The 144,179-nt window shown below is 35.6% G+C and overlaps 8 protein-coding genes and 1 pseudogene across 14 annotated transcripts in view; 3 read left to right on the top strand and 6 right to left on the bottom strand.

The window, feature by feature from the left end:
• Positions 1-21,647, bottom strand: part of sema5bb (sema domain, seven thrombospondin repeats (type 1 and type 1-like), transmembrane domain (TM) and short cytoplasmic domain, (semaphorin) 5Bb) — a 57,608-nt gene extending 35,961 nt beyond the window's left edge. The window contains exons 1-2 of one of the 2 annotated variants that reach the window (XM_042725368.1): positions 21,524-21,644; positions 5,036-5,109 (exon numbers count right to left, since the gene is read on the bottom strand). The gene's annotated coding sequence lies outside the window, so the exon portion shown is untranslated. Of the gene's footprint in view, positions 1-5,035; positions 5,110-21,523 lie in introns of both variants that reach the window. The other variant, XM_042725369.1, reaches the window with a different exon arrangement.
• A 9,188-nt stretch (positions 21,648-30,835) lies between these two features.
• On the top strand, positions 30,836-33,984 carry unc50 (unc-50 homolog (C. elegans)). 2 transcript variants are annotated; one of them, XM_019105912.2, is made up of 6 exons: positions 30,836-30,998; positions 31,677-31,951; positions 32,023-32,143; positions 33,127-33,266; positions 33,347-33,454; positions 33,527-33,984. In XM_019105912.2, exons 2-6 carry the CDS (start codon positions 31,678-31,680, stop codon positions 33,661-33,663), a joined length of 780 nt encoding a protein of 259 aa, XP_018961457.1. In that variant the 5' UTR covers positions 30,836-30,998; position 31,677; the 3' UTR covers positions 33,664-33,984. The 2 variants fall into 2 exon arrangements, with proteins under 2 accessions (XP_018961457.1, XP_018961456.1); XM_019105911.2 differs by having other exon boundaries at positions 30,839-30,998; positions 31,674-31,951.
• A 476-nt stretch (positions 33,985-34,460) lies between these two features.
• On the top strand, positions 34,461-46,783 carry slc25a12 (solute carrier family 25 member 12). The gene is made up of 18 exons (XM_019105910.2): positions 34,461-34,559; positions 35,313-35,366; positions 37,293-37,438; positions 37,908-38,023; positions 39,348-39,487; positions 40,989-41,135; positions 41,220-41,358; positions 41,447-41,540; positions 41,631-41,715; positions 42,006-42,090; positions 43,009-43,167; positions 43,277-43,329; positions 43,421-43,501; positions 43,608-43,748; positions 43,854-43,992; positions 44,498-44,656; positions 44,734-44,824; positions 45,866-46,783. Exons 1-18 carry the CDS (start codon positions 34,548-34,550, stop codon positions 46,071-46,073), a joined length of 2,049 nt encoding a protein of 682 aa, XP_018961455.2. The 5' UTR covers positions 34,461-34,547; the 3' UTR covers positions 46,074-46,783.
• A 2,616-nt stretch (positions 46,784-49,399) lies between these two features.
• LOC109092169 (dynein, cytoplasmic 1, intermediate chain 2a-like) lies at positions 49,400-60,182 on the bottom strand. Of its 4 annotated transcripts, none has more exons than XM_042725366.1 (17): positions 60,026-60,182; positions 58,137-58,245; positions 57,880-57,994; positions 56,527-56,668; positions 55,142-55,201; positions 53,777-53,892; positions 53,620-53,709; positions 53,379-53,541; positions 53,194-53,293; positions 52,975-53,100; positions 52,093-52,239; positions 51,899-52,012; positions 51,233-51,366; positions 50,958-51,102; positions 49,898-50,038; positions 49,699-49,824; positions 49,400-49,626 (listed from the first exon to the last, which is right to left on the bottom strand). In XM_042725366.1, the coding sequence occupies exons 2-17, from the start codon at positions 58,242-58,244 to the stop codon at positions 49,513-49,515; spliced, it is 1,941 nt and encodes a 646-aa protein (XP_042581300.1). In that variant the 5' UTR covers position 58,245; positions 60,026-60,182; the 3' UTR covers positions 49,400-49,512. The 4 variants fall into 4 exon arrangements, with proteins under 4 accessions (XP_042581300.1, XP_018961452.1, XP_042581301.1 ...); XM_019105907.2 differs by having other exon boundaries at positions 56,527-56,617; XM_042725367.1 differs by lacking the exon at positions 55,142-55,201.
• Positions 60,183-71,907: 11,725 nt separating this feature from the next.
• On the top strand, positions 71,908-86,591 carry LOC109105142 (annotated as a pseudogene).
• Positions 86,592-89,499: 2,908 nt separating this feature from the next.
• gorasp2 (golgi reassembly stacking protein 2) lies at positions 89,500-94,846 on the bottom strand. The gene is made up of 10 exons (XM_042725365.1): positions 94,742-94,846; positions 93,828-93,908; positions 93,249-93,452; positions 92,888-92,974; positions 91,780-91,910; positions 91,569-91,701; positions 91,374-91,497; positions 91,173-91,259; positions 90,931-91,062; positions 89,500-89,955 (listed from the first exon to the last, which is right to left on the bottom strand). The coding sequence occupies exons 1-10, from the start codon at positions 94,802-94,804 to the stop codon at positions 89,693-89,695; spliced, it is 1,305 nt and encodes a 434-aa protein (XP_042581299.1). The 5' UTR covers positions 94,805-94,846; the 3' UTR covers positions 89,500-89,692.
• A 1,494-nt stretch (positions 94,847-96,340) lies between these two features.
• On the bottom strand, positions 96,341-116,495 carry gad1b (glutamate decarboxylase 1b). The gene is made up of 17 exons (XM_042725363.1): positions 116,167-116,495; positions 115,019-115,126; positions 113,262-113,324; positions 110,811-110,954; positions 109,692-109,934; positions 108,408-108,498; positions 102,718-102,857; positions 102,417-102,532; positions 101,550-101,629; positions 101,387-101,441; positions 101,033-101,149; positions 100,813-100,877; positions 100,638-100,716; positions 99,266-99,415; positions 98,598-98,705; positions 98,406-98,495; positions 96,341-97,852 (listed from the first exon to the last, which is right to left on the bottom strand). The coding sequence occupies exons 2-17, from the start codon at positions 115,092-115,094 to the stop codon at positions 97,679-97,681; spliced, it is 1,791 nt and encodes a 596-aa protein (XP_042581297.1). The 5' UTR covers positions 115,095-115,126; positions 116,167-116,495; the 3' UTR covers positions 96,341-97,678.
• A 1,179-nt stretch (positions 116,496-117,674) lies between these two features.
• Positions 117,675-122,654, bottom strand: erich2 (glutamate-rich 2). 2 transcript variants are annotated; one of them, XM_042725362.1, is made up of 11 exons: positions 122,526-122,654; positions 122,096-122,147; positions 121,860-121,899; positions 121,307-121,343; positions 121,001-121,099; positions 119,601-119,723; positions 119,225-119,316; positions 118,923-119,095; positions 118,775-118,832; positions 118,617-118,688; positions 117,675-118,233 (listed from the first exon to the last, which is right to left on the bottom strand). In XM_042725362.1, the coding sequence occupies exons 1-11, from the start codon at positions 122,531-122,533 to the stop codon at positions 118,079-118,081; spliced, it is 909 nt and encodes a 302-aa protein (XP_042581296.1). In that variant the 5' UTR covers positions 122,534-122,654; the 3' UTR covers positions 117,675-118,078. The 2 variants fall into 2 exon arrangements, with proteins under 2 accessions (XP_042581296.1, XP_042581295.1); XM_042725361.1 differs by having other exon boundaries at positions 117,676-118,233; positions 119,225-119,319.
• Positions 122,655-123,331: 677 nt separating this feature from the next.
• On the bottom strand, positions 123,332-124,578 carry LOC109066165 (transcription factor Sp5). The gene is made up of 2 exons (XM_019083178.2): positions 124,441-124,578; positions 123,332-124,194 (listed from the first exon to the last, which is right to left on the bottom strand). The coding sequence occupies exons 1-2, from the start codon at positions 124,471-124,473 to the stop codon at positions 123,343-123,345; spliced, it is 885 nt and encodes a 294-aa protein (XP_018938723.1). The 5' UTR covers positions 124,474-124,578; the 3' UTR covers positions 123,332-123,342.
• Positions 124,579-144,179: the final 19,601 nt, after the last annotated feature.

The raw sequence follows: 144,179 nt of genomic DNA, 5'->3' as shown, positions 1-144,179 counted from the left end.
GTCTATTCATGCCCACCTTCTCAGACTCATCAGAGGCCATCGAGATGGAGGGATGACGGAGAGCGAGATGGAGAACCATGAAAGCCAATGATGGCAGTGACAAATGCACCGGAGGGGAGGCCAGGGTCAGACAATGAGCAGACTAGGTGGGCCACTGACAGCCCGTCTGGGACGATTCCTTTTAGGTTAATAGAGCAGATATGAAAGAACAAGATGAAAAAATAAGGTCAAAGATGGCTGACAGGCACAAATGCACACAATCACACACAGATATCCTCGAGGTCAGTGCGGGTTAATAATGGGCTGACAGCTCTTCTAACTAGATTAGACTACAAGTGAACAATTCAAACTATGTGTGCTAAAGTTACTCAAGATTTCCAAGGATGTTTATGGGTAATTCACAAGGCAACTTCAATTTTTCAGGCTCCTCTTAAATGCTCTTGTGCTGTTTCTACACAATATTGCGACATTGCTAGAGGTCATGCCTGGTTTAGAGGAAGTTTGTTTCTTGCACTTGCAAAGCAGTACAAAATCCACCAAAACAATCAGTGATTTACGAGAGCATGAGATTATCAACTAATGTTATTATATAACAGAGACTTTTCTCCCCTTTTGTTGTAACAATGATTGAAAAAATCCTAAATGTGTTTTCACTTCTGCTCAGGTTTCTGTCTGTCTGAGTAAGAAATGAATACTTTTATTCAGCAAGGAAGCATTAAAATAGATCAAAAGTGACAGGAGAGATGTTTAAAAATCTTCCAAAAGCCAACCCCGTGACTGATCAGTGTAAACAGTCTGGAACAAACAGAAGGATTAATGCTAATCCACTGTAGATGCTCTCAGGGTGTCGCCGCTTTACAACCACTGCAGCATCAGCACGCTGAGACAGGGCCTTTATGGACTCTATTCATCTTTAATTGTCCTCCATCAGGGAAAGAGCGAGAGGGAGGGAAGTCATAAAGAAAGACAAGAGAAGTGATAATGAGCAGCTGGGATTGCAGGAAGCGTTTCAAGATGAACTCAGGAAAGTCCAGACAGCTGGAGCCATCAGTTTAGTCCAGATGTTACAGAAGAACCGAGCTGGTCACATTACCTTTCTAGTTATTAAGCTACTTAAAGTCTATGTGAAATCAAATGGACTGATTTAATACACAATCCTGCACTGCGAGTGATTCATCGGTACACATTATTTCAAAGAAAAAACATATTCATCTCAATAATCCTTCACTGGATAACTTCTACTTTGGGTAACTTTAATTTAAAGTCAAAATTGAACTAATTTGCACTGTAAGAAAATAAAATCTGGAGAAAAATGGGAAAGATGCAGGCAATTTGGAACTGGTACATTTTCAGGCATCTCCGCCATATACCCTAAAAAACACAACACAGAAAATTACTGCTTATTAACAGGAAATTTGGCCCCTATTTTTGCGACTTCCTAATGCACATTTCAAGTCTCATTGAGAATTGTAATCAAATAATCTTTTTTGCTTTCATACTCTTTCATTAAAAAGAATCACTAAAAACTTTAACTACCAGACCATACTAAGAAAGAGACAAATAGCTGTTTAGGGATTGTTTTAGCAAATATCACAAGGTCTGAGCACAGTTATAGCAAATAATCTCTCTGTATCATAAATGAATCATCTGAAGAGCCTCAAAACGTGCTTTTTTAAAAGCATTGCAAGACCCTGTTGTAAATCTTAATGTAATCATCATATTTCATTTGCAGAGTGCATGCAAATTGAAGCTAATTAGCCTAACATTGCCCAACACTGAACATTACTTTTACAGCATTTACAAAATTGGTTAATACTAATAGTTTTTATAACAACAAATGTCATATATGTTTACATTAGTCAATGAATCGATATGAAGTGATGAATTTATAAATTATATTTATAAACCATTAAGAATCATATATAAATTATCATTAACCGAGATTAACTTATCACTAATACGCGGCTTTCATTTGTTTAAAAATACAGTAAAAACTAATACTTAAATGGGATAATTTTCGCAAATTGCATGAGGTGCGCACACAGTTACAGCCAATAATATTGTGGAAGTAAATGTGTGTATGATTTATCATCTAAAGAGCCTCAAAACAGCCTCAAAACTGTTTTAAAATGACTGTAAGACCTTGTTGTTTGTTGGCATCTTGTTTTTCTAATCAATGCATCTACAGCCTCATTCATGAAATGCAAGCACGATTTTCAGTATGAATCATCTGTAAAACCATGATCTGTTACATAAATTGCCACATTCCATTCAGTGCAACAATTTCCAAAGAATGCTTTACGAATGATTTACAGAGAAATTCGTTCTGTGTGCATTTCATGAATGAAGTCCGTAGTCTGTGATTACTCACGTAAAGCATCGTCAAACATGACAGAAAACAAGATGTGCACAGGATGAAGACCTTCTGTCTTGTAGATGCACTACATCTGATCATTTGCAGAGTGCATGTAATTTAAGCTAATTCTCGCAGCTAGATTCACTGACAAAAATCCCAGATCTTCTCAACAAAACATTGCCCACAGAGAACAAGTTTTTGCCCATGAGACAGCCTCAATCCCCAGCATTTCTCTAAACGGTGAAAGGGGTCACACAACTAAAACCTTTATCCCTTAAAAGAGACCCTGAATAAACTGTATTCCCATTCACGCAGCTGGAGGTCCGTGCACTACCCTAGTTAGGGCACTAAGATGGGCCAGCAGCCTCTGCCGTCCTGAGACAGATGTACGGTGAGACTCAGCCAATAAATTAGCAGTTCCACAGATATTTGTTGTATCTCTGAAAGTGTTTGCTACTTGTTTGCAATTTTTTCCCCCTAAACCCTCTACTCCTTCGCTGTCACTGCGTGAAAGCCTTCTCTGTGTGAGCGGCCAACTATCTGTCAAAGCAGAGGCTCTTTAGCACGTGAATGAAGTCTGTTGAGCTTCACGGGTGCTCTGAGCGAGCACGTGGTCATCCGCCAAAGCTGAGCACTTTCACTCAGCCCTGACCACGGACCCGACGCCAGGCAGAATCTTAAACAGCACGGCAACAAGACCGGCCTTTTATTGTGTCCATCCTCACGCCATTCACGTTTCACTCATTCTCTCATTCTCTCTTTCTCTTTGTGTCACTGACAACGTCAGGTTTGTGACAGAAACATCTGTCTTAGCAGAGTTTTAATAATTTTATATATTCAAGCAGATATAAAAGAATGTTTAACGTTATATGAGCTTGATACAAAACACACAGCTCACAGCTGTAAATTTGCATATTTGTTTATGAATCGTTGCACATCGGTGGCTGGCCCTGAATAATGGACAACATGCACTTAGACTCAGAGTTGCAGATCCATGAATTTTCATTATCGTGGTTGTTTAGGTTTTCTGTTAGCAATTAATTCTGTTATGAAATAGATCCAACAGCCACCATACATAAATTAAAAACAATTAAAAAGCATTTTTTTTTTTTTTTTCTACATTAATTCATGTTAGTTAATGCAATAGTGGGCTTTATCCAGCAATGAACATTACTTTTACAGCATTTAATGAACATGATTAATTTCTACATATTCTAACCTTTAACTTTTTAACAATACATGTTATATAGTTTAACATTAAAATAATTAATAAACAATAAAGAATCATTTATAAATTATCATTAACCAAAAATTAATAAATGCTGCAAATTATATATTTTTTATAAATGTAGGTTCATATAAAGAAACTATACCATTCAAAAGTGCTTATGTTTTTAAAAGAAGTTTCTTATGCTCATCAAACCTGCATTTATTAGATCAAAAATACTATAAAAACAGTAATATTGTGAACTATTATTACAATTTAAAATAAATGTTTTATATTTTAATATATTGTAAAATCTAATTTACTTCTGTGTTCAAAGCTGAATTTTCAGCATCATTACTCCAGTCTTCAGTGTCACATGATCCTTCAGAAATCATTCTAATATACTGATTTGCTGCTCAAGAAACATTTTTGATTATTAATGCTGTGCTGCTTCATATTTTTGTGGAAACTGTGATACATTTCATTTTTCAAGATTTTTTGATAAATGGAAAGTTGAAAATAATAGCATTTATTTGAAATAAAAAATCTTTTGTATCATTATAATTGTCACTTTTGATCTATGTAATTTAATTATTTAAAAAAATACTTTATATATATTAGGTCTTAGCAATCCACATTCTACAGTATACACTAGATTAAAATGTTATTTCTCCATATCTGCAGTCCAAATTACTGTCAAGACAAACAAAAATGAACATGAATATGATTTAATTAAAAATAAAATTGAATTCAAATGCGAGTTGAGAGAGAAACAGAATAGGGACACAAAGATAGAACAGAACAACTAAATGAACTGTCATGAAAACAAAGACTAATTTGATTTTATTGAAATGAAAAAAGAATTACCCCAATAAAAACTAATCTAAAATCAGTTATGAGAAATATAAAGAACAAACAGACAGATTAACTCCAATGACAACAAAAACAGATTCACTGAACTGAAACTGAACTGAACTGAGAAAAAGACAGACAGACAGACACAAAAACAATCAAAATGCTGCAACACTATGGACAATATGGCTAAATTCTTGCATAGTAGCTCCATCTATTCAGACAAACACAGACACACTTGAAGTGGTCAGTCACACACACACACACACACACACACACACAGAGGCCAGCGCCACAGGCTGAGAGAACAAAGAAAATTGGACACACAATGGGGGAGGTCTGGAGATGACGGCCAAACTGTTTATCAGCATACCTCAACAAAGACACGGAGAGAGGGAGGGGACAGAGAGAGAGAGGGAAGACGGGATGGAGCGCGGAGAGAGAGGATGATATTGGAAAAGATACGGGATGGACACGAGGGGAGGGAAGACATGTGGGCAAAATCGCTCTCAGGACAAAAAGAAGAAAGGAAAGAACAGTGCAACAAGATGAAAAGACTCACAGGAAGTGGATAGTTTCGTCCATGGATGGACAGAGGAGGACAGAAAGAGTGCACTCACCAGGAGGAAGGTGTCAGCAAGAGCTCATTCCAGAGGAGTGCATCCGATAGACTTCAGATCTGTTTAATGCAATCCTTACACACAGACACAGAGAGAGAGAGAAATCATTTTAGTCAGTCTCTCGCGGACGGGCTGCGTCCTGAGGAAAGGGGGAGATGAAGGGGCTTCAGTAATGTGTGCAGTGAAGCATTCAGCCCTGTGAAAAACAAACTGTTAACTTTCTCAATGGAGGGAGGCTGCTGGGGGCACGACGGCGGTGTGTGTGTATGTGTGTGTGTGTATGTGGCATGTGTGATGAGCTCATGCGGGGAATGAAAGGGTTAAAATTCCTCTAATTGTTCCCAAACTGAGGCTGGTGCACCTCTGATGTGTACAGCAGCTCCAGTATTTCAACACTGATACTATGCTTAAAATGTCTGATAAAAAATAAGAACAAGTATCACCAAAAACTTCACACAAATGTCCAAGCAGAGTAACCACCGATGGCATTCATAGGCATTCATCAAGTGGCATTTTTGTCTTAATTAACATTAATCCTAATTAATATTGCAATATATACTGTTCAAAGGTTTGGGGTCAGATTTTTTTGTTTGTTTTTGAAAGAAGCCACTTCTGCTCACTAAGGCTGCTTTTATTTGATTAAAAAAACAGTAATAACTGTAAAATTCTGAAATATTGAAATAATGTTTTCTGTTTGAATATATGTTCAATTATAATTTATTCCTGTGATGCGCAGTTGAAATCATTCTTATATGCTGATTTGCTGCTTAAGAAACCTTTCTGATTATTATCAATGTTTAAAACAGATGATTCATATTTTTGTGGAAACTCTGATAAAAACAATTCAGGATTCTTTGATGACTAAAAAGTTCAAAAGAACAGAATTTGTTTGAAGTAGCACCTTTTTGTAAAAAAATAATGTCTTTACTGTCACTTTGTATTATTTTAATGCATCCCTGCTGAATCAAAATAATTATTTAAAAAATTAAAAAAATCTTACTGACCTTAAACTTTTGAACAGTAGTTGTGCATATGCAATTCCTTTAAAAAGTAACACATAAAGCACTGCTGTGGACATCTGAGAGATGATGCAAATGAATTATTATATCAGTTACTGAAATTGACAGTTTGAATTGATTTTAGAAATTACTGCAGTGCCATTTTTGCGTCTGGCAAAAGTTTAAACGAGTGAAATGAGTCAAATAACCCATCAGTCATTACAATATTCACAATCCTGCATTATTTTACATGGCCAGAAAATCACTGTGAATATTTTGTGAATATATAATTGGCCAGCCTTAATATGTCATCTTAAATGTCTTTTTTTATTTTTTATTTGACTATAAAAACATGGCTGTCAAGTACACAAATACAGTCCATTCAATGAGTTGTACTGTTATGCAATTTAGTGTTGACTGAGTCAATAAAACACTAAAAACATTCCTAAACATGACCTAAAACCACAAAACAATATAACCAATTGGATACCCTTCACATTTATGTTCATGTTAAATTACAGATGCATCTAAGCGCCACTGTTTTATCACTTAAAACTTGACAATATGTCTGTGAAACGTTCTAAATAGTATACTTTTTCTTTAAAATAAATGTCATTTGAGTTGATATTTTGTTATTTAATGCACTGACATTCAGGCATTTTTAAGGGTCCAAATACTTTTTGGGGCCACTGTATATTCGACATGAGACTTTTGCTTACTCATTAGCTGAGAACAGCACTTTGAGAAGCTAGTTTCTGTGGCAACAGCACCCCTCCCCCCAAGACATCCCATAATACAGCTGTAATTTTCCTTTCAATCAATTCAAATTTGACATTTCACAGTGAGAATAGGTGAAAAGAGATCAAGAAACATGTTCAATCCCCTCTGCCATTATTCCGGTTCCCTCCCTCTCCAGGCCCCCGTCGCACACAAAAACACAATACGCAACGGGGCGGTTGATTTCGAGTTCAACTTTTGTACGACTTTCTCTTGAGATCAATCAATTCTCTCACTCATTCATCCATTCATTTGTGGCTCCATTCAACTGAGCCGCTTAATTCAGCAGACTGAAATTAGTTATTCATTCATTTATTCTCTGAGGTGAATGAGGGAAAGGATGATATTTTATGCAAGAGTTGTGCTAGATTCACAACGTAACAAGGTCTTCTAAGAGTCAAAAGATCTCTCGACTACACCAGGGAAAATGTGGTCAGTTTAGGTGAAATAAAAGCTTAAAATACATGGTACTGTACAACTAAAACAAAGACAGCTTGATAGTGATACATTAGTTAATACATACACACAGACAATGGGCATGCTCAAATTTCTTTGTCAGCAAGACCAGTTTTTTTTACCAGCTTAATCAGCATGAACCTTCTGGCTTTCCTGACTCCAGCACTAGCTTGAACAAAGACCAGTTTTTGCTGTTTGAACCGTCTACTTTACTGACTTAACCAGCAAGTCGACTAGCTTGAACAGAAAGACCATGATTTTTAATGTCGACTAGCTTGAACAGAAAGACCATGATTTTTGCTGTTGGACAGCATGGCATTGCTCATCCACCAGATCAACCAGCACTAAACCAGTACTAGCTTAACTCTAAACCAGAATGAACCAGGTCAAGATTAGCACTAACCAGCATAAACCATCCACCAAACTTCTAAACAAACAAAACATATTAACTGACCAGTTTAGCCATCATTTGCTTTAGGCCTATGTATTTAACCAGAAAGTCAACCAGCTTGACTAGCACTAACCAGCCACAACTAGCTCTAGGGTTACTAAAAGGTGGAAAATTTCCAGTAAATTTCAGAAACATTGCAGAAATTTTGGAAACTTTTCCAGGATTTTTGTGAATATTCCAGAGATTTTTGGAAAGTGTCCGGAAATTTACCAGAAATTTTCACTCTTTTGCAACCCTAACTAGCACCATACCACTACTACCTAACTCTGATCCAGAATGAACCAGTTAGAGATTGGCACTAACCAGCATAAACCAACCAACAAAATTCTAAATAAGCAAAATCACATTAGCTGATCAGCTTAACCAGAAAGAACATTCTGCTTTTCTGATTTAACCAGAATATTCTGACTATGCTGTTTTGCTGTGGAACAGCATGGTTTTGTTTGTCCTCCATCTTGACCAGCACTAGTTCCAGATTAGAACTAACCCGCATAAACCAGCCACCAAGCCCCAAAATCACATTAGCTGACCCATCAAGAACTCTCTCTTTTTTACTAATTTAACCAGAAAATCAACCAACTTGACCAGCACTAACTAGCCATTACTAACACCAAACTAGTATTACTTAACCCTAAACCAGAATGAACCAGCTCATTCTTAGTGCTAACCAGCATAAACCAGCCACCAAGCACCATAATCACCTTACCTGACCAGCTTAACTAGTAAAAACCCTCTCACCAGCCATAACAAGCACCAAAATATTTAAACTCAACTCTAGCATAGAATGAACCACCTCCAGATTAGCTCTAACCAGCATAAACCAGTCACCAAACTTCCAAACCAGCACAATTACATTAACTGCTAAACCAGCAAGAACCTTTTGCTTTATTGATTTAACCAGAAAGTCAACCAGCTTGATGAAGAAGACCATACTGTTTTACTTTGAACAGAATGGCTTTGCTCATCCTCCAGCTTGACCAGCACTAACCAGCCATAACTAGTACCAAACCACACTAGCTTACCAACAAGAATCTGTTGCTTTTTTGCTAACAGCAAAGCATCTTAGCCATCCGTGATGAAATAAAAACAACATGCTGGTGAACAACATGGCTAGGCTGGTTAGCACCAGTTAGACAAACATCAGACCAGTTCTAACCAGCACTTAAATAGCCAGAACTAGTGCCAAAACAATACTAACCAGCATCAACCATTTCCAAACCAAAACTAAGCAGCATAAATCAGCCCAGACCTGCATGGAAATTCATGTTTCATATGAAAAAAATATGAAACAAACAAAAATAGAATAGAATAGAATAGAATAGAATAGAATAGAATAGAATAGAATAGAATAGAACAGAGTAGCCTGAGTTTGCATTGGAAAAAACATTTAATCACAAGGGAGAGGAATACTACAAAAACAAAAGAAAGTTGTAAAACAAAAGAGTTAGCGTTCAGTGTCGAGGTAGTCTGGTGTTAATTAGTCTTGGCTCCGCCCCTCACGGGCGTGTTCCCTCTCGAGGGGTTCACTATGAACATGTCACATCTGAACAGATGCCAGTACCATAAGTCATGCTGAAGCACTGGATGAAGAAACACAAAACAGATTTAGCCAACATGATCTCACTGTGAAATACATGACTTATGCTGTAATCATCTCAATTCAGCACACATTTTTAGACACTTTATACGTTCCCACTCGCCAGTTCTCTCACTGATTTGACTTAATTCTTCGCAATCATTTTTTATAAACACAAGCAGTATGCTGGATATGTGCCATATTCTTCTCCGCAGGCACTGAATGTGGGTGTTTGTGAAAGAAAGCCGGATTGAAATAGATGGGGAAATGAGGTAAAACTTTTGGAAAGCTTACTCAAGACTAAATTAAAAATAAAACGATTATTTCTGTAAAATATAAAAGTCTCAGTGTTTGAGCACAGTATTTCAGGGACAAGAGTGCAGTGGTCTTTTGGTATGTATTTTGGGTTATTTGAACTCATTTTATGTGCACCTCACAGTGCTGTCGGTTCATTTCTGAGCTCCTGTGGTCAGTCTGATGGCTGTGATCACAAGATGTCTACAAGACAGCACAGCATCAGGAGACCAGTTGATTTAGTCCATCTTCTTTTTGAGGAACTCATTATGAGCAAGGTGAAAAAAAGAGATCTTTCACTCAAAATCAAACTTGCATTGTGAGATGAAATGGAGAGCAAATGAAGATTTTGCTGAAGTTTCCTGCAGATGTGTCTTCTGAAAAAAATACTTCAGTAATCTTGCATGCCACAACTAAAAGTGCCAAAGAGACCAATAAAAAGTCAGAGATCTCAACATGCATTAATGCATTAACATTTTGCATTAAGCTATTTAAGAAATTATTCTCTAATTAGTATTTTATGCCTTATTTTCTATAGTAAAAATGTCTGAACATCCATAAAACAAGAAAAATTTACTTGCAAAATCTATTGCATTAAACAGGTTTCGCCAAACTAGGATTCGCAAATGAGGGAACGAAAGGGTTTTGTGAGCTGTAATTGAATAATAAATTAAAGTATAAAAATGTAAAATAAGAATTTTAAAATTAAAAACTTAAAAAATCTAAATAAAACACACTGTATAGTTTATATTAATGCTTGAAATATTTTATTTGTTTATCTGACCATTAACCAACATCAGATAACTGTGAAAAAGCAAATATGTTGTCAAATTATTGAAATATTAACTTAAAATCTGAGATACTGAGATCTCAAATATAATTATTTTTAAGTGTTTGGCTGGCAAAAAAAAGTTTGGAAATCACTGGCATAAACTATAGAAATATAGATACGTTTCTCACTAAATTTGATTTGAGTAGTTGCTTAAAAAATTATCTTGACAAGACCAAAATACAAAACTCTATAATCACACTGTACTGTATGTCAATGATTGCCTCATTTGCATCTATTTTTATTTCCCCCAAGGAAAAACATCACAAATAAAGATGATACATAAAGAAAACATAACTGTGAACTCCCTTAAGTCTCCTGAGCTGCGAAAGAGCAACTGCTGAGCAATAAAAACCTCCTCTGGAGAACGAGCAAAACAAAAACAGGTGAATGATTTGAGATTTCCTCAAGCCTCGGGTGGGATTCAGTCAGGTTTGAGCTCTCTGCCAGAGAGGAAAAACTCTCCTGAGACTCAGATGTTCATGCAGTAACTACACAGCCTACGGTTGCTCAGAGACGGAGAGAAAGTGACAGAGGAGAGAGGAAAAAGATAAGAGAAAATTACAAGAATTCCCACATTGGAGAAAAAGTAGTAAGTGGTCTCTTCACAAAAGTATTAATAAAGCAAATTAAATCCAAACAAAAAGAAAGAGAAACGGGCAGAGAGAGTACCATAAAAAAATAACATGATTAACTTTAAAAGCATAATTTAATTTGCATAGTGCATATATATAGGCTATATTTCATCACTCGGCTGTAGCTCTTCTATCCCATTTGCACTTCCAGACATTGAATTTGTTAATATTTTCAAAAATTTCCAAAAAAACATTTTTTTTAACATTTCTATTTTTGTACATAATAGATTAAATTGTAAAAAAATAAAAAAATAAAAAAACTGAATAAATAAATAAATAAAATTATTATTTAAAAAAAAATTAAACATTTTAGATTTTTTTTCATCCAATCTAAATTGACATTCAGCCAACAGATTAATCAAAATACTCAAAGTTGTTATACAAATTTCTCAGTTTTAATCTATTTTCATCTAGTAGTAGAATGCTTAATAAATCACAATAAGCTTTATGATTTGTTACTTTTTATATTTGAATTCTGGCCATTTTATTAGGAAATGTACATTTTAATTGACATCAATAAAACAGCTTGTAAACAATATGTCATGTAACATTACATTTACCTTAGAAAAGCAATTCAATGTCCAAAAGCTTGATAGTTAGCTAGATAAATGAACTCTAGAGAATAGCTTTTTGCTAAATAATAAACACATTACATTACATATTCATCATATTTTTAAACTGTACTTCAATGTTTTATGTATATTTGAATAAACGCATCATGAAAGGGTTTTTTAACAGTCACTGTTTAAATGTTCATATTTCAAAAAACTAACTGGAGTAGAAACTTTATTATATCATTGAAAGTTATTATGAAGTTATTTTGTTAAAACTGCCTTATGTGCAATTAAACAAATCAGCCTGTAATGATCAAAGTGACAGTGTTCCTATAGTTACAGTTGAGAGAGATTTTTTTCCTTGAAGAAAACTGACATGGACTCTTCTTAATATATATTTATATACAAATGAATTGATATTGAATCGAATGAACTGCAAAATTCATCACATCCAATCAGGCAATTTGTGCCAACACCCTGCTTTAATCATTCGTCGTAGCTCTGCACCAATGTTCCTGCGTGACTGCAAGCAACTAAGTGACAGAATGAAATGTCAGTCCTGAAACCAGATGGCTTATGGGAGAAAAGAGCACAAGGCCCAGCCTGACCTGTCGGACACAACAAACACGACAGCAATTACCCGCACGCATAGATCATATCCCACATCTCAGGAGGAAGTCAACGGCCCCTTCAAGGAGACTAATAGCTCTGCTGTTCTGACATTTTCTTAACCTTTAAAGCCATCAGCGAGACCGCCATTCATCTTCCTTTGCAACGCTCCAAAAACAGACAAAACAGTGGGACGCCCCAGCAGAAAGAGTTATGTTAGACCAATTTCAGTAGGAGTGAGACAAATGTGGACTGGGAAGGTGAACATGCGGTGAAGAGAAAGCTCAAGAGCGTCGGGTGTGCAGATACTATTCATTCAAAGGCGATTTGTGGTATGCTAATAGTAGGGACATTCCCCCTCCTGGGACAAAACAGGCTTAAGTGCCTCAATCAAGAGCACTGTGATGACTGGAGATCTCAGAAACTCAAACGACCTGGGATCGAACTTTTGACTTCTGGGACCGGCTATTTGGACGTCATGAATGCAGCGCAAGTTTACTAACCAGTCACTTACATATCAACACTATTCCTGCCCTCGTTTGTGAAATCACCCACACTAAACTTACTGTTCCTATACACACTGGAAACTTTATGACACATTTGGAAGAGGAAAAAAAATGGCCTCGTCCACAACTTCTGACAGGTCACTGCCTGGAAACATGATTCACATCTTATTTAAAAGAACAGTTCACCCAAAGTGAAAATTCTGTCATCGTTTACTCACCCTCATGTCATTCAAAGTCCACATGTCTTTCACTTAATGCTAAAGGAGATACTCTGAGTAACATCCATGCAACAAAAGCACACCGTGATCTGTCAAGCTCCATTTAAAGCTTCCACTTAAGAAGTATCTCCATATGACTTGAGCCCTATATTTCGAGTCTTCTGAAATAGATTTATATATAAAACAGACTGAACTGTACAGTTTACATGGACAAGAAATGCAAGATTTAACATGACAGGAAAATAATAGCTGGGACATTCCACAAAACATCTACTTCTGTCAGGGTTATTATAAATTACTAAAACTAAAAGCATTAAAAAAAATGTGTTTTAAAAATAAAATTAACATTAACTGAAATTTCGCATTTTAATTTAGTTTGACTTGTTGTACTAAAATAATTGAAACTAAAACTGAAATAAAAATTAATAAAATATATAATAAATATCATATATATATATATATATATATATATATATATATATAATATATATTATATATATATATATATATTTATATTTCAGTTTTAGTAAATATATATATATATATATATATATAGATAAATATTTATATATATATTATTATATATTTTATAAATTTTTTTATTTCAGTTTTAGTTAAAATATGTATATATATAATAAAATATATATTTATATATATATATAGTAAATAAACTAAAATGTATAAAAAATAATAAAAACACAACAAAATTATTAAAACTAACCTAACTTAAATTTTAAAATATATATATATTATTCCAATATTTTTTTATATTTTATTAAAGATGAAACCACTTCAAAATGTTACTAAAAACTGCATTAGTATATAATAAGGGAGTTTATATAATTATACTCCCTTTTCTGTTCCACATAAGAAAAAAGTGAATATTATGAGGCCATAATGTTCATTTTCAGGTATTCATTTAAATCAGTGAACACTCTCATGCAGCATGTTAACTGTTCAAGAAATCCTTTGTTAGAATCATTTACATTGCTAGAAAATATGCCATAACTCATCCGTGTGGCTTCATCACTCATCGCACACCACAATGTCAAACAACTTGTGAATTAACTTGGGAATACCGACGTCAAAAGTGTGAATCTCGACCGCAGAGTTGTATGTTTCACTGCAATTCACACTCTGACAGCAGTCGATGATTTCTGTAAGAAATGCATTAAACACATCCAGAGTTAAACCTATAGCTCTACCACACACACAAATATAACGCCAGGGTGTTTGCTCTGGTTGCCAGAAGGTGATTTGAATGTTTGTTAGCATATTTCTAGGTGGCTGCTAATGTGTTTATGATTATGATAATGAATTCAAATAATATGATAACAGTGTCCATTATCAAGCAGCATAATGGACTGGTTTTGTGTGGCTAAAATAAATGAATGAATGAGTTAAAAATGGCCAGACCGTGCTATTTTATATAACCATAGACTTTCAAAGTGTTTATAGTTATCTTTATAGTTATCATTCTTGGTGTGAATGGTCTATAAGTCAGATGATTTAAAGTGTGCATCCATTCAGGATGAGTTGAGCATTTAGAGCCAAGTTTGAAATTCATGAGTTTGTTCAAACTCGTATTAATAATTACCTATAATGCTCTAAAATAAAATATTATAAAAAGAATCTTCTCACTTCTAAACAAGTATCATGTAGCAGTGTTATTTTAGTATTGAGATACTATTAATGATTTTATGAATCTTTTGAATTTTATTTTGATATTTTCTATTTAATTTTAATATTAATAATATAAAAATTATAATAAATATTTTGAGTTAAATTAATATATATAATTCATTTCACCACAATAATAAAAAATTATAATATTATTATTATTTTTTTTTAAAAAACAATCTATAGTTATATCTATCTATCTATCTATCTATCTATCTATCTATCTCTCTCTCTCTCTCTCTCTCTCTCTCTCTCTATCTATCTATCTGACTCCAAGTTTTTTATTAATTTTTATTTCAGTTTTAGTTTATTTATTTTAGTACTTCAAGTTAAACTAAATGAAAACAAGATATATTTCGACCACTAGCTGAAATAAAATAAGTTCTTTATACTTTATTTCATTTAACTATTATATTATATTTAACACTTACTTCAAGTAACCAAAATTTGATTTTAACTATAATAACTCCGGTAAGTACTAAGTAAAACTATATTTTTTAAGCAGCTTTAAAACCAAATGTTTACAAAATACTTTTACGGAAAATATAGGCCTATATAATTTATATGTAAAGAGTCACATACATTCATATGAAAAGTGCAAACAGCAAGCTATACTATGCTTATTTAAGTTTCCATTAGTAGAGGTTTGTCCAGCAGTAGTATTAAAACCTCTGCACTAACCAGACGGATGAACAGGTAGGAAAAAAGATAGTTATCGTGCCTTATAAAAACACATTTCTCTTTAAAAAGACCTGCTTGTTTGACTAACTCAGTCTGGAGGTGCACAGACCCCCTTAAAACACAACACACCCCACCGTGGCCAGAAGCATCAATGACTCTCTTGTGCCTGACAGAGCACGTCACTGTGCGCCCGGGCCTTGGGAACAGCAATATTTGCTTTAATATTTAAAACATTTAGCTTGACCCATTTCACACAAGCTTGGCAGTGTTGTCCTCCAGCCCCTCGGGTCTCGCTGCACAGCTTCTGTGCTTTACTACAATCAGCTTCCACAAACGGTCCCTAACGCGGCTCCTCCATGCCCAGTTCATCCATTCACCATCCCAACGTCAGGCAGCCGATATGGAAAACCCACAGTTCCTCATCACCCAGTTTTTCCCTCATCTATCTTTTCTCCGCTTCCTGACCACAAGCGACGCAGGCTGAAGTGGAGAACAGTAGCGCTAGTATAGGATGATATGTTTTCGGTCTAACCTGAGGTTTAGTGCTCCACTAGTGGTTTAGATTACCGTAAAAGAGTGCTGAGGTTTCTGGTTGGAAGGAAGACAGGCAGGTGAGGAGGAAACGCAAGCGAGAGAAGGCGGATTAGACACTATCTACTCATTCAACATTACTATTTTCCATATTTAATAATGATAAACTCATTAAAAACCTGTGTGACTAGGTGCTGACAAAAGTAAAATTAAAAATGCTAATTTTGCTTCGACAACTAAACATCATCAAAACAAAACAATCATTAACACATTGTTCAACTAATTAACCATAAAAAACATAACAAAATATGTGTGTGTATATATATATATCTACTTACAGTATAAAATGCATTTCTTTTTTATGTGTGCATTACAAACATATTTTCATTACATATGCATTATAAAAATGCATATATTTGCATTATATTTTCAGAAACTACAGAGCTATATATATATATATATATATATATAATATATTTGAAATATTACTAACAGTATAATGCAATGCAATACAATAATGATTGAGACATGAAGCACATGAAAAAATAAATAAAGCATGGATAATCAAGTAAACTTAAGTTGCTTCAGTCGAGTCTTGAAATATTACTAACAGTATAAAAGTTATTATGTTTATTTTATGAAGGTTTACATCCCACGCTAATGCACTCATTTATCCTTTCCTCTTTTTTAGAGCTCGACAGCCACTAAAAAGTCTTGCATTTTAAATCAAATCTTCACAAACACATTATGTCTTGTTCTAGGCAGACACATTTTAGTTGTTTTAAGCATAAATCTCACTAAATGTTGGAATTTCTGCAATTATTTCCAGGAGGAGCAGGCTCTAATCTGGTGTTATTTTCACTGACTTGATTAACATGACCTCAAAGCAGCAGTGAACTTGACCTTTACTGTGGCAGCTTCACTTAGACCCAATCATGCACTTAACATTACCTACAAAATTACCAGCTATGTTACACATACACACACACACACACACACAAATAACTGTTCAGTGCAAAGATAATTCTATTAAAACTCACAAATATAGTCCAATTCATCCATTAATAAAAAAAACAATAATTTTATTTTTGTAAACAGTTTGATATGTGGCACAGTTTATATGTCTACAAAATTGATTTTAAGCATAAGACTTTAAGTAAAAATGTCTTTATTATCATGAGAAAAGTAAGCTTTGTCCAAATGTAAGTGCACTCCAGCTGTTTCTTTTCCGTATTCTCAAATTTATTGATAATTGCACATCTAGCTGAACAAGTTAATAAAAAATAAGTTCCAATTGCCCTGATCACATCTTTTATTCTATTTTGAATCCATGCATAATCTCTACATTGTTCTAAATTAATATTTACCAGGGCATTCATCCATAATTCTCCATATGCATATGTAGGAATCATATTAATTACCTTTATAAGTTTTAATGCATAGTAAAAAAAAAACAACAGATCATGTCCACAGCAAAAATTATATTGTCTTATAACATAATAACAAAATAACATAAGTATATAGTATAACATAGTATAATATAGTCTTCCCAGTCTTAAGTAGCCTTTCTATACCTCTGTGTGAAGAAAAGACAGAAATTTAAGCTGGTTTTGAATATAATTTATACTTAAATAGTGCTTTTTGTCATATTTAAAGCTTGACAGCCCCAAAAGTCCAATTTTACCAAACATATTACCAGGAAAATATCACCAACTATGTTTCTGATAAAACAGCTTCCCAAGACATGCTCTTTGAGAACCTTGAGGAAAGCTTTATCGGACATTTTTCATTAATACCTGAAGAACTTTACATTTATTAAATGCAAGACTGTAGGACACATGAATGATGCTCAAACTTCATGCTACAAGAGATGAGCACAGCACTACAGGCCCATGTATCTCCAAAATGACTTATTTGGTCTGAATTACAACATCAAGACATTTCTTACATGTCTTGATGCATGTGGAACATTTCTACACAACAAGACACTCCTATTATAATCAACATATTCTACATGATCTACACTGTGTTCTCTTAATGTGATGATTTCCCCCATCAGCTGATCCCTGAGCAAGATTACAAACTAATTTTAACAACTTTTTTTTTTTTTCAGAATAATGTTTGCCAGCGAATACTTCTCAACGTGACCAAGAGAGTGCATAAAAATATAAATGTATTTTTTCCTTTAAGTTGAATAATAAAACAATATGAAGCATTACATGCCAAATCAGCATATTAGAATGATTTCTGAAGGATCATGTGACACTGAAGACTTGAGTAATGATGCTGAAAATTCAGCTTTGCTTTATATGAATAAATTCCATTTTATAATATATTCAAATAGAAAACAATTCTTTTAAATTATAATAATGTTTCAAAATATTACTGTATTTTTGATCAGTAATATTTTAGTGATGCAGCCTTGGTAAGCAGAAAAGTCCTCTTTTAAAAACATTACATATATCATGGACCCCAAACCTTAATATAAAAAACATAAAACAAACAATACAAAAAAACAACCTAAAAGAAATACCTAATAGTTTTTCCTCCAGTAAAAGTCTTGAGCACCCAACATGAAATAAGGATGTCTAGGACAGCTAATGGACCAGCGTGATTTAAATCAAGACACTGAGTTAAAAGGGCTCTCTGAAAGAAAGAACCTTGAGGTTACAAACACTTTCAGAGAGCAAGTTTTCCACCGTGTCCTTGTCCAACTCTGCAAGGTTTGCGTTTCTCAAATTGCACACTACTGTCTCCACTCTAGTGACTTACCGATGCTAGATATGAGAGAAACAGAGAGCGAGGGCTGACAGAATGGGGTTGAAGGGTCATGTCGAGGAGACTAATTGAGCTGACAGAGGGAAGTCTCTACTTTGGTATCACATTTCACTGGTGACCTGTCAGAGTCGCTGAGACTCTACTAGGGCCACAGAGTCACTTTCTGACAGCACCAAATCGTTTTGAGTAAACTTTTAAATGTAATGGTTCTTATAGACCAAAACTTAGTTTCATGAGTTGCTCTGTTAAAGGAATAGTTCACCCAAAAATGAAAAACTGCTGAAAATGTCCTCACACTCCGGCCATCCAAGAAGTAGATGAGTTTTTTTTCCATTGGAACAGATTTGGAGAAATGAAGCATTCCTTCACTTGCTCACCAATGAATGCTCTGCAGTGAATGGGTGCCGAGTCCAAACAGCTGATAAAAACACTCTCCACAAATAGTTCAAATAACATTTTAAACATCACTTCAAACAGTTACGAGTCCTCTATCAATAATATTGCTTTCTCCAGAGAAAAAGTAATCTTATCTGAATCAGGAGAGAAATATGCAGATAAAGCACCGTTTACAAGTAAAAACAGTCCAAAACAATTCTAATGTAACAAATATGTGGGTGGATTTAGACGTGAAAGGACAACAGGGGATGCACTTTTTCACTGGAGAAAGCATTATTATAGATAAGCCTATGGACTCATATTTTGGCCAAAAGTTAAAACGTTTCTCATAAACATGCAGCTTTTTAGTTCACAGTATGTTACTGTTGATTACTATTGATTACTTTTGGATTATTATGATGTTTTGACACCCATTTACTGCAGAGGATCCATTGGTGAGTTAATGATGTGATGCTAAATTTCTATAAATCCGATGAAGTAAATTTGAGTTGAGTACATTTTAATTTTGGGGTGAACTATTGCTTAGTAATATAGCAACCACCTAAAATTCCACAACAACCACCAAGAAGTGCACTAGCAACCAAATGTATTATAATTCCCATTTAAACAAAATAATCTAATTCCAAAAAAAACAGAACTCTCTAATTTAAAAATTTAAACGAATAAATTCATTAAATATAAAAAAAAAAAAAAACATGTAAGGGTTAACTTAAAATGTTAATATTTAATGTAAAAATACCTCTAAATATATGTTTGTAAATGTAAACATTAATTGCATACATTCACTAAGTTTAGTAAATACATCAATGACTAACTACATTTCTAAGGATATTTTTTGTTAAGCAGGTGAACTTAGGTTTGTTGTCATCGTTCGACAACATGACTATTGGGTCAGTTCTGTTCATTCACCCCTACATGAAATATTAATGATTTTGTTCTTGCCGCAGCAATAATTTATGTAACAGACTTTTAAAATGCACTTCTAAATGTTTGATAACTGCTGAAACGGTGCTCGTGGCCATTGGGGAATATGGTAACTGGGGTATTTCTTTATTCAAGTACTAACTCAGATTATACAGCCAATTAGTGCCAATGAGACATATTCATTTTAAACCATGATTAGCATATGAAAAGCAACGTCTGTAACTAAGTTTGACATACACGTAAGAGATGTGTTTTGTTCACCTGAATATTACTTTCTCAAAAATAAGAAAAAAAAAATCACTAAATCTGTGGCATCAGTCGTTCCTTTAACACTGTAATGAGATTAAATGAGAAAAGGGAGATTTCCTGGTCTCCAGTTTCTCCTGTCTGAGAAAAACACCCCAGTAACATTGCACATGTCTCCATAGCGTTTCAGAAGAGATCTCAACAATGTCTTAAAATATGCTCAAATTCACCAAGACACCAAAGGCTGAAATTAAAAGTCATCAATCTCAACATGGCAATACCAATTATAATTTATAGCTGTATATTCTTACACAAATGATCTCATTTGTGTCTTTTTTTGCTTCTTGAGACCTGATTTGACCATGTGACCATTAGAACTGAGTATGCATTCAAAATATACAAAACAGACAATAAATACAGAATGGGCATATACAAACTGTCTAATAAAAAAGCCTGTAATGCAAACTTAAATCTGTTTTAAACAATGATTCAAATATGTCCAGCCACAAATTCCTTCTTTAATAGTAAACACAAAAAGAAAGCGAAATATGCTGCTCGAGTCATTTCTGTAAGCATTCTGATGGAATGCACATTTACATATAATTTCACAAAGTGCTGAAGAGACCCAGCAGAGAAATCGCATGCAGAGGTAATTATATAAAGGCCAGAGGTTATGTTGTTAATAATGAAAATATGAGCGTGGTCTGTCCAGATGTATGAGAAAATGCAGTTTCATATGACAGTCTTGCTAAGTGCTGAACCTCTGCATCACCTAAACTACTGATTTAAACTCGCTCGTGCCGGCAGGATGAAAATGTCTGTTCCTGACTAGACATACTGATAAGACTACAGTTTCCATCCACTGCATGGAGAATTAGCATGAAAAATCCATATCAAACCATCCTTAAACCACCTACATACTTCAAAGCTTAATCATTAAGAATTCTGATGTAGCTTATAGTACATATATGAATGACACACTGTTCATTACGCATAAACAAAACAAAGGGAGACTATTTGTAAATCATAACAGGTGATATTAATCATCCTGTACAGAGCCCAGAATTATAATAACTGTAGCCCTCTACTGGCCTGCGCTTACATTACTATTTACACCATAACAATTATATTTCCAATCAATCAGTGTCATTTATTGTAAAGTGAAAAAACAGCCTTAAAACAGACATGGCCAATGGAAACCAATTTTTCAAAACCACGCAAAAATATTAGACATGCCTAAAAAAAAATCAACTTTCTGTCAAACTCACTTATGTTTGTAAGCTAACGTTACCTCTTCTGCTTGTAAACATGGTCGTATTTTGTAAAGAACCCCGTAAGAGTGACCTTACCTCTCCAGTCAGGTGGATCCAGGAGTGATTTCAGTGTGAGAGGTGTTCAGAAGTCTCTGCTGAGGTCTGTGAAGGCATCTGAGCTCTCGCCGACAGCACCGCCTCACACCGGGACGAGTCCTACTACTGCTGCGCTCGGCTCATGAATATTAATGAGGTCGTGCTTGCCATTGCTCCGTAACGCGCCTATGAGGAAGGTTTGCTTATGAATATTAATAAACGTACGCTGACGTTGCTTCGTAGCTACGGTATGGCTCATTAACATTAAGTAACAAACAAATAAAACTAATAAATTCGCCCGTGGGACAGGAAAATGGTGGCACTAAACCAACATTCAGAAATCAAACTGATAAATTATTCTGCAGAACTCAAAGAAAATAAACTCTCTTAAAACACACTTTTCTAACTCTGACACCCCTATCCATTTTGACTTTACTTTGACCTATTAATCTTGACTTTACTTTGAATTCTTGATATATTTATTTTTTTCATTATTGTCTCAAATGTCTTCATCTCAAGCCTCACTGACACTGTTGTCCCCTTATTAGAAAAGTAGCACTAAAACTGCCCAACGTGTAAGAAACAATCATAACTCTATCTTTAAATGTTCATGTCTGTATTTGACAAGCAATATTAATACTAAATAAAACATATATTATCATTTAGCGATAAAAAAAATGCTTTGACAAGGAATGAGCTGGTTCAAAGGCTGAGAGATCATGTGAGGTTGGATAATGTGGTATTTGGCAAAGGAACTGAGGCAGGTACTGGGGTTCAAACACTACTGCGGGGAATTTGCCAACTGGAAAGCCATCAAGGCCCTTTTACCGTCTAATCAGATGTTTTTAAAGGATTACTTGAACAAAAATTCTGTGTGATATTCTCAAAGGCATTAAGTAGCCTGCTGCTGAGGGAAGGTATTGTTGGCCTATGTTCTCATGTCTCAAACCTGCCAATCAACACAGAAGTGTCATTGATTTGAAAAATGATACATTTGAATAACACTGAAACATGACGGACAGATACCGTCCTGAGATCTGAGAAAATGGAAATTAGAAATCAGCAACTGTCCATCACAATAAGTACAGGCACTTATGTCAGTTTGAATGAGAAGTATGAGTACGCTAGTGGACTTTACTGATTGAGCTGTCAGTCGTGGCCTATTATATGCTGCCACAGGTGTGTTGAAACTCACCATTAATTTCTGCTGTAAATCTTTGAACGATAAAGTTTACTGAAACGCCTGGAAATCACATGAAATGAACTCAGTAGAGTCCTAAATGCCCTCTGAGCCTTCAGTATTAAAAACAGAACGCTGTAAGAACAGTCAGTCAATGGATGATTGACAGCCAGAGCTTGTCTTTACATTATTTTAACTACAGTACAGTTCATCACAGATCTTTTGAAGCTCATCTTTGATATCTGATTGATGATCTCTGTTGGTTTTGTGAGCATGTATAAAACTCAGCTGTGTGAGCATGTGTGTGTGTGTGTGTGTGTGATCCTGACGTGTGTGTGTGTGTGTGTGTGTGTGTGTGATGAGCTGTTTTTAAATACATGTGTGTGTGTGTGTGAAAGAAAGACAAAGACATTCACTTCAGCTATTTACACATCTAAAGAAACATCTAACATCAAAGCATGTCCGGGTCATATTTCACCCCAAAATCAAAAGAAAGAAATATATTTCAATAAAAATATAAAGTAAGTGAAGGCTATTTTATGGTTAAAGTCATAGTTAATCCAAAATGAACAATTTGCTGAAAATGTACTCACTCTCAGGTCATCCAAGATATAGATGAGTTTGTTTCATCATCAGATTTTGAGAAATTTAGCATTCCATCACTTGCTCATCAATGGATTAGTCACCTGGATTACTTGTGGATTATTGTGATGTTTTTATCAGCTGTTTGTACTCTCATTCTGACGGCACCCATTCACTGCAGAACATCCGCTGGTAAGCAAGTAATAGAATGCTGAATTTCTCCAAATTTGTTCAAAACAAACTCATATAAATTGGTGTTGATAAAACATAAAACATATATTACCATTTAGCGATCGTAATATATGATTTAGATTTTTAGGTGAAACTATGCACTTTTATCTTCTTTATTATTTCTTCATCAGTTCAACAAATTTTGTAAAACTGAATAAATGCAATAAAAAGAATATAAAAAGTATTAAGCACATTGTGGACAGCCTCAGTTTAATGTCATGCATTAATGTTGTATGTTTAGACGTCATGTGGTAACCCAACACAATACGAAACCCTCAACTCATATTTAATGTTTTGTAGGTTGCATTTTCTTTTCCTTCGTTTTTTCAGATTTTGGGCATCATGCAACCTGTCAATTTAGCTTCTCCCTGTTTGGACTACTACTTCTACCAAATAACATGAATTTCCAAGTTTGATTGGGGAGTGTTTTCTATCCTAACCATGCATGATTATATGGTTAGTTATATTACTTGCATTTTGCAAGACCTGTGAGCCATTTTTTGATTGTAACCCACCAGTTGAGAATCACTGATGTAGTCAATGGAGATCTAAGTGCTTTCACACATACAGGCACAGATATTCTGCAATAATTGCATTGGCTAAGAAATTCTGATGGATGATTATTATAGGACGTCCGTCTCTATACCCACACACAGCACTGATGCCCTTCTATTTTCAGAGTCGCAGTGATTAGCCTCTTTAATCAGAGCTGACAGTGAGAGCCAAAGAGAGATGTCGTATTGGAATACTGCACGGATGGATCGGAGCCGGAGTGTGTTTATGAGTGACAGAGGCGTGTAGGAGTGTGTGAGTGTGTGATTATGTGGGTGTGTCATTTCCAGTCACTCGTTCACTGCCAGTAGAGAAGAAAAAAAGTATAATTTACTAGAGTCAGAGTAAATATCATGATCTCACCATCTCTCTCTCACACACACACACAGACAAACTCTCTGTAGCTAAGAAGAAATGATGTAATTATTCTCTCTTCCTCGCCTCCTCCTTTGTTATTTCTTGGACTGTGTCTCCTAAATATGACTGTGATAGTTTTCTGATTCCTCTCCTGGGATGCATTTGATTAAATGTGTTGTGTTGAGCTGTGTTGGTGTTTAGATCAACAGCATTCAGAAGTAGGGCACAGTAGGCGTCATTAAGAGGTCAGCACTCTTTCTCTTATCATTCTCTCCTCCTCTGCACTTACAAGCATTAATATTACATGAGTATGAAAGATTGAGTATGAATGTATTTGTTCATTTTTTCTGTCTTTCTTTGATTTAGTATAAGGGATGAAAAATGAATTGGCACTATTCACCGCTGTTCTCTAACCTTGTGAAGTACATGAAGATTTATGAAGGTTTGTTGTCACATGCTTTAGCCAATTCATTGCAATTAGCGCTTTTTCAAAGTGAACTTGAGAAGTTTTGAATACACCCAAGCGTGATTTGAGAGGTATAAAGAAGTATAGTGAGATAATAGCTTAAATTCACTTCAGTTTGACTTGAGACAACAATTTTATATTTTATTTAACTGCCCTTACGAAAAATAACTTTATTGAAGTATGCTATTAGTATACTTCTTTTAAACTAAAAAATAGGAAAGTATACTTTCAGTCTACTTTTTATGTACTTCTCAGTAATATACTTAAAATGACATTTAAGTATACTTGACTTATACTTAGAAAAAGTCTACATTTGTTGGTGCTATAGTTACTTGTGCTCCGGGAATCAATGTTTTCTTTGTTATATGGTAGGGAGCGCTATTACACACCTTCTGTACAGAATTTCCAAAACACAAGCAAAGAAGAAACCGAAACAACAGATGCTGTTGTTGACGTTGATCGACTCCATCTATGTTTTGAAACTTCATTCTGAATCCTCTTCATAGTCTTTTTTCAGCTTCTTGTTAAAAATGTTGTTTATTCATTTATTTTATTTATGGAACTTACATTCAAGTGTTTATAAAAAAGAATGCATGAAGCTAGAATAAAATGTTTTTGTTTACAAGCACATACCCTCTTCTTTCTTTAGATGTTTTGTATGTTCAGATATTCATATAACAAAATATATACAAATTAAAACCTAAATAGGGACATAGTAGTATACTTAAAGTATGATGTAAAGTTCACTTAAAGAAAACTTATGAGTATACTTGCAGTATAAAACTATTAAACTGGTAGTTTACTGAGACTATACTTCAAAGTGAGCAAAATATTTAATTATTAAACTATCAGTATACCTATAAGTTTACTTTTAGTATAGTTGCAGTACAAACTACAAACATAGATGTAAACTAGTTGTGTACTCAAAGTTTACTACTGTTATACTTAAAGTATACTTAAAATATATACTTTTATATACTAGAAAGTGGGTCAATTTAGCCCCAAGGAGTATTAAACTAGTACACTTACAAGTATACTACTAGTACACTGATATTTGTATACCTACTACATAAAGTATACTTAAAATATACTTGAACTTTACTTAAGTATACTTAATAAAATAAACTCAAAGTATACTTCTTTTTGGTAAGAGTGTCCCTTTAACTGCTAGTGATTCTTTTTGTTTTAACTCTACCATTCAAAGGTTTGAGATCAGTAAGATTTTTTTCTTTTTTTTTTTTTTTTTTTTTTTTTCAAGAAATTAGGAGCAATTTTAATCAGCAAGGATTTATAAAATTGTTAAACTTTCTATTCATCAACGAATCCTTAAAAAATGTATCATGGTTTCAACAAAAATAAGCAAAGCATTGATAATAATAAGCATATGAGCATACGAGAGTTCTTTTAAAAGTAACCCCAAACTTTGAACGTTACAGGGTACTTTTTATTTTTGTTTTTGTTACGAGAAGTTGTATTTCCTGTTTTGTTTTTCATCTTGCACTTACATTTTTCTCTTTCTCTGCTCCAGCAGTAAAATCATCCCCGTCAGCTGCTCTTACTCGAGTTGCTGTGCTCAGCAAATCAGAAGCTGTGCTGTGTGTCTGTCATCTTCAAGATGTCTGCATTGATTCATGGATTATTCAAGCATTTACATAATGCACATAATGCACATACTGTAGATAAGAAACCAGGTCATCAGGGCTAATGTGAGTGTGAAGTCAGAATGTAAAAAGTTTGGGGTCGGTAAGATTTTAAATTGCTTTTGAAAGAAGTCACTTATATATTTACTTATATGTGATTCAAAGTTGAATTTTCAGGATCATTACTCCAGTCTTCAGTGTCACATGATCTTCAGAAATCATTCTAATATGCTGATTTGCTGCTCAAGAAACATTTCTGATTATTTTCTGTGCTGAAAACAGTGCTGCTTCATATTTCTTGTGGAAACCATGATGCATTTTTTTGAGGTTTCTTTAATGAACAGAAAGTTCAAAAGGACAGCAATTACTTGTAATACAAATATAACATTATATATGTCTTTAGTGTACCTTTAGAGATCAGAATTGGAGTGGTATATTTAAATAGTAGTGTATATATATATATCTATATATATATATATTTTAAAAATGAAAAATGTAATTTATATTTAAATTTTTGCATTAAAATGTAAAACAATATAAGTTAATTTGATTTTAAAAATGAAAAATGTAATTAAAATTTTTGTTTAATTATTTGCAATTTTTTAAAAAACTGAATACCTTTTAGAATAATGCAGCTGGATATACTAATGCAACATTTACTTTGGCCTATGGGCCTCAGTCAAGTTTGATTTTTAGCCCTTCATATTAAAAGTTTGCACACCTCTGCTTTAGACAGGTATAATGCTTTCTTGCTTTAAGCAAGTGTTTATTTCTTTTAAAAATATCTCTGACCTAAACTTGAATGCTGTATTTAAGTAAGTAAGTAATGTAGTGTATTTAAAATACATTTCTGGTCTCTCCAGTCTTACACAATATGCTGTAAAATGTTAGTTTTCATAATCTTTCATTAAAATGTAAAACTTGCCCCACCCTGAAACAACTTCCCTTTCTAGAAGACATCTTATACTGTAGGTTGTGTGGGCTATTAGTAAATCTAGTCAAAGCCAATTCAACAGTGTTTCAGGAGGAGAGAAGTCCACTGTTCACAGTCCACTGCAAACTCAAGCCAGACCGACGGTACAACACAGACTGTGATTAATAATATTAGCCATGTTGAGCAGTGCTCACATATTGATCATTCTCTTCCAGTCAAATAGTGTATTATCCATCAAAAATCCCCTCTGGTTCTGGGTGGACAGATGATTAGTTAGCCATTACAGCCAAATCTTCTGCTATTCATTTTCATAACTAATGTCAATGTTCTGCGCCTGTCAGTTCAGAGAGTAATTCTGAGGAAAATTAAGAGAGGAGTGTTATGAAAATATAAGCTGATGGTCTGGCTTACAAATGAGGCCCAATTTTCAAAGGGATAGTTCCAGCCATTGTGAACCTCTTTGACTTTAAAAACATCTCTTGTTGATTTTCTCAAGCATGTCATACCCAGATTTCTACCGCCTCAGTGTCTGTCCCGTTTAAGATACAAAGCTGTGGCAGATCCATCAAAAGAGAGCCGTTTTATGCAATGTGAATCATAATGTGAGTCATACAGACACAACACTGCTGTCGACATGGGAATTAAACAGAGCAAAACAGGTTAATCTTCACCTAATACTATGAAAGGCGACTGTTCGTAATGGATTTGTGTGATCAAACAGGCTCTTAACATGTGTCGACATTAACATCACCAGAGGTACAGAAGCAGTGAACCCTCTCAACTTCAGATTTCAGCAACAGGGAGATTTATGTCTGCCCCATTTACACATGTACACCTGTATACTGCTTAAAAATCTATCTATCTATCTATCTATCTATCTATCTATCTATCTATCTATCTATCTATCTATCTATCTATCTATCTATCTATTAAACATGTTAGCAACGTTTTTATTGACTTTCTCTGATTTCTGTCAGAGTGAAACCTTTAAACTTCAAGTTTAAAGTTATTTTAAACTCTTGACCAAAGCTTTGCCAAGACAACATCTACACGTGTCATCAAACTTCATATGTCTAGTTTTGTTTCTACATATATTCTTAATGCCATGTTGTTTTGTGATTTGCTAACTCTTAAGTTGTGATCACATTCTACGCCTGATTACAAAAATGAAAAGAGCCAGGAATGAATAAAAGGGCTTTTTCATCTAGACTGTATTTTTGGAGCTGAAATGCACTGTAAATTTAGCACAGTCTAAAATAACCGCCTTGTTGATGATCTTCGCATGCGTCTCTGTGACAATGAAGTCATTCACTGCTCTGTCCCGTCACATTAAGGGCAATTCCAAAGCTTCCCTTTGAAGAATTAAATTAAAATGAGCAAGAAATGGGCTAAGAAAGAGTGTCATAGTTTCAGTAAACTGAATTGAAACATGTTAACACAGCTCTCAATTATTCCAATAGTCTGGTCTTCATTAGCAACGCAAACAGCATCAGGAGAAGCATTTGAACCTCTTTCATTTTCATTGCTCTTTCTGGAAAACCTTCACTTGCTTTCCCATTCATCACTTCCCATTCAAGCCTCTGAAGCACATTAAGCTCACCAAAACAGACTACACTCTCAAGTTTATTAATGTAATCATTATCATTTTGATGCTTTCTATGTGTAATATTATAAATAAAGGTCTCCTCATTCATATAAAACTGATTTTTATATTACTCTGTGTGAGATAAATGTTCAAATATATGTCAGGAAAATGTATCTGTATAAATATATTTTTCATACATTTTATATATTATATTCTATTTCCCTATTTTGTTAAATATTTTAAAATGCGAAGGTTAAAACTAAACTTTTGAAAGATGGAAAGACTAAGAATTCATTTTTCATTTATTGTGATGACAAGCTGTTCCACAATGACATGAATAAACCTTGTTTCTGAAGCGATGTGCAGAGTGTTTTACAATCCACCACATGAATAGCCTGGAGGTGGATAACAGAATGAAGAGATAAAAGAAAGATGAGGTGGTAGGTGCTTATTAAAAAAATATGAGGCAAACATCAAACTGTGCTTTTAAACGCCTCTGAATGAAGAACTGCTCCAAACAGATGCGTTCGTCTCTCAGGTGAGCTCTGCTCCAGTGACCTGCAAGAAATGTGGAGGTAAAAATAAAAACCATTCTCCGCTCGCTTCTTTTAGTTTTTGCTTAAAAAGCAAAGTGAACACAGTGCTCACTAAAAAAAACCTCCTGTCAGTGATCAGAATACAGGTTACAGTAGCATACAGTATTAAAAATACATCAAGATTTTTGTTACAATTATTTCTCTGAATTGCTTTTTCATGACTTTCATAAATTGTTGCTTTTATAATCCTTTTAAAAAGTTAAGACAATCCATGTAAAAAGTTATATCAACGTGTCAAAGGAAGGAAAGAAGGAAGGAATAAGGTACTTCAGCGCCATCTGTTGTTCCTAAACATGTAGCAAACATCCAGAAACAAAAATAAAAAGAAATTTCTTATTTAAAAGACAAACAAAAAAAAAAAAAAAACACACACACACACACACACACACAAGGAATTTGTCTTGGTGGCAGGAGCTTCCAGTGCAAAGAAAAAGTCCAGACACAGTGCAGACATATAATTTGACATACATACATAGCTATAATAAAATGAAATATAACACTAATATTAAAGTTAAAGGTTTGTTCAAATATTTTTGGCCATCACAATTGTGTTAATCAGTTATTAAAGCCTGCATTGTCTTGTTAACCTCCAATATTTTTTTATAAAATAAAGGAAAAATTAAATGATTCTTTTTTTTATATATATAATTTTATACTAAAAGCATATCAAAGTGCATCAAATAATCAAACATGAATATGCCTGTTGTAATTCAAGGAAGTATTTCAATAGCTTTATAATTACATTCCAGTATATATTTTAGAAATATGGTCAAGCTAAGTCATTTGTACATTATAATTATTTGGGAAAATAAACAGAACACAAACAAAGATATATGGGATTTTTCTAAGTGTAAACATTCTCCAGAGAAAACAAAACAGCTGTTAATCCCTCATTGAATGATTGGTAATTTTGATGTTTTACTAGTTCAAAACAATATTCTGCAAATGTTTTTTCTTTGTTTTTAACATTTTGATTAGAGCCTGAATAAACCCGTTGCTTTTTCACACTAAAATGACTTTTTCAATGGAGCCAAAAGAACGCAAATGGTTTTCATCTCTCAAAAGTGTGAGTTTAATATTTTATCCAATGTATTAATATGATAGTCCTAAGGAAATATATCGCATATACTGTATTTTAGGAGTGCACGAGCAATGGCAACGCTGCTCTCGACCCCAAAAACTACATTTCCCAGAAGGCCTTGACACAGGAAGTGGCGTCACTGTACGGGTTGCGCTGCTACGTGTTCGGACGAGGCAGGAGGAAGTTGAAATGTCACGGTTGCTGCATTGTTTTTTGAACACTGATTAAAAAGATCTTTGCTTTATTAGTTGCTGATACTGCCGTAGAGCAGGTGAGTGTCATATTTATACACACCGAGCAGGAGAGACACGGTAGCTGACTTGTTAACAGGTTATTATGTAGGACCGAGGCCCATGGAGGAGCAGAACCACTCTAGTGCTTTGGATTTTACATTGTTTGTTTTTAATAAAACATCCACTTTTACCGACCACATTAACAATAGCAGGTTTACTTTTTTGTTGCAGTGTTAGAGCTACTGTAGCATTGCTGTCAGCTGTGCTGTGTAACGCAAATAAGAGTAACAGGACTGATCTGGGATCAGCTCAACATGTTTACACACAGCAGATCACAGGTTTAGAACTGATGCACCGACAATACACGAGCTTTATCTATAGCTTAGGCCTCTTTCAAACTGTTTTCACGGACAGATAATAGATGTAGTTTTCTAGAATTTTTGTTTTTAGACAGAGACAGATCTACTGTACTGCCAACTTCAGCACTTACTGTGATGAAACTGTTGAAAAGTTGGACTCTTTTAGTTTTGTCAAAACAGACTAAACTATAATTGTTGGTAATGATGACCCAGAAACTCAAATTTAGTCACTTAGTTTATTCCTAATGTGATTTAGGGATACATTTAGGAAGGTTTGTGTACTATATTCAATCGTTCTTTGATTTGCTCAAGTGTTTATGTGTTTGTAATAGCTGCATTTCTCTTATCCCACAACAGTATGTTGCCAACGAGTTCCCCGCAGATCCACCGGAACGGCAGTCTGAACACACGGGATGCAGTGCGGCACACGGCCGGCGCCAAGCGCTACAAGTACCTGCGGCGACTGCTGCATTTCAGACAGATGGATTTTGAGTTTGCCATGTGGCAGATGCTCTACCTGTTCACATCGCCACAGAAAGTGTACCGCAACTTCCAGTACCGCAAACAGACTAAAGACCAGTGGGCCCGGGACGACCCGGCGTTCCTGGTGCTGCTCAGCGTCTGGCTGTGTGGTGAGCACTTTTGACGGAAAGGATTTGGAAATGAACCTTGCATTGGCTCAGTAATCATGTTTTCTCTGCAGTGTCGACGGTGGGCTTTGGTCTGGTTCTTGAAATGGGTTTTGTGGAGACGTTGAAGCTGTTGCTGTGGGTGGTTTTCATCGATTGTATCGGAGTCGGATTGCTCATATCTACACTCATGTGGTGAGGAGTCACACAGACACTCACAAAGACTGCCAAAAATGTGTGCATTTGCTGATATGGTATTGATCCAGTTTCTTTTTCTGGGTTATGGAGTTTTGCATTTTTTTTTTATTGTTAAGTTCAGAATAAGGTCTTATTTGTTAAGAGAATTTTAGGCATGCATTTTACATTTTTTAAGGTTTACATTATTAAAAAATAACCCTGAGCAGGGTGGTTATGACCCTAGCATGAAGCAATGTTGTTATCATTAACTAAAATTATTATTAATTGTTGTTGGTAATTGAAATAAGGCTTAAATAAAGTAAAATAGAAATAATGGATGCAAAACTTAAACTTAAAAAATTGGAAAGCTAAAATAATAAATATTGCCTTGGAAACTGGCTGAAATAAGTTTATAAGTACTAAAATGACTAAAACTGAAATGCAAATTAAAAGTTAATAATACATATTTTTTTTAAATGAAACTAAAAATAAGTAGACGGTTTTGACAATTGAAATAAAGGTGAAATAAAATAAAATCTAAATATTACATGAAAAACGTAAACTTCAAAATCTGCAGCTAATTGAAACAAGTTAATTTGAGTTAAAGTATGTAAATTACTAAAACTGAAATAAAAAATTAAATAGATATATAAATACGTAAATAGATATATACAAAAATACCAGTAAAAAAAAAAAATGGCAAAAGACAAAATTAGTAAAAGTTAAATTAATTAAGTTTTAATTAATACTATAATATATAAATGCAAAAAATCTAAATACTTAAAAAAAATGACTTGCTGACTTTAGGTTGTCCAGTATAATACATAATTTGCCAGATTGTACAGTTTAGTGGCTATTATACAGTAATGTCTGCTGTGACTGACAAATCAGAATCAAGTTTTTTTAAGAATGAGGTGATAAATCAGCCTAACTGTACTGGACTATATCTTGAAGAGTTGTGACTGTAAAACTGTACAGTAGTCCCTGTTTTTCTTCTCCAGGTTTGTCACAAACAAATACCTGCAGAAACATCCCAGCAGAGATTACGATGTGGAGTGGGGCTACGCATTTGACGTCCATCTGAATGCTTTCTACCCTCTCCTGGTCATTCTGCACTTTCTGCAGCTGTTCTTCATCAACCGTAAGTACACGGGTGGATACACGAGTATAATAATGTACTGTTTAGACTTTATAAACACATCTTTTTCACTCTTTTGACAGATGTTGTGGTTATAAATTCAGACTGGTTCCTGGGTTATTTTGTGGGGAACACCTTGTGGCTCATTGCTATCGGTTACTATATTTACATCACATTCCTGGGCTACAATGGTAAGTGATTATGACTGTGTATTTTAACCATCCACAAGCTAACATTGTCTAATTTACTCTGTGTTTCTTTAGCACTTCCGTTCTTAAAGAACACTGTGGTGCTTCTGTATCCCTTCGCTCTGCTCGGGCTCCTGTATGTTCTCTCCATTTCGCTCGGCTGGAACTTCACTAAAGGTCTCTGCTGGTTCTACAAGCACAGGGTGCAGTGAAAGACAGCAGAACACATGAAGGACATTGCTTCAGTGCATATGTGCTCTTAGAGACGGATGGAAAGTGTGTTGTCACTCTTGGGACTTTCTGACTTTTTGTATAATCTGTAAATATCAGTTTGGTTGTAGAGGAAAAGAATTTCAGTTGTTTATGGTGACATGAACCTTTTTTTTTTTTTTATAATTTGATACTCAGCCCGCATTTAATGTTGTGATGTGTTTTTGAAAACCCAAACACGGGGATGCGCATAAAATCTCTGCTAGGATGCTGCACTTTTTACTTGTGGAAACGTGTACAATAAAGATATTTTTAAAGAAACAGTTTTTAGTTTATTCAGTGTTGTCCTTGTGTATTTTGAGTTGTATGAATTTAAACGCATGCATATGGTTTCGATCACACAAAAATACAAAATTTATTTAATGCCAAAAGGTATTATATATTCACACGATCAAATTAACTTTAGCTGCCAGGAAAAAAAAGAAAAGAGAGAAAAAAAGAAAGGCAGAAAATTACATGTTTTCAGTGTTCTTTTTGTTTTTTGCTTGTTCCAAGAGATTCGCATATAATTTAAAGTCAGTTATAAAATGTGAAAAGTTTGGTCTACCTTGAGCCCTCTTCTTCTTATATATACATTAACAAAGAATTAATCTAGAAGTAAGAAAAAGAGGAGAAATAAAACAATAAGGGGGTATGTATCTTAAAATAAATGGAAAAAAATATAATAATAAAAGTAATATTAATAAAAATAAAAAGAGCGCTAGACTTACTTAGGTGTGACATCACAGGTGCTCGCGCACCTCTAGTTCGCTTTTCTTCTCACGCGCTCTGTCATCGGCCACGCGCCTGCGCGACCCCATGACTAAACGTGACGTCAGACAGCAGCATGGCGGCCAAGGTGACTCCGGCGTCTCCGTATTTCACTGAAAAATTGCGTTTTCTTTTCTTAGCTGTCGACTTTTAATTACAAATGCTGATTTTTTTAACTGCAGGAAGCTAATATTTGCGTAACTGGGTGGAGTGGAGACAATGATAAACGTTTTTAACGGACCGGCGCGAGCATCACTGAGCTTATCACTACACTCCCGCTGAGACTTTGACTGAATTTAGTGTCTGTGAAGATCATAAAACCATAAAAAAATACCAGAATCGTGTGTTAAACAGCATTAATCAGCTATTTAGTGGGCTTTTGTGTTGTTAGAGATCGGGTTTGTTTATAAAATGTACTGTAATTACCAAAAAAATGCGTGTGAGGATCATGCTGTGTGGGAGAAATTGTGCTTATTTTACTCTTTTTGTGTTTGTGTGGAGTAATTACTGACTTGTTATTTTGTTAAAACTAGGTTCTTTTTATTTTGCGTACATTATGTGCAAGGTCCGTGTGCCAGAAAAGATCGTTTGATATTTAAATGAGCTTTTAGAAATAAATGTAGATTTGAGCATTAGACTAAAGTTAGGTCTCAGTGAATCCTTGTCATCTTTGGACTCGGTGAAAAACCTTTAATAGATGCAGAAAGAGCTCAGTGCATTTCTCTAAACATTGTGGTGTTTTTGTGGCAGTAATCATAGATCATAGCTCTTAAGATTCACAATTCATCTCTATAGAAATCAAGAAAGCTTATTGTTATTCTGTGCTGTTGTTGTTTTGCAGGTGCAGTTAATCAAAAGGGCCGACCCCAATGAGCTGAAGGTCATCTTTCAAAAGGTAAGTTTAAACAACAGAAAAGCCTAATTCTGGTGTACTATCAGGTTATGATGTTTTTTAGTTTCACTTTAGCCAATTCCAATGACAAACCAGGTCTGCAGCCCTTGTAGATCGTGTCATGACTTTGTCCTGTCATTAGATCTTTATTTCCTTAGCGACGCTGCATTTTTAATGGTCACTCTTTCGTCGTCGTCTCCTTTTTCCCAAAGCAACTCATAGAGAAACTCACATGCCTGGGAGAGTCTAGACACTTGTGTGTGTTTGTGGGAAAACAGTTTATTGTGTGTGTTCTTCATTTTCAGGCATGGATGGGGAAAAACTTATTTTTTCATTAAATGTCAGCCAGGGCTTTTACACAATGAGGATATATTGGTGTAGTGATTCGTGATCACTTCCGCCGGGGAGACCTTGTGCGTCTCTCAGCTGAGAGTAGTTGTCTCTTTGGCTGCGTTGGTTCACTTTGGTGTCTGGTAACTCTGCGACTTGCGTGCAATGTGGCTCTATTAATAGGACTCAAGTGTGTGAGATGGATGTTTGGAGGAAGACCTGAATGTCAGGGCAGTAAGAACGTCTCGATAATGTCAGAGGACATCTCGCTGTAGTTTTTTGTATGCTGTTTAGCTGCTGCTGATCAAAACACAGCTCACGTGGCACATGAATGTTGATTGTCACCTTTGCCCATTTGTGCAACTCGGCTTAGGTCGGTACTTGGTAAATAAATACAGTTTCAGCTTGCATATTGCCCTCACAGTTGTTTGGAAGAAAGCCGGTGTTATTTTCTACTTTTTGTTTTCTTAAATGTCTGCATGCTTTGTAAAACTCAAGTATGTGACCTTAATTTTCAGGTTCTACTTTATTCTTCATGCAAATAAATAATACTAAGTGCCTCACAAATGAGCATAATACAAATGAAGAGTTCATTTGCAAAAACAGATTTTTAAACATTTTCAAAAAACATTTTTTTTTTATCTTGCATTCCAATTAATATGCTTTAACCCCTTAACTGTCACCGTCCCACCTGTGGGACGCTTGGCGCTCTGTTGTTGTTGTCCTTTTTCTCTATAAAATCTTTTAGTAATCATATAAATTATATATCATTTGAAAGCTTAGAAGCCCCAGATTCATCCTGTGAAAACCATTTTGAAATCGGACATTGTGTTACCATGAAAATGGTACTTTAAAATCTTATGGCGGTCTCCTCCCCCTTAGTGGGCAGTGTCAAGTGTCATATTACAAAATGCATTACGGTCTTTTAGAATTAAAACTTTTTATAATCTTGGCAACAATCATATCATTGGAAAGGTCTGAGTCTCAGGATTCCATATTTGGTGGTTATTTTGACATAGAAGTAAAATTGACAGAGAAATCTAGGAAAACATTCATCAAACAAAATTCAAAGGAGTTTTGATGGCTCCCAGTGGCTGTTTGTGGTATGACACCCTAAATAAAATCCCACAGGAACCTCAATTTTTTTCATATCAACTTCAAATTTGAAACATAACTTATTTAGACACAAGGCTTTAATTTTATACCAATTTTAGAGTAAAACCTGTTATGTAAAATATTTATAATAAATAAAATTAATATAGCGCATTTTATTTACAGTACATTTAAACTTCTATAACTTTTTGATACTTTAATTTAAAAAAAAAAATCCACTGTCAAAATCTGCTAATTTTCTTCTTTAAAAAGAGACCAACCTTAGGTCTATATTCCAAAGTGTTCATAAATAAATAAATTTGGATAGTTCACTTTAATGCCTATTTTAAAAAATGGGGGGTGACCATTAAAGGGTTAATAATGCTTTAAGAAAATTAATAAAAACAGAGTTATCTGTTTTTGCAAATAAACTCTTCAAATGCACATTCAGTCATGCTTTACATCCAACACAGATGCTGTAACTGTGTTTGTGTTGTTTTTCCTCAGTATGCCAGTGTGTTGGATAAGGATGGGGAGCGGTACATGACACCCAATGATTTTGTGCAGAAGTTTTTGGGCCTCCACACGCAGCTCCACTACAATCCTAAAACTGTGCAGCTGCTCGCCGGTGTGGCAGATACTACAAAAGATGGGTGAGACAAACATACAGTTTTTTTTTGTCTCTGTAGTTTTTCTGTATTTGAATTATTGATGGTTTAATATGAAGCCTAAACCTCAGAAATTCACCCACTTTCATTAGATTTTTTTTTTTTTTGCAGTAGCAGCCAGATGCATATGCCAAATTTTTTTACATTTTTGATTTTTTTCAAAGAAGGAGGCTGTATTTATTTGATCAGAAATACAGTAAAAACAGTATTATTGTTACAATTTAAAATAGCTAAAATAAAAATTGCAATAAAAATATATTGTAAGTTCCAAATCATTTCTGTGCAAAGCTGAATTTTCAGCATCATTACTACAGTCTTCAGTATCACAAGATCCTTCAGAAATCATTCTAATATGCTGATTTTCTGCTCAAGAGCAGTGTGTGTGAAAGAGATTGCAGAATGATCACATATTTGTGTTTTCAAAGTTTCTTCTATTTATTTTTTGTCCATCCAGACTGATCTCGTTCCAAGAGTTTCTGGCCTTTGAGTCGGTGCTGTGTGTGCCTGATGCCCTCTTCATCGTGGCCTTCCAGCTGTTTGACAAGACAGGCACTGGATGTGTGTCCTTTGGTGAGAACAGTATTGACTGTAAATAAATATTCAGCCTTATTTAAAATGGATTTCTGTATTTGTACATGCTGACATCAAACTCCATTGAAATTAGTTCAAGAGTTTAGAATTTGTTTGGTGTATGGAGTTCTGTTCTCCACACATGGTTCGGCACGTGCTAGGACCGCGGTTTAACTTAAATCTGACAACGCATCGGTAATATTTCTTATAAATAACATGTAAAAAAAACAGGGTTTGGCTAATGTATGTTCCTGTTGATGGATGCGCATTCTGGCTTCCCAGTACAGTACAACAACAGCGATGAGGAAAAGAAAAAAAACGTGGACAAACCCTTCACTCTTGTTCAATGCGAATGCTGTATGCTGGAGTATGAGCAGCCATTTATTTTGTTTATCACCCGGGCGCACAGGAGAGAACAGAACACGTGGATTTCTGTGTTGAAACTAAACTCATTTAAGTTTTGCCAGTTTTAACATTTAAGAGCCAGAGGACGCGAGCAGTGAGAAGCACACAAACCCGTGTCTCAGAACACAAGCAAATATTAAGCTCTCTCTGAAGTATTGTGTTTGAATGGACAAATTCACACAGAAATTATATCAAAATGTTCGTCTTGGTAAGTATCTTAGCGGACATAGCCGGCTGAACGTACTGTATCAGTGCATTCTCTTAAAGTGACAGTCTTAATATTAATCGAACAGCAACAACAAATAAATCACTCACTGCTCTTGATTGAACAGCTTTTGTGACTTGGATAAAGATTAATCTTTAATTTATACAGTCACTTTATTCAATTTCTATAACAAAAAACAATTCAATTTCTGTACTTAAAAGCAAATGCCAAACCTACCTAAAAATACTCTTAAAAGTAAAACTTTACTCTTTTGTATTTATTTGTGCTATTGATTGTAGTTAGAATATTCTTATTTTCTTTATTTTTATTCGAAAGTATAGTTTTTCCATAAACACAGCACATACCGAACCTTACCGAAACCGTGACTCTAAAACAAAAATACAAACCGAACCGTGAAAAAGTTGAACCGTTCCACCCCTAGTATGGAGATTACTATGTAGGTCGTTCCAGTTTATTCACCTTTTCATTTGATGCTGCCTACAGTATGTAGATGGCAAAGCAGCTCACAGTGTTTTTGGCACAAAGTGTTTTATTCCCTTTACAGAGTCAGCTGATCGTAATGTAGTTATGTAGTCAAACAAACAGCTTCACCTTGAACACAGAGACATTCATTTTATGCACATGTTCAAAGGACCTTTTAAACACTGTCAGTAATGTTGCAACGCCCGTTATGGTCTATCCGTTTGTCTACAGAGAATGTGCGTGATATCTTCAGCCAGACCACCGTGCACCACCACATCCCCTTCAACTGGGACTGCGAGTTCATCCGCTTGCATTTCGGCAATGACAGAAAAAAAAGTCTCAGCTACCTGGAGTTCTCCCAATTTCTGCAGGTACCACACCCAAACAATTATACACACTCAGAGTTATGCAAATATCATATTACGTTCTTGTTGTTGTTGTAAAATATCTTATACCTTAAAGAGGTCATCGTATGCGACATGCACTTTTACAAGTAGTTTGAACTGAAATGTGTGTTGGCAGTGTGTGGACACAACCACCCTGTAATAATAAAGAACCACCCAGTGTTTTTTTTTTTAAATCTCGTTAAATCATTTCCCCTTTCTCAAATCAAGCCGTTCTTAGATGCCTGTCTTTGTGATGTCAGACAGACCAAGGCGCTCCCACAAACCTTAGAACCGTCCTGAGTGAGCTGTCATTAGTCCGCCATTGTTTCACCGCCGGAGCAGATGTAGAGAAGGATGTCTCCGATTAAGCAATTGAGGTGTTCTGTTGTTGAATGTAATAATGAACATAGCAGTCGTCATTTACACCCGACATCTGAGCCGCTGAAGACGCAGTGGATTACGTTTGTTTCTGAAGGGAACACACCCCCGATCTACCTAAATGCGTCTATGTTTGCGCAAATCATTCGTGATCCAGCTTCACCTACAGAAGAAGTGAGTATAAGGTTTTTTTAATGATTTTTAGCAAATCGCCTTTTCTAATAATGTGCTAGTTAGCAAGTTTACGATGAATGCGACTAAAGTTTACCGTCTCTCAGAGAGTGTCTCGGAAGAGAGGGGCGGGGCGAGCAGAGCTCATTAACATTTAAAGCGACAGGCGGCTTGCTATGAACAGAGCTGTTTTTGACAGGGTAAAAACAGTGTTGTTTTACACTACCATTGAGAAATTTAAACTAAACTATGTTAAAGACTTTTCATCAAGACCCTAAAGAATCATATCAGCTTGTGGAAAATGGGCATCCGATGACCCCTTTAATATAAGTTTTAAATAATAATTATAATAATAATAATAATAATAGTTATAATAATAATGATGATGGTGTAATTATATTGTAATATAAAATACTATTATTTTCTTCATAGTAATAATAAATATACATTATTTAAATAATTTTTTACTATAATATTTAGTATAATTTAATAACATTATTAAATATTATTTAATATATAAAATTATATATTCATTTTTGTTTAATATAAAATACTTCATATTTTAATAATTCAGTTAAATTGAATCATATTTCTTTTAATGTTACATTAATATTTAATATAAAAACTATGAATGATATTTTACACAATAATGCATCATTGATTTAATAATACAATAAAATAATATTTTATATTTCAGTTAAAGTAATTATATTTAGTAATGTTTCTTTTTAATATAGAAATAATAATATTAATAATGTTAATTTAATAATATTTTAATATAATAAGTCCCCTAGAATGGTGTACTTTTTTTTTTTTTTTACCAGCAGGATTTAACTGGCCCATGCTAACCAGCCAAATCTGTCTTTGGCTAAATCTCTATATAAGTACATCTTTTTAACAAAAATCTAATTTGTTCTGTCTGTGCTTGTTGTCATAGGAGCTGCAGCTGGAGCATGCGAGACAGGCGTTCGCGCAGAAAGACAAGGTCAAGAGCGGTGCTGTTTCTGCCCTGGACTTCAGTGACATCATGTCCACCATCAGACACCACGTGCTCACACCCTTTGTGGAAGAAAACCTTGTGTCTGTAAGTGTGCAGATCTCTTTTCCATCTGGTGGGATGTTTGTTGTGAAGTTACTGTGAAAGGTTTAAGTGTGTGTGTCCTCTTAGGCAGCAGGTGGCGGCACCTCTCACATGGTGAGCTTCTCCTACTTCAATGCCTTCAACTCTCTCCTGAACCACATGGAACTGATCCGTAAAATCTACAGCACTCTGGCTGGGTCTCGCAAGGATACGCTCGTCACTAAAGGTGCGTACCGTCTGTAATGCTTTCCGTTTCTGCTCATCTGCACTTCAGAATTACATTAAGTATTATCTAACATCTTCTTCATCTGTAGAGGAGTTTGTTCATTCTGCAAATAAGTTTGGTCAGATTACCCCTATGGAAATCGACATCCTGTTCCAGCTTTCAGGACTGCACTCCCAAACAGGGTACTCTCCTTTTAAAAAACAAGTTCATCCACACATAATATAAGCAGCATTATCAGCTGATAGTGTGTTTGTTTATGTTACGATGTGTAGAAGATTAAACCTGGCTGATATCGAGAGGATAGCACCACTGGAGGAAGGAGTCCTGCCGTATAATCTAGCTGAGGTGCAGAGACAGGTGAGCTGTATAAATGGTCAGATAAGAGACTATTAGGGGTTGTATAAGTGTGTATATTATTGCGAGAACATTGTGATGTTATCCATGAGACACTAATTATTGCACAAAACACACATTCACTACTAGGGGTCTGATACCACTCTCCCTTTCTTCAGATGATGTAAAAATCGTGTTTCAACTTAATATTCAGGCTGCGGTCATATATCTCAAATCCGGATCGGCCCGGAAACATTGTGCATTTATTTTGATGCCTAACATGCTTACTTCTTGCTGTCTTTCTGTCATTGCAGCATTCACCTGCGGATGTTTCTCGGCCCGTGTGGCAGCAGGCAGCAGAGTCAGCGTACAGATTTACTCTGGGCTCCATCGCTGGAGGTTCGACTTTATGAGTTCTGCTCATTTCTTATATTAAACACCCAACAAAATGAGTACAGTTTACATATTTCATTATGGCAAAGGAAGATAATAGTGCGATGTGTCAAGGGGACATTCCCTTTATTAGTTCATGTGGTTTCCTACATGCAGATGGTATTAGGAAGGAGGGACATTGTCTTTCTATAAAGCATTTTATTGGCAAAAATTTCCATATGCCAGTGTACAAGATGAGTTGTTGGTATTTTTGGTCTGTTTTCCTAAAAGTGTTAAACTGTCGTTTTTAAATATGCATTGCATTTCAAGTTAATTGTCATCTTTTATGAGAGAAACTGACTGAAAAACACTTAATTCCAATTTCATTCTTTAAAAGAAGTCAGTCAAAAGTGACAGTGAAGACATTTATAATGTTACAACAGATTTCTATTTCAAATAAAAACTGTTCTTTTGAACTTAATTAAATGAACTTAAAAAGGTATGACAGTTTGCACAAACATTATTAAGCTGCACCACTGTTTTCAACATTGATAATAAGCAGAAATGTTTCTTGAGCAGTAAATCTGCATATTAGAATGATTTCTGAAGATCATGTGACACTGAAGACTGGAGTAATGATGCTGGAAATTCAGCTTTAATCGCAGAAATAATTTAGATTTTAAAATGTTACAATAGAAAACATATTTAAAATGTAAAATATTTTAACTTCAAAATATTACTGTTTTTATTGTATAAATGCAGCATAAGGGACTTTCCAACCCCAAATTTTTGAGTGGTAGTGTATATCTGTTTTTATTTCAAAAGAACAATCCTGTTTTCCATAGCCTCTTTAAGTGCAAAAGTTAAGCTGTTTTCATTGGATAAGTGTATGTGTAATTGCACTTGAGTGAAATCTTAATTTGTCCTGTGTGTGTGTGTTTATAGCCACTGGTGCCACAGCTGTGTACCCCATAGACCTGGTCAAGACCCGTATGCAGAACCAGCGCTCCACCGGCTCCTTCGTAGGAGAGCTCATGTACAAGAACAGCTTTGACTGCGCCAAGAAAGTCCTGCGATACGAGGGCGTCTTCGGCTTTTATAGAGGTTGGAATCGTCTTGTCCTATGCTATGTTTTCTATCTTTGTTTCTTAACCATGATCTCACTTTCTTTTTTCCTGTTTCTTTCTTTGTGTGTCTGTTTCTCCCCCTACAGGTCTTCTACCTCAGCTCATCGGAGTGGCTCCAGAAAAAGCCATCAAGCTCACTGTAAGTCTCATTAAACATCTTGACATAAAGCTGTTTCTGAGCAGATGACAATAAAGCCAATTACACGAGTGCCTCTGTGTCTGTCTTCCAGGTGAATGACTTTGTGAGAGACAAATTTACCACAAAAGATGATACGATACCTCTGGCTGCTGAGATTCTCGCTGGTGGATGTGTGAGTATGAGAGAATAATCAGAATATGACCCTAAACTTTTGAGTTGTACACTGTTCCAACTGGGTTTATGTTGTAGTTAAATGGCTAAATGTTCTGTCTTTGCAGGCCGGTGGGTCACAGGTTATCTTCACCAATCCCCTGGAAATAGTTAAGATTCGTCTGCAGGTGGCTGGTGAGATCACTACAGGCCCCAGAGTGAGCGCGCTCAACGTAGTCCGTGATCTTGGCTTTTTTGGCCTGTACAAGGTGGGGAAATCGCCAATTTTTTCTTTTATTCTTCAATTGCATTTAAAATACGGTTGATGGCTTTGTAAACAATGACACACAAATGTTACTGGTTTTCCTCCACAGGGTGCGAAGGCTTGTTTCCTGCGTGATATCCCCTTCTCTGCCATCTATTTCCCCGTTTATGCCCATACGAAGGCAGGTCTGGCAGATGAGGACGGAAGGCTGGGGCCTCTGCAGCTGCTGACCGCGGGAGCCATCGCAGGTCAGAACACGCCTCACACTTGACACAGTGCGCCTTCAGTTAAGGTCTTGTGTGCGAGTGGGTGTCTACTTTGCACTTGTTTTAGAGTTTATCCCCTCCAAAACTCTGTGCTGTGTGTTGATAACAATCAACATAACAATTCTAACAATTCAAAATGCAAGTTTTTTGGTGTAAAATGACTGAAGGGTACTTTTTTTTTACTTTCATGAAATGAAAATGCACCCCACTTGTATTTAAAAGCAGATTACTGATCTTATTATTATCTGTATACATCTCATTTTTGCCATTGTAAATTTTAATCAAAATGTCTTGATATTCTGAGAAAAAGACGACTTTAATTATTTAGCCCTCTTAAAACCCATCTTGAATGCAAGCTTGCATTCATCCGAAAATCATAATTTCCCTTAAAGTAACACATATGAATGAATCGAGACTAGATTTTCTATTTAAGCTCAGAGATTTTCTATCAGGAATGAATAGATGTCTGGATGATTTTATTTTACAGGTGTCCCGGCTGCTTCGCTCGTCACCCCTGCTGATGTCATCAAAACACGACTGCAGGTGGCTGCTCGCGCCGGCCAGACGACTTACTCTGGAGTGATCGACTGCTTCAGGAAGATCTTAAAGGAGGAAGGCTTCCGAGCTCTGTGGAAGGGAGCTGGAGGTACACACACACACACACACACACAGATTTAACTTCAGTCACATCCATACTCACTCACAGTCCTCTGTTCTCTGTAGCTCGTGTGTTCCGTTCGTCTCCTCAGTTCGGTGTGACCCTGGTGACCTACGAGCTCCTGCAGCGATGGTTCTACGTTGACTTCGGAGGACAGTAAGTACTGATCATGTTGAGCACACTTTTTCCTGCATGAAGGCAGGAAATGATAAGAAACATGTCTCACCAGAGGATTCACACGGCATGAGGACATGCCTCTAAAATATAGATCTGATGGATGAGCTACATCCATAACAACCATAGTGATAGTTACAACAAAGCTGATGTACACGTTTTTGCACATCACCTTAATTCTGTATTCATTTGTCAACAATCCAGCTTCAAACAGTTGAAATGGTTAAAATGTTAGATTCTTATATTGAGAATATCCACTACTGTGCAAAGTTTTGAAATAAATGAATACTTTTATTTAGCAAGGATGCATAAAATAGGTCCTAAATGTCATTTTAAAAGATTTCAATTTCAAGTTAATGATGTTCTTTTAAATGTTCTGTTCATCTAAGCATACTGAAAAAATTAAGCAGCACAGCTGTTTTCAGCGTGGATAATAAGAAATGTTTCTTGAGCAGCAAATCAGCATATTAGAATGATTTCTGATTAATCATGTGACACTGAAGACTGGAGTAATGATGCTGGAAATTCAGCTTTGCCTCACAGGAATAAATGACATTTTGTAATATATTACAATAGAAAACAGTTCTTTTAATTTAGAATTTTTCACAATCTTACTATTTTTACTGTAGGTCTATTTTTGATCAAATAAATGCAGTGTCTTACATGATACTTTTCTTTTTTTATGTTTTAAAAAAAATTATGCATAGGATGATCTTTGTTAAAGGTCTCTATTACTTGGTTTTCTGTTAATGGTTTTCTTTTCTTTTTCTTGCACATAATAAATATCTGAAGTAGGCCCTGAGAAATAACTCAGTGTAAATGTGTCAGATCTGCCAGTGAATCACTTTGCATTCAGGTGGACTTGCATGACTTCAGAGTGCAGGGTTTTGGAGAAAGGGTGTTGTTGCACTTGATAAAGTATTTAATTCGGTGGAAATTAGCAAACAGCTGAGAAATATGGCATTTTGAGTCACTTTGGATAAGCATTTGCTATAAGAAAAAATCTTTTCTCTTCTCTTCTAGTCGCCCTGCTGGTTCTGAACCAACGCCCAAATCGCGGATCTCTGAGCTTCCTCCTGTCAGTCCTGAGCACGTCGGCGGTTACCGTCTGGCAGCCGCCACCTTCGCCGGCGTGGAGAACAAGTTTGGACTGCACCTGCCCAAGTTCAAATCCTCCGGGGTCATGGCCATTTACTCCGAAACGCCCAAGGAACAAGCCGGCGCGTCGTAAATCATGCCCCGCCCACCACGGTCTTGTCCTCCAATGGCTGCATGCCTCCCTCCCGCAGTACATTTGCCTACATTTTTCACATTTTTTATTTTCTCTGTCATTTCGTTTGAGTTTTTAGGTGGGGGACATGGGAAATTATACTCGTTTTCAGAGTCTTGTTGCTTTAACCCATAGCAGTGCCTCAGTTTTGGCGAAGAACACTAGTTGAAGCTCATAGTTAGTGTGTTTTCTGAAGCACAGGGTAGACGTCTGCCACACCGATCGAGACCTAAAGCGACACTCGCAGGGAAATACCTAACAAGGGCTCTAGAGAAGTTCATCAGCCACCGAAACGAAAGCTAAAGAGCTTTTCATGAAACACTCCTGAAAGAGAAACCACGTACTGTCAGTTTTGTGTTCCGCTGCTCCCCAAGACGCACACTGCTTCTGAGCTTGCTTCTCATGATTATGATGTATTGATGTGACCGAAGCATGCTGTAGTGCTCTTCATTTGCTCAATAGGCTTTGCATAGCTTGCACATGTACTGTATATACATGTACATCTCATGCACAGAGCCGTGTTTCTCTCTCTTCGTCACACTGACCGATGTACAGAGGTTTCAAAACTTGATCGATTGATCAGAGCAATCATGGTTGACTCGAAATGTAGAAAATAATTTAAATGCATTTCATTGTATTTTATGGAAATAAATCAAAACGGTTACATTTTATTTCTAGTTTGTGAAGGTTTTATTGAGTTTATTACTGCAAGTTACAAAAGAGGTCGGATAAAGTGAGTTAGTGAAGTCATTGGAGGACCAAGCACACACAAGATCAACACGCCTGTCCTGGTCATGTATATCAGGGATCCCACACATCTGAGCGAAAATAAATAAATTAAAAAATGCATGCTTAAAGCACAGCTTCTACAGTAGCTGAGGAAATACTTTGCATATGGTTAGGCTTGTTGATTTTTATTTATTTATTTATTTTTTGACTTTGCTCATTGTGCTTTTGGAAGTCCAATCACATTCCCATCCAAATTAGGGGATTTTAACCAATTATGAATAAATGTGCACCTAAAATATTTAGAAATGCTTTTAGGAACTCTTAATATTTTCAATGTTGTGTAGTTATGAATGTTGTTTTATATTCATTATGAATAAATTAACCCATTAACTGTGTATGGTTATTAATCAGTTACTATTAAATTGCTCCTAATTATTTAACAATTAATCATTAGCCAAAAGCTCACAACCAGGACAGCCCAAGATATAGAAATTTCAAAGATTTAGACTTTTATTCCTCTAACTTTTCTGGAGCTGGAAGTATATAGATTTTAAAATTCCCTGATCTGATCTGTGTTTTCATGATTGTTGGACCCTTATGAATCCGTTCAGATGTCTGATACTGAGGTGAGTATCCAGAGCTTCCTTCATTTCAGAAAAACAACATTTATAAGAAACAGACGAGCTTTGGTTCAGAATGTTTGTCTAGATTAAGGCAGATTTGACTTCATGGATGGATTTAATCAAGTACATTTTCATTTTAGTTGTTCTGAACCATTTAAAGCCGCAATATTTTAACTCTTTTCCCGCCAAACACAGAATTTTATGGGTTTCCACTGTTATACGCTAGGGGGCGCTATTATGCATATCCTGAATGAGGCTAGAAAGTGTATCAAAAACACAAACCAGGAAGATGCAGAAACAAGTGATCTCATATGTATGCATATGCATATGAAAAATAATACAATCATCAACACTAACTGCATATAAATGAAAACAGCCTATCCAGAATGTGGTAAAGGCCTGTGCCAGCTTTGGGAGTACTGATGGAAGCAATCTACTGCATCTTTGCTCTAATAATGTTACTGAATATGGTACAGATATTAGTAGTAGTTGATAAAAATGTGATTTTTTTTTTGTTTTGTATGAAGTCTACCTACATTCAAGTGTTGATAAAAACAGCATGCTTGAAGCTAGAATAATAATAATTAAAAAATTGTTTGAAAATAGAGGGTCTGATCTTTATTTTGATGTATTTTGTGTTCAGATATTCATACAACAAAATATTCTGGGGGCCAAGAAATTTTAGTGAAAATCAGCAAAATCGCTGATGGTGGCTGACAACCTTTTTCAAAAACGCTGGCAGGGAAAGAGTTAAAAATCCAGGCTAAATTCACATAACATCCATTAAAAACATTACTAAATGCTAATATTTGTTAGAATTGTTCACTAAAATTTATATGAATGTACGAGGGAAGCTGTTTTAGGTCTTGAGATTTTGTAACTAAATAATGCTGCTTATACAATGTCAAGAAAATACATAAATTACATAAATACTACTAAAATCCACAGATAATGAGTAAACTGAAACATTAAAAAAATTCTGTTAAAGCAGTTGCATTATTATCTGGGAGGTCACTAAATTCAAATGACAAATAAAATATGTAACACTACAGATTAAAATGGTAAAAACACATAACGGTTAACCGTTAAAGGAAAAATGTGTTAGTCAAATAAATGGCAAAATAATAACACTGTCTACTAGTCTAAATATGTGCCAAAGGGAAGTTTTAAGCTTGAAATGCGAGATAGTCACCACTAATAAGCTTTCACTTAATATAATGTAGAAAGTTCAATTTTCTGTAAAGCTGCATTGCAACAATTTGCATCGTGAAAAGCGCTATACAAATTAACTTGAATTGAATTGAAATGCTAATTAAAGGTCCATGGTTTTTCTCCAAGTCCTTTTGAAATGACAAATCATGGGACATTTTTAAAACGGGGATCTAGAGATTTCTACCAACGTTTTGCAAAGGCAAAAAAAGTCATAAGTGCTGGAATAAACAAGCACCAAGAGGGTATTGTGTGATGGAAGATTGTGGATACGTGTGTGTGTGTTTATGTTATAAAATCAGCTTTAAGGCATTCAGAAGTCAGAACGCAGTTACATGATTAAAGGTGTGCTGATTTGGTTATTACAAACGCGTGTTCAGTCTTTATGAGCTAAAAACAACATGCATCTGTTAAAAAGTTATAAATAATCCAATAATGTGAACGTTTATCTCTTTAAAAGCACATTTCTCCTGTAGTAAGTTATGTCAGTGTCTGAAGTTGCTGTACAATAGTTTGCATATTGGAAGTGTTAGTGTTGCTGTACAGCAAACAATCCTCGCTTTCCTCCAAATCAGCCTCTAATCCTACAAATAGATAAAAACATTCAAATTCCCGCAATACAAATACTACTATAACCTCAAAATCCCACTAAAAACAAAACCCCAAAATTATTAACAACAAAAACTTCCTCTATTAAAAAAAACAAAGGTCCGAGAATGTTACAATTGTCACCATAAATAAAAAAAGAGCCCGAGATTGTCACTAAAGTAACTGCGGAGAGAGTGGAGATATGCAAATGCAGGGGAAACGTCATTGGTCAGTGGGGGTTGCTATGGTGATCATGCAGCCAATCGCTGAGCGGCCAGTTCCTCCACGTCTTCGCGGTTCTCGTTGATCTCGGTGAGCGTGAGCACAAAGCGCGTCCACTCGTCCTGCCGCGGCACTGAGATTTGCTGTAGAGAAAACAAGAAATGTGTTTTAATGACAGACCACAGCTGCAGAAGTTCATTTAACTGCATCCTCACCTCTCCGACGTCATAAATGTGCACCTGGCCCTCAGAGTCGCCGACGGCCACCTCTCGTCCCGATTGAGCCCAGCGCACGCGGTTCAGAGCAGGGCTTCCCTCCACCGTCACGCTCGCTGTGGGAACCTGAAGCAGCAGATTATCAGTCATTCAAGATTCGTGGATTTGTTCAGATTATGTTTCTAGGAGATTTTAGGACCTCAGTTTCGTTGTTGAGGTTCCACAGGTCCAGATGTCCGACTCCGTCCACGCAGGCAAACAGAGCGGGGTGTGTGGGAGACCACATGACGTCGTACACGTAGTCCGAATTATCCTCGAAAGAGTACAGGGGCTTATTGTTCTGTCAGGAGAGACACACACAGACCAGCGTTGTTAATTGTTGACTAAACCTATTGAATTTTTCTTTCATTCACTGAAATGAAGCAGACATTACATACACTAAAAAAAAACTTGTTAAAGTTTAAGGTTCCAAAATTGCTCAAATTAAAACTGAAATAAAAATAAAGCTTATTGTTTATTATTTTCAGGAGAGGTACAAAGAGACCAGTGTTGCTGTTGTTAAATAAAACTAAGAAAAAGTTTTCAGTAATATAAATAAAAAAATATATATAAATAAAATATAAATATTTGATGAAAATATAAAAAAAAATAATAATAATAATAATAATGAAAATTAGAAACAAATAAAACAAGTATTCAAGTATTACTTCAAGTATTAAACTTACTAAAACTTCTTAAACATATTAAAATTTTTAAACTTCATTATTTACAATAAAACTTAAAATGTAAATATGGCTTTAAAAAACGTAACAATAAAGTAAAATATAGCTAAATAAAATCAGTTTTTAATGAAATCTGTCGCACAAACAGACCAGTGTTGTTACTGTTAACTAAAACTAAACCATTGAATTATTTTTTTTTTTTGTGTGTGAAATAAAGCAGAGATGACATAAAATACAAACATTAGATTTAAAACTTAAAATAAAAGAAATTATTAAAACATTTAAATCTGAAAAAAATCTGAAGAATTTGAATCTGAAATAAAATAGGTTTAAGTACTCAAATTACTAAAACTGAAATAAAAATAAACCTAAACGAAAAAAAAAGACAAAAGCACATACTGTAACAAAATAAACTAACAACTAAATTGAAAATATAAAAATAAAAAAGTTAATTCAAAATATTAATAGTATTAATATTAATACTACAATGGTTTTTAAATAATATTATATAAATAATGTTTGTAGTGTGTTTGGCACCTTGGTACTCCAGAGTTTGACAGTCCAGTCAAAAGAGGAAGTGACAAACAGGTGAGAGAAGTCGACCGGTCCTGCCGCTGTGTGGCAGTCGAGGCCTGTGATTGGTCCATGATGACCCTCAAACATCTCACTGATGCCCGCTTTACTACAACACACACACACACACACACACACACACACACACACACACACACACACACACACACAATGCACCAATATAAAGCACTTGTGCGGATGTGAAGCGGACACAAACAGCTCGACACTCACACACTCACCTGCCGTGTCTGCAGGCGGTGTAGACGGACCCGTCCTCACTGCCCACCACAAAGTTATTGACGTCACCCAGAGGAAATGACATGGAGGTGACGGCCACTGACTTGGACTGTTTGAACATGAGCTCCAGACTGTCCTACACACACACACACACACACTCAGATGCGTGACTTTGACTGGATGAATGAGAGACAATGGCTCCGTTTCAAATTCGAGTGACTTTTTTTTTTTGTTCACATTTTTAAGAATCATAGAATAATTATTACTAATTATTAATACTTTTCCAAACTGATTTTTATTAATACTTATCCAAATTGACTAAATGCATTGCCTAGGAAAGGTTTGGGTCGTTAAGATTTTGAAAATGTTTTTGAAAGGTCTATTTTGCTCACCAAGGCTGCATTCATTTGATTAAAAATTCAGTAAAAACAGTAATATTATGAAATATTATTACAATTTAAAATAACTCCTTTCTATTTGAATACATGTTCAAATATAATTTATTTCTGTGATGCAAAGCTGAATTTCCAGCATCATTCCTCCAGTCCTTGAATACAAATAATCACTCATAAATAATTCTAAGATGCTGATTTGCTGCATAAGAAACCCAGCTAGCTGTGCTCGGGGTGTGGAAGGGAAATGTGCTTCACATGGTTGTGTGTTTGCACCTGTGGTGTGGACAGCATGTCCAGACTCCAGGAGCACATCTTGCCATCAGTGGAGATGCTGATGAGATTGTGAGCGTTCTGCGTCCCCACCACATTCACACAGTACACCGGGTGCTGCAGACACACAGACACAGATGATTGAGAACAGTGCGGAGGCAGATGATGCTGACGAGTCTGTGTTTGTCTGTGTGTACCGTGTGAGCCGAGGCGGAGAGGGGCGTCCTCTGCACAGGGGTGCGTTTGTTACTGCGGTTGTCCCACAGGACGATCTGCCCCGAGTACGTGCCTCCAACCACCAGATTAGGATGAAACTGTGCAAACGCTGCTGACAGCACTGCAGACTGAACACACACACATTCCCATAAGACCATCTTCATAATGATAGATTATTACATCAAATAAAAATCTATGAGAAATAAAAATATTACAACTATTAAAACATTTAGTTTGGTATGTACTTCATGCATTTCTTTTAATTCATTTTAATGTGTCCACTTATCTTATTTAATTGATTTATTGATTGATTGATTTTAATAACTTTAATTAAGAAGTTTATTTGTTTGTTTATTCATGCATTTATTTTAATTAATTTTAATCACTTATCATTTATCCATTTATCCATTCTCCAACCCACTTGTGTCCTCATTTATTTATTTATATGAATACCTTTAATTAATAAGTTTGTTTGTTTATGCATTTATTTTACTTAATTTTAATTAGTCATCCATGTATTTTCCAAACCGCTTGTGATCTTAATTAATTGATTAATTTATTTTACTACCTTTAATTACTACGTTTTATTGTTTATTTATGCATTTATTTTACTTAATTTTAATTAGTCATTTATCCATTCTCCAACCCACTTGTGTCCTCATTTATTTATTTATTTTAATGTATTTATTATTATTATTGTTTCAACTTATTTCTATTAAGAAAATAAAAGTAATTTGCGTAACATAAATATGACGTAAATAAGTTGTGATCTTGAAAACGTGATCAGAATAATACCAAGACAAAAATATCATTTACATTATTTAATGCATATCTTTCACAGAGATATGCCTAAAGATCATCACCTGGCAGTGGAAGACATATTCCGGTGTGGTTTTCTTATATTTCATGTTCCAGACGAGAGCCACGCCGTCGGGCTCATGTGGAGCGTCTTCATTACTGCTGTATGACGCCGCCAGCAGCTCAGGGTACTGATGGGAAGCACAGAAAACAGGACAGGAGAGGGAAACGTCACTGAAACAGTCTTAAAAGCAGTGTTAGACACTTCCAGCGTGATCACGTACCTGCGGTGACCAGTCCAGACAGGTGACCACTCTGTGTTTGGACCAGCGCTCGTCCGCAAACTGTCTGTTCAGCGAGAGTTTGGCTCCAGCCTGAGACTCTCTGAAACAAACACAATAAAACAATCACAAACGACACATCACACAGAAGACACAAACCACATCTGCTGACAGATAAACACACTCACCCCTCTTTATCCTGAAGGTCCCGTCCGCTGTAGTCGAAAAACACGTCTACCTGCTCGGAGAGAGCGCGCTCCACGATCCGAGAGCTGTGGTCAAAGAAAGTCACGAACTCCTCCGAGTGAAGAATCTGCTGTTTCTCTTCCTCCGTCAGCTCATGAGGTGGCGCTACACACAGAAACAGTTCCCTTCAGCAGTTGAAAAGCTCAGCTATATTTCATGTTTAACTATGTTTGCAAGCACTACCTTCCTCTTCCTCTTTCTGAGACTCTTTCTCATCTTGATTCTCCAGAGCAGGCTGCGGCACTGCCAAATCTTCCTCCTCCTCTTCCTCATCTACACACAGGAGTTTAGTTTCATACGCACACTGATGTATTAAAGAAATGCAATGTGTGTGACTTACCATCTTTGTGATGAGTCTGTGTAGGCGTCTGAGTCTCTTTTGAGTACAACACCTGCTCTCTGGGCGGGAAGTCCACCTGCGTGACCTTTGACATGCCCAGTTTCAACGGGCCACGTCTGCAGAAAATACAGTCATATGTTTAGACCGAAAAAGACTGTGGGATACTGTAATAATAAGTAATTAAATCTAAAATAAACAAATAAACAAACAAAAATGCTAGGTAATTAAATGATAAACAATACATAATTAATTAAATTAAAACTAAATAAAAATAGTAAGTAATGATAAACTATAAATAATTAAATAAAACAATAAAAAACAATTAATTAATTTAAATAAATGATAAAAAATAAATAACTTAATTACAAAATGAAAAATAGTAAAAACAATAACTAAATAAAGCATTTAAAATAATTAATAAATAAAAAGTGCATCAATTAATGAACATGAATTCATTATTTAATGAAAATAAATTTGTTAAAATAAAATATTATAAATATAATAAGCAACTACATTTAAAACAAATAAATAAATAAATAAACAACCAGCACACAGGAAAACCAGAAATTCATGAAATTTCATCTGCTGAGGGGTGATATTATGTCCAGAAAGTCATTATGTGAATAACAGGTTTATGGGAGGCTTGAACCTGCGCAAGGATGTCAAAACAAAAGGTTTAGGGAGTCTTATGAAGTAAATCCTAAACTAAATACAGTTTAATTCTATCCCCCAGCTTCACAGACAAGGCTTAAGCCTAGTCCTAGGCTAAAATGTAAGTCTGAGCTGTTTCGACTAAAAGAAACTTACACTGACTGATCTTAAAATATATCAGTGCCTTTGTTTTGTCTCAAGATGGACATCAGTAATGTTTTTTTTTTTCCCTAAAAATTACTTAAATGTCCTAATTGAACTATGGCCTAATCCTGGCTTAGCCTAAGCTCTGTCTGTGAAAGCAGGCCTATAGGTCACATAAGGAACATTTCAAGTTGGTCAGAAAAGGTAAATATAGCAACAGTAGGATCAATGTCGGAATTCTTTCCAACAGGAAATAAGATTGTACAGTACACTGACAAATCATGGGTCACTCTCTCGGTTTAATGTTTGATGAAAACGTTTGAAAACAATTTTTCAATTCAGAAGAACTTATCTTTAATATAGTTAGACAGCATTTAGTTAGAGGTGCCGAAGGGAAATATACTTCACATCGTATTCACACGATGCACACCGTTTGGTTCATCATGACTCTCCAAGAAAACAAATAGACAGCAAGATTGAGGGGACAAATGAGACAGAAGGATAAATGAAGGAGAGAAAGCAGGAGAAGCACAGCAGGAGCGATGGTTAATGAGAGAGAGACAGCAGTACCCGAGCTGAGAGTCTGAATGGAGCAGTAGAGTAGAGGGGTCAGAGTCCCAATGAAGAGTCCTGTTAGAGACAGACACGCATGCAGACAGTTACACAGGAGAGCAGTTATACACAAGAGTCGCTGTTATACACTAATATACGCAGGCTTCAGATGAGCTTCACATACTACACAATACCAAACAGAGAAACTCACTTCTGCAATTTAATAGTCAGGTGATACAGCATTAAGAAGAATTCTTAAAAAATTAATAAAATGTAAATGTATACTTTATGATTTTTTTTTTAGTCATTCAAAATTAGGAAAATGTATGTGAATACTTTCTAAATGTACTGTATGTGTCATTTTTTATTAAACTCACTAAAACTGAAAATGTATTTTTAATTGTTGTCTCACATTTTTTATTTTTAGTAAAATCAGAATGGGGAGAACAGTGCCAACCTGTAGTGACAAGAAATTACCAGTGAAGAAAAACTCAAAACATTTAATAAAAACGACAGAAAAAGAGACAAATTATAAGAATGGAGAAAAAAGATGAAAAGATATTAAAGCACAATGATGAAAACATTTTTACAGCGAAACAAAGTTTAGTTGCTTATGCTTGCTTGCCAGGCAACATGTTAAAATAATGATCTATGTTTTACATTTGAAAAAATAGGATGCAGAATCTTTCTTTTGGGGAAGCCGTTTTTATGATATTTCAAGCAAAATTAACTAAAAAAATAGGATGCAGAATCTTTCTTTTGTAAATGATTTAATTCCCTTAATTATCCAAAAACAGGCATTATCACGTGATATTTTAAAGTATAAACCATATCTGAATTAAATTTCAAGCAAAATGAACTACATCACAGTTCATACGTTTGGGGTCATTAAGATTTTCTAATGTTTTTGAAAGAAGTCTCTTCTAATCACCAAACCTGCATTTATTTGATCAAGAATACAGTAGAAACTGTAATGACTACAATTTAAAAGAACTGTTTTGTATGTGAATATATTCAGTGATCAAAGCTGAATTTTCAGCATCATTACTCCAGTCTTCAGTGTCACATGATCTTCAGAAATCATTCTAAGATGCTGATTTGCTGCTCAAGAAACATTTCTGATTATTAGCAATGTTGAAAACAGGTGTGCAGTGTCATATTTCTGTGGATTTTCAGCATTCTTTGATAAATAGGAAGTTCAAAAGAACAGTGTTCATTTGAATGGAATGTCTTTAAAAAACACGTTTGATCAATTTAATGCATCTTTGTTGAAGAAAAGTACTCATTTATTTAAAAAAATAAATAAATCTTACTGACCCCGACATTTTTGAATGGGATTGTGTATACAGTTAGGCTGATATAAAAGTGATATGATATGTGATATGAGATCTCTGATGTCTCACCTCGGCCCCGTGCCGCCGTCTCCTGAGTCCTGGCTGCCCGTTTCGCTGGGTGTGTCCACTGATTTGGCAGAGGGGGACATGGGAGGGGGAACTAAATAGTGAAACAGACATGTATCCTCTGTTACCACACGCAGAGGTTGCACTACATACACACACATGAGCAAGCAAAGCAAAGGGGGCGTTTGAAAAAAAGGGCAAAAAAACAAAACAAAAAATATATAAAATGCAGGTAAGCAACATCAAGTGAGAGCAGGGTGATGTAATAATCACGATGAAGCAGCAAAACCAAAGGATTGAGCCAAAAAAAAAAAAAAAAAGGAGAAGACAAAAAGGACAGTGGTTAATATTCATGCAGGATCCACATGCGTTAAAACAAAACATCAGTGCTCACTCCAAACCAAACCAAATTATTTCAAGAAAGAAGAAATAATGAAGAAATTGATACTAAACAAATTAGCTTTATTTGAAGGTTTTGTGGTTTCTGTCAGCTGGTCAGGCTAGGTGAGCAGCTAACAAACCAGCTTAAAACAGATCATATCACATATGTTTTTAAGAAATTATAACAGGTATCCAGTTTTCTCCTTAGGATCTCATTACGACTGATTTAGGTTTTTTGTGATGGCATGATTAAAGGGATAGTTGACCCAAAAATAAAAATACGGTCATCATTTACTGAATGTTGGTAACCAAACACTTGACGGTAGCCATTGACTTCCATATTATGCGAAAAAGTACATCTGTTTATTAACCAGCATTCTTAAAAATATCTTGTTTAGTGTTCATCAGAAAAAAGAAACTCATTCAGGTATGAAACAAGTGGATGGTGAGTAAATGATGTCAGAATTTAAACATGTAACAAGTGTGTTAATCTGTCTGATGAACAGAAAAATGTTAAAGAAGTTCAGAACAGGTCATGGACCCTTTTCACATTTTCAGTCCCCCAATAGCATTTCGGTGACTTTCCAAAAAAAGGAAAAATGTGATCACTTAACATTCACGCAGCAGCGTTAACTAGTTTCCTGTAATGTAATGCCAACGTAATATATACCACAGAGTACAACGTCATAAATGTACACTGAACTTTTTTAATAGGGGAAATAGGCTAAACGTTGCTACTAGATTTATGATGTTAAAAATGGTGGAAAAGGGTCCATTTTAGCAGTGTGGTTTCAATAAATAAGTCTTTTGTCACTGGAAAGGAGGAATATTTTCAAAGCGCTAAAAGCTTTTTCTAAAGAAAAAAAGAATTCTTCCGATGCGACCCCTTTTTGTTAGTTAGAAAAAAGCATGCTTGTTGCTAACGCTTATTAGTGACAAAAACCTAATCTCCCATGATGCTTTGTTGTTTCGTACCCATGGAGGCGTCCACTATCCCCATGCTCTGCAGCAGAGCCTCTGCCTCCCTCCTCTTCCTCTCCAGATCAGAGTCATCCTGCGGAGGAGACGCTCCCTCCTTCCGTCCATCCAGCTACAGCAGCAGGAGAGAGAGGGAGAGAGAGAGAGAGAGAGAGAGAGAGAGAGAGAGAGAGAGAGAGAGAGAGAGAGAGGTTGTTTCAGTATAACAAACACAAAGCCATCAAATCACTGCAGACATTTAGACCCCAGCTCACCTCTTTCTTCTTGCGCTCTTCCTCTTTCCTCTTCTTCTCCTCTCTGATCTGAGCCAGTCGTTGTTTCTTTCTCTCTAACTCTGCTTTCAGCTCACTTTTGTCAGACATTCTGCAGACAGATTTAAATCAAATCAAGTCTCGCGGTAGGTATATTTGCAAAAAAAAAAAATCCTTTGGATGCCTTTATTGTTCGTCGGTAAATCCTAAAGACTCGGGGTATTAATTGAGACATAATGCAATTACAAAAACGACTTTAAAACAATACATTATAAGAAATGTTATTTACTTGCTGCTGTGTTTTTGATAATGTTATGAGTTATGATTCAATGCTACAACTATAATTATTAAAATTATAAATAATTATAACCAGTGATATTTTAGCATCTTTGAAATACTATTACAGATTTGTTGATTTTTTAAAAATTAGCTTTTATTTTTATATTTTGTTATCAATTTAAATTGAGCAATTTTGTATGTTTTGTCATTTTTATTAGTTCTTTTTTATTGCTTCTAATTTTGGTTACATATAATAACGCTGATTACCCTCATGTTTCATATTACACGAGCAGTCTCTAGTGGTCATTCAGAGAATATCACACACATCATTCTGGACCACACCACACCCATGAACTCGATCAAGATGATTCTTTTTGCATGCCTTAGTGTTTCAGGGTTGGGAAAAAAGTCAGACACTTCTGCTTCATGACACGAACCACAGGATTCTGATTCATACAATCGATATCATTTATTTGTCTCTTTCAGTGTAAGCTGCTTGGATTTATTGAGTCTGTGTTGAACAATGATGATGATGATGTCTGTTTGTTATCTGAAGAGGTTTAATAAAGGTTAAAAAACAAATGCAATAAAATAAATAAATAATTAACGTCTGAGGAATTTCAGTTTCTCAGATGTCCATGAATTTCCAGCTTTCCTATCATAATTTTAATCAATTTTAATTTATTCTCTCACACGTAGAATACATTAGAATCTATTTCTATCTATTTCTAAAATGTTTTGTCTACTGTTTCCAGAAATACTCTTATGTGTAAAATAACGTTTATAGGTAATACATTCTGAAACATGAAGCACTATTACTTACAACAGTTATAATCATTTCTTTAAATCCAATCGCATTTTAATTCTACTATAATAAACTCAGATTTGAATGATAATTGTGTTCTGAGCGCATCTGTGCTACTTCAGATCAAAAACAGGAACTGAACTGGTTTTAGTTCAGTTCTGAATGGCACACAGCCTTGAAAATTAAGAATTAAGACAATTAAGAAATCAAAATCAGATCTTCATGATAATAAACGTAGTACATAATATTAAATATTTCTTTTATTGATGTTTATTAAAAGACAGCTCCATGACCATGCAGCCAGAGAAGAGTTTGTTCAACGACAAACACACACACGAACACACACACACACACACACACACACGGGACACTCCTGTAAGAGTCCCGGATGGTCAGTCAATATGGCTGCATAGCCGGTGAAAGCTCAAAACTAACATAAAACCATCGGTTTGTAATCATAATAAGTCACGAGATCATTAATGAAATTTAAATCGATTGTTTAAAATGCGCGCTCAGGACCGTTGGTCTGTTAAATACACCATCTGTCTAACGTTAGTTGCATCAGCTGTTGATTTATGTTTCAATCTTCTCCAAACCATTTAAATTGATGTTTTAAAAAACACAGCGCATGAGGAATTCATTTTGTGCTTTATTTTAAATTAATTTCAGTATTACTGTCAGCGTTATAATGTAAATGACAGTTAAAGCGCACACGTCAGACGGCCTCTCGTGAGCCATTAAAACACACAATAACGCTGTCGAACACCGGAAACCCTATTGAATAACACAGAAAAAACAGTATTCTTACTTGAAATAAAACGTTAGCTGCTCGGAGTCGTTATGGGGAGGATTATTCTTCTGTCAGTTTACTAATAACTTATTATCCTCTTTCTCTTGTTGTGACAGCAACGGCTGAATCTGGGATGCGGCTACGGGTGCCGTGGAGGGCTTTTCTCAAACACAGCGGATGAGGCGTTTCATAAAGTGACAGCTAGATGGCGACCGCTTTCATTTGATTACTGATGAACTTCACTGCCTTTTGAACACAACATAATTTCCTGATGCAGAGACTTAATAAAAAGTTACATTTACATACAAAATAATCAATCTAAATAACAACATTTAGATACAAAATGAAAGGAAACCCAACAAAAATGTACAAAATTATTAAACATTTTGAATAAGATTTTTGCGTCATCTACTCAATCATTCTAAGACTAAGGGCCAGGGATAGTAGGGAGAAATAGAAATAAGATAATAAGTAAATAATTACTACAAATAAAGGATAAAAACATTAAGAAGGTTTAATAATATTAATAATAATCATTAATTAATTTAATAATATTCATTTACTGACTGCTTGGTTTCTTTAAAAAAAAACTAACACTAGCTTTTCTAATCTTTTTTGTATTCTATCAATTTGTTTTCTTTTTAATTATTATACAATTAACAAAAGCAAAAAAAAACAAAAAAAAAACACGCTTGCTCTATTCTTTTTCTATTGTATCTGTTTTCTATTTATTATATAATAAAAAAACTTGCTATGTGTACTGAATTTAAGCTAACTGAGACTTGTTATAGCACTTGGATATCATTGCTCTTTTGTTGATTTTGATTGCTTCAATTGTCCTTATGTAATATAATGTAATATATAATATGTATATAATGTACAGTCATGGCCAAAAATATGGGCACCCTTGGTAAATATGATCAAAAAAGGCTATGAAAATTAATCTGCATTGTTAATCCTTTTGATCTTTTATTTAAAAAAATAATCACAAAAATCTAACCTTTCATTGGATAATAAGAATTTATAATGGGGGGGAAATATCATTATGAAATTAATGTTTTTCTCAAATACTCGTTGGACACAATATTGGCACCCCTAGAAATTCTTATGAGTAAAATATCTCTGAAGTATATTCCCATATAGTCACAATTTTGAGCACTCCAGCATGATAATAAACATGAAATCATCCAGCTCTGGCTTCCTGTTTCACAGAAATATAAAGAGGAGGAAAAACATCCATCACAATGAGAAAAACCAAAGAATATATTTCTGATGTGCAGCAAAAGATAATTGAGCTTCACAAATTAGTGAAGTGGCTTTAAGAAAAGAGCTAGAGCAGTGAAAATTCCCATTTCCACCATCAGGACAATAATTAAGAATTTTCAACCAACAGAAAATGTTATAAATCTGCCTGGAAGAGGACGTGTCTCTATATCATCCTAATGTGCGGTGAGAAGCTAAAGACTCTCCAAGGACCCTTAATTATGGCCAATGTGTATTAGAGAAAATCATTCATTTCATAATGATATTTCATTTTAAATTCTTTTTATCCAGTGAAAGGTTAGATTTTTGTGAAGTTTTTTTAAATAAAAGATCAAAAGGATTAACAATGCAGATTAATTTTCACAGCCTTCTTTGATCATATTTACCAATTTACAAATACAAATATTTGCCAATATTTTTGGCCATGACTGTATAATTATATACATATTATATATATATATATATATATATATATATATATATAAAATATTGTAATATAATGTAATAAAATTTTATTGAGCTTCACTGTTTACAACACATTTAGCATATATAAAAAATATATAAGCTGAGCAGAAGAAAATATTTTTTTGCTGTATATTAGAATAGAATAGAATCCAATTTTTTGTGATATATTTAATACAGTTGTTTGTTTGCAGTTGTTCCGTCAGAGGAATGGGTTCACATGTACCTGATGTATGAACATGACGTTTAAGCAGTGAGTAAATGATTTTGTACATTTGTGTTCAGTCACTCCAGACTAGCACTTTCCTGTTATAAAGGGAAAGATGAACGTGTAGGCGGTAGGTGCAGAGCTCTATTTATGGCACTGGTTCATGCTTCGTCAGGTGTTATTGTTCTTGTTTAAGTCTGAATGCAGTGTATTGTCAGTTAGCATGAAGTGCAAACATTTGTGCATAATCAGTACTGAAAGATAAATGAATGTATTGATGATTCACACATTTACTCACCTGGATACTGTAATAAAAAAAGAGCAAAAGCAATAGTTCACCCAAAACGTTTTTTTTTTTTGTGCATCTCTTTTCCATATGACTAAATGTATCAAACAACAACAACCAGACTTCTCTGAAGTCATATATATACACACACACGCATGCTGTATACAAACCCGATTCCAAAAAAGTTGGGACACTGTACAAATTGTGAATAAAACCAGAATGCAATGATGTGGAAGTATCAAATTTCAATATTTTATTCAGAATACAACATAGATGACATATCAAATGTTTAAACTGAGAAAATGTATCATTTTAAGGGAAAAATAAGTTGATTTTAAATTTCATGGCATCAACACATCTCAAAAAAGTTGGGACAAAGCCATGATTTACCACTGTGTGGCATCCCCTCTTCTTTTTATAACAGTCTGCAAATGTCTGGGGACTGAGGAGACAAGTTGCTCAAGTTTAGGAATAGGAATGTTGCCCCATTCTTGTCTAATACAGGCTTCTAGTTGCTCAACTGTCTTAGGTCTTCTTTGTCGCCTCTTCCTCTTTATGATGCGCCAAATGTTTTCCTATGGGTGAAAGATCTGGACTGCAGGCTGTCCATTTCAGTACCCGGGATCCTTCTTCTACGCAGCCATGATGTTGTAATTGATACAGTATGTGGTCTGGCATTGTCATGTTGGAAAATGCAAGGTCTTCCCTGAAAGAGATGACGTCTGAATGGGAGCATATGTTGTTCTAGAACTTGGATATACCTTTCAGCATTGATGGTGCCTTTCCAGATGTGTAAGCTGCCCATGCCACACGCACTCATGCAACCCCATACCATCAGAGATGCAGGCTTCTGAACTGAGCGCTGATAACAACTTGGGTTGTCCTTGTCCTCTTTAGTCCGGATGACATGGCGTCCCAGTTTTCCAAAAAAGAAATTCAAATTTTGATTCGTCTGAACACAAAACGGTTTTCCACTTTGCCACAGTCCATTTTAATTGACCCTTGGCCCAGAGAAAACGCCTGCGCTTCTGGATCATGTTTAGATATGGCTTCTTTTTTGACCTATAGAGTTTTAGCCGGCAACAGCGAATCGTACGGTGGATTATGTTCACCGACAATGTTTTCTGGAAGTATTCCTGGGCCCATGTTGTGATTTCCATTACAGTAGCATTCCTGTATGTGATGCAGTGCCGTCTAAGGGCCCGAAGATCACGGGCATCCAGTATGGTTTTCTGGCCTTGACCCTTACGCACAGAGATTGTTCCAGATTCTCTCAATCTTTGGATGATATTATGCACTGTAGATGATGATAACTTCAAACTCTTTGCAATTTTTTCTCTGAGAAACTCCTTTCTGATATTGCTCCACTATTTTTTCGCCGCAGCATTGGGGGAATTGGTGATCCTCTGCCCATCTTGACTTCTGAGAGACACTGCCACTCTGAGAGGCTCTTTTTATACCCAATCATGTTGCCAATTGACCTAATAAGTTGCAAATTGGTCCTCCAGCTGTTCCTTATATGTACATTTAACTTTTCCGGCCTCTTATTGCTACCTGTCCCAACTTTTTTGGAATGTGTAGCTCTCATGAAATCCAAAATGAGCCAATATTTGGCATGACATTTCAAAATGTCTCACTTTCAACATTCCATATTTTATCTATATTCTATTGTGAATAAAATATAAGTTTATGGGATTTGTAAATTATTCCATTCCTTTTTTACTCACAATTTGTACAGTGTCTCAACTTTTTTGGAATCAGGTTTGTACATCTATATAGAAATGCACTGAAAAAAGTCAAAAATAAGATTTAACATAACTTAAATGCATCCATTTATACCAACATTACTCAGTTTTATGGGTTCAAACACACACACAAAAAAAGAATATTCTCCCTTCAAAATATGCACAAAAATTAACAAAAAAAAAAAAAAAAAAATATTTCTCCCTTCAAAATATGCACTGTGTTATAACATACTGTATGTGTGAACCAATGTCATTTTTGTGTAAATGATACCAAAGCTGGCTAAAAACAATGCAAGTGAAAAATAAAACAGTTTTTTCTTTTCCCACCACACCCTGTTTGCCAATGCATTTGGTGATTTCATTCATGAAGTGTTGTGAATTTGATATATGAGGGGAAATATGACAACCTGAAAATGAATGTGTGTGTGTGTGCATGTGCATGCTGGTGCTTGTGTGTGTGATTCAGGGACTTGTTTCATGGTGAAGTAATCTCTCTCTCTGTGTATGTGTGTTTGTGTGTGGAAGAGATGAGCAAAGCCCTGTAACCCACATCTCCTTTGTCTTTTGCCATACGACAATGGCTGTAAAAGGCCTAGTGTAGTTTCCATGGCAACATGTCTGTGACTAAAAATCAGGTTATGGGTCAGCAGGTGCATGAACATGCATGTTTCTATATATCTGCAGATGTTTCACTATATTTTATCACCCCCACATCAATCACACTCCCTCAGCATCTGAGGAAATATATCTGCAACAGGCATAAAAGTCACCTGTAACCACAACCACATTAGTTTAACTATGGTCTGATATTGAAAGGCAGAAAAAGCTATATCTTAAGAGATATATCTTGAAACCAAAAAAACTGCACAAACTGCACACCTCCCAAAAAAAATGAAACATTATTTTTATTACAGGAATAGTGTATCCTAAAATTAGGTGAACATTTTCTTCATTGGAACAGATTTGGAGAAATGTAGCATTCCATCACTTGCTCTGCAGTGAATGGGTGCCGTCAGAACGAGAGTCCAAACAGCTGATAAAAACATCACAACAATCCACACCACTCCAGTCCATCAGTTCACATCTTGTGAAGTGAAAAGCTGTGTGGTGTAAGAAACAAATCCATCATTAAGACATTTATCTTTAAACCTTCACTTCTAGCCAAAATATGATTCCATAATATCCACAATAACGCTTCCTCTAATGAAAAACTCCATCTCCTGTTGTCTCTCACATCAGAATCCATCCACATATTTGCTGTTTTGGACTGTTTTCACTTGGTGCTTGATCTGTGCATATTTCTCTCCTGATTCAGATTATGTTTTCACTAGAGAAAGCATTATTATGGACTTATATTTTAGCCAAAAGCAACGAGAAGTTTTTATCAACTATTTGAACTCTCATTCTGATGGCACCCGTTCAAGTCAAGTGAAGCCATTTTTATTTAGTGCTTTATACAGAAAAAAAGCAAAGCAGCTTCACAGTCATAAACAGGAACATAACAGAATCTATATGGAAACTCAACTATGGAGACAATTCATATTCTGCTGTAAAGCAGCTCAGTATGTCATTATTCGGCTCAAGTCAGTTCAGTGTTGGTTCAGTTCAGATCAATAACAGTTTGAAGTTCATCAATACTGAGACAAGAAATTCAGCTAAAAGGCATTCACTGCAAAGGATCCATTGGTGAGCAATTGATGTAATGCTAAATATAAAGGTGCTTAAACGGTTCTGCACAGCGATGCCATAGAAGAACCATTTTTTGTTCCACAAATAACCATTCAGAGAACCATCTATTTCTTACCTTTTTGTAATCTGAAGAACCTTCTTTCGACACAAACAAACTTTTGTGAAACAGAAGCTAAAGGTCCTTTATGGAACCATTTAGACAAAAAGGTTCTTCTATGGCATCGTGAAGTACCTTTATTTTTAAGAGTGTGCTCTGATGAAGAAACTGATCTACATCTCGGATGGCCTGAGGGTGGGTACATTTTCAGCAAATTTTCATTTTGAGTAAACTGTTCCTGTAAGCAAATTTGTTCAAATGTTATTCTTTCACTTTATAGACTATCTAGTCCTGACATGTAAACTAAGGCTATAAAAATTGAACTAATGAAAAGGCTAAACCTCTGTTTGCTTTCTCTGGACTGTAATATAAGACATGTCAGGGATCAACTGGATGCTTCTTCCTTTCCTAGATAATCATAAAGAGAAAATCTCTTATCTCCTCTTGAACGTTCACATTACCTGCAGATGATCATGTGACGGATCTAATCAGAGGAAAAACATATTATTATGATCTTACAGAATCAGGGTTCACAAAGTTTGGTAAGTGCTTTAAAACAAACAATTTAAAGATGGCACCACAAAAAAACTGTATTTTATGTATTTTCCTTTTATAACTTTATGACTGTGGAGGAGAAATTATGTCTCTGGAAATTGTTGACTGAGAATATTCCATGAACACCTTCGGATTGTGAAGGAGGAACCTGACACATTTCCGGTCAGATGGCAAAAAGCAGTTCCTCAGAGGCTGGTGTGAGTCAGCGGCATCTATTCATAAACTGATCAACCCTGTGAACCGATACAGCTGTCATCTGTTGACATGAAATGGGAGAACATATATATGCATTTTAATGTCTTCATTTAAGCAGGATATATAATGAGTGCTCTTCCAGTAAAATCATGAGTTGAATTCCTGAGTTCAGAGGAAGATAACTGTAGTGTGATGTTGTGAAATATGTCTGGAGCTGTTCAGAGGGTAAAGCTCAGCTCTGGACAGATCTCTGAGTCAGCAAATCACAGATGAAGATGTCTGTGTCATGTACAGCCCTTTACACACACACACACACACACACACACACACACACACACAAACACAGAAAGAAAAACAAGGAAGTTTCATCCAATAAACTAATACAGTCTCACTTAACATTACAGTGCTGTAATATAGTTCTGTTTTAATGAATATGCATAAACTTGAATCATTTGTGAATAAGCTTGTAAATTATTATAAATATTATATTTATTAATTATATTTCATTATATTATTTTAATCAGCTGCCTAGACATTAATTATTGATATATTAATTATTATTATTTTAGTTCTTATAAATATATATGATATTAATGTACTTAATTATTGCACTTATTTTTGTGAAGATGTTTGTAAATACACATTATTATTATTATTATTATTATTATTTACATAGTATTGTTACTATATAGCTACATATTTTTATTGATGATTACGATAATAAATAAAATAAAATAAAATAAAATAAAATATATAATATTATATCATAATTGATTATTATAATTGATTTGGTTGTCTGTGAAATCAATCATTGTTATATTAATTTATGTGTAATTATATGTAATTTGTGTAGGCCTAATTATTATCTTATATTATTTAACTTATATTATATAGGCCTATAGAACATTAATATCATCAAATATTTCTGAGTAATGACTGGGCAGTCCCTGGCTGTCTCTAAAGTAGGCCTATCTCTCTCTCTCTCTGTGGTCTCAGAAAATAATTTAATTTCAACTCGTCATATACATCAATATGATCATATGCATAGCTATTGATTAGATAAGTAGACATTTAATACCAATGCAGTAATGCAGGCAGTCGATAATTATTAAAAATAATTTTTTGACTAAATATATATATATATATTTTTAATTATACTTTAGGCTATTATGGTATTATATAAAAGTTAAAAGCTGCTCATGACCACCTAATGTCAAACTATTTTTTTTAAATAATGTTCAGCTGACTGATCGTGCATGCCTGTACTTTATAGAGGCAAAGAGTAATTTTATCCATAACAGAATTTGCTAGAAGGACTGAAAAATCTGAGGTGTGATCTTAAGTTTTGTGTTGATGTGTGTGAGCGTGTACATGTGTGTAGTCACCTTTGCAACTGGCGTCACGCATCAGCCACACACACACACACACACTCTGAGCGAGGATCTCTGTGCGCAGTGCGGGGCTGAAAACATGAGCAGCGTTGCATTGATCCTCGGGGTTTGTGCATGATGCATTAGACACACACAGGTGTGATTTGACGGAGATCATGCGTGCGATGCGCTCGAGCGTCTCTTCGCGAGGAAAGTGTCTTCATGAGTGTCCAAAGTAACAGCAACAGCAGTGGAAGTTTGGACGGAGCGCCATCTTGCTCTCAGTTCTCGACTGGATCTCCGACCCCGGGCTCAGTTTCTCCGCTCGATATCTGCGCTCCGCGGAGGCGTAAGGAAGGTAAAACCGGCGTGAACGTCAATTTGAAGTTTGCTCGTGTGAAATCGGTCGGGATTGTGTTAGATTGCCGTGTGATTTTGAGTAAATCTGGCCTTTAATCGAAGCGGTCGTGTCGGAGGCCGCTGATCTCTCGTCTGCTGACTCTGTCCCTCTGTGTTTTTGTAACAAGCATCGAGTCCTAGACACGAGCTGCTGTGTTTTAAACTGTTTGCGATGGAATCCTGTCGCTTTTTGTGTTGATCGCACGCTTAATTTAATGTGAGGATGCCCATGGTCACCTATTAGGGGACTCAGTCACTGGCCGTGTCTCAAAACCTTGCGAGATGTCTACTTAGACAGCATTTTTGGTGCTTATTTTTTGTGCATTTTTATGATGCCCCAGAATGCTGTCTTTGTGTCTAGGTAGGCATCTCCTTGGGTTTTGACATGCAGCCAGTCTGTTAAACATGAGTTGATGTTTTTGAGGTTTAGAGTATGTATTTATCACTCGTGTGCAATGCAAGGGCTCAAAAATGAGACCGAGTCTGTACCTGATAAACATGAGTTGATGTCTGTGTGCTTGAGAATGTGTATCACCCGTGCATGCAATGCAACAGCCTGAAATACTAGGTAGGGAGAAACTGACTGGGGTTTAGGACATTGGCAGTATCTGCTGCTTTTATTGGTATTTATTTACCTAGTACTCTATGCATGTCATGCGGTGGCTGTCTAGGAAGGCAGGTTAAGTGATATTTTTAGGTTGACAGTATATATTTTCTCATGCATGCATTGTAATGGCCAATATGGATTTTGAGACAAAGCCAGCGATATGATACGAGTTGATGCAGTATAGGTTGGCACTTGGCAGGTCTATATCTTGAGAATCCAGTCAGCAATGCATGTAGGATGATGTGTAAGTAGACATCTCACTTGATTTTAATAAAATGCCAAGTACCTGATAAACATGATTTTTATGTTCTCATGGTTGAAAGTATTGAGTTATTTATCTAGCACTCAATGCATGTTATGCAATAGCTCTAGGTAGGCAGCAGTCTAGGTTTTGAGACACAACTAGTACTTGATACACAGTAGTCTGTGTTTATTTATCAGTGTGAAATGCAGCAGCTTAGAAATGTTTTCTAGGTAGGCATGTCACATTTTGGAGACACATAAATTGGTGTGGTTGTGTATTAATTATTTCACAAAAAATAATATGCATTTGTTGGAGAGGTGTTGCATCTTTTGAACCTTGACGCATAAGACCATCTGATACACATCTGATTGAAATGCATTATTTATGTCATAAGGTTTCGTTTGCTTTTGATGAACCTAAGTTGCATGGGTTGTTTCCTGTGATGTCTATCATATCCTCCCGAGACTCGGACCAGTCTGTGTTAATATGTGCTGCAAACATGCGTCTGTAATGCATCTCTCAGATTCTCATGTCCGAGAATAAGTTCTCAGCCATGTAATGGCAGGCTCTGACTTAAATTTTTATCAATGTTTTGAAAGAGTGGAACCTTTCACCTGCTTATGCTTTTTTGCATTCACACAAAAAAGTGTTTATTTAAAATAGTATATCCAAGAATCCTTAGAAAAATTGCATTGATTTCTGCAAAAATATGACGCAGCTCAACTGTTTTCAGCATTGATAGTAATAAAATAAGTTTCTTAATCTTAGCATATTTAAATGATTTCTGAAGGATCGTTTGATGCTGAAGACTGGAGAAATTCAGCTTTGCGTCACAGGAATAAATTGCGTTTTAAAGTATTTTCAAATGGAAAACAGGTATTTTAAGTTCACAGTGTTTTTCGTAATTGTTTGTTTTTTTAAATAATAATTTATAAATGTAAGATTTAGCGTTAATATTTACCCCAGGAATTGATTTTCAACTATTTCAATTGATTGAGTTACTGAAATTTTCAAGTTAAGCAATTATGCATTTTATTTATTAAAATGAAATCAACATCAGATATAAAAGCAGCTGTAAAAATGCACATGGTTCAGGCATGGTGCATGAAGGAAATGTTATAATATAAAAGTAGGGTATTCAATGTATTCATTGTCTATAGGAAGTTGGATCATTATTGTTTTATAATATTTAGTGATCTCTTGATTGCTTACCTGTGCATCAGTGCACAAACTAGGATGTGGCTTATGTGTTTCGTGGTCATTTCCACTCCACCTTCTACATGTCCGGGAGGTGTCTTATTTAGCCCAGCGCTGTTTTCTTTGCTGCTCGGGTTATTTGCCAAAGCAGATGTGGCCTTAGGTTTATGTTTACTCATTCCCAGTGGTTTGATTTATCATCTGTGTCCTTTATCTGGGCAGCTGTGCTCTTCCTGCCCTGTTAACCTTCATCATTTTCCACCCATCAACCATCTTGGGATCTCTTTGGCTTGGAGCTCTTTCTGGCACGAGTATTATCATGGCAGTGGTGTCGGACGCATCCGCTGCGCCGGTGTTTACGGCTGGAAAGCACAAGTGAAGCTGAGCTGTTTTGTCTAGTTACTGTAATGGAGTTTGAAGACCAGATGATTTCTTTAGGCAGGTTTTATGATGATGATTCACGTTGTTCTTATCGGCTGCTGATACTGTATTATTAGTCTCACGTGCTGCTGAAGAAACGGCTGCTGCTATGATGATGATGATGAATTCTGTCTTCTGGCAGATCATGTCAAACATGGACGGAATAGTTAACCAAACATGTAATTCTTAAACTATTTAATCAGCATTCTTAGCAGATTTGCACAAAATTTACAGTACCATTCAAAAGCTTAGGGCTGGTCTTATAAGTCTCTTATGCTCATCAAGGCTGCATTTATTTGGTTAGAAATGCAATAATGTGAATATATTATAAAATTTAGTTTAGTCATGTGATCATAGCTGAATTACTCCAGTCTTCAGTGTCACATGATCCTTCAGAAATTATTATAATATGCTGATTTGCTGCTCAAGAAGTATTTATGATTATTATCAATATTTTCATATTTTTGTACAAACATGATGAACGGCGATCATTTGAAATAGAAATCTTTTGTAGCATTGTAAATGTCTTTACTGTCACTTTTGATCAATTTAATGCATTCTTGATGAAAGTATTAATTTATTAAAATAAAAAAAAACTCTCACTGACCCCAATTTTTTGAACAGCGGTGTATTTATGGTAGTCTAGTGTTATCTGTAATATTGAAGTCACAGTCATATGAGGAAACACACATTGTATTTACTTAAAACATTACATTTTTATGTAAAATTGTAAATGGTGTTGTCAATGTTTACTGAGGCTAAAATAAGGTGATGGAGCTATGCTGTCAGTGGCATCAGCTGATAATGAGCAGGAAACGTCTCAAAGTACTTCCTGTTTGTAATCCTCACTCCAGCAGGAAGAAGCTGTGTTGAAGTTCGCTGTGAAAAATGAAAATGGATAAAAGAGCAGATGGAAAAAATGCGGATGGTCAGATCTGCGAAGCACATCTTCTTGTACACATATCGTTGTTAAAGTCCTTTGTCTTTAAACCAGTAATATGAGTAGGTTTTGATCTTCTGGCTCTTTAAGGGTGGCATAGGATCAGAAAACAATGACTGGATGGTCTCTTAGGATTCCAGGAGGGTGCGTCAGCGTGATCACACCCCTCCCGAACCTCAGCTCTGTGTACCTGTGTGACGTGTGATCGTGTGTGTGTCTGTAGGTATGGATGAACTGCATTCTCTGGATCCGCGCCGGCAGGAGCTTTTGGAGGCACGTTTCATCGGAGCATGTTAGTGGAAACACAGGAGGAAGCACGGGGGAGGGGGCAACAAGCTTTTTGAAGCTTGAGCGCGAGTGGAGGACCTAAAGTAATGCACACGCGTGCAAACACACATGCACATATGCTTAGTTTGTGTGCATTTTGGATTATATTTCATTGTATTTATTATTTATTATTACTTATATTTAATTATTATATTATTTTTGATTTATTTTGATTGAAATATATGTCTGTTTACAGTAGGGATGTAACGATTCACTCAAATCACGATTCGATTCATGATTTTTTTTTTTTACAAAATGAGATTTAAGACAAATGATAAATTAAATGTGTCCTTTTATTGCTTGGACAAAATGCTGCACGTTTCTTTGTGAAATTGAAATATAAAACTATAATAATATACTAATATAGCACTTGCATATTATTGCTCTGCTAAATAACAACATTTAAATAGAATGTAAATAACAAAACTAAATTTTAAAACAAGCCCCAAATCAAATAAATAACATAAAATAAATATTTTCATATAAACAAAATAAGGCTTTGTCTTTGCTCTTTCCATTTAAAATTAGAGGCAACCACTGCATTTTAATCATGATCCAAACAAAGATGCTGCATACATGCAACATGAGCAGTTTTTAATCAAAGTTAGATTGTATAGTTTCGAAATTTGATGCAAAAACAGAACGATTTGACTTCAGTTTTGTTTGAAAAACTATGCATAAAAAAATTGCATGAAACAGAAACAGCAGACGAGAGCTGAAACGAGCCGCAGATTCACTCTCTGTCAGCAGTTTGGAGCTTAAAAGCGTTTCCTTGGTTTCCGCTGGTAAACAAAGCAGCGCTGCACTTATGAACTTTAATATGCATTATACAGAGGCAAGATGAAAAGAAAAAATACCATCTAAACTTTTCTAAAGACTGTAAGTTTCCCCCTCAGAACATACATTTAATATAAACTCCTAAACCCTAAATGGAATCGGTGGATTTTGTTTAGCATCTCAACAGATTTGGATCATCACATATTTGAATCGATTTTCAACTGGCTCGCGGTTAATCGTTACATCCCTAGTGTACAGGGGTGCACATAAGTGGTCCGCAGGTGTGCATGAGTGACCAAAAAAATAAGCGCTGTGCAAATACGTTCAGACCACTCATTTGGGTACCAACATGGTTGACAGCACAATTACCACAATAAACAGACTAAAATGAAAAAATACGAAATCATAAATTATTTAATTTAAAATGACTCTAAAATGGATAAATTGTATTTAAAACTTAAAAAGAAACATAAAAACCATAATCAAAGTAAAATAAACAAAATGTTTAATGTAAGTTGTGAAATATAGTATAGTATACAATTATCTTTCCACACTAAATGTTTACATTTTTCATTAAAAATGTGCTCATTTTCTTACGCATCAATTTTAATGAAATGTATTGAAAAGCTAAATTTACTTAAATATGTTAAAACGTTTTTCATTCATGGACTTTGTGAACCTTTTTCATTTATCATTGAATGAGAGTAGGGAATTAATTCTTTAGTGGAGTAGGGATTAATTCACTTAAAATGCTCAGTTTTAAAAACTATTTACAGAAAGAAATGGAACTAAACTTTACTCCTAATGCCAGTTTTTTTCCTTCTGAAGTTTTTAAATCGGAGGCTATTGCTTTATAACCATATTTCACACATAACACTCTCATACAGATGAAAACCTGTGCCGGTGACACTATACTCATGTTAATGTTGCTTTTTGTTTAGTTTACCAGTGATAGCATATATATTTGAGGTTCTATTGGGCACTCTCACTCAAACCTGCTGTGATCTTTCTATTTTAGGGTTTGAACAATTAACGAAATGTTTTCAGTCAGAGTTTTGGTGCAGCCTGGGGGTGTGGGGTCATCTAGTGACAAAGGAGTCTGAGGGTGATCATTATTACTCATTCAAAATAATTTCATCAACAAATTTATTGAAGTGCTGTCTGTGTCTAAAATGTGTTTTACGTTGCTGTGTCTGTGTCCTAAAATGTGTGTTTTTTTTTTGGGGGGTTGTGTAAAGAAACTCTGACGAGAAATGAAAAAGGATGCGGATCGCCCTGCATATTCCGTGAGTTTGACATTATTTTTATCTTATTTTGAATAGGAATGATTTCTCAAAAACAAAAAATGTAATAATGTTCCAATCCATAAGACCATAAGTTTTCTACATGGACACAAAAGGAAGCATTTTTTTGTGTTTTATTACCTTGGTTGCTGTACGACTTTCCTGAGGATGGAACATGACAGAATATGAATCATTAAACTGGTCCCATTGTGAGTTATGAAGAGTTTATTATGTGTGTAATGGATGTAGCGGAATGTTGATGTCAAAAGTGTGACATTTGCATAAATGGTTGCAAGCACTGTGTACCAGAGAGAGCGGAGATTTTTCAGGTGAAATAACAACTTAAATTTAGGTCTCTTCCTTCCACAAAAGATGTATCCTATGTCTTCTAAGGGCAAAAAACTCTTATGAATCACTTTTGTGGAAGTTTGATTGAGCATTTTTGTGTCATTTTGGAGCTTGTCAGCACCATATATCATATTCACTTTCCTTAACACTGAAAACATGGCCATGCAGGCATATTAATAAAAAAGGCCTCCTCTTAACGGTTTTGGAATGACATTCATGGGTAAATGATTGTTTTGTACAAATGCAGTCCTGGAAGCCTCATTGGTGAAACTTTCCAGCTCCTTTTGAGGCCTCAATTCAGCTTGGAGCTTAGCTAAAGCATTTACTGTTGATTTAGTGAACAAAAGTTTTGATTGAATAGAAAAGTCACGCTTTTTCCCGTTTTCCCAAGACTCCAGGAGAAGAAGCACTACCGCGGTGGAAAAAAAAAAAAAAAAAAGAGGATTTTTTTTTTTTTTTTTTGTCCAGAAAAAAAAAAAAAAAAGGAAAACAAAAAAAAAAAAGGAAAAAAGAGGAAGGTTGACAACCAGTCAGAGAGCAGCCAAGGTAACGTTAAGTATAAGTGTAAATTTTCCAAAATTGAGATTTATACAAGCTGAATAAATAAGCTTTCCATTGATGTATGGTTTATTAGGGTCAGACAATATTTGGCATATATATATTTTATTTATTTATTTATTTATTTTTAACCTCTCAGGAAAGACTTCCGGCCGAGGGCCCAAGATCAGCGATTATTTTGATGTAAGTGAAGCTTTGTGTGGATGACTCTGCATTTAGTCAGCTCTGTATTAAATGTCAGTCATGTGTCAGAGAGCTTTTAGTCAGAGTAATGCTGCTTTTTCATCTTCTAATGGCTGCTCGCTTCAGTAGATGTTTTGACTTGTAGAGTTGTGAAATCGCTGGAGCGTCGTTAGTAACATTGTGATGACGTCACATCCTGTTTGTATGTTGTGTGGTGCTGTTTAACCTGTTAACTGTCACCCCGTCCCGTATACGGGACACCTACGTTAACTTCACTAAATCCTTATCTAATCATGACAAACTATGTATCGTTGGAAAGGTCTAAGATTCCTAAATAGATATTTTACCAATGTTTTTTGTGAAAAATTATGGAGGAAAAGTAATAGATTAATTTATGACAAGAGTGCACCCTCAAAAATCTACATCAAAACAGGAGTTCTGACCTTGTCAAAAAAAAGTCTTTTGTTCGTTGCCTTTTTTCTCTATCCACACTTGAGAAATAATCAGAAATGATACATCAACTGAAAATGTAAAATCTCAAAATTCATCCTTTAAAACCCCATTTTAAATCAGACATTGTTATTACCACGAAAATGGTACATCAATATCATGTTATAAAATGTTTTTGTTCATGAATTATAAAAATTTTAGTTTGGAAAGTGCACTTTCAAGTCTATGTTCAAACATGTGAGTGACAGTTAAGGGGTTAAAAAAACTGAGCATATCTCCTTCCTGAAGTTCCAGGGAGGAAACGGATCCAGTCCAGTCAGGGGGCTTCCTCCGGTCCTGCGCTCACCACAGAACTCTCACTCTGCACCCGGCTCTATCGTAAGTGCTGATCTTTGAGATTTGAAATATCATGTAAGGAGCCAGTGATGTTTAGTTTTTTGTAACGTTGCTGTTTTTGCACTCTTTCAGGTCAGACAGAACAGCTCCTCACCCCCAGCCTGTGTTTCATGGATCACACGATGAATCCAAACAGCTGAGCAGCAGAAGTGTCCAGGTAATACTTGCATCGCGTACTCTTCTCTCTGATTCTGTTAAACGTCACGTGTCAGTATGCAGCGCTCTGATAAATGTGCAGTGTGTGCTTTTATTTGCATTGCACACTGACTCAGTTAAACATCTACACTCTGACACTGAGTGTGTGTATTGCATGCTCTGACACTGCAAAAAGTGCCTTATACACTGACACTGGATAACATGCACTGTACCCTGACACTGCAAAACATGCACTGCACACTGACACTACAAAACATGCACTGCACACTGACACTACAAAACATGCACTGCACACACATTCACTGCACGCTGACACTATTAAATAAGCATTGCATACACTGCCACTGTTTATTGTGTGAACTGCATGCTCTGGCACTGTTAAATATTTTTGCTCTTACACCCTGATGCTATTACACATGCATACTGTACACTATGACACTGTTACAGCAAAATGATCACTGTACAATGAACAGTTTTACAGGAATGCTACATGTTAAATGTAAAAAATATGCCTTTTTAAATTATGCATTGCATACGGACACTGCAGAACGTACAATGACTGTGTTAAATTAGCACTGTGATTGCTGCTGCTGGTGTGTATGTGCACTGCATGCACTTGCACTGTTAAATATGCTCTCGCACTCTAATGGTGTTACATATGTGCACTGTACACTATGACACTGTCACATCAAAATTAGCACTGCAGAGTGATAGTTTAAACGTGCACGTTAAACTGCAAAACGTGCACTGACACTATTACTGCTGCTATAACATTTGCACTGCATGCTCTGCCACTGTTTAATACTCTGACACTGTTGGAACAGAATTTATATATGCACTGCATGCACACATTTACATTATTAAACATGCACTGCACAAACTGACCCTTATATGTACTACATGCTCTGACGTTGTTAAATAAGCCCACTGCTACTGTATCTGATGCACTGTTGACTGTATATCTGGTGATCACCGATGCCGTCATGGATATTGTTATTTGCCTTCTCTCCACGTTTAACTCTCTTTCCTTCTCTGCCTTTAGACGGATTTGACACGGTTGAAACTGGCTGCACTTGAGAGCAATAAGAATCTTGACCTTGAGAAGAAGGAGGGCAGAATAGATGATCTACTCAGGGTGAGTGTCACCTGTCCTTTAGTTTTTCTTCTTTGTGGCATTTTTCGTTCAGACATTGAGTGGTTTTAATGTTTTCTCCCCAGGCGAACTGTGACCTCCGCAGACAGATAGATGAGCAGCAGAAGCTGCTGGAACGTTTCAAGGAGCGTCTGAACAAATGCACTTCAAATACGATGAGTAAAAAAAACTGCTCATTGAGAAGGTGAGCTGTGTTTGATATGCTGGCATGTCTCAGGGGTGGTTGAGTGACTCTCGAGTGTGTTATCGTCTCACTAGAGCACTCAAGAGAAGCAGTCCTGCCGGGTGAGAGGGGGGGAGAGCATGCAGGACCGGCTGCGTCTGGGGCATTTCACCACCGTCCGGCGCGGAGCGTCCTACACTGAACAGTGGACAGATGGATATGCCTTCCAGAACCTGGTCAAGTAAGAGGCTCATACAGACACACACTAAAGCTGGTTTTGAACGGTACTAGAAAAAGTGCAAAAATCTACTTTCATACAATAGCATCATTTTACAATTGCAATCTTCACTACTTAACCAGGGTGCCCATGTTCTGCTCTGTATCACTGAGATACTACTTTAGTTTTTATTATTTTGAATTAGTTTTTATTTTTATATTTTCATTTTAATTTTAGTTAAGTTTTAGTTAAATTTGTTTTTTTGTAAAAAAAAAAAAATATATTTTTCAGTTTTGTATTAGTAAATCAAAATGAGAAATGTTGCCTTGGCAGCTAGCTCAAATGGAATAGTAACAGGGATTTTTATGTTTATTTCAGTTATTATTATTTTTTTTTTCCAGTTGACGTTTATTTATTTAAAGGAACTAAAATGTGTTTTTATGGTTTTAGTTTAGTAAACCCTGGTGCTGCTCATGCAATGTGACATGAAGCATTAAGGTTATCTATAATTTACAGAAATTTATATTATAATTAAATATATTTATATTATATTATAAAAAAATTAATTAAATATATAATTTTTGTACAAACATTGATGTAAACACCATCACAAACATTGATATAAAAACAACCAGACACAGTTATAATTTAACTATAAATACACTGTTATAATTTTTACGAATATTTAGAATTTGTTTTGAATCCGTTTTCATTTGAATTTTAGGTACATTTTTAGCAATTTTAGATAGTGTTTTTGTTATTTTGGTTAGGTTTTTGTATGTGTGTATCACATCAAGATAAACCAAATAAAAAAAAAATTAACTTGATGTATTTTATTTTATATTTTATTTTATTTTATTTTAAAGTAACAAAAAGGTTTTTTTTTTTTTTTTTTTTTTTAGTTAACTATAATAACCTTGATCTGGTACGGCAGCATAAACTTTATTACATATGTCAGAAAAAGTGTGGGTAACTTTGAATGCAGTGTAGATCACTTCCATTGTAAATAATAGTAGGGCAAGTCCTTTCTATTCTGCATTTGCATATGTTGTTATTTATATTTTTCTGTGTTAACAGGCAGCAGGAGTGGATAAACCAGCAGAGGGAAGAGATCGAGAGGCAGCGGAAACTTCTAGCGAAGCGCAAACCTCCCAGCACACCTTCCTCCCAGAGCCCGACCCCCAATGAGTCCAAACAGAGAAAGACCAAAGCCGTCAATGGAGCCGACAACGACCCCTTCCTCAAACCCAGCCTGCCTATACTGTGAGACATTAACATGCACAAATACATTCGTTTACTTCCTTTCCAAATAGAGACTTCCCTTTGACTTCTAATGCTATTAAAATGAGACAGTTAGGATAAATATAGACCGGGGCTGCACAATTCATCACTTTAAGATCGTTATAGAAGGATGTGTGATCTATAGAACACCAAAGGCTGTGATTTAAATAGTTTTTCTGCAATGTTCTCTTCAAAAATGCTTCAGAAACGCACAATGTTATTGAAATGCTTCTGTATGGAATGTGCAGGCTGACTGTGGCAGAATATCACGAGCAGGAAGAAATCTTCAAACTGAGACTGGGTCATCTCAAAAAGGTTAGTCTCTATATAAACACACAACTCTCGTGTGCATTAGGGTAAGATGGGTAAAAGGGAGTAGCGTGGAGCATTAGTGCTTCGTGCATAAGCAGTCGTGCAGAAATGCTGTTTCAAATAGTCTTTTTGTCCTTTTCGTGGAATCTGCCATTCATACATGAGTGTGTTAGTATGTGCTCACGTGTGTGTGTGTGTGTGTGTTCAGGAGGAGGCAGAGATCCAGGCGGAGCTGGAGCGGTTGGAGCGTGTGAGGAATCTGCACATTCGAGAACTTAAAAGAATCAACAATGAGGACAGTTCTCAGTAAGCCACGCCCACTTCTTATTATATTTAAATATTTAAATCTTAAATATGGTTTGTGGAGGTCTTGTGAAATTCTTAAAGGGCATCCAGGGATAAACTGTAATTGGAAAACATTACAGTAATTGGAGTATTTTAACTGATTTTTTTCTTCCTTTAGTTTTCTTTGCTGTCTGCAACATTATGATTCTTTTGAAATGGAATAATTGCACTCGATTTGTGTTTATAGGTTTAAAGACCATCCAACTCTAAATGAAAGGTATCTTCTCTTACACTTGCTGGGAAGAGGAGGTTTCAGTGAAGTTTATAAGGTATTTTATTTATATATGTATATTTATATATATATATTGTATATTATATTTTTATTGACATTAAAGCAACACAGAACAGTACAAAAACAACAACAACAGCTAGAAAGACCAAAAAAGGGATGATTTTACAACTGTTAATAAGAAAAAAGGACACATATATACAGACAGCCATAGAGATCAACTATTATTCTAAGCTTATATTTCACTGAGTTTATTTTGTGAGAAACTGTGGCTTGTTTAACCTGTTTATGTTGTTGTGTGAAGGCATTTGACCTGTTTGAGCAGCGATACGCTGCTGTGAAGATCCACCAGCTCAACAAGAACTGGAGAGAGGAGAAGAAGGAGAACTACCACAAGTATGTTGGCCATCTCTTTTTCCCTTTCTGTCTCTCCCACTTTCTTTTATGGCCGTGCTCATTTGTTGTTTTGTCCGCTCCAGACATGCCTGTAGAGAATATAGAATCCACAAGCAACTGGACCATCCCAGAATAGTCAAACTCTACGACTACTTTTCCCTGGACACTGACACGTAAGTCTTCTGTTCTGCTAAACCAGTCCTAGTTTTCGCAACCGTACAGATATTGACTTCATGTGTTTCCATTCTAGATTCTGCACTGTTCTCGAGTTCTGTGAGGGGAATGATCTCGATTTCTATCTGAAGCAACACAAGCTGATGTCTGAGAAAGAGGGTCGCTCCATCGTCATGCAGATAGTCAACGCCCTCCGATACCTCAATGAGATCAAACCGCCCATCATCCACTACGACCTGAAACCAGGTGAATGCAACACGCACGATAAAGGAATAGTTCACCAAAATATTGAAAATGTACTCAACCTGTGAAGATAAGTTGCAGATGAGTTCATTGCATTCCATCACTTGCTCAGCAATGGATGCTCTGCAGTGAATGGGTGCCGTCAGAATAAGAGTCCAGACAGATATGATAAAAAAATATCACAATAATCCACACCACTCCAGTCCATTAATGAATGTCTTGTCAGGTGACAAGCTGCATATTTGTAAAAAAACAAAAAAACAAAAAACAATCCATTGTTCAGACATTTTAAACTTTAAACCTCTGCCTTTTATCAGCTGTTCGGCACCCATTCACTGCAGAGCATCCAATGGTGAGCAAGTGATGCAATGCTACATTTCTCCAAATCTGTTCCCATTAAGAAACAAATTCATCTACATCTTGTGCAAAATGTTCTTTTTTGGCTCAACTGTTCTTTTAACTGCTGTATCATTCACTAGTGGAATTCATGTAGCACATTTAATTGGTGCAGAAATGCTTTTTTCTTTTTTCTTTAAAGATGGTTGGTGGTTATTTGTCACACAGATTGTACAGGAAGTGTGTTTTTGGTTGCTCAGGAAATATCCTGTTGGTGGATGGAACAGCATGTGGGGAGATAAAGATCACAGACTTTGGCCTGTCTAAAATCATGGATGACGACAGCTACGGAGTGGACGGGATGGACCTGACATCGCAGGGAGCCGGAACCTACTGGTCAGTTCAGTGCACTACAGAACATTACTTCAGTGTTCAACCCTTTACAAACACATTTTAATTGCGGAATCTGAAATGTAAGAATATTTCTATGCTCTAAAGCTTCAAAAAGGACAAAATGGCATCATACATTTCTCTATATGACTTACACACTTTAGTCAGGAAACTTGACAAAAAAAAAACCACTTATGGCCCTGTTTACACCTTGTATTAAGATGCATTTTTGTCGATCTGATCACAAGTGGACAATGCTAAAGACAAGTGAGAACGGTGTCTAAAATGTTCTGAGCTTGTCCGCTTTTGACCACTTCCAGAGGTAGTCAAAAAAATGAATTTGATCGTATTGCGCTCGTAGTGTGGACGCTCATGTCGTTGAATGCACTTGAACAGCCACTAAACTCTTCTACAGGAGGAAAAGGACAAAAACAGAATGAAATTACATAAGATAGATATAAATAAATAGGCTTACATGAAGTGTTTCAGATAAATAACTAATTAATTTAAAAAAAAAGTTTAAATTTTTTCCAAATGTTTCATTTTGTTTCATTTTTATGGCTGCACCACAAATTTAAGGAAACAGACGGCTGAAAGCATATCCTGTTTATTTTACAAAGGCATAGTTTTGTTCTTATTGTGAGTATACATACATATTTACAATTTAAAATGCTGTCTTACTCCTATCTCTACGACCAAAAATGATATTTTTTGATAATAAAAATGACAAGGACCATTAATTTAAAGTGTTGTGTTTATAACGAATGCTATTATATATAGTGTTTTATTGTTTAACTGTAAATATAATCTGTACTATAATTTTATAGCCACTTATATTATCTTATTCTGTTATGAATACTGGTAAAATGTAAAGGATTTGCTGACAAATGATAGGTGACTTATGTTTATAATAACCCACACATCAATTTAAACTTATAAAAATAGCAGAATTAACCAAAAACATCAATCAATCAAAAATAGCTTTGGGGTGGTGGGAAACAAAACAAAAAAACAGCATTCAAGCTTATTTCATAATATTAGATCAGAAAAAGCCCACATACTCTGGCCCATAGACCCTCCCCTCAAAAGAAATCATGAGAGAAGTTGTTGAAAGTGGACAGAAGTGATGAATTAAAACACCAGGTGTGAACGGGAATGTGTCTTCCTCGTCTGCTTGTGATCCGATCGACCAAACGCATCTTAACAGCAGGTGTAAACAGAGCCTGTATGTACAGGGCTTTACAGGGTTAAATGTTCTAATGAAAACTAATTGTTCTGATGTTTCAGGTATCTGCCACCTGAGTGTTTTGTCGTTGGTAAAGAGCCTCCAAAGATCTCTAATAAAGTAGACGTGTGGTCTGTGGGCGTTATTTTCTTCCAGTGCCTGTATGGACGGAAGGTGAGGCAAATTTAGAAACCTCTCTCTAACTACAGCCACACACAGCTACTGACAATGAATCTTTTGTTGTTCTGTAGCCCTTTGGCCACAATCAATCCCAGCAAGACATCCTTCAAGAGAACACCATCTTGAAAGCCACCGAGGTGCAGTTTCCTGCCAAACCTGTGGCGAGCAACGAGGCCAAGGTCAGTTTGAGGCATGCGTATAAATGAGCAGCGCTCATCATGTAAGCTATGAAACAGTCTACAGTAGGATACATTTCTGTATCGCAAACATTAAATAGTAACAAAAGTATTGGGATAAAATTTAATAGTCCTGATATAGACTCTGATGTTGATGGGAAATGTTGAAGTTCCCTCCCTTCATCCCTTCTGGTTGGAGAGCAAGGGGGAGGAGCTATATATGTCAGCTGTAGGACACGCCCACAGCGATCAAAATGCGTAATTGATCTTTGGAACTAATGTTACGCTTCAAATATTATGTTACGTTATGCCATTAAGTGGCAACCAATGACTTTTTGAAAATTTTGCTATTTGACGTCTGAATCATTCATTGAAGAGGTTCGTTCATTCGTTTATTTCAAGTATTTTTTTTTTTTACATGATTCATTTAAATATTTTTAAATACTCATAACATTAAAACATTTAGTCAGAAACTCAAGTAAATTGGCCTATTAATTTACTATTTTATATTATTTAAGTGTATTTTATATTAAGTAAATTACATATTATTTTGTTTGGTTATATAATGTTTAGTTTTCAACATTGAAGAACCCCCCCCCCCCCCTGGGCTCATTCCACGATTCATGGACAGACTTCTATCAGTATTAGAACTTTTAAATGACGACAGCAAACAAGAGACAGAATGTTCAGTGCTGTCAAAATAAAAGTCCCACCTCGATCACATGGGGCAAGCAGAAAAACTTTTCGCCCAATGCCAGTATTTGGAAAAATGCCAAATATCGGCCGATATATCAGCTTTGACAATGAGCACGTTTATCATGCACATCAGTAACCTGACAACGCCTGTAGTGACGTCAAAATATAATCATTTGTGTATCTGACTCAGAGTATGCCAGTTGTGATGTTAAATTAAGCTTGCAACATGTCGGGAAATTTACAGCTCGTATATTATCCTCTCATGCAGTTATAAACGCAGCGTTGTGACTGAACCACTTCTACTTCTGCTACACGAGATGAGAACACATTTTTCTAATTTTCCGAGTCATGAAAAAGTCTGATTTTGTGATATATTTCCTTCTTTCTTTACTGCAAGACGTTTGCTCGGTCTAGATGCCAGTGTTAATTTCGTTAACGAAGACGACGACGAAAAATATTTGTTAACGAACATTTTTTCTGTGACTAAGATGAGACGTTGACGAGCTAAAAATAATATCTGATGACGAAATTATGACAAAATTTATGCCGCGTCTTCGTTAACTAGATGAGACTGGACTATGATGTTATTTGAGGACTACCGGACATTCAAAATGCATCCTATAGGCTATTGTCCTTCAAAATGTGTGTCCCTGTCATTGGATTGCGATCGGATAAGGGGCGTTTGAATATCTAGTCAGTATAGCAGCCGCAGTGGATGGATAGACTAATAAAACGCGAACTAGCGATCTGAAACAATGGCTTCAGCACCCGAAAGGGTAGGGATAAGGTAACCAGACGTCCCGTTTTTCCCGGGAGTCACAATTCGTTGTCGATTAACTTAAAGTTAGTGAAGGCGGGGTAGGCGGAATCGTGCTGATAGAAGGGTTCTCTCGCGCGCGCACGCTCCACTTCCTCAGTTCTCATATACAGTGCGCGATCAGTTCTCAACGCTCAAATACACACAGCAGTCCAAATGTTTATCGTGTAGAGTATCTCACGTAAATACAGTAGATTATGGATTTAGTGAACGTTAACAGGTGGGTGAAAACTGAACGTGTATCAGTATTACATGCATGCCTTCCGTCTTAAAAGGACAGCATTCCAAATTAAATACCTATCTGTCATTAATGTTAACCAACAAAAGATGTTAAATAAATGTATACATGTTAAGTAAAACCTACTGTATCTCAAAAATGAGTTTAATTTGTTTCTCTGTTGTATTTTTCAATATTGTGCTTCTTAAAAAAAAAAAAAAATTGTATATAATACTAATATTTTTATAAGTTGCTCCTTTTTCACTTAAAGGGATAGTTCACCCAAAAATGAAAATTGTCATAATTTATTCAAATTTCTCATAAGCTTAATTGATTTGGTCTAAAGAGAGAAGAATTAATGATTATTTTAGCTTAAAGACTACATATAAAAATAGCTACCAAAATAAATTTTGGTAACTACAGTTTGGCTAAACCTATTGACTTAAAGTAATGACTAAAAGTTGACAAAAATGCAATGACTTTTCGTCGACTAAATCCATGAAAGACTCAAATGACTAAAATGTGACTAAGACTATTAAGCATTTTCATCTCAAGATAGAAGACTAAGACTAAATCAAAAATGCCTGCCAAAATTAACACTGCTAGATGCGCTTAAATCTACACTAATGATGCGTTCCTGTCACGTATCACACAAGCGTGCTTCAATAAGCCGACAGGAAGTGGGTTATTGCGTTTACATGCCGTGCAAAATCAGAGTAAGAGGCAAAAAAAATACCTATTGCGACAGGTTTATGCTTATGCTGTTATGACCTTACTCCAATAAAAGAAAACGGGATACTGCGTTTACATGATCAAGTGCGTTTTTGGCTTATTAGGCATAATCGACTTATGAACGTGCATGTAAATGTACTCATTATATCGGTCGACCACTAGTGGAAACCACGGTCTGATTTTCCTTCTTGTCCTCCGCAGGCGTTTATCCGCCGCTGTCTGGCTTACAGGAAGGAGGATCGCTTTGACGTCCACCAGCTGGGCAGCGACTCGTACCTTCTTCCTCACATGAGACGATCCAATTCATCGGGGAACTTGCAGGCCATTCCTGCAAGCCCCGCCTCTTCAGGAATCATATCCTACTGATTGGCTGATCGATCTTGATTGACGGTTCTGATGGCGAGTTCCCTCCCTTCATCAACTCGGGGTGGACAGGAAGGGGGAGGAGCTATATATGTCAGCTGTAGGACACGCCCACAGCGGCCACAGTGACTGCCATTGATATTGGGGCAGGAATGGCTGATGTCATTTCCTGTGTGGATCCAGATGTCAGTCAGAGCTAGAACCATTTGAAAATGGATATTTGTTTTTTACACAAGGCATTTTGTGGAGTAGATTTGGGAGGGTCGCGCTAACGTTTTAGCTTCTTGTTGATATCCTCCCTGAGCTACGCCTCTGTAACGGGGTGTTTCGTTTTGTGTAAGTGTGAAATTTAGAGACTATTAATTGTAGTGTGAGTGGAAATAGAAGAATGAGTGTTTTAATGTGACACAACGGTGTCTGTAAGAGAAATTGTGCGCGCGTGCGCCTGTAAATGGATGTTTTATGCCACAGCGTTATATGTTGGCTGTTCATAACATGTGTTGGGCACAGATTGAAGGTGTGTTTGTTACAAAAATGCTGTCTATTTTACTTCAACATAACATGTATGTCAGTTTGTTTAAATGGGCTCAATATTTGCAAAATGTGGATGGGTGAATCTCACCAAAAATGTCCAGGTCACATTTCACCCCAAAATCAAGGGGGAAAAAGTTACTTAATTTACGTGAAATAAGTTTTTTTTTTTGTTGTTATTTTTTTTTAATACAGATTTTAGCAGATTTTTTCAGTTTTTATGATGGTTAAACACACAAAAAAAATATGTAGTATTTTTATATTGTTTTATAAAAAATATGTATTTGAATGTGTGTGTGTGTGTGTATATGTTTATTTTACATCAGTATACACACACACACTATTTTATATATATATATATAAAATGCATACACATACACTATATATGCTGATGTAAATATAGATTTTTTTTTTTCCATTTTATGTGTATAAATATATTATAAAAAAAAAAAATATGTTTTAAAAAATTCATTCCCTGTAATAGTTTAACAGTCATGAAAATTGTCTTTTGTCCACACACACACACACACACACACACACACACACACACACACACACACACACACAGTGTTCTGTGAGGGGAATGGAAATAGTGTGTGTGTGTGTGTGTGCTTTCTAAAGTACTTTTTATTTACATCAGCATGAGTTAAAGGCAATATAACAAAGACTATGTGCGTATACAATATGTGTTCTTTGTATTACAGTGAGCAATTTTCACCCAAATAAAATAGGGTTCTTCATTTCTTTAGATTTTGGAGTGGAAAATGACCTGGACATGTTGTTGACCAGTTTCATGAGATTCAGCTGTTTGTCCTGCATGTAGGAGGATTACTCTTAAACTCATCTCAGTAGAATAGACCTCCTACAGCAGCTAACAAACGTCACGTACGAGTACATTAAAGAATCCAGCCTGTGCAGGGTTTCATATTTTCTCAGTTTGTTAGTGATTTTTGTTGTCTGATGCGGCATCTTCGCCTCGCTGCACCCTGACGTTGCTTTTAGTTTCGCGATTTACTCGAGATTATGATTCAGACCAAATATGAATTTGATTTACCAGGAAACAGCATGAATAAACCTCCATTGTTGTTGTGAATGAGGTGTGTGTGTGTGTGTGTGAGCGATGATTGACAGAACAGACGGAAGGTGGGCCGGACCCCGCCTTTGGTCATTAACCCCTTCATGCCCAGACCCAGTGCTGTCATGTTGCTTAGCAACCCTCGCTGATCCCGGAGCCTGAGTCAGGCCAGCATCTCCGAACGACGTGGACCGGACGGCGATCGAACGCTCGAAGCTTCCAGAGTCTGTTTTCAGGGGACGAATCTCAGCTTTTGTTGTTTCCTCTCTCTAAATACTCTTTCAACCCCAGAAGCAGTTTTCAGCTCAACATATGGTGATCCGTCTCCAAGTGCTGCTGCGATTGTAGAGAATGTAGCCAAAAGAGAAATAAACATTTCTGAAAATATTTGGATAGATGTGCTTTCTTCTCCTAATTTCTAGGACCGTTTCTTAGCAGAGCTGTTGTTATTTGTTTGCTCTCAGGGCTCCTGCTGGACAGAATCAAAAGTCAGCCTGTATTTCACAGCCAAGTGATAATTATATAGGACACAGTATGGAGAAAAAAAACTTTGATGAATTATTTTAAAGCTAAGCATAAGTAGGCAAATATTCACTATAGAAATGTCTGTGGTTTCATTTAACTGTATATTTATCTTTTTAAATGTAGGATGTTACCAAAATGATTTCCATGAGTTTTTAAAACATTTGATAATTCCAGGTTTTTGAGGGCTGTGGGAGCCCTATTGTTACATAGCTATTCCTAACAGCCTTTAAATGCCTGTTTTATTTTTGTCTATTACCAGAAATTCTTAAAGTACAAAAGTGGTTCTTAACCAGGGGGCCACAAGATGACTTAACATGATGTAAGATGAGCAAACAAACTAAAACAGCTACAAATGAAGATGCATGTATATTTCTTATTTTAATGTGTTCCCTCAAACAACTGTGATTTTTATTTAAGAACCAAGAACCTTGAGAGTGTAAAACGTGTGATTTCCAGACCAGGAAAGTCATGGAAATGTTTTAATTTAACATAAATTGGAAAAAATATATATATATAATGAACAACTGGAAAAAGTGAACAATCAGTTTTTGTAAGATCCAGAATTACGGAATTTTAATGATTTGATTATAGATTGCAACTCTTACAGTTGCTGTAAATGAAGTTGTATAAAGAGATACCTTGTATAGAAAAATCTGAGCTACTGAGTCCAAAAGACTACATGACTTTGACCCAGCCGATTTACTGGCCAATAGTTGTCATTTTCAGCACCAATAACTCCTTGCCTGATTAAACATTCTACCAGATTTCATCTTCAAAATATCCTTGTTCATAATATACATTTAATTTTTTAAGGATTAAGTGAAATGTGTAAAACAAGTGTTATCTATTTATTCTACTGTTTTCTAGAATACTTGATTCTAAAATGTCAGTTGTGGCAGTCAGTGGTTAAAGATTTCTGCTTTATATGAGGGCCATCGATGGGTTTATTTTGTGATGACCTTCTAACTGTACGCCCACATACATCCTTATCCAACCTGCTGTCTAAAAATGAGCACTGACCACTGAAATCCTTTATCGCTTGACTGGTAAAAGCAAGGAACTGCAATGCGATTTCATGCAAACTATATTAAAACCTATGTAACTTATATTTAACACAAATTAAAGAGACAGAGACAGCCCTAGTGTAAAACTGGGTAGTTTATTGCTTGTGTATGTTTGAGTAAGAGACTCCTTCACAATCTTCAAACTGCACAAGCGCACATTCAGCCCTGAATCTCATTCCTAACACCGTTACCGCACACCTATAATACAGAGCAATCATACAGAGAGTCTGACCATGAAAAGAGAGAGAGAGAAACAGAGGCCCAGAGTCCAGTCTGACCATGAATAGAGTTGTTTCTGAGGAAGTCGAAGCATTCGAAATGAACATTGCAAAGAAAGAAAAAAGTCAGACATTACATTGTAAAATCACATAGCAATTGATAATTACAGGGAATGCTATACTAACATTTGAAAGTTGATTACAGGATATACAGAAAGAAAAAGCACGAGACGGCACCGATTCTGAGGAGAGCGCAAACCAGACATACAGCCATCTCTGTTTTTTTTTAATGTATTTTTTAATATCAGCCGTCCATCCACACGCACATTATTCTCAGACACTGGCGTCTCTCAACAGAACCGTGTTTATCTCTGTGTACGTGTTCACACGCTGGAATCTTTTTGTACTGAATAAATACAAGAGAGAGAGAGAGAGACATACGGAGGGATGCCCTCCGGCCCCGGTCCGGCCGTTACGAGGACTCTGGGGCCGCCTGAGCATCCATCGCAGCAGGCTTCTCTGAAGGCGTGTCTTTGACTGCAGGGTTGAGCGTGGCATCCAGAATGAGCGCTGGAGTTTGCTGGGCAGCTAAAGAGACGGGTGGGATGTGGTCAGATGGTGCCAGGGAAGATGGCAGCGTGACCCCGGGCATGCTGGGAAGTGTTGAGGGGAGAACAGTGTGCATGGGCAGAGCAGAGATGCCGGGCAGGTTCAGAGGAGGGAGAGGAGGCAAACCTGCACAGAGAGAGAGAGAGAGAGAGATCACATCAATATTCAGCCGTTTTAATAAAGTCACAGAAATTAAAACAGGTTTTTAACTATGCCTGGTTACTTCACACAGGGTTTCTGCAGGATTTTTAAAATCTAATTTAAGGCTTTTTAAGACTGCACAAATACAATTAATACAATACGTCTATTCGCAATAGATCTCAAAATAAATCATACATCTCAGATTCTTTTACTTGATTAAACAGGCCATAGCACACAATCAACAAGGTTTTAACACTGCTTATAAGCAAAATGGGAACTGCAAATAATATACTCAAATAATCGAGATAAATGTATTTAATATGTAATGAAATTGGTCTATGTCTCAACTTAAGTGATATGTTGAATCACACATTTATCATTATTTAAAATTTTAATTGTACAGTTTCAAGAATTTTATTTGTAGTGTGCTTTGTCATATTTATTACTTTGTGGTTAGTTTTTCCCTTATTATGTCTCTATAGTTTTTTTTGGAATGTTTTAGTTATTTTAGTATTTTCAAAAATGAAATGAGAAAAAAACTGATTCTGAAAAATATTTATTATATTTCAATTAATGTAATTTTTTTAAGTAATTAAAATATATTAATATTAAAAAATATTTTGATTTCTGATCCTCCACAGACAGCAAGGGTCCTACCATGATCAAGGTGCACAAAAGGTACTGAGAACATAGTTAAAATTGTCCTTGTGACATCAGTGGTTCAACCGTAATTTTATGAATTTCTATGGAGGGCCAGAAAGCTCTTGGATTTCATCAAAAATATCTTGATTTCTGTTCTGAAGACGGACAAAGGTCTTAGGGGTTGGAACGACTTGAGGGAAAGTAAATAACAGAATTTTCTCTTTTGGGTGAACTAACCCTTTAAGGAGCAGCAGGAACCCCGTCTAAGTGGGCAGCTCTTGGTCAGAATAAGCTGTAATATAGTTTTGGTGTGTGTACCTGCTGTAGTGGGAGGTAACCCACTGATTCCAGCTAACGATACAGCGCTAAGGTCCGGTAACGGTAGATTGAGGTTTGGGAGGTTAGGCAGGTTTGGCAGGGGAGGGAGGCCAGACGGTAAAGACATCAAACCTGAAGACACAAAATCAAAATCATTTAGCCACATGAATATTTGAATATTATACTTGCTGTGGAACAGCATTCACTTAATAAAAAAACAGAGATGGGTGCTTGTTCTTAACCTGGTAAGGTGGTGGAGGGGTTGACAATGGGAAGGGGACCCAGCCCAGGGGTCACCTGAGTGGGCAGCAGGGGGACAGTGGGAACACCTGCCAGAAAAGAAAATCATTTTAAATTTTGCACTAAATACAATTAATTATATCATGAATTATGCACAATGTAGGAAAAATATGAAGCACAAAATAAAAGCAGAAACAATGGACCTGTGTGGAGCTCGCTGGGTATTGAGGGCGGGGCAGAGCTGAGTGACAGGCCGGACAGACTGTCCTCAAGCCCTGTGGGAACAGGCTGCGACACAGGGGGCGGAGTTACTGCAGACAGCTGAACCTAAGCAAAACATCACGGAAGTCAAACGTCTGACCAAATATATCAGAATACACCATGTGAAACACGCTAACCTCTGTGAAGCCGTCCTTCAGCGGGCTGGCGGGCTCACTGGGGGTGTGTCCGGGGAAGCTGATTTTCTTGCCCTCTTCGAAGGGCCGAGTAGGGATTCTGTGCAGGTAACCGTAGCCGATACCACAGCCGAGACTGAAGGAAGGAGAATAATCATGTCGGACATGCACACAGAGACGGGAAGCAGAGAAAGCGAGAGAGTTTCACACACACCTGCCCTCTCCACCCCAGGCGCCGTTGGGCGTGATGACCACTTCTCTGCAGTTGTCCGTGTCTGTGTTGTAGACGTAGAGTTTCAGGCCTTTGCCCTCATGGGTTTCTATCAATGAGAACAAGTCCTCTGACTGGAGAAAGAGCACAACACCCACAAAATGAAAAATCAGAGAGTTTTGGGCCAGTTGATGAAGCAGTCATTTGCCTTTTTGGGTTAGTGCTGCTGTGCCACTAAAATTTTTACACAATGATTGGAACTCATTTTTTGCAACTTAAACATTTGCTTTTCTGTGATCTTTGTGATGTTCATTGTAACAAATTCTGCTGATTTGTCATCAAAACATCATTGAGCTGGCTAACACAGACGACTTCTTATTTTAGTATCATTAACATTCTATTATAGTAATTATTCATATTTTGAATTAGCATTTTTAAAAAAATATATTTTCAGATTTAATTTAAATTTTAGTTTGTTTCAGTAATTTTGTCATTTTTATTAGATTTTTACACTTTTATTTGAAGTTTTAGTCATTTTAGACTTTAAGTTAACAATAACTACTCACAGCCAAATTTTTCAAAAATTATTTTTAATACTTAAGTTAACAATAACTACTGCTGTTTTCAACACCAGCATTGTGTTAAACTACAAAGCAATTATTTTGGCATTGCAAGCCATCGTTTTCAAGAAAATCTGTGCTCATGGATTAAATAAAACATAATCTAACTTAATTTATTTATTTTTTATTAATTATTTAAATAAAATTAATAAATAAAGTGAACATAACATTTATTCAAAAATACAATGTGTACAATATAAAATTTCTAATGCACTGCTAAAGATTAAAAACAGTTTTTTATATTATTAATGGATAATGACCACAACATTTTTTGGTCATTTCAACTATTTTCTGTGGAGTCTGAAAAACAAGTGTTTGTTTGCAAACCATAATTTTAATCTATATTTGAGCTGCAGAGAGTGACATTCTTTGACAATTTATCCAAAACCAAAAAAAACCACATGCACTCTAGAATTCTAGAACATTTCCGTAGGTCTGTACACAATGATCAAGACATCCGAAAAGAGTAGGAAATGAAGAGAGAACCGAACCTCGTTCATGACTGTGTCTGCTCCGATGATGTAATCCGTGTGTGGTCTCAAACCTGCTAATGCTGCTGGAGAATTTGGCTCCACTTCCTACAAAAACAGGTAAATTATGCATGAAAAACACTCATGTGAGGTTTGCATTTCATCTTACAGCTCGACCAACCGGTCTGTTTTACAAGAACACACCCTTTTCGAACACTTTGCTGAATTACAACTAACTGACCATAAGCTGTTAATCAAAATGAGTTCAAAGCAAGCATGCTATTTTCATCAAACGCCACCCCACCCATACAAAATATGCAGTGTAAATAACTCGTGCCTTCAGCTTTCTCTGATTGCATTCAGCACCCTTTCATTCACTCACCAAAACATGCCAGACGTTCTCATTGGCTCCCTCAAAGCTGCAGAAGCGGATGCTGACCCCCAGAAGACCCTGACCGCCCCACATGTTGCTGGGAGTAACAGTAGCTTCCCGCAGCTCCAGGGTTTTGCTGCTGTACACCAGCATCTTCACCGGTTTTTCAACACTAGCCTTCAGTACGTCTTTCAACATGTCATTATCCTTGTTCTTATGGGGGGAAAAAAGCAAAAATAACATGTATGTTTGACACATTTCTACTGTAACTATAAGCATGTGGTCCAGGTGTCAGTTTTTACAATGGCTTCAAATGTTGTTCATCCAATCAGATTTTAGAGTCAAAACAGTCAGTTTTACAGTTTAGAGTCTCTAAATCATTAGATAATGTCAGATTTTCATTTATAATGAGTTTAACTCACTGTATTATCCCAAGATTGTCATTATTACACAGTTATTCAATACATAAACCGATTTTCCAATTGAAATTATTAACACCTGTTCATGCAGAGTAAATCGAGCTTGCTTATTGGCTCACTGAATGGCAGATACATGATAGAAGACCCTCACTATGTGCAACAAACCTACCAGTCTGGTGTTGTTGATGGACACAATGAAGTCAAAGAACGGCTCGAGACCTGCTCTATGACCGGGAGAATTCTCCTGCACCTGCAGAACACAAAAACACACCATTTAACACTCAGATAGAACCAAAAACAAACATTACAATCGTCTAGCAAACCTCTAAACTGGCATTTATCATAGATCATGAAATAATAAACTTCCATTTATCATAGATCATGAAATAATAAACTTCCATTTATCATAGACCATGAAATAATAAACTGGCATTTATCATAGACCATGAAATAATAAAATGGCATTTATCATAGACCATGAAATAATAAAATGGCATTTATCATAGACCATGAAATAATAAACTGGCATTTATCATAGATCATGAAATAATAAGCTTTTGAAGCAGACACTTAACGTTTCAGATCAGATTCCTGACTGAGATGTCAACCATTAAAGGGAGCAGTCATGCATTTATTTACCCAATTATTACAAAATCAGATGCGTGTAGGAACAGCATGTCATTTCCTACATGTTTCACGTGGATCATAAGCAAACTGCAAAAGTTGGGCCAATTCGAGTTATGACAGATAAAACTAAACATGATCATGACATGTAGTAGCTTCTTTAACGGTCCGTCCATCCAACAATTACAGAAAAAAACACACACACTGTACAGTAGGATAAATGAAGATGTGCTTTTTAAGGGGTATCAGTCTTTGCATGTCAAATGCTGAAAACTCCCATGCATTATATCTACATTTAACAGCAGAGATTTTCGTTTAGCCACATTAGCATTTAGCCACGGTTAACAGGCCGCACTCACATCCCCGTTCTCGATTTGAACTGTGTGCCGCTAGCGACTCGCGATGTACCGCACGAGTGAAACGGAGAATCCAAGAGACACACTCTAAAAACACACTCACTCTGAGAACGTGATAGCCCTCCGAACCACCTCCGGGAATTTCCACGCTCTGTGATCCCCCCATGATCCCCGCTCCGTCCCACCAGCCGGTTTCGTGGACAGACACGTCGGAGTCTCGACGGCGGTGAATGACGTGGCAGTGGAAGGGAAGACGGGAAAAATGGTGCAAATACGCTGAAATCATGGTTTATTTCTAGTTTATAAGTGGAGGGCTCGTGCTTATGTGGCGCACAGGTCTAGACCTCATCTAGCCCACAGTCAAAACATAGAACAACCAAATCATCAGTATAATAAAAAACTAAAACATGGTTTATTCTATTCAATTAAAAAACTTAATATAAACACACATTTTATGTGTATGAATGCATTAGAAAAAAATAAAAAAACAAAATGTGTTTGTGTGTATTTGCATATACCCTGCCAATAAAATATACACATATTTTTTGAATCTCCAAACATTAGATATAGATTATAAATCGGGAGTATTTTCTGGCTTAATTAAAGTAGCAGTAAAATTGTACAAAATGTTAATTTAGGGTTTGATTTTATGTTATCCACTGGAGGGCATATTGCCATGTAAAGTTCCTGATAAACAGCAGAAATCAAATGGTGCTCCCTGCAGGAAGTCAAATATGTGCAACATGCTTCCAAATGCTTCATTTCTTTGTCACAATGTAGATGTGCTGCCTTCTTGTGGCAAATAAATGATAATACACAGAGCAGGAAACTATAGACAAACGAAAAACGTGATAAAAGTCATTTTAAATAGACTGTAACTCATACTTTTGCAAATAATTTTACAGTTGAACTTTTCTTTGATCTTTGTATAATGTTTACATTTACTCTTTGTGATCCAAATAAAGTATAAATAACAAAAAGTACATTGTACAGTATTTTGAAAATAGTGACTTTTTTATGCTGACCTTGGTATCTAAATATCTATAAATATGACTTTTTTATATATAGTAGCATTATAATACCACTACAATTATGTATATGCATTATATCTATATTTATTATATGCATTTATATGCATTATATCTATATTTATTAATGCAATTATATGCATTATATCTATATTTTTCTGATAGTACCATGTTCCATGGTAATTTCATGACATAAGAATATGATAATCATTCGGTATTAAGGTTATTTTATATATCAAAGTGCAAAGGTATTATCAACTTACACCATTATTTGTTTTTAAGTATTTTTTGCCACAATAAGTATTTTTTTCAAGGGCATTTTGATAGTATATTTCATATATAAACAAGATTTAATTAGTTATTAAAAAAAGTTTATAGTGTCTATTGCCAAAATATATATGAATATGCTAAATATATGTTGTAAACAGTGAAGCTGTTGTATTTAGCCTACACTTAGACTTGATTTTTAAAATATACTTTCAATGGCCAATAAAAAAATACTATAAAACATATTCCCATAAATAAATAAAAACAAATAAACATTTTCACTATTTACCTATCATATACATAATAAAACATAACATATAAATAAATTATTATTATATACATACCGTCTAGTGCCTGAGAGCAGCTGGTTTAAAATAAGAATGAAATAAAAGAAAACACAAACAAACTGGGTGTGAAGTGCGAGTTTATTATACGCTTTAAAATAAAGGTGCAAGATTTTTACATTTTAAAAAGACGACTAACAGAACATTCTTATACTTTAATAGCTTTTTATTGTGTTGTGTACATGTGTTAATAACAGTTTACATATAATGTGATTGCATTTTAAAGTGCCAGCCTTACTGAGGAGACCAGAGCGCCCTCCTCACATTTGTCAAGAACACTTTGAACAAATAGAGAACATGAAATAAACAATCATCTTTCACATGTTCCAAAGACAACAGCTGAATCTAAATACCGCATAGCAATAAACTTTTAATAAATATGAATATGAACACAATCTTCCAAGCATCCTGAGGACATTTCAAGCCTTCCTTCTAAGTTTGTGCTTTTATTGTTTTCTTTTGTTATTTCTTCTTTCTTTTTTTTTAATATGATGCTATAATCGCCTGAGTTGGATATCAATAATTAGTAATATACATCTGGTAACTAACTACCTTCATATAATTGATAGGATTGCTTATAACATTCAGTCAAAGATACATACGATAACACTGTAACACTAACACAGTGATTGCACAGAGTTAAGGGCCTCAACGACAAACATATACAATATATTTATATTTATATAAATGTGTATAGATTAATACTATAATTTATACGCTTGCGTATTTCAAAGAATATTGAGTATATTGTAAAATGTATGGCACTAGTTCTGTCTTTGGCTCACAAGTACACTACTGGACCATAAACATTAGCCTAAACTTGTTTGATTATATATAACTTGTCTTAAAATACAAATGAAGAACCGTTACAAATGAGAGAAATACCTTTGAACACCGTTGGCTCACAATATAAATAAAGTCTTTGTTTATAGATTTATAGCAATACATTTCAAACTGAAAATTGAATACTTATGTTTCACCTCACAAAGGTGTTGATTAAACACTTTACATGACCTACTACAAGGTTAGTTTAGGAAACACAACACTAAGATACAGATCAACCACTGGTTTACACACAGACCCCACTACTACACAGAAAGGGGTTCGAGCTTCATTAAAAGGGTGGTGCGTCTTTGCTTGTCTTTATATTGTATTTACAAACCCAAGCACCGACTGTTACACATGATCCCAATGCATTTAAACTATGTTATAAGGTGACCGTGTAGCTATACAGGCTACGGAATCTGTAAGTTAAAGATCTAAAGACATTGAGAAGAAGGACAGAACATATTGGACCACAATACGACGTCGAAACATAGCCATTAAATGTGTAGACCGGGCGAGCGTCCTGTGGAGATGCCCGAGCCTTGAATATAGACACAGAGCTGCAGTTCTCTGCTCTTACAGGTCGTGACCCAGCCTCTCGATCTCATCGATGAGGAAATCGATGTCGGACTTGGTGACGGCGTGATTGGAGACGACCATTCGGAAGAAGTTGACCTTGTCTCCCTGTGGTTGGTATCCTACCATGGTTGTGCCGCACTCCATCATCATTGCTTTGATCTTCGGCGCCACCTACAGTGGAGACAGCGCAATTTAAGACATAAGTTTGTTAGTGATGGGAGAACCAATTTTCTTTGTAAATGGATTCATTGTTTCAAAGCACTGGAAAAACCATAAACTGGTGGCACACGCTGACTCAAAATGGTGTAAATGCAATGAAAAGACATCCCAAATATGTACATATGATGGTATCCTCTACAAACTTAAAGAACATTGGTTCACAAGATCAACAACATCTACACTCTTAAAAATAAAAGTTATTTTTTGGCATCGATGGTTCCTTGAAGAACCTTTAACATTCAGGGACCTTTCCCTTATTTAGCACTGCATCACTTGCTCACTGATGGATCCTATGTAGTGAATGGGTGCCGTCAGAATGAGTTTTAACCTAAGGTTCAAAAACGTATTACGTAACAAAGCCTCATCTGCTGCTATCACATGACTCTTTGATAAAATCTTAAAAACCACTGATTCGATTTTGAAAATTTTCGAAAATTGGTTTTGATCACTACCAGTTTGTGTGCTTGTTACTCTCATTTTGTATAATTGAAATGAGATGAAGTACCATGTGGAGTTTCTCCCTTCGTTTGTCTCCATGTGGCATGCCACGCAAGCTTGGTGGAATATACCAGAAGCAAACATTAGTGTGCTGGGGCTGCAGAGAACAAAAGAAAGCAATAAGAAAAGTCATTACATGCAGTATTAGGTAAGCAGTTTTTTCAGTCTACACTTGAGTATGCGTGTGCCTGATACAAACCTGGCCCTCAAAGACCATTTCATATCCCTCACGGTTCTTGATTTTATTGTAGAGATATTCAGAAAGCTCCAGACATCTGTCAATGTGCTGCTCAAACCCAATTGTGCCCTGCACGGATAAAAATCACCATTCAGAATAAAAATGTGTGTTTCTCAGTAAAATACTCATTGCTATAGCCACATAATTGTTTTTATTTTACAATCTGGAATATACACAGTACATGCATATATATCACTTTACCTGCATACATAATACATAATTATACATACAGTAGGTAATATATATATAAAGAAATATACTGTATAGCAAATCTTGGCTTTGTGATTGTTGTGATCTATTATTGCAGATACTACATCAAACTATCTTTGCATATATGTACAGTACATATACATACATATATATATATATATATATATATATATATATATATATACACACACACACACACATATACATATATGTATGTGTATAGTATATAGCAAATCTGAAATACCTAATTTTTTTCTTTTGTTGCAAAATGTATCACCCAGCTCTATACATAAAGTTGGACATATAAGTATAAAGTATGAAGTATGAAGCTGTTTTTGAAGCAATGTGTATTGTGAAAAGCACTATATTCAGTATATTATTTGATTTGACATGGCATAACAGCAGCTGTTGTGACCCACCTTGGCCTTCCACATGAGCCAGAATTTGAAGATGTCTACATGTCTGCCACACTGGATGGCCTTGTCGCCGGTGTCGTAGGACACATCGTACTGTTTGTCTGGTTGGAAGAGGTATCCAGCGCACATGGAGTTGCAGCCCTGCAGAATGCCCTGCGACAGAAACACATCTCCTGTGATCAGTGGCTGTATAACTAAACTTTAAATAAATTTGAATTGACTTGATCTACATAAATTCATTTAGCAGACACATTTCTGTCATGACAACTCTCGGAGGGATTGGCATGGTAATGTACATGACAGTGTTAATGTATTTGGTCTTGGCGGAATAGATCTGCTATGCTGCTGCTGCTGCGGTCGAGCAAGTACTGAGACTTGCTACTGCCAATACATCCAAAACATGCTGCTGTGAGCATGTAAGAATATTGCTGCTGCTAATATGACATAAAATAAACCCCATATAGCATACATGAATCACCTCGTAGCAGAGCTATACAGGTGGACCTGGGGAAGGTGGAGGGTTTCTGAAGCAATGTGCAACTGCTACGGCAAGCACTAGACATATATTTGAATGTTGAGCAGCGAGCTCATTGGCTACCGATACAGGAGAGAACCAATCAGCTGTGCCATGTGATAATGATGTCATTAGCACATATAGATATACACATATCACACCACAACATATAGATCCACACCACAAAACTCTATATATACAAAAAAGATTTTTGCGCATATCCACATTCAAAATATTTGATCTTTTTTTTTACACTTGTACAGGATTTTTAATGTTTTTGAAAGAAGTGTCTTCTGCTCACTAAGGCTGCATTTATTTGATCAAAAATACAGACCTTAAAAATTGAGAAATATCACCATTTTAAAAAACTTTCATTTTCTATTTGAATATATTCTATATAAAATGTAATTTATTCCTCTGATGCAAAACTGAATTTTCAGCATCATTACTTCCATCATTACTACCATCTTCAGTGTCACACGATTCTTCAGAAATCATTCTAATATGCTGATTTGCTGCTCAAGAAACATTTCTGCTTATTATCAAGGCTGAAACCAGGTGTGCTACTGATTTTTTTTATTTTTTATTTTATAAAAAAATTATTTTTGATTAATAGAAACTTTAAAAGAACAGAAATGATTTGAAATCATTTGTAAGATTACAAATGTCTTTATTGTCACTTCTGGCTAATTATAGTAATAATAGTAATAATAATAAGTAATAATTTCTTTAAAAAAAAAATCTTTAATAACAGTAATGTAGATGGGCTTTTCCAAGGGAAATGTTAATCCCAGATGTAAATGGAGCCCTAGTGTGTGATAAATCCTGACTGTTTATGTCTTAGACTGTTTCCTGTCTCACCTTCTCTCTAACCAGGATGGCTGAACATTGCAGTGGTACACCCATCATCTTATGAGGGTTCCATGTGACTGAGTTTGCTCTGAAAAAAACAGACATGTGGGGTTTCAGGTCACACTGCACCTTTATTTTGATATACAGTCATTTTAGCACCTCATCTCGTGTGAGTTGTACATACCTCTCAATGCCGCTTAGCTTGTGACGGTGTTTCCTGGACATCAGCAGTCCTCCACCCCAAGCACCCTAAACATGTACAAACACCACTGACTGAATGATTTAAGATGTATTAATTCATTTATTCAATGCTCCATTTATTACATTAATCTATTTAGTTACCATTTCAGCAAATTCTGAAAGCACAAAATGGAAATGCATGTATATATTTGAATCAAACTTACATCTACATGTAACCACAGGTTGTACTTCTCGCAGATGTCGGCAATGTCATTAATGGGATCGAATGCTCCATATACTGTGGTACCAGCCGTTGCGTTCACAAACAGTGGCACGTAACCCTAAAATAAACATTCAAAATTAAATTTTCTGCTGACAGTACATGGCCTAAAGATAGTGCCCTAACAGCAAGTTCCCACTTCATTAACAGAGAGACTTAGAGTTATTACTTAAAGGTCAAATCATCCATCAGCTTGAGAATACCTGCTCCAGTATTGATCCACTGAACTCTTCAGGCACTGAGGTTAAATACTCTCACTCACTTGTCTTAGCAACAGTGAGTCTGAGCATCTGCTTACCTTCTGTTTGGCATCAATGATCTTGGCCTCTAAGTCAGCAGGTATGACACGCCCCCTGAAACAAGACAGCCAATTGGGTGTAAGTGGGAGGGACTCTAGCAAATAAAACATGAGCTTTGAAAGAAAGTAATGCGGTGGTTAAGAGCCCAAAAGAAGATGATACCTCTCATCTGTCTTCAGGAGAATTACATTTTCTCTGCCAAATCCCAGCACTGCTCCTGCCTTTTTGATTGAATAATGACTCTGCAAGAAACAAACAGTGGAGTTGCCAATTAATCAAACGGCCAAATAGTATAAAATGAATACCATATTTGCTGATTGAAATGTAAATACTTGTTTTTAATAATAATTTTGGGGCTTCTGATTCTGAAAATAGTGCTTGTTTTGCACGAGTATGCACACATTGTGCAGCATATTTGCTTTCTATGATCATTTGTAAGGTGAAGTTTTGGATATCCTTTAAAAAAGTGCTACTAAGTCATATCTTCCTCTGAGCCAGGTTACAATGATTAAAAAAAATTCACATCTGACTTTCACATGTGATTTTCAAGATTAGAATTATGGCCAGTGACAGCAGAAAATGCAAACATGAGCCAGATGTTTTCTGCTACATATGTGGGTGATTTAGACAGCGACAGAAAATTGCAGCTTTTGTGAAAAAACAAACAAACAGCAACTTATTTTGCAAAGTTCTTTGACATTACATTGAATATTTGAATGTATTTTACAGTCCTTTGCAGTTTGTAAGTTAAATGATACATTCTGAATATTCATTTTTGCCATTAAAACCAAAACGTTTGACTGCTTTTGTTATTTTAGTAAGTGCATTAAGCTGATATATACTTATAAAATGTGATATATAACATATCAAATATATTTTTGAGCTCAGCATCAAATTAGGTAGCCTAATATTAGGCGTTCTTGGCAAATCAGCAGATTGATTTTTATTTCCAGACGCAGGGCTGTGTAATATATGACCCCTAGAGGGAGACACGTCCCCTGCTTATCTGCAGTGAAAGTGAGTACTTACATGTTCAGAAGTGAAAAGCACGAGTCGTGGTGCTGCAGACATGCCTTTGGTTTTGACTTCAGGGAAATACTTATACCGCGCGACCATCACACTGTACATGTTTGATATGGCACCACCTGTGAACAGATTCATCACAGTACAGCACCAAAATAAAATGCGTTAGCCAAAGGAATAGTTCAGCCAACACTAAAATGCCATAATTTCCTCATCCCCTAATTGTATGCACAACCTATGGTACGTCTTTTGGGTTACGTTTGTAATGGCGATATTTCATTATTCGGTTTGTTTTGGACCAGTTTACCTGGTGAGAAGAGTCCATCACCATCACCATTAGTCCATCCAATGATCTCTCTCATCTTCTTGAGGGTCAGTTGCTCCATCAGAACAAACACAATATCAACCTCATAAACAAACATGAAAAACACACAAAGAAAAACAAAACTAAAAACATAATAATTAAAATTAAATTGTTTTTTTTTTTGTAAAACGTACTGTACTCCAGTAAGCTTTGTTTTATTTACACCATTGAAAACCCATCTTTTCCAGTGCAGAAAAGGGACTAGAAGGGATAGAAGGGATAAAGCTACGGCCAATAAATTAAATTTTATATCTATTAGATTGTCAAAAAAAAAAAAAAAAAAAATGCTGCTGCCAAAAAAAAAAAAAAAAAAAAAAAAAAAAAAATAATATATATATAAAAACAATAGAAGCCATCACAGAAAATTATAATGGTTTAAACTACAAATACCATTACAAACATTACATATCAACTTTTTTTTTTCTTTTTCCTAGTGATTTCTAATGATTTTGTAGTGTGTTTTGGGACTTATTCCATTAGGACTTATTGGTTTTAACAAGCCACCAATAGAAGGCAACCAATTACCAGTAGAAACACACAGGGTCCATTACTGTTTTCATTAAAACCAATAGCCTACAAGTCCCATTATAGACTAACCAGTAAAACCATTGCACATTTTCAGCAGGGTTATTAACGTCTACACTTACCCCAACCCTAAACCTACCCGTTATAATAATGCAAAAACAGTTATTAGTGTTGCGTGACAAACATTATGCTATAGGACCATTGCTGTGCGCATGCCCAGTAGCCGCAGCTGTATCCCTTCTAGCCTTAACCAAAAAATAGTATAATTTCGCCTAGCCAAAATAAGCTGGATAAAATGTATTTATTTATTTAGCTTCGATTTTGGGCTGAAAATTGCAAATTTGGAACTGAGGTTCGTATTTATGCTATCAAATTAATAGCCTATTAATGTTCCACTTCTGCAAATTGTCAAAATCTGGCAACAGCTGCTTCAGAGAATCACAGTTCCTGCAGACATCACACTCTGTTCCATCAGAGACACGTCCTGTCCCTCTCGGCTGCTTTGAATCTCGCTAATTAAAAGACGGCTGTGATAGACTAGATAAGGGCTCATTTCAGGCTGTTTTAATGAAGGGAGTCAGTGCTCTGATGGCTATCTGTCCGTCTAAATGGAGAGGTTCAGCCTGACGGGGGGCAGACAGCGCGCAAAGGAGGGGACGGCTGCGCGCGCGAGATAAGACCGCGCTTCAGCACAAATCCATCTCATTCACAGAAAGGATGGAGGAAAGTGGATGAACGTGTGATGGAACACAACTAGGACACGGAACAGCCCCGGGCAGACTCATTGTGCAGCTCCGTCACGAAAAGGAACAAAGATTTCAGACAGTAAAGTAACGGGGAATCATCAATAACAGGCAGCGAAAACATGATTCCAGCTGTCATAATGTCGTATCAATAGAACAATGTTTCTTGCGCAGGTCTGTAACACGTGTTGGATTTGACAAATTACATTTTCATGTACAAAGGAGGAGATACCAACAGGAAATTTAATATCTGCCTGAATGCACAATGCATATTGGGACCGTTTATTCACTTATATCATTAAATTAAAATGCATTGTGTGACACACATTTGCATAACAAAATCATAATCAAATGCTCAATAAAAACACAGTACGTTGGTCAAGTTTATATATATATATATATATATATCTTGTTTTACATTACAAAAATATGGGGTGGGATTTTTTTTCTTTGAATTACATGCATTGGCAGATATTCTTTCTTATTTTGGTAAAAACCCCACTTTATTTTGATACATTTTTCAGAAAACAAGACTTTATATCTCTTCTCAGGTAAATGTATCTTGATTTAAGAATGTTTAGATATTTGTAATGGAAAACAAAACAAAAATACTGAGTAAGAAAATAATATTTTGCAGTGTAATACAAAATTTCAGTTTCAGTTATAAGTAAATATTGTGTAAAGTAATTTTTATATTTTATTTACTGTATTATGCATTTAATATTATCAGAATTTTATTGTCTGCATCAACCATTGAAAATAATTTTTTCAAAGAGATAAAGGGCCCTACTATCAACCACCCAAAACACCTTGGCAATAGCCTAGCAACACCATAGAAACATACACAACCAGCTTACAGTACAGCACCCAGCTGGAAATATGACTAAAATTTCATGTAAATATCTCTTCTTGTCTTTTATGTGAAGCTATTTTGAGGGTGTTGGATAGCTGTGTGTGTGTGTGTGTGTGTGTGTGTCAGTCCATTAGTTGCTTGTCAGTCTGTGTCACTGCTGATGAGAAATAATGGGTCTAAATTAGTCGCGGTGAATAATGACAGAATAAGCAGCATTTGCATCCTGTCCATTCACTGAATCACAGACATGAGGACACTCCCCTTTCTCTTCTCACAAAGCCCTTTCTATAGCGCGCTTGTGTGTGTGTGTGTGAAGGTGGCAACCGCAGAAGCGACACTCTCAGCAGTGATGAAATGAAACGTTTTCAAACATTGCAGGTGAAATCCTTTAAAATGGATCAGAGAGCGGTGGGAGGCCGACAGAACAGCTTTATCCCTGGAGCAAGACGATGGCTTCACGTGGAAGGGATGGAGAAATATTTATCCTGAGATTCTGAAAACGCTTCAGCGTCAGAGTGAAGCACTAATCAACATCCTCCTCCCAGAGAGACTCCCACACTCTCATCTGCTGAACTAACACACCTCTGATATTAGCGCTTCATGCTCAAGAGCCAACATAGTTCCATCCGCCTTCAGATACAAATATAGTGCTTTTTTACATCATATTGATGCTTTACAGGAATGAGACACGAAGAAAGGGCAAAAATCAAGGTTTAATACAGAAAAACCAACCAACACATCGATCGCCTCTTGACTTCTCAAATGTCAGCAGCACTTGCGGACCTTCTTTATTTATAAAGTGGTGAAAATCATACAGAGTAAATGCCACAAAGTAAAAATAGAAAACACTACAAGCTGTTCTGAAACTTAGTATCTACTGCAGGTGAAAGATGAAAATTGGTTTGACTGTGTGCATCAAACAAATGCAAAAAAACACAGATTACACTAAGCTAATGACATGAAAATACATTGCAAACACACATATATAAGGTGAAATAGGCAACAACTATAGAAGTGCATGCTCTTGCTTTGTCCGCCATATTACACTGAACTTATCACACTGCTCTCTGGGAATATCTTTTTATATGCGCCCTTCAGTGTGGAGTCGGAAATATCGTAATGATGAGTTCCAAGTACATGAATGAATGAGCAAAGTCATATTAAAAGTGAAGCTTTGAATTGTAGATGATACATGACTTGTTGAGTTGCGATGTTTAAAGGAGCGGGTCGATATGAAACATGGCAGAAACACTGATCTAAAAGATAGATGCTATAGAGATCAGTGAGGGGAAGGCAAGTTTATTACTCAGTTTTGGTGATTCACACATTCAGCTGTAACACCATGTATAAGTAACAGTAGGCAGCTCACAATGGAACAGACCCTAATAATATACGATGTCACACTATTGAGAAACAAGCACTACAGAAATGCAAATGTGCAAATATGGATGTAAAAACTTTGAATCTTTTATGTTTTTGGCTCTGCTTTTCCTCTATATATTTGGTATGAATTAGCTCAAGAGCATATTAATCAAAGTAATTCCCTTTGGCCAAAACCCATTGTTCATAGTTATGGCAATTTAACAAGGCTTTTTTCATCTTAACTGACTTCTATTATAGGAAGCTCTCTATTTATGTTAAGAAAGACAGCTGTAATGAAGTGCTCGGTCCTCTGAGATCAAAATAGCCTGCGGGAGTAAAATGCGATGGCCAGACTGCTCGGCCCGCAGGGACACGCTCTCCGACTGGCTGGTCCCAGCTGGCACACACTTCCTACCAGCCCACAGTCACACGCAATCAATGGGCTGTTAAATAGATTTGGTACAAGTCCATTCTGTGCTTTAGTGCTGTAAGACTCCTCAGTGCTGCACTAACAGCAGCAGCATAAGATTCATGAAAAAACCCATCAGCTTCTGTTGTATAGTTGAAGAAGGGGCTATTTTCACCTGGGGAACGGTTATAGCTTATTAAGTACCGGATTTTGATTCCAAATGTCCAGTTGCACAAATGCTTGTTCTTTCTAGTTAATAATTTGGGTGAATTATATTATATAAGGAACACAATTAAAAAAAATAAAATAAAAAGGAAAATTTATGGCAAAGAAACAAACAAACAAAAAAAAAAAATAGCCAGAACTTTACCAAAAACTAACATTTTAGGGTTTTATGGATTTGACTTAAATTTACAGTAAAAAAACAAAACAAAACAACAACAACAAAAAACTGATATAACGTTAATATACCAACCTACTAAGAGATTAACTAATAACATAACACATAGGTGGTAAAAAGAAAGACACATGATGAATCAAATCTAAGCCAGGGTTTAGTTGACTAAAATTAAAAACGAAACTAAAACCATAAAAGAACATTTTTGTTACTTGAATAAAAATTAAAATAAAAATCTATTTATTTCACAGTTGCTAAGGCAATATTTCTCATTTTTATTTATTTCATATTTATTTTATTTCATATTTATTTTAACTCAATGTACTAAAATAACTAAAATTAATACTGAAATGTTTTTATTAAAATTATATTGTCATATATAAAATAAATAAGAACTACTAAAATGATAAAACCACATAAAATGATTACAATTTTAACTAAAATTTAAATGAAAACAGAAAATATTAATATATAATTAATATTAAATATGAATTATATTAATGAATATATATATATATATATATATATATATATTATATATATATATATATATATATATATATATATATACACATATATAAACATTTCATAAATAAAATTAAAATAACACATATCAAAACAACAAAAAAAAATAAAAATAACATCAATTAAAACCAAAAAAACATTAAGTATCACAAGAATTCAGTTTAGAGTTTTTCCACTGTAAATCATAAGATAACTTGTTCTTTTTGACTTCCAAAAACGGTCAATTTTATTGTAAAATTAGATGAAATGTCCCATTGAATTTATCACAGTTTTCACTGTGTTCAGAAATGTAAATAACGGGATTTACCATAGCTTTTTAAAAGTATTTTACCATTAACATTATGAAAATATTTTACTTGAAAGACGCTAAAAAAAAAAAAAATACCACATAGAAAAAATATGACAAAAACACCCACACTCTTTTCTCCCACATAAATGGAAAAAAAAAAAAAAAAAAAAAATCATTGTGTCAGTGCAATCTATACTATCGTTTCTTTGAAAATCGCATGAGCAACTCATCAGACAGAAATATCCAATAGAACAGCTCCGTTCAATTTGCTCTTTATATCAGCAGTGAAATGTCTAATTCTATGGGCTGATCAATATGCAATCTCACAGGCCTGGAGGGCAGGGGGGTGGCTACAGCATTCAGACACATCACTCGATACAGCCTTGACAAAAACAGTGCCTCGAGCCATAGCGTTCAAACAAACCCTTTACATAACCTCAGAGCAACGGAAATACTTAACACAGACAACGTGTTGTTATTGGTGAATGACCCCAGCGACAGGACAGAGATCGCTGGGTTCAGTAACTCACATGTTAGTGTTGGCAGTAGAGGTGAGCCATTCTCCAGCCAGACCGATGATGTCCAGACCAGATGAAAGCTGATTGAAGAATCTAGGATGACCTACAAGAATAGATTTTACAGTAACTATAAGTACAAACTGCAAATACATGCTCTTTAATATCATAAAATGAAACAACCAGACCAAAAGACTGTTGTTGAAAAGTTTGAGGTCAGATAGGATTTTTGTAATGTTTTTGAAAAAAATATCTTATGCTCACCAAGGCTGCATATATTTGATCAAAAATACAGTAATATTGTGATATATTTATAGCACTTAATATAACTGCTTTCTATTGTAATATATTTTAAAACACAATTTATTCCTGTGATGCAAAGCTACATTATTATCATCATTACTCCAGTCTTCAGTGTCACAGGATTCTGCAGAAATCATTATAATATGCTTGATTCTCAAGAAACATTTCTGATTATTATCAATATGCATATGCATATATATATATATATATATATATATATATATATATAGATATATATATATATATATATATATGCATATGCATATTGATATAATATCAGAAAATGTTTCTTGAGAATCAAGCATATTATAATGATTTCTGCAGAATATATATATATGTGTGTATATAAAAATTAGTTTTTTTTTTTGGTGAAAACCATGATACATTTTTATAGGATTCTTTGTTGAATTCAAAGTTCAAAAGAACAGCATTTATTTGAAATAAAAATGTAATAAATGTTTTTTTTCTGTCACTTTTGATAAATTTAATGCATCCATGCTGAATAAAAGTAGCTATTGTATTCTTTAAAAAATAAAAAAATCTTAAACTTTTGCACGGTACGCTATATAAAAACAGTAATATCACCAGGGTTGACCAAAAGTCACCAAAAGTATTTGTGGCCCCACTTGAAAATACAATTTATTGCATTAGACAATATAAATATCAAATCAAGTGACTGTGGTCATTAGATCGTTAGCTTTTTCCATTTGCTTTCATACCTATAAATTAAATTACAAGTAAGTCAAACTCATTTGAAAACACACTGAATTTAAATTGCTCAACTGTAAACATAATTTCCAAAACCGCTCTTTTCAAATGATCAAGATATAACTTCTGTGAATAAATAGGAATAACCTGTCATAAATGAATCATCCTTTAATATCATGATCAGCTCAAATCTATGTAGTCAGCTGTAAATGATATGAATTAAAGTTAAAGCTTGACTCATGTTGACTCATGATTGGACGGTGTGGTAATTGCTCCATGGGCCCGTACCTGTTCTGACTCCATACTTGAGCGTGTCTCTGCAGTCCACCAGGATCTGCTCCAGCGACTCTGGTTGGTCAGACAGCTCCAGGTTGAAGCCCTCCATCCCCTCCAGGAGCTGGTGAGGGTGATGGAAATCCAGCACTTTGGTGGATCTGTCAAAGGTCTTGCGCACATAATTGGTGAGGATCTCCACCACCTCGAGAAGAAACTGGATTGTGGGTTCCTCGCCGTTTTTAGCAGGCAGTAGATCTGGAATGGAGTGAGCCAGCATGTGAGTCAGCATATTTTACATGTCTATGGTTTATGTGCAATGTGTTGACAGGTGAAGCAATAATAATAATAATAATATAGTGGAGGTGAAAAGTCTAAAAACCCACACTGAATTTTTTTTTTCATATAATCCTTAAAAATACCTGGTTCAGATTTTGAAATAATAAAGAAAAAATATATAATTACAAATAAAGAGATTTTAAGATTCTTCATTATTTAAAGGTCAATAATCAGTTACTGACACTGATCATGTTTCTGCATGGAAATGCATAAAATTCTGAAATAAAAATAAAACAAATAAATAAATTAAAATAGCCTTTTAAATAGTTTTATTGATAATACAAGTTAGAAAGAAAAATCTAATGAATACTAAAATATATATTTTCCTGATATTTCTTGTGTTCGTTATTCCATCTGAGACAACTAGTGAAAATATAAACAAAAAATAAATAAAAACGTTTTTGCTTGAATTCTATCTATCTATCTATCTATCTATCTATCTATCTATCTATCTATCTATCTATCTATCTATCTATCTATCTATCTATCTATCTATCTATCTATCTATCATATTGCTGACATTTGAAGTGGATCAAAAAAGTTAATCAAAGTTGTCCTAAGACAAGAACGCATTTTGGTTTTAGGACAACTTTGATAAAAGGTTTTGATCCACTTTCTAATGTTGACTATGTGTGGTTTTAGCTTGCAATAATATACGAACAATCAAATTTAATTTATCTTTTAAGTGTTTGATTTGAATCAAAAAATAAAACACTATATTCAAAAATATTAAACCAAATCACCCATGGTTCTTCGAAGTATGAAAACATGCTTCAGAATGAGGTTTGTCGTTACCTCGAGCGAACAGGTTGGAGAAGTCTGTCTCTGCGCGCGTGAAGCGCTCGCTGTTGTCACACGACATCTGGTTCTTCGCGCTCTCCTTTAAGGCGCCCACCATCCGACTCTTCTCATCCAGACTGTTGTTCTTCTGCAGGAAACCTGCATCATTACAACACGGGGAAGAATTGCAAAACATATCCTCAGCCTTAATTCTGGATGCTAGAGGGTGAAAGTTGTATCTCCGACCAGTTGCTTTAACATAAGCAACTAAACAGCAGGCTTGCTCTCTGATATTTATACCTAAGGGTGATTCCAGCTGTTGGAGTTTTAGTAGGACAGCGCTATTTATGGATTGGTGGAGGTTCAGAGGTGTTACTGTAGCCATGACATCAGAGGACATGTAGGGTGTGTGTTTTTTGGATCATGAAACACTGTTGAAACACAGATGAGTCTGGGTCTGTCATCCTTCACAGATTACGCTTGACTGACTATGATCCATGCCATTAACTGCCGAGTCACATTTAATAGACTGAAACTCCCATCTATCGAGGATGTTTTATTACAGCATCTTACATGGTCATGGACAAACAGGTTTAGACAAGGCTTAGTAAAGACCCAATTATATTTAAAAATAAAGGTTGTTTATTGACATCGATGGTTCCATGAAGAACCTTCAAGAATCCATTAAAGGTTCCTTATAATGGAAAAACGTTCTTTAGATTTTTTAAAATCCTCTTCGCATTCCAAAAATGGTTCTTTTAAGAACTGATCACTTTGGGGAACCCAAATAATCCATGAACAACCCGACCTGGAACCTTTATTTTTTAATGTGAAAGAGAGCAAACATCAATACAAAATATGTATATATTATTTTTTTTCTATCATAATTCATAAGCTACATTTTGTACTGACCGGTTTTATTTATGGAGAACTGCTTAGAGCCACTAAATATTGTAAAACATGGGTCATAGATGGTTGGTATGATTATAAAGAATATTTCTCAATATTTAACAGCATATTTCCTTAGAGCATCCGTCTTTCGGTCGAGGGCCGGGCTGTCATCGCGTGTCGGTTATCTCTCTCATTTTGAGCAGGACTATCACACAATATTATCAGAGAAAACAGACCCCCGCTAATGCTCCCCCCTGCCCACCGTGCAGCCCTTCTCTCTCATTCAGGCTCGGTTCTGATAAGAGCTAATGACTATTCGATGCCGTAAATCTTTGGCGATGCGCTGAACATCATTTGAAGACACGATTTTATTGCGACTATCAATATGGATTCTTCTGTTTTCTCTCAAGCTAAAGACCAAAGGCTTTTTGGTCTCGACAAGCATGTTTATCGTACATGCAATTTAAATAAAACACACATTCTGATTAAATAGCTGTACAAAATCATTTACGCTTGCTTGATATATGCTGAATATTACAAAAGATTTGACTTCACATTCTGGATCAGGCATTAATTCCATTTCTTTTCGTTTTTAAAAATGTAAACAGAATCTATTTGTGGATGTGCTCTCTCCAAAGAAATAAACTAAAATAAACACATAATGAAATACATGAACGAACAAAGAAAACAAATGTTAAAGAAATAAAGACATTTTATTTTCTATATTTTTATTATTTATTATTATTTTATATTTTTATTATTTATATATAATGACAGAATGATCATTAAAGTTTTCATTTTGTGTGTTTTCCTGTAGGTTGTATCATATACATTTTATTACTAATTAGCTTCATGGTTTTGCCATATCATTACGTGTCCATTTTTTTTAATGAAGGCGAAATTAAACCAGAGGACCCTGGCTTTAGATACGAGAACGAAACGACTTAAAGTTCACGCGGAGCAATGGCCACATCCTCCCAGACGTCATCATCTTAAAAACACCCAATCCTCTTCACATCTTTTAGCAGGCTATAAAAAGCAGCGTGGCGTAAAAAGACAAGCTGAGAGAGAGAGACAGAGAACCACCCACTAGGAAACTAATAGACTAGAGAGCAACACCGGCAGCCCTTTTTTCTCCTGATATATAGAGTTTCACTGTAGAACAAATCCAGTTACGAAAGCCTATCTAACTGACCGTGAGAGAATATTTCCATCCAGACCCTGACGATTCACAGCACTCTCTAGGCTATTTTTCTCTTGTCTTGCTGGCATAAACCTCTCCTTTCGGGCTGATTTCTATTCCTTTGTCCGGAAAATAATAATGCGAGTGAACAAGGGGTGATATGGGGGAACAAAAGACTAAGACCCTGTTCGCACAGTAGCCTACAGGGTAAATAACAGCTTTCTGACCTTTAGTGTGATGGAAACACGCAATGACAGTCACTTGCTCCCTATCTAGGGCACAAATGTATTCACACCTGGGTCAACAGAGCAACAACAGCATGTATAAAGGTGCCTTTGATTTTGGCACCTTGAGTGACCCCACTGACTGAAATGATGTTGGCTGAAACTTACCACAGATCTTCATGCCCAGTTTCCTCGTGCATCCGTGTGCAACCCCGTACCACGCGTCGCCGGCTAAAACGAGACGTTTGGAGAGCTGTTCAACATCCCATATTTCATTTTATTTTTTATGCTATGGATGAGGATGTGTGCGCCTAATAAAGCAGGGTCAACATGCATTGACGCAGAAGGCAATGAATGTGCGCAACAGATTTGGGTCTTTGCCGGCTCTGTGGCTTTTTTCTTCTTCTTTTGTGTCTATTTCAGTTTCTTTTTAAAGGAATCAATAGAGGCTATCAGAAAGGCAGGCAGCTAATAGATGGTGGCACACATCCGGCAAAGAGGCGGTTTAAAATAAGCGGGCATGAAATGAGGTCTCGGAATTAATTGAGTGAAACGCTTTTGTTTGACTTGCCAGCCGCCATACAGTGAGACTAGAGAAATTGTAGCATAGATGACCTCCAGCATTAGTGACCAGACAGATGCCAATGAAACAAAAATGCACACACACTCACAACAATAAGCATCCGCATATAGCATGAACAACAATACATTCAAAACGTTTTGAGCTTGCATTTTTATATAAACAATACAATATAGTGTGTTTGCATGAAATGTGCATAGAAAAGGAAACGAAGCAGATTTGTTATTAGGCCTATTATCAATAGTTTGATATGAATTGATCTCATCCTCCGGGCTGGGTTGTGTCTGGAGGCAGATCTAACTCTGTCTGCCCCGGGCGCGCGCTGTCAGCACGAGGCAGAGACAGCGCGCGCCCCTCAGGTCAGTGAGCGTGAGATAGAGCTTGGCAGGGAGATAATGGCAAAACACGCAGAACACACACACACACGCACGCACAATAAAACAACACAACATATAATTCTCTTGATCACATGGATTAATAACATAATTTATATAAATAAACTATATAACATGCGTACTGCGTCGTTATATTATTGCATTGCTTATTTTTGTAAATTAGGTTTTAAAAGATTTTATCTATTTTTTTTTTTTTTTTTTACATATATAGGCTACCCAAAGGCACACTAATGTTTATTAAACCCGATCAAACCCGTTTATTTCATGCATCCCCCCCCTGACTCGGGCATTTTAAGTATACATTTACAAAGGAAACTGTGAATTGGACAGTGATGGCGGGTAATTTTTATAATTACGCTATTAAAGTGGGACTGTTGAGAGCAGACGATGGCTGATTGCTGTTATTTAAGCTGCCATAAAAACGTAGCAAAAAGCAGGACTATTGTTATAAGATCGGGACCATAATTAACCGCAACACGTAATTAGGCAGAAGTAGGATGCTCCTGTTTGAGAGTAAAATTAAGAATATAATTTTATTTGTAATCTCCATATACGAATTCCGACTAAAACCATACAAAAAAATAATAATATAAAAAAAAATAATAATAATAATAATATAATAAGCCAATAAAAAAAACCTCAAAAAACCTCCTTTTAACCAACCTCTTTCTAAGAATTTACATTTTTATGACAAAAAACCTTCTATCTATCTATCTATCTATCTATCTATCTATCTATCTATCTATCTATCTATCTATCTATCTATCTATCTATCTATCTATCTATCTATCTATCTATCATCAGATAATTTATCATTTGTCTCTCTAGCTGTCTCTGTCCCCTAATAGACATTTCACAGGGTGATGTGTGTTTTTTAAGGCAGTGATGAACATCGCCACCCCACGGAGTAAACAAGCCAAGTGAAAAACGCGTTATCCAGAGAGACCTACTTGTGGCAGGTTGTCGTAAATTAGCCGTGTTTGGGTCCATATCAGGAGCCGAGGAAGAAGGTGCAGAAGACGCCATCAGTCCAGGAGAAACACCTCACAGCTTTCAGACTGAAGAAGAAGAAAAAAAACACTAAACGGAAAATATGGAGAATTAGGACAAAACAAAGTGATGACACAAATAATACTAAATAATACCGTCCTGTATCTCATATACTGCTTGTAAAAATAAAAGCAAGCGTTTTTGTTTTCAAGGAATCTCCAGCATAATTTCACGCATCTGTGATATCCTTCTGAGATGGCAGTATTTCACTCCCCGTCACAAGGATAATTTGTCTCGTGTTCTGTCATGTTCAGAAATGCACTCTGATAGAGCAGCACACCCAAAGTGCGAGAAATAAGCAACACACTTAAGAAATAACTGAAAGAATTGTAGGTATGTTCCGAAAATAACCCGACCTATATAACTTGGTATTTTGGATGGCGGTCCGGTTCTTGCTCTCCAGACGCACCTCTGAGCTCCAGCGCGCAGCAGACCGTGAAGTCTGACTTAATTGGCTCTGTAACGAGGTCTTTAAATCGGATCATTTAAAACGCAGAAATGAAGAATCTGCTCACTTCAACCGCAGCATAACAAAGGCGACGAAGTCAGGACAGAAATGATCATTTTGAAGGCATTATTAGCGATGATGACGATGACAAATATGTTTCTTTGTGTCAGATGATTTTACAGAAGGTCAGAAGCTCAGTTCGTTTAATCGATGCTCAGTCCACCCAAAAAAGAGAGAGAGAGAGAAAATGAATAGAAAAAGAGTGACTTATTGATTTCTCAATTAAGATGATCTTTAAATATCTTCAAATAACGCGCATCAATCACTGTCGGGGTTAGTGAAATATGGCCAAAAAAATCATTGCGCTGCTCATGTGTTAAATTACACCATGTTTTTAGATCATTATTTTGCCATGACCTGTTCCTATAAGATCACAATATTGGCAGAAACTGGTTTACATCTGCACATGCATTTATTATCATCGAGTATAAAAAGCATAATTAAGTTTCTGCTCCTTTTTCAAATATTCTTATCCTCCTCCCACACTGTAGACAAAAAAAGTCTTGCATTTAGATCAAAACGCAGAAGGTGAGCGCTTACCTTGCGAAGTCACAGGTGTCACGATAAAATCCAGAAAAACGGAGGCACACGGAGGATATTTCACACCGCGTGACGTGGCTGTGAGACGCTGGATATCAGAAAACCAGAACAGTGAACAAGAAAATAGAAATCCATCCAGCGCCAATTCTTGACTCAGTGTTTATCCTTCAAAAAGCGACAGGAGAATTTTCAAAATTCACTTCTGCTGTATTTTTCAACCGGTTGATATCCACGGGTCTGTCTCGAGATTATTATATGGACTCAAGCCATCTGACACATGAAGTTTAATTCTCCGAGTAAAATATATATATACACGTCAAAATACCGTGGGAGTGAGAAACCGATGAGTGAGAGAAAGAGAGAGAGAGAGAGAGAGAGAGAGGGGGGGAAGAGAGTCAGAGAGATATCACGAGGACGAGAAACATCAGGTGTTTCTTGTTATTTTGGAGGGAAACCATAAACAAACAATTTTTATTCTATGTTAATTTAACAACCTTTTTAGAATCAGATTTTTTCTTTAATTGCATGACTTGTGGATCAGCCCCAGTGTAACCGAGACGTCTGGAACTATAACAACACCGACATCCACGAGGTGGCAACAGAGAACAGACCAACTTGAACTTGAATGAAGGATTTTTGGGCAGCGCCCTGGAAAATCACTTGAACTGCTGTGTACATAATTGTAAGATCGTTTATTTCAGCACCTCTGCTGATTACGCTTGTCAATACTGACGACAACTTTTCATTGGTTGTTGTTAATTGTAAGTGCGCAGTACCATTACCGCCTTTTCAGCACCTGGACAGCTCCGCTCAGTCAATCCCTGCATTCAAAAGAGACAGGGGCTAGTTGTCACGCATTTTGCAGTCAGTCAGTATTTCTCTGGGTGGGTTTTTTCATATTCAAACCCTGTTGGCGCAAGTTGTGACAACAAAACAATTAGTGAACGCAAGCATCGTTATTTCCTCTTAACTCATTGTGATTTTGTGTTCACCGTGCAACAGCTATTTCAAAAATATTACTTGAAACTTAAGAGGATAAAATTCACGACAAGTGTAGTGACGTTTGAATTCAACACAGCCACTGCTAAAAAACCATTTGGATAATTGGACTACTCAAAATATTATAACTACTATATATTATAGAAATGACCTAATTAAACAAAATTATGTTCTAAGAACATTTTCTAATGTTCCAACTGAGTTAGGAAAAAGTTATTTCTGAATGTTGCCTTAACGTTCAAAACGTCCAGTTTTTAAATGTTTCAACTTATGTGAACGTTAAAGGAACATTCCATTTTATCATTCCGTAAACATTATGGGAACGCTTTGAATGTTCTCTGAAAATTCTAAAACAAGTAGTAACATTTATGAATGTTAGATAAATGTTAGATGAACGTCCAACTTAAACGTAAAAAAAAAAAAAGTTCCATGAACGATGTATAAATAATGTTTCTGTGCTAACATTTTGAGAATATTATTAAATACTTGGAAAAAAAAAACGTTTGTTAAAAATGTTGACAGAACCATTCCAGAAAATTAGCAATAAAGAACGTTCCTTGTTATATGGGGAGCTTTATGACAACTTTCCAGTGTGACACCTAACCCCGGTTCAAATTGTGAAACTGTTTTTCCCCTCCATTAGATGGCGCTATAATGTCTTGCACCTTTCTGAATAACTAAACCGAAAAAAATCAAGTAGGGAATAGCGATTTTATTATCTTAAAACATATATATTACAATTCACGCAGAATATAATTTAAAGTCCAGTCAGTATTAGACATTTCTGAGCATGCATGAGATGCTAAACATGACACACACTGTTTATGAGCATCAGATGTATTAATACAAAAACAATACTGTACGTGATTAGGACCACTAGATCTACTAGACTGTTTGTTTGTTTGTTTGTTGTTTATGATGAAGATGATGATGTATCATCTGTGCTGTCAGTGGACTCTTCATTGGTGTCAGAGGATTCATCATCATCATCATCTTCAACGTCATCATCATCAGATGTGTCCGATTCATCAGATTCATCATCATCATCATCTGATTCCTCATCTGCTTCTAGATTTAATAATCATATCCAGATAAAGAAGGTTAATTTAACACACTTACATTTCAAGTCTTTGCTCGCACATTATTAAAGTTACCCATTTGGAACATTGCTTCTAATTAATTAATAGTATTTAATTTTAATTAATGTCTGCAGTGCTTATGAAAACATTTTTGGTAAAGCAATTTAGAAATACATATCACTATGTTAATTTAAAGACTAAGGAGGACAAGCTTATGTTTTTGTCATAAGAATGTAAATTCTACAATTTAACAATTTAAGGGTCTAAGCATAGTGGAACTACCATGTCAAAAATAAACTGATAGATAGATAGATAGATAGATAGATAGATAGATAGATAGATAGACAGAAAAATAATAGATTATAATCTCACCTATCAGTAATTTTTCTTCTATGAGAGGCAGGAAGCTCTTAGCCTCTGAGTTCTGAGGCTCATAAATTAAAACTGAATTTAAAGAATGATGAAAACATCAGTATGATTTAAATGAGAAATGGCAATTGTAAACAATACTAATTCACATGGCTACTTACTCATCTGACAGAGTTTCTTTGCAAGTTTGTAATTCCTTGTCATCACGGCCTGTAGAAACTGGATTCATAGAAACAAAAACAGAACATTTGTTTAGTCAGTAGTCATTTTCAAACACATCGGGTACATGACGTGTCCTATATGCCTCACCTCTGCAAACAATTCTAGCGGCACGTGTCCTTCAACGCTCTCATTTCCATCCTCTTCACTCTGTGCCTCATGAGGATCCTGGTCATTTGCAGAGAGCACTACTTGAGGGGCCTGGATATGTAGTTCATGCACACTTTCTGACTGGACATCACATTCTCCTTGTTTTTCTAATGCAAATTGAAAAAAAAAAAAATCATTTTTTGGACACCATGGGTATCACAAAATGCTTCAGATATTCCGAGACAAAAAGATTGAACAGTAAATGTGTTGAATAGGACTAAATGATAAAACAGATTCAGTACCTGTCATAATAGGGGGAGCCTGTTTAGGTAGTTTATGTCCATGCCTGGTTACATTTCTGAAGGACGGAGCTTTAGAGGCATTATACCCTCTGCTGCTGAAAAAAATGGGTGATAAAAGGTAAACTATTAGAGATCACTGGAGCGAATGAATGCCATCAGCTTCCCTGCTTTATGCATGTACGGCCCATAAACCACATCCCATGCATGACCCAAAGAGCATGCTGACCGGAATACAAAAACCAACTGATATACTCAAATTAAAAATGAGCTTGTTTCTTTATTACTTTCAGTACTGTGCATCTATTCTAATTCTCTAGTATAGAAAACTTGCTGCTTTTAGTTATTATTTTGTGAAATGAAATGCTTGTGTTTTTACCTGTTTGAAGTGTGTACTTTGAGTGTGGTATCTGATGTTTCAGAGTTCAGGGAAGGATTGACCTCTGTCTTTACAGAAGGATCCTGACCCTCTGTCTTTTCACTAGGTTTTGCTTTCATTTGCCTGTATATACAAAACCAAAACCAAAGCATCTTAATGATTGGTTGAAGTGGATCAGTACAATAAAAAAGTTGCAAATATGCATTCTTATTTCAAGTAAATAAGTTTAAAGAAATAGTTCCCTTAACGTCAGCCCATTCAAGATTTGGAGAAATTTAGCATTCCATCACTTGTTCACCAGTGGATCCTCTGCAGTGAATGGGTGCCGTCAGAATGAGAGTCCAAACAGCTGATAAAAATATCACAATAATCCACAAGTAACCCACACCACTCCAGTCCATCAGTTAGCATCTTCTGAAGTGAAAAGATGCTTGTTTGTAAAAACAAATTCATAATTATGACAGTTTTAAATCATCACTTCTGGCCAAATTATTAGTCCATAATCCACAATAATGTTTCCTCCGGTGAAAAAGTGCATCCCCTGTTGTCCTCTCACAACACAATTTTATTTTTTATTTCATTTTATTTTAAACTGTTTTGGACTGTTTTTGCTCATAAATGTGCATATTTCTCTCCTGATTCAGATAAAACAACTTTTCACTGTAGAAATCAATATTATGGATAGAGGACTCGTATTTTTGATGGAAACAATGGTTTGAAGTTAAAAACATCTTGATGGATTTTTTTTTCTTATAAACACGCAGCTTTTGGCTTCATAAGACACTAATTGATGGACTGGAGTGGTGTGGATTACTTGTGGATTATTGTGATGCTTTTATCAGCTGTTTGGACTCTCATTCTGACGGCACCCATTCACTTTAGAGGATCCATTGGTGAGCAAGTGATGTGAAAGTGAAAGTCGAGACATTTGCCAAGTATGGTAACCCATACCCGGAATTGGTGCTCTGCATTTAACCCATCCAAGTGCACACACACAGCAGTGAGAAGTGAACACACCGTGAACACACCCCCGGAGCTCAAGGGCACTTCAGGCATGGGTATTGAGGGTGGAAGAGAGCGCTGTTCATTCACTCCCTCCCACCTACAACTCCTGCCAGCACCGAGACTCGAACCTGCAACCTTCAGGTTACAAGTCCAATTCTCTAACCTTTAGGCCACAGCTGCCCCTTGTAATGCTATATTTCTCCAAGTCTGTTCCAATGGAGAATCAAACTCATCTAAATCTAGGGTGGCCTGAGGTCAGTACATTTTCAGCTAATTTTCATTTTCGGTCAACTAATTGTAAATATCCCAGTTCTTTTACATTGACCTGTTGACTGAGAGCTGCATGCAATTTTTGTTCATTAATCACTGTTATAAAATATCTCTACTGCTTGTACCTTGTGGAACTTGCATCTTTGAGTTTCATATTTGTTGTCTCAGCGTTTACAGAGGGTCCCTGTCCTTCTGTCTTTCCACTAAGTTTTGGTTTGTGTTTCCTACACAAAATCAAACAAAGCACCTAATACATTTTACATGGACATGTTTTTTATAAATCAAGTAAAGCGTATTGTATGTATCAAAAAGCATATTGAATTCAAAAGACCTGATGGATCTGCAAATCCAATAAAAATCATCATTGTTCAGAGGTCAGCATTCAAACAATATATAATCGTAGTGACCTAGAAACACATTTTTAAACCTACTTTGGTTTCCATTCCACTGATTCTTTTGCCACCGGATCTACAGAACAAAGCAATTAATTTCATTAACCCTTTCAGAAGAAAATATACCTTAAGGAAACAAAGACAGACTGTTGTCATGTGCATGTATCTACTAAATTTTGTTGCCTTCTCCTGTTGCCATCTCTCTCTCTCTCTCATTCTCTCTCTTTCTCTCTATCCCTCATATTTTAACTTCCTCTAGATAATTTACTTGTTTTTGTATTTTAGTAGTGTATTGTATTTTTTACTGTGCATTTATGTATTTGTAATTTTCTCATATGATGTGTATATGTGTAATGTTGTTTTGTCTTTGTTTTAGGGTGACCTTTTAACATTCTGTCAAGGGACTACAGATGAAAAATAGCCTTTTTGGCTAATTCTGGCACATTTACAGTTATGTTTATTAATGTGCATTGTCCGTGTAAACAAATAAACTAAACTAAACTAAAATGTTACAAAACAGTTGCTATAGACATTGTGTGTATATGAATAGATAGATATTAATTCCTGCAGACTAACACCTAAACTATTTTACCTAGTGAGCTGCCAACCTCTGGTTTTAAGGGTGCAACCTCCTTTAGCAGAAATAGAAAAAAGACAAAACGTGAACAAGACTTAAATCAAACCAAAGCTTTAAAATAATACATATACAACTAAAATAGCACAATGATCAACATCAGATACAAATGTTTCAATTCTGAAAGAAAACCCGATGTCAGTATCGAACTGGAACATGAATGATCTCCAAACGTAGATTGTCCAGCCTCTGACCTTTTCATTGACTTTGGATGAGACTTCTGAAGGCCTTCCAACACACTGTAATTATAATCAATAATAAACAGGTCTTTATGAGTTAAAGAAATGGTAAAGCCATTATATAAAGTTCAATTTTCAAGTGTATTTATACTAATACAAATCATAAAAATGTTTAAAACACAGTTGTGTTTTCATGCTGAGTTAATAAGTTTTAAATGTGGGCCCTGGTGTTATTTTAACATATAGCTAACAGTCTCGATGTACAGTACTGACTGTAACTCAAGAATCTGTTGAATTTTTTAAGTGTTGATGACTACAGCGAACAAAGAAAGCGAACTAAAGTAGAAAAGCATGTATAAACTGTGAAAAACAACGTAGAAAACATGTAAACATGTAAAACATATCGGCTAATAACATGAAAAGTGCCATATATGAGCGCTCTTACCTGTTCATCTCTGCGAAGTGTCTAACTTTATATTTATAAAGATCTGTCGACTTTGAGATATGAAGGGGTAATTTTTTTTTTTTTTACTACTGTCTGTCACAGAATTTTAAACCTACAGTAACGCTTCTCTGAAGTTTCTTTCGACTTTCTAAGCCTCGTCGCAGTTTGAGAGCAATGGAAAAGCGTCCTGTTTCCATAGCAACCGGAGGCGTCACCTTTAAATAATCCGAGCGCAACGTGCTCCTTACGGAACGAACGTCTTACGTAACACTTGACACATACAATACTGGCCCCCGTCCCGAAGAAAATACAAACACAGTATATTTGTATTCCACAACATGTTACAGCATAAAATTACTGTAATAATAATAATAACAATCATAATATCAATAACAACAACAATAGCAGTACGCCTAGGCTGTATACACAATACTCTTCTAAATAATAAACAGTGCACAATATGCTCTTCTTTGGTCCATGAGTATTTTGACTTTCAAGTTATCAAAAAACGACTAAAATTGTGCATTTGTTTTTGGTGTGGTTAAAAAAAAAAAACTGTAAAAAATGTAAGATGTCTCAATGACATCAAACTTGTTTTTCTGTTATATTTAAACCAATTATGAAAGCGATTGATGAAACAGCAAACACACAAAAATGTGAAACTATTGTTTTGTCCAACAAATATTGTAATTAATAAAAAGAATATACACATGTATAACATTTGCAAATGTGACAGATGGCCCCAAATCAAAGATTAACTTGAATTAAAAACACACGCCAACATTTTATATTTACTGTGATGGCCTTCAAAAAGTGCTCAAGACTTCTGTTCGAGAGTTTTGTTGACGTGATCCGTCACGGGGAACAGCGGTCTGTTCTTGCGCATCAGGTGCGTCTTCAGGTGTTTGGCCAGATGGTCGCTGCGCGTGAAGCGCTTGGCGCAGTCCGGACAGGTGAAGCGCTTCTCGCCGGTGTGCGTGCGCAGGTGCCGCTGGAGCTCGTCCGAGCGCGTGAAGCTCTTCCCGCAGAACATCCAGCTGCAGACGAACGGACGCTCACCTGCGTGCCACCTCAGGTGCGCCTTCAGGTGCGACGTCTTGCCGTACACCTTCCCGCAGCCCGGCATGTGGCACACGTGCTGCTTTCTCTTCCCCGGCGCGTCGCTGCTCTTTTGGCAGTTGGGGCACATGCACCTCCGGCATCTGCGAGACTTGGAGTGCAACAGGGTGGCGATTTGAGTCTGGTACTGGCCGAGCTCAGGGTGACCCAGAACCCACCCGCGGGGGATCTCAAATTGATGTGTTGAGGAGTGATTGGCAGTCCACCATTGGTCCAAAAGTCCATTGTGCGTGGGCACGTAAGACGTGGGAAGAGTAGCGCATGCTGACGCACAAGGCAACATATTCAGGGGCGAGAAGTCATAGTGTTCGGCCGGGGATGTCAGTGGCATTTCGTGGTGTGGACTTAAGGGGGTCTGGAGGTGCTGTGAGAAAGTTGCATCACTTCTCCAGGGATGGAAGAGCTTTGGTGGGGAGCCTTCATATGAGAAGTGCTGCTGGTGCTCCATGGATCTGGGTGCACGCGAATGGCAGATGCTATTACAGGTGTCTTCCAGCAACATCAAGGGGGATCCTTTGATGGATTCTGGGGTGGAGTTCGGCGTCCGATCCTACGAAATAAAATATCAATACTTAAAACGTACGCACTCTTATCCAATTCTTTACTCTAGAACTTATTATTATTATTAAGAGTGAGAACCACTGCTCTGAATCGCACTGGCACTATTTTTTGTGCAAATGAAGGCTCAAAGTTAATGCTTAAAATAATGAATCCCCCCTAAATCAACTTGCATGCTTTAAATCCATCAAAACGATAAGTTTGACACAGTTCCCCTCAGAGAATACTCTTTACGCACCTGAAGGAAAGCTTGCAGTGGCTCATTGCGCATGATGGCTCTCGCAGTTACGCCAATGAAGCCTTGTCGAGCCAGAATCCTTATAGTTCCCAAAACTGCGCACCCCAAGCAACTCACGGGAGAATCCTGGAGCAAAGTGAACACACTGGCATCATTTCATTGAGTTTGATCAGAACTCCAGCCAGTCAGAATGAAGAGTTTTCCCTTTGAAGTTTACCGCTGCCCAATCATCAAAGAATAACCGAAGAGCTCAAATCCTTTGAGTGTTTGCTGCTTTGGATAATAAAAGAATTGATTATTTGGAGGGTGAGATGGGTAGAGATGAAGGAGGTGCAATTAATGAATTAATTAATCTGGATTAGTTGAATGGATCAAAGAAATAATAAAAATTTAGTGTATATGTCACTGAAGAGATACATTTAAACATACAGTAATTGTGGCTTATGTCTATGAGGCGTGATGAAATTTTTTTTGCATGTTGCATGCACTTATGCATCTTAGTTGAATAATGTGCCAAAATATGAAAAGTTCAACTTTAAATTAAATTAAAGGGGTACCTACACAGGTTCAGGTTTGCCTTGCCTCAAACATATAAATAGAAATAAATAAATAAAAAATAAATAAATAAAGTACAAATATATGTATATATATATATATATATATGTCTGGATGCCCCTCATAGCAGAATATATATAAACTGATTCCATTTTAGAAAAAGAAAGCAAAATAATGTGTGCAAGTTTATAAAACTGTCTGGATGCCCCTCATAGCAGAATATATATAAACTGATTATTGCCATTTCTGTTTTATTGGCATTTTTAAAGTTTAAAAGTTAATCTTTGTAAACAGGTATTTTAAAAATCAGTACAATATAAGTTAAACAAACAAACAAACAAACAGTACAATATATTTTAAAAGGAATGCACAGGAACATAAGCTTACTCTCTGAAATATAAGTTTTTCAGGAACATACAATTTGAATGTCCCAGCATGCGCATCAAAATCTAAACTGAATTGCTCTTTTGGATTGAATTTAGTTTAAAATATGTATTTGCCTATACTTCATTTGGAATAAACAAACAAACAAATAATGGAACATTATGGAGGCATTTTTTTCCCATTTCATTTTAATAGGTTTATCACAGATAAACATTCCAAGTGAATAAGATTGCATAAATTGGGATTTAAAAATAAACTTTTATTATTTTAATAATATATCTGACAACAAAATACAAAACAGGATTAATGAAGAACTACAGTAGAGTGTTTTGTTTCTGTATTTTTTTTTAATTATACACATTAGAAATCTGTACAAATATAATGATGTCACATTGCACGCAAAACTTGAAAACTTCAATATATTTGAATACATTTTTATAATTTCTTTCACCAACTGTTTTTGAGAAACCTCGAATTTAACATTTTAAAAGATTTTACAGTTTAATAATATTACAACGATTTAAAAAGAACAGCATGGAAACTCGCTGGTCCATTCACGATGATGCAGTGAGAGTGAAGGACACGGTTTAGAGGCAGCGTGTGGGAGGCTGGGCTATTGAATACCTCTTGAAGTGCTTACAAGGGTGTCTAGAACTAGAGCAACATCTGTGGCTTTCCACAACAAAGCAGAACTCTGTTCCTTCGCGGCACGCAGCTTTGAAGTCTCATGAAGACAGAAAGCAGCCATTGTTCTCTCAGGCCTACATGAAGGCCCTCCAACTTGGGTCTCTTTAATTTAAAAGTTTCCCCCAGTAATGCGATAGTTCTCTCCTGTTTCCCTTGGTGAACCTTTGAGGTGAAGCCTGGTTTTGTGTTTAAAAGCCAGAGTTCTGGCGAGTACTTTAGCCCTGGGTCATGAACTGTGGGCCGTTTGAACCAGTCCTGCTTAAGAGTGCATAAGCTGATGAATGCAGTCAATTACTCAGGAGTCACTGTTAATAAATAAGTATTTTAAAAAGATACTGCCCCAGTTAAACTTTGTGTAAACCTAGTTAACCTCAGATTTCTCATCAAATCTTTTGAAGACTAAATTATTTGAGCTATGCAACCCATGTTATTTTTTATAGCTGTATATTTTTAACGCATCACAACATTTGGGACTATTTCATCTAAAGAACTTTAAAAGAAACCTCTAAGACCTTATACAAGATGCTTCAATAAAAGCTCCACCGAGACTCCTGAAAGAGCGACCAAAATGTGCAATACAAATATCCTCTGGGAAATTATACTATAGTTTGAAAAGAGACTTCTTAGACTTATTTTTCAAACTCTTGTTTACATTTGATCTATTATTTGGCAGATATTTCTATTCAAAGTGATTCAATGTAGTATTGTAATAGTGCAGAAATGTTCACACAAGTGTAATATATGCATAATGCATATTAGGGCTGCTTGTCAATAGATTAAAATAACTAATTGAAATTAATCAGTAAAGACAGAAAACAAAATAATGAGTAAAGTGTGACTAAGGTGCTATTAACGAAATTACAAGTAACACATTGAATTAAACATGATTTTTTTAAGTAGAAAGACGTACAAAAATGTACAACAGTAATATTAATAACTTTGAAAAATCATTATTAGTATAATAGTGCAGAAGTGTTCAGTGTCTATCAGAATAAACTTAATGTAAACATGCATGCATAAATCAATAAAAATAAATGAAATATTTTAAGACTGCTTGTCATTACTAAAATAACTGTTTTTTTTTTAATCTTTTATAGAGCAAGAAAAAAATTATTGTAATGTACAAGTCATATTTTTGTTGACATTTGAGCCTCTAAAATCAGAATGAACTTTAACCCTAATCAAGAAAGCTAAGCTAAATTTAAACCACTGCATTTTTATTCAGTCTGAATATGCACACGGGGGTAAAAAAAATTCTCTTCTGGTTTTTATGTGCATGATAAACACTGTAAAACAAATTTTCCTATGTAACTGTAAGCCAGATGGAAGCTTCAGGTTACTGTTCCACAACATGTCTTCTCAGCAGAAAGCAACTCTTTATTGCAAATGTTGGAATTCACTACGCATGACAATTAAAAAAGCATATTATTGGGTCAGAAGAGCCTGGGGAGGAAGATGCCTGTTAATAGAATCAGAACGCTTTCAACATGCACTCCAGGGTGTGAGAGTGACCCAGTTTACATCAGACCTTTCATTTAAGAGACACCGAACAAGAAAGATGGAACAAGAGAGAGAGAGAGAGAGAGAGAGAGGAATGATAACATTAAGTCTAGTTTGTAATTATTCCTGTGGTAATGGTTATTAGAGCAGATCGCACATGGACCAATCAGAACAGCTCTGGGCCAGTTAGCTTCATCTGTATGAGTGGCCTTTATACTATTTGCAGTATTGCCTTTGAGTGCTTTACATTTACCAACATCATGACATTTTTGTGGATTGTTAATATTTACATGTATATTCTAGCTCCTGCTAGAATATTTTTCTTTGACTAGTTCATTTTTAAATGGTCCTGCTGTGTGGAAAAAGTAAAGTACAACAGTCTAAACTTACTTCTGAAACTGCATTAAACGAGTGCCACAACACTGGCTTGATGAACTACATTAAATCCAGTTTAATAATGAAACAACGGATTTTCTCTCCAAAAATCAGCATAAAGATAGTGATAAAGGGCTGTAGGCTGCCATTAGAGACGGTGTGTGAATGAGGTAGTTCAGTAATTGACAGGAGACGGAGCTGCTCGGCTAATGATGTTTGAACCTGGTTTGATGAGCACATTTCCATTTCCATAGAAAGCACATCAAAGTCACAATCGATGTTAATTACAGTACCAGTCATGGCCTTAAACAAAGTTGCAATGCTGCATTTCTGAATGCCTTCGCTGAGATGATATTCTGATGCAAATACCTGCAGCTGAAAAGATGGAGGAAGGACTGATATCTGCATGCAGGAAAATCTGAAGACTTTCTTAATTTTCTGGGATTTTAGGTGAAAATCTGGGAGATGTTGTATAGTTATTTAAAACACTAAAAGATGTTAAAAAGCATTGAGTGCATTACGTTTTTAGTAGTAATTGAAACCAATCAAACAAGCTAAAATAATAAATAATTGACCATCAAAGGGGCAGGGAATGTTTTATGAATGGAAGCATTCAAAACAGAATCAATGAGGGACTGGACTGTTGTTTTTGGTATTTTTGAGATAGATTTTTCTGAATATTAGAATATTTTATGATATACTTTTTGAGGATTCTTGAAGATTTAATTTATTTGAAATTTGAGGGTTTTTTTTTTTTTTTTTTTTTTTTTAGTAAAAATGGAAAAGTCTACTTTTGATCAATTTAATGCATTCTTTCTGATTAAAAATTTAATTTCTTATATCTCACACAACCCTAAACTTTTAAATTCAATCAGTCTAATATACATTGAAAGCTTTTGTGAAAATCAGGGTTATCAGGGTTCACATGTTCAGTCAGTTTGATTATTTTCACTGATATCAGATCTTCTCACTCCATAAACTGCATGTAAAAACAAAACAAACTGTGGTTGAGTACTTTACACATTGGTCATGCAGTCTAAGTTGGTAAAACTTTAAGAAACTTCCTATGAGAGACCAGTAAAGAGTCATTTAGCAGACACTTATCGAAAGCAACTGACAGTTACAGAAATTAAAAGAAATTATTAATCTTTCTTTAAAAGTTGCAGTTCAATTCTTTGAAATGAAATCAGTCCATTTGTGCACAGCAGGACTAAACTGTCACTTTTTAACTTTTAAGGCATCATTTTCAGCTGGTTTAAACATATTTGCTTGAAGATTTACTTCAGCTAATGCATTCAGATGCTGTGGAACAGCACTCTGCACTCCCTGTCAAAGAGAGACGCTTATGGCTACAGAACCGAGGAAAACCACAGAGAATATCCCTCCTATCTCACAGACAGGTGAGGGACATTCAGAGGAACAGTGTATGTTAGCAGCAGATTACCTGTGAGCAAATCTGACAACGTTTGACGATAAGCACTCGGGCATTGGATCCTGTTAACACGTCTCTGTGATGCTAAGAGGATTTCCCAAAATGACAAAGACTGAGGTTCCTTTCATGTCGTTTTAAGTTGGTCTCTAAGATCAGTTTCCCTGAGCTAGATATTTAGTCGCCATCTCTGGTCAAACAGCCTTAAAGTTTTCCAAAGACTATATTGTAAGAACGCTGGATGATTGGGAGCTAGCACTGAAATCCAGGACTTCAGCTTTACAGATTAATAACATTCATGCAAACTCAACAAGAAGGACAGAGTGTCTTCTGCTGTCTGCTGTCTCCTGTCCAAATCATGCAATCTGCCACTCAGGTTAGTGACATTTAGTAACTGATGCTACAGACAGAAAATGAATTTCACTCAATTACCTAAAATGTGACATTCTTTCAAATTTAAGAATTATTTGAACCCTTTACAGTAGGCGGATGTCTGAAAAATCTTAAATTTATAGAAAATATAAAATAAAAAAAAAGAAACCTTTTATTTAATAACAACCAACATTTGGTCCCAAACTAGTTAAGTGTCATGTTCATTTAAGCTTAATTTAATTTAATAAAGCTCATGTTTAAAACAGTTTTATTTTCTAAGAAAATTGCACATTTAACCAAATTACTGTAAGAACAAAATTATTGTCACATCATTTTATAATTAAATAATTACTGTAAGGTAAAATGTACTGATAAAAGCAGCCAAATCTAATGAAAATGGACATTTTATCCAATAATTGAGAGACTATGTATTTTAGAGTATTGCTGCATTAACTTAAAAACTAGTAATGCCAGAGACAGTATAAGGGGAAGGACATAAACCACTTAGGAAACCATCTTTCAGTTAAAAGAACCAATCAGCTTTTGATATAGGCATCAATCATTTGTTTACTCTAGTATTTTGGCCAGTCTGAAAAAAATTGCATGATTTGATCTAAAAAAGCTACATTTTGATACTGTTGCTACAGTTAAAATGACTTGCCTCACTTTTCTCACAAAATGTCACATTTACCATCTAGCAGCTTGGCTAATGTTTTTAATATCCACAAAAATCAAAATTGACTGATGACAGCACTGAACATGTCAGGTATCTCCCTTCACAGCTTCTGCACTCTTAAAACCTCCAGTCAAAACTCACTCAGTCCAGAAACACCCCACCTGCTTCAGCTAATAGACGAAGTATGAATTGTGCATGTTTCTACGAACTGCCTTTTGAATTAAATATCAATCAAATACAGTGCAGCACAACAACAGCTGTCTGACCCGCATCAAACATCTTGTGCTCTCAACCAGAAACAACATTAAGCGGAAAAGATCTGGAGAAACATATAACTTTAATGATTTATAATTCATTGTGATCTCAAAACGTGTTCCACTGCTTTAACAACATGCACCAAACTAGCTCAAAAACGAGCCAACTTGTTTTCTAGGGCAAATGCATATTAAGACCTTCAAAGAGGGATTTGTTCTTTAAAATAATTTCGAGTTTCACTCTTATCATACTTATATGTATATTATGTGCATATTGCATAATGTACACTGAGGTCCAAAATGTAAACATAATATTTAATGTAATAATCATAATTGTTAAGTGTTTGTTTATTTATGTATTATTTAAACTTGAAAATGGAAGGCCATTTCTGCCACATATAAGGGAAAAAAACATGCTTTGGTAACTCATAATTATGACATAATAAATAATTATGACATAAACTGCCAAAATTATGGCATACTAAATCAATCATAGAATAAAAAGAATAAAATGGATAATTAAGATAAAACATGGACTTACATTAAAATTTTACCTCATAATTTTGGCATAAAAGTCAACTTTATGAGATACTAAGTCATAATCATTAAGTCATAATTATGACAAAAACTGTCTTCTCAACATTTAAAGTATAACATCTCACAATTTTGAGATTAATCTCAAAATTATAACAGCATTTCATAATTTCAACTTTTATTTTCATAATCATGACTTGTAATTTCAACTTTTTATTATTTATATGTATCTCACAATTTTAAAATTTTATCTCACAGCTATAACCTAGTATCTCATAATTTCGATAATATCATAATTGATTTGCCAAATTTTCTCATATGAAATTTTCCACTTGTTCATATGAGCTCAGTTGTTTGATTTAATTTGTAAAATTAGTTAATTATTACAATTTTCATTTCCACATTAAACCTTATTAAAGAGGGATTTGTTCTTTGAAATATTTGCAGTTTCATTCTTATAGTATTTATGACACTGAACTGCCAAATAAAGTCCGATAGAATATATAGGAGCTCCATTATTCAGCATTCTCTCTTTCTCATGTGCACAGTCTCTCTCTAATTCAGCATGAGATTACCCTTCATCATCTATTAACCCTGACCGTCCCGGGAGACTGAGAGGTGAAGGTTCCCGAGGGCCTCTTGGAGCAGCTGGCTCTTAGGGAATCAGATTCTCTATTCATCTTCCGTCTCTCGGGAGAGATGCTTATTCTCTGCCCTCCAGCCAATCACAGCACACCAGTTTATTGTCTATTTTAGGTATTTTGTCCCTGTAGCATTTGAATATCATTTAAAAGCTCATCACTGCAGTGATGAACTGAGTACATTTTGAATAAAAGTCAAAGTCATTTCTAAAAGAGGCTAAATATACACCCAGTGATGATGAAGAAACAATGGGATCAATAATCCATATTTTTTCTATCTTGTTCTCTGTGGATGATTAACTTCTGAAATAGAGAAATGTCACCAAACTTAATCTTCAGGGACTTTTAATATTCTTTCACTGTTAAAAAGAGGAGGAAAAACACAAGGCAACTTCATGTCTGCCTCTGGGAACACAACAAACACCCTGACATTGAATAACACCATAATCAGTCATAAACACATTTAGCTTTTGTCTGACAATGAACAAAATTAAACTGTATCAAATCATAAAGTGATTTACGATTCACTTTATGACTTACTGGAGTCAGAGAAGAGAGATGTTGGTGAACTGTGTCTGACTCCTTCCCCGAATTTGGACTTTTGAATTTGGAATATGTATATTATGTGTATACTGTAAAGTGGGGTCTAAAATGTAAAGAAATCATAATAATCCTGCAAGAATTTTGAGATAAAAAGACATAATTATGACAAAATTCAAAATGGAGAGATTAAGTCACAAATATCATAAAAAGTCAAAATCATGAGATGCCAAGTCATAACTATAAGATAAAGTCATATGACATAAAATGGTCAAAACTGATATACTAATTCATAATAATGAGATAAAAAGTCAAAGTTATGAGCTATAAAGTCATATAAAAGTAATAATGATAAAACTCAAATTATTATACCACATTATAACTGAGATAAATTGTGACAATTATGACATTAAAACTCAAAATTCCGACATAAGTGAAAATTGTGACAAACAATTCTAATTATGACAAAATTGTCGACATACGTCATAACTTAGCATCTCATAATTTCAACATAATTGACTTTTCGATGTTATTACAACTTCATATCACATAATTTTAAATTTTTATCTAATAATTATAACTTAGTATGTTATAATTTTGACTTGATTGAATTTACTTTATTTTAATTATCAAAGTATGATTTTTATTTTTCTCATGTGGAGGAAATGGACAATCACAGGGAAAAGAAAGACAGGGTTAGAGTCTGTCTGTCGGTCTGATGAGGTCTATGAGACTGAACCACATTTGCTTTTTACCAAACAGTGCTTCTATTATTAAAACCTGTAGACTATTTATAGCAGAGTCTTCAAACTAAACAATAATGAAATCCAGTTACAGCATATCCCTCTGAGGAAAGGATTGTTTTTGAGATACTAATTTCCCAAAAATAACGAGTTTTCATTGATTTTGTTTTGTGTGGGTGTTATATGTGATTTAAATCTTGATCGCAGAGACTTTATGACCGTGTTTTATTGGCTCTGAGATGTCGTTAAGCACAGTGAGAGATGGACGGTGGGTTACAGGCAATCTGAGGATTACTGGAAAGAAACACATTGGTGGAGAGTTGTGTGGCAAACTGATAATACGTAACGTAATGGACAGGACGCGGCCCGGGTGTTTAATTCATCACAGGCCACAGATGAATGAGCGACTAACGTGAATAAATGAGTCAATTACAGGAGACGCGTGCTGTGCGCTTGTGCTTCACCTGCCTGATGTTTTCATTATAAATAATGGAATAACAACCCTGTGTCTTTCAGTGTGTTACAGTCCTAAAAACAAACACAGCCTGGAAACGAAGAAAGCAAACAGAATGTTGTACACACTGCATCACAACATGCTGTCAGTCTTTACAGGAATGATTATCTGCATGCTCCGTGGTGTGTTTTACTGATCAGGATGGAAATTGTATGAGCACAACTTTACTTCCAAAAAGGCATTTTATATGAAAGGAAGTGACCGGGGGCTCTTGAACTCTAAAAATGTACCATAAAGGACTATAAAGCAATCCATGTTGCCAGATGATAGCTTTTTGTGAAGACACACATTTTAGTCATAATTCACAAAAAAATTCAATTTAAAAATGTTGCAAGAAGATGCACCTCACCAAGTTTGACATCAGTGATGGCAAACACACAATAAATCTGATGTTTGTCATGTCACTCTGCAAGTTGGATATGCGGAAGTGCAAATTAAATGTGCATGGAAGCTTTTTTTCTGCCACAGGATAAAAAAATGAAAAAAGAAATTGTGACTTTTTATTTCACAATTCTCTCACGGTTCTCACTGTAAGATATAAATTCAGAATTGTGAGAAAAAAGGCAGATTTGTGAGATATAAAAAGTCACAATTACCTTATAATTTTTTAATTATGTGGTGAAAAAAAAAATGCAAGATATCAACTCAGAATTCTAAGGGAAAAAGTCTGAATTGTGAGATAAAATGTTAATTTAAATTCAATTTTAAAAGTAAATTTAAATCCAAAAGTAAATTTCTATTCAAATTTTAATGTCAAATCATTTAAGTTCAAACATAAAAAAAGTGTGGTTTATAAAAACAAAAATAAAAAACACTTTTAAGCGTGAAATTATAAGTGATTGGAAGATTGCATGTTTTTACTGACTCTTTTTTGATCTCATTCAGCAAAATGAACAATTCTTCATTTAGGTAATTTCATTCATTTGAAGTTAAAATTATAAACTTTCAATATCAATATATTTTCAATACTAAATTCCTTGTATGCACTCACATGTGCAAACACCATAAAAGCAGGAATAAAATCTCTGTTAAATGCAAAATTATTGCATAAAAATTTGGAGGAGGAGGTGGAGGAGAATAATTTTTTTTTTTTTTTTTGATGAATACGAGTTGCAAGCACTGTAATGAGTGAATCTGACTGCTGGGAAATGTAAAGTAACTGTCAGGCTCTGTTAGGTTACACACACATCATTTCTCTTTCTCCTCTTCATACTTCGCAGGCAGGTGAGTGACAGCTTGGACAATTATTAGTTTGACTGGTTGTTCATGTGCATTATGAAACCTGCAAGTCATGACAGACAGAGCTCCCAAAGTTCTCCAAACACACAAGTAAAAGCACAGAAAGTTCTAGCCATTCATTAGTAACTTATGAATACAACCATTAGAAAACAAAACCTAATTTTACTTGAAAAGAAACAGTTGGTTAAATGGCTTGAAATCAGTAAAATGTAAAATCTGTCATTGTTTACTCACCCACATGCCATTTGAAACTTACATGACTTTCAAAGAGAAAAGAATTTGAATACACTACTGTACAAGATTTTTGAATGTTTTTCAAGTCTCTTCTGCTCACTAAAGTTTAAAAAAAACTGTAATATTGTGAAATATTTTTAATTAAAAATGTTTTCTATTTTAATATATTTTAAAATGCAATTTATTCATGTGATGCCTAACTGAATTTTCAGCATCATTACTGCAGTCTTCAGTGTTCCAATGCTTCAGAAATCATTCTTACATTTCGGTTTATTATCAGTGTTGAAAACAGTTTCATATCCTTTTAAAAGATATGACTGTCAATGTGATTTGAAAGCAGATGATGACAGAATTTCCATTTTTGAGTGAACTATTCTTTTAACATCTTCCTGGAAACAATAAATATCCTCAAACACACACACACACACACACACACACACACACACACACACACACACACACACACACACACACACACACACACACACACACACACACACACACACACACACACACACACACACAGGGAGAGGGAGAGATAGAGAGAGAGAGAAGAGGAAGGAAAAGGGAAAAAGTGAGCATTGATAAATGATATGGACTCCGGTGGCGGTTAACAGGGGTCAGAATTAGTCTCCATCGGCTGCAGTCATAAACCTGACCCCTCATTAGAGAACGCGACAGGAGAAGCCAAGGAGCTCTGTAACACCAGGAGAGAGCTGCATGTCAATTCAAAGAGAATTCACATTAAAACCGCTGATGCCAACCACACAGACAAATGAGAACAAAAGCTGGAAGGAAAATTACAGAAATATAAAGTTTCTAATAAAACATTCAACATATGCATCATATATTCCATTGTACTTTAAAAACTTATTACATATACACTGTTCAAAAGTTTAGGGTCTTTTTAAAAATAAATTCAGCAAGGATGCATTAAATTGACCAAAAGTGACAGTAAAGACACTTATAATGACAATTTCAAATAAATGCTGTTCTTTTGAAATTTCTATTATTAAAGAATCCTGATAAAAATGTATCATGGTTTTCACAAAAATATTAAACTGGTAATGATAAGAAATGTTTCTTGAGCAGCAGATTTCTGGAGGATCATGTGACACTGAATATGGGAGTAACGATGCTGAAAATTCATCTTTGATCACAGGAATAAATTATATTTTACAATATATCACAATAGAAAATAGCTATTTAAATCTATAATAATATTTCACAATATTACTGATTTTACTGTATTTTTGATTACATGCAGCCTTGGTGAACAGAAGGGACTTCTTTCAAAAAGAAAAAAATATAAATAAACCTTTTTGCTTAGTCATACTGTACTTGTTTACTGTATCAAATCTCTTCTTCAGTTTCTGTGCTGTGTGTGTGTGTTGGCATAGATTATGTATAAGAGTGGGTTATGGAAGTGTCATCTGCTATAATAATGCCCCCCACACATCAATTATCATCCATAAGTGGTCTTAGTATAGAGTAATTAACCTTTTTTTTCAGCTGCTCAGCTGCCTGTGAAGAGTCTGCAGCAGAACTGCAGGGTTTGTTATGTGATAAAGTCTGAGGTTGTTTTAAAACAGATCAAATTTTAGATTTACTCAAAAATAAAATTGGGAGCAACAAACTCTGACCTAAAGCAAAAGAAAGGAAACACAAAGAGCCCTTTCAAAACTGTGATATTAGATTCAAATGTCCGCATGATTTGTAGTATCATGATTTGATGTCTGCAGCACAAACAATGCTGGATGTTTTACTTGCTGATGTTTAATTACTAGATTTGTTCAAATCACTAATCCTAAGAATAAGTAATAGTAGCAATTCTTGGATATTTTCTAAATCTGTGTACAAGGCTGTATCCATTATACTTCATTTAAAAAAAACAAACAAATAAAAAAAAGCAATTCGAAGTGACGATGCAATTGCTTCCAAATCTCTGTCAAAGCTAGTGGTACCTTTTTCTTTTTGCCTTGCAAAAAATGGCAGGATACACAAACACCTTGCGATGTGAGAGGCCGCGGGGAGCCGTCACAGCCCCTCAGACACAGCATGCAGAGACGCCCCGCCGTGTGGATGCTGGAAGTGTGTGTGTGATAGAAATGACACTAACAGAATCATTTCACGCTTGGTTGCACTCGCTCCCAGACACACAGATGTGTGCACACACACTCAGACCGGTTCTGTTCCAAACTCTAGTGAGCTGACTAGCAGGGTGATTATATTCCAGATTATATATTCCAATAGAGTTTAGCATTAACATGTTGCTGAGCTTATGATGTGGTACTTGAAGACTAATAATTTGTAAAATAGTCCATTTTAACTGGATTTGTTTATGAAGACTCTTTTAATCAATATGTAAAACTGAATTAATTTTAATGTAATGAAGAGCTTGTTACAATACATCATTGTTATACCATAAAAACTGGCTTTAAAAAGTTTAATTTTAGTGGTTCCTGTAGCTTAACCAGTGGAATTGCAACATCAAGGTCTAGGGTTTGAATCCCAGAGACACTTTAATTACACCTCAAGTATAATGTAATTTACATTGGATAAAATCCTCCATCTTTTGGAAGATGTTTTTAAGGGAGCGGGCATGTGACTCCGTAAAATAATGCCTATGTAGTGAGCTCACTAGGTTTTGGGACAGAGCCTGTTCTGATTGCTCCCCCACACACACTTACCCACATACACAAGGATTTCCACTTTCCCCTCGCCTTTCTGCTTCCAGTGAATTTCGTTTTCCAACATGTATGAAAACATGCAGAGATAGAGCGTAAGAGTCCACTACAGATAAGACAGAATCAAAAACTTGAACATAAAAAAATAACAACAGCATGTCAAAAAGTGTAACCAAACGTACATAATCTGTCTTATGACCTCTTGTTTCTCAATTATAGCCAACACCATAAAACACATATACACACAAACAGTCTCGTAATGCGGTGTTTCAGCTTGCCATCTTCATGAATGGAGTTAATTGCACGTGAAAATTACCATCAGGCGCCATCTGTTATGTAAATGCACTGTGATCGTTTCCTTAAGCACTTGCCAAACATTTATACCGCTAAAGTCATGCTGAACGCATCACAAACCTGCATCACAAAGGGTCGGCTTCATTGCCACCATGAGCTTTATGTGTTTGCTATAAACTTCTGTTTCGGCTTGAGTGCATTTACAGAGATCCGGTTAGAAGGTTCATTTCTACTGTGCAGTACATGTTCATGTCCCGATCCAATCTGTCTGATATTGGGATATGTACCAAGGCATTACAATAGAGAATTAAATGAAAATAATGGTGACTTTAAAATGAGTTCACTAATTTGATTTAATGAATGCTGCATGAACGTATGAGTTATTTTCATTATTTATTCCCCCATGTGTTCTCAACATTACTTTCCAATGGATTCTTATTTCCTCCACAGAATAAATGTAATTGACGTTATTTTACTAAAAGACTGTTTATCTCACAATTAGGACTTTTTTCTTGCAATCCTGAGTTTGAATTTCTTGAAATTCAGACTTTTATTTCCCAGCAATCTTGGGGAAAATGTCATATATGTTATATGTTATATAACTTATAACTTAATATGTCTGAAATGAGAAAAAAATCAGAATTGCGAGATAAAAATATGCAGTTGCCTTTTTATTTATGTTTTATCCTGTGGCAGCTTATATATATTCCCTCTTGTTAAACATTTCTGGTAAAAATGACCAAAAGGCTGTTCCTAATGACATTCTTCAGGAAGTGACATAATTTTGGAGAAAATTCAACATCACAAGCATCAGTAAGAATTAGCAAAGTATTTTATTGAATTATCTTTCACCTCAATTGTGGAAAATTTTTTCAAACGATTTGCTTTTTAATGAGTAAGCAATAACTGACTTGGGCTCTTTATTTCCATCCTGTGCATTGTCTTGCTATTGTAGGCTATAAATAACAGTTTTTTGCATGATGTTTATTTGCAATACTCAAGATTTAAGTGCATTGCCCAGACTAAACCCTTTTATAAATAAAGTAATTTACAGTCATATTTAATATTTTAAAGGTTACAGAATTCAAAATGTGTTTCAGGAACGATCCAGATATACTCATATAGGACCAGGCTGCTTCTCTCTGAAAGCGCTCTCATTACTCAGTGTGTGAGCAACACGCCACCTTGTGGTAAATACCAGATATGTGGCATGCACACAGAATGAGATCTGTCAGTCATAGCTGAGTCTCCAAATAACCCTTACATAACTCACACTGGACTTGCTCAGAGAAAATCACATGCATCTCGCAATAAAACAGCACTTGATGTGCTCTTCTAAGAGCAGCTAGACAATATAATTAGAGTGGTGAAACCCTAATGAGTGTGTGTTTGTGTATGCGTGTCTTATCTCTGGCCACAGAGCTGTTAAACAGAACCATTTCCTTATTTTCCATTATTCACCACGAGACAAAGCGTGCCTAAAACAACCAGGCTGCTGTCACTTTAATTGCCTTTCCTCGGGCTGCCTATTATCATATAAATGGAGATCAGTTAGTGCAGAAGACATTTCCTTCCTCTGAGTCACATGTACAAGTGCTTTCTCCTGCACATGTATGTGAAGCTGCGACCAGCCGAAGGAAAAAGAGTCCTGTGATGTCAGTAGAAGTTAAATAGCACATGCATGTTTGTGTGTTTGTGTGTGTGTGTGTGTGTGTGTGTGTGTGTGTGTGTGTGTGTGTGTGTGTGTGTGGGTGATAAAAGAGTGTCCAAACATAGAGCCTGTGTGACCGTATGTACAAAAAAAGAGAAAGAGCAAGAGAGAGAGACAAGAGGAGAGGCATAAAGGACAGTGTGTGTGTGTGTGTGTGTTTTTTTTTTTTTTTTTTTGCACACATCGAGTGAGATGCCCACTTATCAACCTTGAGTTGACCTCTACTTTTGATTATGTACAGAGAGAAATACCAAATAATGAAGAACGTTCCGCTTATCTGTACAGAGATTTACATTACTATCTAAATAAAGACATACAATAAACTTTTGTTGTTTTATATAATGCTTACTATGCTTGCTTGACACATATCAGTCTATCTGTCCATCCATTCATCCATCCATCCATCTGTCCATTCATCTATCCATCTGGTCATGTGTCTGTCCATTTGTTCTCCATCCATCCATCCATATCTATCTATCAGTTCTTTTCATCTGTCTGTCCATTTGTCGTCATCCATCTATCCATCCATCCATCCATCCATCCATCATCTGTTTGTCATCCCTCTGTTTGTCTATCTATCTGTCTGTCCATTTGTCGTCCATCTATTTTCCTTCCGTCCATCCATCCCTGTTTGTCTACCCTTCTATCTATCATCCCTCTGTCATATATCTATCATCCAATTTGTATATTTATCTATTTGTCTATAATCCCTCTATCTTTCTATTTGTCATCCATCTATTCATCTGTCCGTCCATCCATCTATCCATCTCTGTTCGCCTATCCATCTGTCTATTCATCCCTCTATTCATCTGTCTGTCCATTTGTCATACATCCACACACATCTACACAACCAATCAATCCACTAACTATCCAAAAAATATACAAATCAACTCTGTCCACATCTCATCCCACCATCCATCCGTCAACCAACATCCATCCATCCACACCTTTGCATACCTATACATATCTACATTTAAATTTTCATCTGTCTGTCCATTTGTCATCCGTCCATCCATCCATCTGCCTAAATGTACATATAATATAAGTACAGCCTATATAACTTTCTGAATAATACTCAAATACAAAAAGTCAAGCCAACATTTAAAGCTTGTCTTGATAAATTTTCTAGCTAAATTATAGGTATATAATATAAGATAAACTAACTCCCTAAATCATGAAAGATTACTTTTACAATTTAGGATCAGATCTCGTATCTAAGTTCAGAAGTAGCACTGTTGTGAATATAGAGATGAAAAGGATAACCTTTTGAAGGGAAGTTCAGATCTTCTGCATATTATTGATTATTTAAATGTAGGATCATAGAAAGGCCTGTAAAGCATCTGTTGATGAAGTCAGAGTAATAATACTATTGCATGTCCTGTCAGGATAAAACATCATGACATTTAGTTTGTTCAGCGGGGGATCGATTTTCCCAGCGCACTCTAAAATTAAAGTTCGCCCTGAGCCGCTCAGAGCCATTTAGGCAATCAGCAATCTACTTATTATGCAAACAGGAACATTGTTCAGATTAAGCCAGAGGAAGAATGATAGGGCGGGAAACAATACAGTCTGAGAAACAATGCTGCTTTAAACACAGCAATATCTGGATATGTTCGGTATAGCATACTACTTACAATTCAACAGTATCCAGTGAACTACACTGAACAATATACAGTGAATTTTCTGTATATATGGAATCCCTGGATGACCTGCTGTATTTGCCAATATAAGTGTCATATATAACTAACTATATGACTGTAAGTAAAATCAGCTAATGGATTCTGAGTGGATTGGAGTAATTTTGAAATCTTTTTAAGGTCATACAGTGCAAAAACAAGTGTTAGTAAAAAACAAAAAAAGTAGTGTGTTTGTCTAATTTTACAATATAAATATCTAAAAATGACTGAAAATTCACTAGTTAGACTAGACTAGTAAAAACAAGTAAACAAATTTGAAGTAATTTTACTGTTGTACATGAATGTTGTACATAATTTTGAACACATTATTTGATTTTACTGCAAAATGTTAAGATATTTTTACATTATATTGGATTAATAATAAAGTATTATTTAAAAAATTGAGGTCATACTGCAGGGAAGAAGCAAATTATTACTGGAAATATTGTGTAGTTACAGTATATCAGTGTTATTTTAGTATTATTTATACACTATTCTAACTTTTATTCATATTTTGAATTAGCTTTAATTTTTATATTTTCAGTTTCATTCAAAAAATCAATCAAAAAATTAATTTTAATTTAAGTTGTAGTAATTTTGTTATGTGCTTTTATCATTTATATGATCTCTTTAACATTTATCTTTAGATTTAATTTATTTTTTATTTTAGGTTTAGTTATTTTTCAAATCTATTTATTAATAATTAATTAATTTAGTTTAAAAATTTAGTTAGTTGCTAACATTTATCATTTTCATGTATTTTTTAGGTTTTTTAAAAAACTTTTTTTTTTTTTAATCTAATATTTTATATTTTAAATTAACAACCATTATTTATAATAGACTTACAGAAAAGAAAAGGTCCAAAAGCTGTCACTGGGGTGGTACCCTTTTAAAAGGTATACCTTTGTACCTTCTTTACCTCCTAAAGGGTGCATATTAGTATTCTTAATGGCACATATTAGTACATTTGGCAGATATGAGTAAAAGGTGACAGTTTTTGTACCTTTATTTTTGAGAGTGATATATACTGCACAGTATGCAGTTAGCAGTGCACTAGCATTGCCACAGTGAGAACTCATCACACACATGGACACACACAGATTTTGGCACAGACCAGCTTCAGTCAGCATGTGAGAGAGAAACCCAGAGAGCATAAAGAAGGCATCTGTGACGAGAGGAAGGTTAAAGATATACAGCCCCGGGGAAAAGAGAAATGCTATTCAGTCACCACTCATTAGCTTAATATTTTCCCAGCATGATTACAGCAATCACTGTCTGTCCTCCTCCAACCCCACACCAAAATACCCCTCGCTACGAAGCCTGTGCAACTGCTCCATTTTGTTGTCATGGAAACAAAACTGTTTTACCCCATCAGCATCTCAAGTGTGCATCTCGTGTCCTCTGAAACAGAACATTTCAGGGCTCTTTACAGGCAAAGTAATGATGCTATCCAGTTTCCTTTTCATTATACTTGTGCATCTGTTCCACAATTTAATATGACTATTTAAGGCATGTTAAAGTAATAGTTGAGCTAAATATGAAAAATTTGCTCAAAATTTCCTCCTCTTCAGGCCATCCAAGATGTAGATGACTTTATTTCTTCATGGGAACATATTTAGAAAAATGTATCATCATATCACTTCTTCACCAATGGATGCTCTGCGGTGAATGGGTGCCGTCAGAATGAGAGTCCACACAGCTGATAAAAACATCACAATAATCCACATGTGATCCACAGCTTTACGCTAAAAAACTAGTCCTCTATCTATAATATTGCTTTCTCCGTGAAAAGTTGTCTCACCTGAATCAGGAGAGAAATATGCACAGACCAATCTGCGTTTACAAGTGAAAAAACGTCCAAAACAGCTCTTAACAAATATGTGGATGGATTTTGATTTGAGAGGACAAAAGGATACTTTTTCACAGGAGGAAGCATAATAATGGATTATGGACTCATGTTTTTAGCCGGAAGGAATGGTTTAATGTTAAAACACCTTAATGATGGTTTTGTTTCTTATAAACATGCAGCTTTTCATTTCAAAAGATGTAAACTAATGGACTGGAGTGCAGTGGATTACTTGTGGATTATTGTGATGTATTTATCAGCTGTTTGGACTCTCATTCTGACGGCACCCATTCACTGCGGAGGATCCGTTGCTGAGACACTGATGGAATCCCACATTTCTCCAAACCTGATGAAGACACAAACTCATCTACATCTTAGATGGGCGGAGCGTGAGCACATTTTCAGCAAATTTACCGTTTTTGGGTGAACAAGTCCTTGAAACATTACTTTGTATTGTTTACAATCTTCTATCTCATTCACTCTTACAATCTTTTTTTCTTTGGGAAAATGTCTCTCCACACTGTCCTAACTTACAGAAAGTGTACTTGATGCACAGTGTTTCATCTGAATGTAATGATGTCACATGGAGACCCAGTGCTGACTCAGCAAAGTTTAAAAGTTCAGTCCAACAACCAAAGAGAAACTACATCAGTCCTTCACGAACATAGAAAGCTAAATAACTCAATAAATATATACACATCTCCACAGGTCTCATTTAGCATTTGAATTGTCTTTCAACCACTCAATACTCAACAATCACCAGATAATGTGGATCGACTGAAAGGAATGGAAGAAACAAAACCAAATCTATACATAACATTGGGCAAATATATATATAACAAATATAT

Source organism: Cyprinus carpio, chromosome B6 (genome assembly GCF_018340385.1).
Source record: "Cyprinus carpio isolate SPL01 chromosome B6, ASM1834038v1, whole genome shotgun sequence".
Classification (NCBI taxonomy): Eukaryota; Metazoa; Chordata; class Actinopteri; order Cypriniformes; family Cyprinidae; genus Cyprinus; species Cyprinus carpio.
This window is presented reverse-complemented; position numbering and strand designations above follow the sequence as displayed.

Coding starts and splice junctions, on each gene's coding strand:
- unc50 (XM_019105912.2), top strand. CDS start 31,678: ATGTTGCCAACGAGTTCCCCGCAGATCCACCGGAACGGCAGTCTGAAC. Junction 32,144..33,126: donor CTCATATCTACACTCATGTG/GTGAGGAGTCAC, acceptor TTTCTTCTCCAG/GTTTGTCACAAACAAATACC. Junction 33,267..33,346: donor GCAGCTGTTCTTCATCAACC/GTAAGTACACGG, acceptor CTCTTTTGACAG/ATGTTGTGGTTATAAATTCA.
- slc25a12 (XM_019105910.2), top strand. Junction 37,439..37,907: donor GCAGATACTACAAAAGATGG/GTGAGACAAACA, acceptor TTGTCCATCCAG/ACTGATCTCGTTCCAAGAGT. Junction 41,541..41,630: donor GGACTGCACTCCCAAACAGG/GTACTCTCCTTT, acceptor TACGATGTGTAG/AAGATTAAACCTGGCTGATA.
- LOC109092169 (XM_042725366.1), bottom strand. CDS start 58,244: ATGTCTGACAAAAGTGAGCTGAAAGCAGAGTTAGAGAGAAAGAAACAA. Junction 57,995..58,136: donor AAGAGCGCAAGAAGAAAGAG/GTGAGCTGGGGT, acceptor CTGCTGCTGTAG/CTGGATGGACGGAAGGAGGG. Junction 52,013..52,092: donor TCTCCGCCTCGGCTCACACG/GTACACACAGAC, acceptor GTGTGTCTGCAG/CACCCGGTGTACTGTGTGAA.
- gorasp2 (XM_042725365.1), bottom strand. CDS start 94,804: ATGGGGGGATCACAGAGCGTGGAAATTCCCGGAGGTGGTTCGGAGGGC. Junction 93,453..93,827: donor CCATCAACAACACCAGACTG/GTAGGTTTGTTG, acceptor TCCCCCCATAAG/AACAAGGATAATGACATGTT. Junction 91,498..91,568: donor TGAAGGACGGCTTCACAGAG/GTTAGCGTGTTT, acceptor TGTTTTGCTTAG/GTTCAGCTGTCTGCAGTAAC.
- gad1b (XM_042725363.1), bottom strand. CDS start 115,094: ATGGCGTCTTCTGCACCTTCTTCCTCGGCTCCTGATATGGACCCAAAC. Junction 110,955..113,261: donor ACTGGGCATGAAGATCTGTG/GTAAGTTTCAGC, acceptor GTAATGATGCAG/GTTTCCTGCAGAAGAACAAC. Junction 101,150..101,386: donor TCATTGATGCCAAACAGAAG/GTAAGCAGATGC, acceptor TGTTTATTTTAG/GGTTACGTGCCACTGTTTGT.
- erich2 (XM_042725361.1), bottom strand. Junction 119,724..121,000: donor AAAGATGCAAGTTCCACAAG/GTACAAGCAGTA, acceptor TTGTATATACAG/GCAAATGAAAGCAAAACCTA. Junction 119,096..119,224: donor GGCTCCCCCTATTATGACAG/GTACTGAATCTG, acceptor TTTTTCAATTTG/CATTAGAAAAACAAGGAGAA.
- LOC109066165 (XM_019083178.2), bottom strand. CDS start 124,473: ATGCGCAATGAGCCACTGCAAGCTTTCCTTCAG. Junction 124,195..124,440: donor CACTGCAAGCTTTCCTTCAG/GTGCGTAAAGAG, acceptor TTTATTTCGTAG/GATCGGACGCCGAACTCCAC.